Source organism: Zeus faber (assembly GCF_960531495.2).
Source record: "Zeus faber genome assembly, chromosome: 11".
NCBI classification, from domain to species: Eukaryota; Metazoa; Chordata; class Actinopteri; order Zeiformes; family Zeidae; genus Zeus; species Zeus faber.
The window spans coordinates 24,494,879-24,612,378 of record NC_137205.1 but is presented as its reverse complement, the minus strand read 5'-3'; the positions used below and the strand labels follow the sequence as shown (position 1 = coordinate 24,612,378).

The 117,500-nt window shown below is 42.4% G+C and overlaps 7 protein-coding genes across 10 annotated transcripts in view; 5 read left to right on the top strand and 2 right to left on the bottom strand.

The window, feature by feature from the left end:
• The first annotated feature begins 12,425 nt into the window (after window positions 1-12,425).
• Window positions 12,426-20,943, top strand: kdm8 (lysine (K)-specific demethylase 8). Its single transcript, XM_080009723.1, has 8 exons — window positions 12,426-12,565; window positions 16,320-16,795; window positions 17,228-17,400; window positions 18,145-18,277; window positions 18,434-18,481; window positions 19,192-19,341; window positions 20,001-20,093; window positions 20,188-20,943. Exons 2-8 carry the CDS (start codon window positions 16,343-16,345, stop codon window positions 20,350-20,352), a joined length of 1,215 nt encoding a protein of 404 aa, XP_079865849.1. The 5' UTR covers window positions 12,426-12,565; window positions 16,320-16,342; the 3' UTR covers window positions 20,353-20,943.
• A 2,842-nt stretch (window positions 20,944-23,785) lies between these two features.
• Window positions 23,786-39,650, bottom strand: LOC307236446 (UNC93-like protein MFSD11). Its single transcript, XM_080008871.1, has 13 exons — window positions 39,305-39,650; window positions 35,079-35,134; window positions 34,694-34,801; window positions 34,466-34,545; window positions 32,523-32,619; window positions 31,954-32,012; window positions 31,654-31,798; window positions 31,002-31,051; window positions 29,754-29,819; window positions 29,540-29,665; window positions 27,435-27,609; window positions 27,006-27,141; window positions 23,786-25,171 (listed from the first exon to the last, which is right to left on the bottom strand). Exons 1-13 carry the CDS (start codon window positions 39,392-39,394, stop codon window positions 24,950-24,952), a joined length of 1,410 nt encoding a protein of 469 aa, XP_079864997.1. The 5' UTR covers window positions 39,395-39,650; the 3' UTR covers window positions 23,786-24,949.
• An 8,170-nt stretch (window positions 39,651-47,820) lies between these two features.
• ubfd1 (ubiquitin family domain containing 1) lies at window positions 47,821-57,723 on the top strand. Of its 2 annotated transcripts, none has more exons than XM_080009897.1 (7): window positions 47,821-47,930; window positions 49,982-50,251; window positions 50,814-51,022; window positions 51,121-51,186; window positions 51,380-51,485; window positions 51,632-51,714; window positions 57,018-57,723. In XM_080009897.1, exons 1-7 carry the CDS (start codon window positions 47,915-47,917, stop codon window positions 57,126-57,128), a joined length of 861 nt encoding a protein of 286 aa, XP_079866023.1. In that variant the 5' UTR covers window positions 47,821-47,914; the 3' UTR covers window positions 57,129-57,723. The 2 variants fall into 2 exon arrangements, with proteins under 2 accessions (XP_079866023.1, XP_079866024.1); XM_080009898.1 differs by lacking the exon at window positions 47,821-47,930 and adding an exon at window positions 48,012-48,071.
• A 1,754-nt stretch (window positions 57,724-59,477) lies between these two features.
• Window positions 59,478-60,814, top strand: rmi2 (RecQ mediated genome instability 2). The gene is made up of 2 exons (XM_080008995.1): window positions 59,478-59,806; window positions 60,502-60,814. Exons 1-2 carry the CDS (start codon window positions 59,512-59,514, stop codon window positions 60,651-60,653), a joined length of 447 nt encoding a protein of 148 aa, XP_079865121.1. The 5' UTR covers window positions 59,478-59,511; the 3' UTR covers window positions 60,654-60,814.
• A 76-nt stretch (window positions 60,815-60,890) lies between these two features.
• Window positions 60,891-86,221, bottom strand: zc3h7a (zinc finger CCCH-type containing 7A). 3 transcript variants are annotated; one of them, XM_080009214.1, is made up of 23 exons: window positions 86,095-86,221; window positions 85,081-85,206; window positions 83,282-83,321; window positions 82,965-83,168; window positions 77,184-77,342; window positions 76,193-76,273; window positions 75,894-75,947; window positions 75,739-75,778; window positions 74,833-75,185; window positions 71,936-72,176; window positions 70,574-70,605; window positions 70,337-70,484; window positions 70,081-70,239; window positions 69,190-69,395; window positions 68,586-68,686; window positions 67,578-67,759; window positions 66,336-66,400; window positions 65,216-65,352; window positions 64,456-64,561; window positions 63,965-64,073; window positions 62,914-63,047; window positions 62,108-62,271; window positions 60,891-61,507 (listed from the first exon to the last, which is right to left on the bottom strand). In XM_080009214.1, the coding sequence occupies exons 2-23, from the start codon at window positions 85,191-85,193 to the stop codon at window positions 61,318-61,320; spliced, it is 3,018 nt and encodes a 1,005-aa protein (XP_079865340.1). In that variant the 5' UTR covers window positions 85,194-85,206; window positions 86,095-86,221; the 3' UTR covers window positions 60,891-61,317. The 3 variants fall into 3 exon arrangements, with proteins under 3 accessions (XP_079865340.1, XP_079865341.1, XP_079865339.1); XM_080009215.1 differs by having other exon boundaries at window positions 85,081-85,186; window positions 86,095-86,212; XM_080009213.1 differs by having other exon boundaries at window positions 86,091-86,190.
• Window positions 86,222-87,850: 1,629 nt separating this feature from the next.
• Window positions 87,851-91,626, top strand: pla2g10 (phospholipase A2 group X). The gene is made up of 4 exons (XM_080009497.1): window positions 87,851-87,911; window positions 88,526-88,688; window positions 90,216-90,322; window positions 90,751-91,626. The coding sequence occupies exons 1-4, from the start codon at window positions 87,875-87,877 to the stop codon at window positions 90,897-90,899; spliced, it is 456 nt and encodes a 151-aa protein (XP_079865623.1). The 5' UTR covers window positions 87,851-87,874; the 3' UTR covers window positions 90,900-91,626.
• Window positions 91,627-110,538: 18,912 nt separating this feature from the next.
• The window catches only part of axin1 (axin 1), a gene marked incomplete at its 3' end in the record, with an annotated part of 26,858 nt that continues 19,896 nt past the window's right edge, over window positions 110,539-117,500 (top strand). The window contains exons 1-2 of the mRNA XM_080010073.1: window positions 110,539-110,779; window positions 114,375-115,349. Coding sequence (XP_079866199.1) covers window positions 114,454-115,349 — 896 coding nt within the window. The 5' untranslated portion in view covers window positions 110,539-110,779; window positions 114,375-114,453. The remainder of the gene's footprint in view (window positions 110,780-114,374; window positions 115,350-117,500) is intronic.

Below are 117,500 nucleotides of genomic sequence, written 5' to 3'. Positions count from 1 at the left end.
ACTTTAAAAGCTGGCTGGCTGAAAAACTGCGGCATGTCAGGTGTACTCTGCAAGACTGTCATTGTCATGGTTTGCCGTAATTTCATTATCGTCAAGTCGTAGCTCAATAATTTTAGTTGCCGCCAAAATGGACGACAGGCCATGTTTACTGCAATTACTCAAAGTGTAAATAATTTTAATATCATAAAGTGTAAAAGGTGCAAATAAGCGTAATAATACTGTTAACATTGCAGACACTAATCATTTAGTAATAACATAGTAACAACCTACAGTATGTTCATTGTTTGCCATGCCTATATTATTGTGTTCATATCCGTTCATCCTGTACAGTACATCCATCTATATTATTTTTATTTTATAGCCATAACCATAACAGCAACCATACTTCGGTAGACACAGTATATTAGTAATCAACTCATACCTGCTTATTCATTGAAATCATGTCCGTTTTATATCCATCTATAATTATGTTTTATTTTAATATTCTCATAGCCATACTAGCATCCATACTGCCACTTACTGTAGCCCCAGCTATTGCCTTTTAACTTAAAGCAGCATTATGCAACTTGTAGTATTTGGTGCCCCGACAGTTTTGAGTGAAATTGCACTTTTGTGCCACTGTCGCAAAACTGGGTCCGATGTCCAAAAATAATAAATTCTTCTGGACAAATTTGAACCTTTCGGTTACGTTTCAATAACAGTCGATGTCACAAAGCGGCTGACCCGTCTCGCCCGCACCGTCGGGGAGGTGGAGCGGCTACGTTCTGTATGAGAATTATTACCTAACATTTTGACCGGCAAGTTTATAATTCATGTTTTTTTTTTGTTTTTTTATGAATTTTAAATAAAGTAGTTAATGGAGCCAAACATCAGAAGTTATATAGTGCAAGAACAGGCTTTTTGGGGGGCGGGGGGGATTAATGAGGTGCCATTCTCCATCTTGCAAACCAGTGTACCATCAAAATGATCCTGAAGCTGTTATTTTAGGGTGAAAAAGTGACACAGTGTTGCATTAAACTACTTGTGCTGGAATCACTTTTTGCTATATTCTGTGTATTTTTGTTATTTATTTAGTCATTTTTCTTTTGCATATTTGGCCATTCTTGGTTTGTTCTACATATCCTCCTCTTCCCCTTCCAATTTGCAAAGGCACTTTGTTTAGTGACAGAGACAGTGGCAGGTCACAGGTGCGTGGGAAAATGAGTCCTCCTCCTCCTCCTCCTCCTCCTCCTCCTCCTCCTCCTCCGCCTCATCCGCCTCCTCCGCCTCCTCCTCCTCCTCCAACAACAAGAGCAAACATTTACTCTTGCACATGCCGACACGTAATTGTGGATGCATTCACCCAGAGCATTACATTTCACTTTGTGTCGGAAGTGAGGAATGGAGGGACGGCAGAATGGATGAAAGGAAGAAGGGAGGGATGGAGGACCGGAAAGAGGGAAGAATAGACTCCCCCCTTTCACAAGGAGAAGCCGGTGTTGCTGGTCCCTCACACCAAGGTCAGACACCTTCAAGTGTTATTTGTGGAGACGCAGCACCATCTATTACTCCGCCTGGACTCAGGATGTGTGCTGCTGAGGTTCTGTCGCTCTGAATTTCTGCGGAATCTCTCATGTTTGGACACATTTTAAAGTCTGGAAGTGCAATGACTTTGCCTCTAAAAGAGACTCCAGTGAAAGCGAGCAATATTTCATGAGGAAAAAAGGAAAAAAAATAATCACCTCTTAAAAGACGAGATATAAATAAAGACGAGATGTCTATTTGAAGCGGTGTTTAATGCCGTTACAGTGTTTATACACGCGTAACACCGTACTGGAAATAATCGGAATCGGATTCAGAATCTGTTCATTCCGCTAAGTTCACTTTCATATGCCAGGAATTTGACGTGGTGAGGATTGGTGCATTGCTGTAGTGAAAATGAGCATAAACCTTTAATTTTAAAATTCTATAAATAAAAAATTTTAAAAAAGTAATAAAATCAAGATAAAAATAATAAATAAATAAAAAAGCCAAATATACAGAAAGCCAAAAAAACAGAACAGAAATAGCCAAATATATAAAAATATACAGAATACACAAATAGGGAGATGCACAAGACTAATTATTGGTGAATTCATTGGTGTCGGTAGCACATCAATGATTTATGATAGGATATCAATTATTACTGGGAGCTACATTCCAGCCTGTGTTTTGCATTGTTAATCGGTTCCTTTGCATGTTCTACAGTCCCTCATAATCATACCCCGACACGCAGAACCCGGATGGGGCTTGTCATTCATAAATATTCGCTTGCAGAAAACCTGTGGGATCAAAACATTGTTCAAAATGTGTCCCCCCCTATTTATTTCTTTTTGTTTCTTTTGTCTCGCTGGAAGATTCCATCCAGGCGCAGTCACCAGTTTGCTGCCTCAACACTGCCCTCTGCTGCTACCTGTCCTGCTTATATCACCCTTGACAAAGGAAGAGGTTAGGTTTTTGCCTTTATTATTAGGCTATTATTATTATTATTATTATTATTATTATTATTATTATTATTAATAATAAGTTGTAACTTACAATTAAGGGTTCATTTTTATGCAAGGTTAAACAAATATCCCAAAAGTCCCCCTTAGTCTGGAGTTTAATCTGATGCAGAGCTCCCAGGGCAAAATGAAATAGAGTAACAAAAAATATATATATATCTGTATTTGTCCTCACAGCCATTCATGCTCTTGATTTAAAAAAGTAGGCGTTGATTTTTATTTATTTTTTTAACACCAAATAATGTCGTAGCCATTTTGTGTGTTTTTATGTGTAGTTGACCTTACGTGTATCAGTGTTATACAGCTGTTGTGAGATGTGCACCCTGCTAATGACTGATTGATCAGATGTGCTTTTTAAGATGTGCTTATGTGTTATATAGCAGGTTGCATATAACACAGAGTGCCATGAAATGACAGACTGTGGGAGCTATCAGGGGGCCCAAGCTTGAGGTTTCCGTAATTATTTGCCTCGTATAGATCCATTCAAACCGCATCTATAAGCTTAAGTGGTTATTATGTAACTGCTGGTATTCTGCTCTGACCCTCAAGGTTAACCAATAGGTTCATTGATACGTCCACTCACTCTGACTCCTCCCGTCGGCATTGCAGTCGCCGCGGTCGAGAGCAAACCTTGAAGCACTTCCGATGGCTTTCATTGAAGAGGTGGGAATGCCGGCGGAACCCTTCTCCACTGGTGAAAGGACACAAAAACCTCTTTGTTGTGGCCCTCGTGGGCAGAGAGAAAGGACCATGATGGTCACTATAAAATACTAAATGCCATAACCACGACCCGAACCGAAGTCAAGAGATTTCTTTTTAATGGTTCTTTACATTGAAAGAGTAAGCAGGTTAAGACTGCTCTCACTCTCAAGTCATCAATGGCGGCTGATGGTGACATTGCAGGGAGAACAACGTTTGTGAAAAGCCTCTGTCTCAATCATGGAACTAGGGATTGAGCATTTAATTTAAGACTGATTTTCTTGCGTTTTTTGTTTTTTTTGGGGGGGTTTTTTCCCTCAAAAGTATAGGGAGGACTTAGTCCTGTTGGGCCCATTCTCTCTCCAAGTGACCCTTTATTACTGAAAATTCCAAAGCCGGCTCTCGTAAAGACTTGGAAGTATTGGAAAAGAAGGTCGAAAATTATTACATCCCTGCCTGACCTCTGGAGACAGATTACCCATTTACTAACGTCATCTTCAGTTACGGCTCTACATACACAACGATTAGACGAACTGTCGGGAGCGGGCTGTAAACCACCCGTCCAGGCGTGGGTTCGGGATATGGAGAGAAACCGTCACGCCCGTCCCTCCCCGGCCGTCTCCCCTGAAACAGCTGTTTGAGCTCTAATTACAGGGAAGTAGCAGGTGTCACACGAGCCCCCGACTCGCAGGGCCACACCTGGCTGCCTTCATTTGATCCAAAACGTTTTGGACGGACCGCCTCACGCTCTCGCATCCCGCCAGATTGAGGACGCTGGAGTGCCGGTGTTGCGTTTGGACGGAACAAGCGGGACCAAGAGTCAAGCTGCCGTGTTGGCGAGAGTACTGGACGTCTGCTGGGATGATGTCTTCTGGGACGGGGGGGGGGGGTGGGCTCGGTCGTCTTCAACATCTGCATCGGAAAACGTCGAGCTCCTCGGTTCACATCGGGGCTGAGGGCTGGCTGGGTGTGTCCGGACTAATTGGCTGTGGAAGCCTCCCTCCCCACCCCACCCCACCCCACCCCACAGGCTGTAATGGCAGCTTGTCGCAGTTCTTCCCTGTGATTTCACAGGACATTTCACTTTACACCTCTCATTTGTTACGTCTTCAGGGTGTTTTTCCAAATGTCCATTACAGGTATGTAACAACCCTTAACCCCCACTGGCTTTTATGCACGCATAAATTGCCTTGTACCGCGGTGATATTGATGGAATGAATGCAGCCCAGCTGTAAAACAGGGCGGATCTGTGTGTGTGTGTGTGTGTGTGTGTGTGTGTGTGTGTGTGTGTGTGTGTGTGTGTGTGTGTGTGCGTGCAAGTGTGCATGTGTATAAAAATGTGTTTTTTGATGCATGCATGCTCACACATATGCAGTTAAGTGAATGTAATAAAGGATTTCTGGCGCGTGTGTGCATGTGTGCGTGCATGTGTGTGCGCACAGGTGTTGTTCTGAGCAAATCCAATGCTCACCACACATGACCAGGCTGTCGTTCTGACAAACCAATTGCAAAAATAAAAATAGAAATGTTATATTTACATAACCCACGCCCGAGTGACTGGCTTCTGTCTGAGGTCACGCCGCACTCCTCCCTCTTTGCGACACTTTCTTTGTGCCACTACAATACATTAATTTCATGAGTCAACAGACTACGACTGGCAGTTTGTGCAGAGCTTAACGGTGTTTAATTGGATTCTGATCCGTGGCAACACCACCAGAGGGTTGTTTCCATCTTTTATTTGGGCAGCACCTGGAGCGTAATGGGGCTGATTACATCCCTCCTGTGGTCCCCGGGTCGCTCAGGCTTGGCGGGCCCCTGGGAGCTGGCTCCTGACGGTCACGCTCCACAGTGCCCTTTGGCTCGGGGGCAAAAGCCTTTTTCCACTTGAACTGCTGAGCCTAGCTTGTTTTTACTTTTCTTTTTTTGGGGGGGCGGTAGGAATTAAAACAAAAAGATTTCTAGCAAAGAATATGGTTTTAGGACACGCAACCACTGAGCCAATTATTTGCTGACTACAAGGGAGAAAAAAAAAAAAACTTATAAGAAAGATATTTAGATTGCAAAAGGAATTTACATCGAACTTGGGTATAGCATGGAGATTGATAGCGAGGTGGAGAGATCCATCCAAACAAAAGCCATTAATAATAAATACCAAGAAAAATACTAAGAAATACTTAAAAAATAAAATAGAAAATTGCGATAGAAAATAGAAAGAAATTGGCTTTATACAATAGACTCAAATAATCACAAAAAATATAAATGAAAAACCTAAAAAAAAAGAAATTTGGTTATATACAATTTGAACCTTGAATTAGCTATGAACAATGAATCAGGCATGTAGTATACACATAGTATGGTATAGTATCTACATATATTATTCCAAGTTCAATGTAAATTAGTGGCCATACATGAGCAGGGCTCAGAAAGTGGATGGGGAAGAGCAGAGCAGCAGATACAGGTGAAATAATAAGTCACTCAGAGCGACGGAGCTTTTCTTCAGCCTTGAAGAGAAGCTCACCGAGTCAATGAGTCCTTGAATGAATACCAGTTCTATCCCTGCCTGGAAAGCCTGGGGTGGACAGCCAGAGGGTCCGTGGAGGCCAACACGAGACGCCATCGCACAAGTGACCTTCAAACGCAGCGTGCATCAAGGAGACGTACCATCCCGCAGGCCTGAGCCCCCTGCACGCCCCCCACCAGAGCCTCTCACAGAGTGGATGTGGACACAGGCGAGTCAAGAGTGGGAGCTACCGTTTACCGTCTCATCCTCCTGCTTCTTATGGATGTGGTGAAGCTGCATCAGCCCGACTCATTGGTCCACCTTAACCAGGCTCGACGACGATGACACGGCATGTCATTAAAACCGGAGAAGTGCAGGGGAGTTATAGCGAGGGAGAGAGGAGGGATAATTAGGACTGAAGGGACCCAACGAGCAGAAGGCCATGTAGCAGACATGCAGAGCAGCTCGCACAAGTCCTCATAGGGGGCAGGGTTTTTTTTTCGCTGTCACATGGGAACCGCAATGACAAGGCCGGGAAGACATCCAACATCCAAGGAGTTCCACAGAGCGGGGGAGGCAGGGCCTGAAGTGGCAGCCCAACGGGAAGGAGGAGATCCAAGAGACGTCAACGGTGGATCGACCGGTCGACACATTCCCGGCTGAGAGGACATGGGGGCCGCTGATATCAAGGCCTGGAAGGTCCTCGCCATGCACAGAGGATTCCGCCCTGGGTCCAGAACCCGAGACCAGCGGGAAAGAGCGGAGCCAGGGCTTAGCGAGCCTCAAATGGGTGTCGCCGCACAATACTTTGCTGATCCTACGGGTTCAACTGGTTGACCAACTATACACTAGACATTGTGGTAATTTACAAGGAACATAAAACAGTGATGGTGATAAATGTAGTGGTCCCAAAGTGACCTCGGACATTTATGGACTTGGCAACTCAACTTTCTGCACTTTACACAGCCACAGACGGAGCACTCCATTGGTGTTTAATGGGAAATTCAGAACCACTTAAAGACACGACGGGACCAATAGCGTAAGACATCAGAAGCCTCGGAAAGAAAATGGCCAATCAGCACGCTTCCAGGACCACATGAGTCTTTAAAATGGAACATTTCGTGTTGTTTAAAATTAAGCGGTGCATCTAAATGTGAAGTGTAAGTGGTGATATGACCAACAGACATTTTGGAATAGGCGACTCCTCATTCAAAAGTCCTGTTAGCCAGAAGTGAGCCAGCGCGTGAGTGTGTGTGTGTGTGTGTGTGTGTGTGTGTGTGTGTGTGTGTGTGTGTGTGTGTGTGTGTGTGTGTGTGTGTGTGTGTGTGTGTGTGTGTGTGTGTAGGGCCCGGCGCTTCCTACAGGCGACTCCGCTGCGTGTGCCCGTGCCTCTCCGTTACCATGTTAAACGAAACAAAAAGAAGCACTGTGCCTAACGGGGACGCTCTTTCAGTCACCCACCCTGACAGAGCGGCGAACGTGCGGTAACACAACGTGGGTCCTGGTTTGGGGGTTTCAAAATGTCACCCTTCGATAGCATGGACAATATTTGAAACGAGGAGGTTCAAACTCAGAAACGGTTTGAATCAGTGTTGTTCATAGGTGGTAAGATAGTCATAATTAAGGATGTAACGTAACAAAAAAGTAAAAACATAAAAGTACTTGTTCAAAAAGGTATCGAAAAGTAACTTATTCACATTACCAAGACGCAGAAAAGTGGGTTACACTTAGACAAATTAATAAAAAATTATATATATTTTGGGGGGCGTGGCCGGCAGCGATCACAACCCCCGCCCCTTCTTCGTGAATAAACGAGTCAAAAGGTCACTGACCCCCCCACCCACCCCCACCCACACACTGAATATGATTTTGGAAGGCAGCCAGACACTGCATGGCATGAAATTACAGCGCCGGGATCGACAGTGTCGCCGACCGGCGCCGCTGACCTTCAATGAGCCTTCACACTGTATTTACAGGCGCAGAGTGACAAGCGTCTGGATAATACATCCCCTTCTTCTGCCGCTACAACCACTCCCACTCCATCCCGCTCTGCGGCAGAACCAGCCCACAGACAAACATGACATTCACTTCAAATGTCTCCCGCATAATAACATAGGTACAGGAGCACAGTGAGGGCGACAGGACATTTGTTTATTTTTTATTTTTTTTTCAACATTTTCTATTTCCTCACCTCTTCTGGACCCAGCGACTTCTTCCTTGAAGCCCTTGGCATCAAATGCATTTGATGGAGAAAGCAGTCGTGGATTTAAAAAAATTCAGGCGGCAGGACCATAGACACAAATTAATTGATGGCGGCGTTTTTTCTTCTTCTTAAAGTATTAAACAATTGGGAAATAATCAAACCATTATTTTCCTTTTATCCCTATCTCGCTTTTATCGTTTGATATTTCTTTTTTTTTATAGGAATATATTTTTTGATGAAGGAAAAAAGCTCAAGTTAAGAAAATAACAAGATTCAGGAGGTTATTTGTCACATACATATAGATACATATATGCAGTGAAATGTCATAACAGCCGGTGATTACGCACAATAAAATGTGGGTAATCGACACGAGACGCTCGCTACAAGGGGCGCCGCCACAATCACGATTCTCATGTCGATAGTGTTATTTTTTACTTATAATTCCGTGCTTCTGTGTAAGAAATTGACTGCTTATGGGGTCATTCCTATGTTCCCCCAGGGTCCTATGATCCCAGGGTTCTATGTTCCCCAAATTTATACGGCACATAATGGGAACATTGACAACGGGTCCTATGTTCCCAGGGTCCAATGTTCCCAGGGTCCTATGTTCCCAGGGTCCTATGTTCCCCAGTTCTATGTGCTCTCCCAGGGTCCTATATGGTCCCCAGTTCTACATAATGGGCTCTCCCGAGAGACAGAGCTGGGAACCTGAAAAAGATGTTCCCAGCTCTGTATTTGCTTCATATGACATGGTCTAGTTAGTTAGTTAATATTTAACTGGGGAACATAGGACCCTGAGAACATACACTACTCACAAAAAGTTAGGGATATTTGGCTTTCGGGAGAAATTTATGAAAAATGTAAAAAGTTCACGCTACAGTGATATTATATCATGAAAGTAGGGCATTTAAGTAGGAGCATGCAATGGTGATTTCCTCATCTCAAACAATTTATTGAAACAAAAGCCAACAACAGTGGTGGGTTTTCCACAATAAAAAATGTCAATGTCTCAATAACTTGTCATGTGCCCTTGAGCATCAATTACAGCTTGACAAGGACGTCTCATGCTGTTCACAAGTCGACTTATTGTCTGCTGAGGCCTGGCCCCCCACTCTTCTTGAAGGGCAGCCCTCAGGTCATTGAGGTTCTGGGGTACAGGTTTACGAGCCTCTACACGGCCACTCAGCTGATCCCATAGGTTTTCTCTGGGATTCAGGTCTGGAGAAACTGCAGGCCACTCCATTTGAGGTACCCCAGTCTCCAGCAGCCGTTCCCTAATGATGCGACCTCGATGAGCTGGAGCATTGTTGTCCATGAAGATGAAATGAGGCCTGTGTTGTTCATGCAGGGGCACAATGACTGGATTAATGATGTTATTCAGGTAGTATGGCCTTGTTACTGTACCATTCACAAAGTGTAGGACAGTTCTGTATTGACTAGACACACCTGCCCACACTGTAACACCACCACCACCAAAGGCTCGTCTGGTGACAACAGTGGCTGATGCGTAGCGCTCTCCTTGACGTCTCCAACATCGTTGGCGGCCATCATCTGCTCAACGGGAATCGACTTTCAGCAGAGAACAGAACTGAGGCCACTGGTCCCTCGTCCAGCGTAAATGCTCCCTGGCCCGTGCAAGACGATGATGCCTGTGCCTGGTGGTGTGGTCTGGTACCCTTGCACGTCGTCTAGCACGCAGACCACGCTGATGTCAATGGTTTTGAATGGTCTGACGTGACACTTGGGTGCCTCTCACCTCCCTTTAATGTGCCTGGAGTTGAGTGGCATCATCATTCGGTTCCGCAGGGCACTGTTCGCAATGAAGCGCTCATCAGTGTGGGATGTGGCCAAAAGGACGTCCACTTCTATGCCTTTCTGTGACTCTTCCAGTCTCTGTATCTCTGTTGCAACCTGCTGATGACACTCTGTGAAGCTCTAAGCTCAGTGGCCACTTCCCTCTGAGAACATCCTGTTTGAAGCCTCGCTATGGCGAGGTACTGTTGATCAGTTGTTAGTTGTCGTCTTGGTCTCATGATGTCAAAATGTGAACAGCATGGTGAAGAGGACTGTTTAAATACCAATTCTAATTGAACCAGGAAATGTATTGGTCGATTCATGGATCAAACACCTGTTGTGAATTTTGCCATTCAGCTCCTTGTTAGAGAACAGCAAGTTGTGCAAAAAGTACTGAAACATTGAACAGTTGGACATGTGCGTTCAAAAGATTAGAGAAGGTCAAATCAAGTTCACCTGTAAAAGGTTATAGTGCATTTTAGGTTCTTCCTGAAATTTCACCCGAAAGCCCAATATCCCTAACTTTTTGTGAGTAGTGTAGATACACTCCTCTGCTTACACAGTGCAAAAAAAAAAAAATGGAAATACGTGTAACATTTTACCATTTCCCAAGTGATTTCTGTAAGTCCATCTGTCATCTGTTTTTTTCTGAGGTTTTTTTTTTGCTTTACATGGGAGAGCAGCTTGATGGTTTGCTCTGAGATTATTTGAATTTCATGGGACGTTTGACGGTCGACAACAGGGCTGAGTAATAGACGCTGCCGCAGCCAGAGCCTCGGAAGATTTCCACTCATGTGCTTTCAGGCTTTCCATAAAAATGCAGTGATCACTGAATAAGAAATTTAAACATCTCCCCATGAGATCTAAGCCGAAAAAATAGTTTGAGCTGATATTGCCAGCTTGTCTGTCAACATCTGGGACTGCCCATTTTTCCGACGGCCCACTTCTTCCGAAACCCCAATTGTCCCAAAAATGTTGGGTTAGAGATGGTTAGGTTTAGGTATAAGGTTAAAGATGGGTAAGTTTAGGTACAAGGTTAGAGATGATTAGTGTTAAGGTGTCTGGGTTAGGGTGTTAGCGGTGAAGATTAGGGTGTTAGGGGTTAGGTTGGCAAAAGTTATCTTGATGACACCCTTCCCCCCTTTGTCCGTCGACTGGGCAGTTGAACTTTGTCCAATGCCACTGGCTGGCTCACCTTATCAGCAGCTCTCCATTTCCATAATGCTCACTCCATTATTCATGTCAAGGGTATAGATAAAATAGATTTTGTGTCTTACAGTTGCCCAGGAAAAGGCCTTTGAACTTCTGACTTGAAGGTTTTTTTGTTGGATGTCTTGACTTATTTTTGACACCATTTTTGTGAACGTAGCTTTTCCAGATTTTAAGCCTGATTTGGAAAAAAAAAAGTTGTATTTCCGTAGTCGGATTGCCTCTGATGTTTGACGAAATTATTTTCCCATCTGGACTGCGTCTGAATGCTTCAGTGGGATTTCAGAAATGTATTCCTGTATCTGGACTGCATCCGAACTGTATAATGAGAATTTTTATAAAAATGTGTTTCCGTATCTGGATTACATCTGGATTTTAAGTCAGTTTTAAGCTGTATATCTGTGTTTGGATTGGATCAGATTTTTTTTTAAATCTGTCTTTTACCTTGGTTTTGAAGCTGAATCTCTCTATCTGGATTGCGTCTGAATTTTTAGGACACATCATCAGTAGTGGACCCCAGCATCTTGGTTCGGCAATTATCACTAGACACCATCACCCGAGGAAGGCCCTTCCGAGGTTGGTAGGGTTATATGTATACATTTGAGAATTTGCAGCAAAGGAACGCTAACAGCCAGACGAGCTCCTCAACATGGAGCAAGAAGAGCAAAAAAATAAAAATATTACATTCATTACATCAAACAACGCCATCCATTAACTCAGTTAACTCAATTAAGCACCCGATATTAAATAGGTATTTTCCATGTATGGACATCAAATATATTGACTCACTTGATTCTTCTTATTCTTGTCATATTCTCAGAATATTTTCAGCAAGAATTTACATGAAACACTCAAATCAATACACGTTGAACTAAATGCAACTGTACAAAATGACTGTGTATTCAAAAAAAACATAATATGCTGTAATCAGATAAGAACATGAAGTCATTATTTTGTTATCTAGAATAAAAGACGATATGTTATCATACATTTCAGGATACGTGTGGTGTAAGGGAGCCTATTTATAGTTCAAGAGCATTTTTATGGCTTTCATTTGGCTCCGTCTATTTTTGACTCCGGGTATAAATACACACACACACACTAAGTGATTTTGAGCTTGAAATGGGATGTTTCATCTGCATGAAGGACCAGCTCCATTTTTGCCTCCCTCTACTGGAGCGTCAGGTAAAGGCTGCTGACGCAAATCTTTTAATATATATTTTGCGGTGTACATACACATACGCTTAAAAAAAAAAAAAAATTAAATAAAAACTGTCAGTGGCGGATTTTTATGTTTTATTTTTTAACGCTAAACACAAAAGTGTCACTTAAACGTGACAAATATTCAGAAAACGGTTTAATTCCACAAACAGCACGACAGGACTGTACGAAAGCCAGAGCGGAACCAATCTCCGGGGACCGGTTTCCTCTCGGAGCCTCTTTAGCGTCGCACCGTAGTTTTGTTTTGAAATGGTTGACGCTCGAACGCCGCTTGTTTTTATGATGCGACACATTAACGTCGAATATATATAGAGATATATATATTTTTTTAATCTTCTAGTTAAATAACTAATTTCATCGGCTTAACAGACTACTACATTTCACTACATTCAGCAACATCACTTCCACCATCCGAAGGTAATAGTTGTAATTGTGTATTTTCATGTCTGCGGTTCCAATTTGTAATAGTTGAAAATAAGTGTCTTTGACTTAAGTTTATTCTGTTGCGACTTGTTTTTCTACTACATTTCAAAGCAAACACGTGCTTTCGACTTCATTTGTTGCGTTATTTATTTATTATTATTATTATTATTTATTTGTATACTGTATATCAAAAGCAAGCCTAATCAGGGATGGGGTTTCTCAAAGTGCTGATTCAGATTGCGTCCTTCCTAAACCACATGTTTGTGTACTTTTAAGAGCAAGTGCTGATAATCGGCCAATGTGGTGTTTTCACTTTCACATGTATTATAGTTTCAGTTTTATAAGTCATATGTAGGTTAACACAGCGTTAACAATACAATGAAAAGAGCTGGACAAGAGTCAGGTCAGCTCAACCATAAAAAAAACCTTTAACAGTAATAAACACAAAACGGTAATATTATGTCAGGGTATTTACACTTTTACTTAAGCAGAATATAAGAAATCACAACTGACTTCCATTCCTGAGGCTTTGCAGCAAAAACTCCCACTCAACACCTCAGTTTCTATATTGACGATAATTATAAAAATAAGACATATAGCTGCAGGCAGCAATACACAGGGTCGAGTTTAATTTTAGGTACAAGTTAAACACCTAGGATTACGTCTAGACCAATCAACCTGGACTTACGTCACAGCATATTACTGTTCTTGCTTTCAGTTTAAATATCCCTGAAGAACGGTGTTTTAAGAATTATGATCGTTCCTGGATGACACCATGCGTACACAAAAGAAAACATCTGTTCCTCCAGTGGTTCTACAACTTCCTGTGATGCGAAAACATCTTCTTTGAACTTTATCTAGACAGACAGCAGCTTTCACATATGTACTCCGGATAATGTCCGGATAATCAGGTCCAGACATTGTCTGCAGTTGCCCTTTAGGTAAATAACCCTTCCAGTGGTGTAACTACCATATATGCAGGTAACGCAGCTGCATTGGGGCCCGCAACAGGTTTTATGTCTTTATCTTGCTACTATCCTGTCATAAAATCTCTAGCATTTCAAGCACAGTATACACGTGGCCACTAAACTTTTATGGTAAGCGCAAGCGGTAAGTATTTATAGAACTCAATGAGCCAAGTCATCTGCTGCAAATAATTAACAATATACAATAACAATTGTTTAATATTATGTAAAACCGTTTTAAGTTTAAATAAGGATAAATGAGAGCTTTGTTAAAATATGTGTGTTATTAAAATAGTGTGCCCATGCGGAATTCTGGGTTAACATATGGTTATTACGGACATGCGTATTGCGTCCTCAGAGAAGAGTATAGACAGCACTGCTATTGTAACGGAAAAATCTCTACCGAAGGCCAGAGGAGAGGCAGGAGGAAGACAGGCTGCAGACTGAATAGCAAGCGGAACATGATGCATTGTGACGCTTTGACTATCTTGCACTGGGGCCAGGTGCTGTCTTGTTACGCCATTGGACCCTTCTTCACCCTCAGTGTCATACTCGCAAGTGGCTGGAGGGAAATGACTTCCAGAAGTCAAAGCTTGGAAGCTTTTTGAAAGCGGCTCACTCTTGAAACTAATGAAAATACGACGATTTTCAAAAGTTTTTCAAAAGTTTGTTTCAAATGTAGATTGATGATGATGAAATTCGAACGACAACACGTCCCAGTTCTAACGAGACCCCTCCGTGCGTTCTGCCGTTGTCATGTTTCAGACTTTATGCCTGAAAAACGCCCAGCAATAACAATAGGGATCCAGCGCTGCGGGATCATAAAAACAGCAAAGCATATAATTACAAAGAAAAAGAAAAGCTTAGCTTTGCAAAAATGTTGAATAGTGTCACCTAAAAGTTATTTTGTAATAGAACAGAGCACAACCTGTGCAAGTCAATGGTAGTAAATGGTTTAAACAGAACCCCCAGCAGTGATATTGTCATTTACAAATCACTGCACATCTCCTTCTTTTGAGTTGTTTGTGATATTACTGTTGTGGTATTTGGCAGTACAATAGAGTAAATACAATGTGGTTAAGAATCAACTGCACTTCTTTTATTTCTTGGAGGGGATTCCGCTCCGCTATTGGAATGGTTACAGGCGAGACTCAATAGTCTTGGATGACCCTTAAAGAGGTCATTAGCTTACGACCCATATATACAGTATATAGCCTACAAACACAAAATATAGCCAGTCGTAAAAATGTACACAACCATCAATGCCCTAATAACCGCCACACACTGTTTTGTGCACTCATGTGAATCAGGTGCTCAAAATTGGCTTCGCTTTTATTTGGGTTAATGTCCTTTCACAGTATTTAAAATAAGTTGTTAAATCCGTAAAAATTGATTGGTGTAGTCATTAGGCTTGGGCAATCGTGCTAAATTCCAATCGCTTATAGCTGGGGGGCAGCTATCAGCAGATATGATCTTATCGGGGGCACGTGCATGCCTACGGTGCGGTTTCTGTGCGCAAAGAACGTAATGTGACAAATGCGGTCTCCCCAGTCCAGGAGTGCAAGATTTATTATTTACTAGTAAAGTAATTACACAAAAACATCCAGTTTTCACTAAATTCCCCAAAAAGTCCCCAAGCAACCAAAAGCAAAGGGGAGACACACGGGTCTTTTTGGAACAGTACAGAGTGGGACAGTCCCTTAACTCAGTTGTGTTTAAAGTTGTTTCAGTAGTGTAGGAAACAAACTAAAATAAACTGATGTACGGTGAAGGAACGGCGGGGGCACGAGGAAAAAAACAACAGAAAACACTCCGCTCCATTTCCCTGAGTTAGGTCTACGCTTATTATTTTCCATAGAAGTAAGAAACAAAATAAATCTTTCTGTGTGAGGTTTGGAAGGAAGATTTGCATATTGAGCGGCAGGTATGTAGCAGGGCGCATGCCAGAGTGGCAAAATTCCTAGAACCGGAGCTTGGGGTCCATGGGCCTTTCTTTTGAGCACCTGGAGCTCAAAGTCTCTGTACAGGACTGTAGAGAGGAAGTGAGACCCGATCACCAGTGGAGAGCTCTCTGCTCCGATTTCAGAACACGGTAAACTGGACTTGCACTGTTTCAATGCTGTGATTTTTCCTGGCGGGTAAACACTTTGTTTTTTTTTTTTAGACCTGTCATCAATGTCAATCACTATCGATGGAGTCGATCCCTGATAGACGATTTAAGCGTAAATCTGTCTAAGCCTAGTAGTCGTGTGTTATTCTACAGTTACTACAGTTATTTTGAGGTGATTCATGTGGACTAGAATGTAGTATATTAGTGGTGGAAAATCAAGACCTATTCTTTCTTTTTTTCCCCCTATTGCAGCAGTACTGAAGAAAAGCCTTTTTTGGCAAATTGGTTTGTTTAACAGAACTATGGGAGATGGATATCCATGTGCGAGTCTATAAATAAAGGAAGTACTTTACATTTAAATATGAAAAAGATAGATAATTCATCCCTGAAAGTGAAATTGCAGTGTCACAGCACTAGAATAAGAATATAACAAAGAAAAAAAAAATTATATGTAGTACGATAAGAGATATGAATAATTGACAAAAAATAAAATCTGCTGTATTGTGTTACCTATGAACCACAGGTGAATCGGCAGAACCGGTGAGCCCCTAAAAGTCTGTACAAAAATGTGTCTCCACCCTGAAAAGCTGCTGAATTCCATCGTTATTCAGAATACTGTAATGGTGTGAGAGGATTTTCTTTCTTGCTGACCTTTCATCGTCTTGTTCCACAGAGCACATAAAGACGCTCTCCTCAATGTCTGCACTATGGTCCAGCATGTGGGCCGCTCTGCCTCCTAATGAGGCCCACTTTCCACTGAAGTTCAGTGACGGGGTGGAGTGGAGTGTGGTGGAGCTGCTGAAGCGGAGCCGGCGCTGTCTCTACGCTGACACTACACAGGGTGGCCTTAATAACGCCCAGATCATCATGGACATTTCGTGGGAGAAACTCAACATGGGCACGTGGCGCGATGTGGACAAGGAGTGGAGGCGCGTTTACTCCCACGGCTGTCTTTTCAAGGTGCTGGCACTGTGCCGCCGAGACCCGTCTCCGGAGGAGATCCAGCAGGCCGTCAAAACCTGCGACTTGGGCCTGCTCATGGGGGCGGCCATCTTGGATAATATCTTGCAAGTCCTCGTCCAGATTCTGCAGAATGAGGTCAGGAAGGACGCCAAACAGGAGGGTCCAGTTGAAGAACTTCATGCAAAGGTCAGGGTCCTTCCTTTACCGTTCAAATGTTTAAATGGAACAAAGCTCTTTTGTTGCAAGATCAAAATTGCAAGGCTGCACAAATTCATCAATTCCAGCCAGAATAGCAGCTCTGTGTTCATCCAGCTCAGACAAACTGGTGGCAAGCACTGCTGTATCACGTAGACTGAGGGATAAATCGATTAATAAATAAAAGTACACTCGAGTAGTATCCAATTGAAGTGAAAGAATTATTTATTGTATTATTTAATCATCTGCAAAATAGTAGTTAGTATAGTGTTATTGTACAGTATAGTAAAGTCACTTGTTGTGTTAAGTCATTTGAAAACAAAATCGGGATATCTAACCAGTAAAGTTACAATTTATGAAAATAGAATAAAATCCCCCTCCCCAAATCTCATGAAACAAACTGTACTTTGCATCTTTTTTCAGAAAATGAAAATGGGACGTCCATCTCCTCCGTCCATCAAAGAGCTGAGGGCGGTTCCTCGGGTGAGTTGCCCGTCCTTGGAGAACTTCAAGACCCGTTTCCTGCTCCCGGTGAAGCCGGTTATTTTGGAGCGGACCATAGAGCACTGGCCGGCGCTCTGCCACCACCCCTGGAGGTAGAGGGTCAAAATGCAACCCAACAGGAACCACATGTTAAGGGTGGGGGGGGCAGTTCAAATTGATTTAACATTTATCTATGTTGAAGCGATATAATGTAACATTAAGTCAAGTCACTTTCATAAAGCACATTTCATACCAGGGCGACACAATGCGCTTTACAAAGAACATTGTTGTCAGCTGGTAATTTCAAAAGAATGTCCTGGAAACAACTACAGCAGCAGCAATAGAAACAAAAACAACAGCAGAGAAGGAGAAAAAAAATTTAAAAAAAAGCAGCAACAACTACGCAAAAAAACAGCAACACCGGCAACAAAACAGCAACAACACCACCGGCCACACCAACAGCAACAGAAACCGCAATAACAGAATCAGGGATGATATTCTCTATTAACGCTGAATTTCCTGTCATGGTAATTGAATCATGATCAGTTTATTCGACCAAGTACATTTTCATATACAAATTTAGAAGGCCAAATGTACAATGGAAAATCCCTCAGTATAGTTGCTAATATAAATATTCTGGACAGGATTAATAAATATGGATGTAATAATACAGACATGGATAGCAATGTATGAGTAGATATATTGAGGTTTAACACTAAACAGTGTCCTTCCCTCAATATATTAGAAAAGTCACAGAAAGAACAAAATGTTGAATATTCATACTTTCAACTTTATGTTAATAAATATTGATCGATATGGAATACTCTGTTATTTCCTATATTCTATTTCCTTTAAAGCCTAGAATACCTCAGATCCATGGCAGGGTGTCGGACTGTACCCGTGGAAGTGGGCTCCAGATACACGGATGAGGAATGGTCCCAAACACTGCTGACCGTCAATGACTTCATCGATAGATACATTTTAAGGAAGTTGAGTGTTTTCTTGGATGTTATTCCATCTAATGATAATGCGTCAGAGCCGTTCCCTGCCTCTGATCATCCCTTAGCTCATTTCATATTTTATGTTCTTGAATTTTTCATTTCTTGCATTATTCATTTCATATTGATTTTCTTGAATTCCACGTAGGCTGCAGAAGGTTCAGGCTACCTGGCTCAGCACCAGCTGTTCGATCAGGTAAGATTCAGTCGGTTTGACATTATTTTATAGTCACTTTACTGTATACACTTTATAGTCCAACGCTCTAGTTATCTTTAAGGTTAATTGCACTTGTTCATTTTATAGGCTTGTTAATTTTATGTAATATTTATTGGTTGTGTATTTGCCAATTTTGTATTATTGATTGTTTATTTTGAGGTTAATTTTTCTGCTTTGTCGCTCATTGTTGGGTTTGTTTTATTGTTTAGGTTTATTTAATTGTTTTTTTGGGGGGTTATATTGTTTGTTATTAGGTTATTGCCAGATGTGTCTTGTTGATCGATTCATTGTTAGGTTTGTTGTAATTGAGAATTGTGAATTTTTTTTTTTGGTATATATTGAACACTTCAGCTATATCTATCCATCATATCCATCTAGTTATTTGCATAAAAATCGATTAATTTGCTTCTTTGAATACACAACGATCCAAAGTGATGAATGAGCATTGCATGCAGCGAACGGCGCCGTGCATTATTCATCCAGGAAGTGACCTTATCAAACTACCCCAAACCACCACTTGATTTCTAATCAGATAACGCTCTTTGAGTCGTTTTTATTTTAACGAAAGGGGACGCTTCCGAATGTGAACTGGTTTCAGATTTACAACAATCACATTAGCCTTCATATCTGCCAGGGTGATAAGCGAGATTAGAGCATTACCCCCGCGTTACGTCACATTATCTTCCTAGATTCCGCAGATGAAAGAAGACATCCGCATCCCGGACTACTGCTTCCTCGGCGACGCAGAGGAAGACGACATCACGATCAACGCCTGGTTTGGGCCGGAGGGCACCGTGTCCCCGCTCCACCAGGACCCTCAACACAACTTCCTGGCGCAGGTGATACCATTTAAAACTCTACCCTTGGGTCTAGTTTAATGATAGCCCCGGATCTTTGTCCTATTTTTCCAACCCAGTTGGAAAAAAAAATGTTTCCCCCATCATGTGTAACATATTCATAATTCAACCTCACTGAACTATTTTGAAGCTTACCGCTCTGCTGCAGCTTCTCACCCTGCTTGAATACAGTCCAATGGGGCAAGCGGTAAATCTCCTTTTTGAAAACACCGATACCTGCTGTGGCGGTTCTGCCTTCCACACGCCCCCGGCACAGAGACACAGACGACAATGGGTTGTAGACACCAGTTTATTGTAGAGATGAGGCTAGGTGGAATTAGCCAGGAGTGTGTGTGTGGATGGGGTTTTTAACCTGATGCTCGTTAGCCCAACCAACGAGCAACAGGTATGCAGCCACCCTGACCCAATCACCTCGATCCGGGTCAGGTGTGGCTGCTCAAACCGTCCCATCTCCACACCACACTTGCATTATTTTTTTCAATATTATTTTTAACGTATTTTCAATAACAGTAATATCCGATGTCATTTAAAACTGCTTTTTGCGAGGTTGTCTGTGGCAGGCTGCCGGTAGGAAGCGCCGCAGCTTCCTGTTTCTGGTCTGACATTAATTTCAACACAGTAATTTGTCTCTTTTTCGCGAGGTTGTGGGAAGCAAATACATCCGTCTGTACTCCCCCAGCGACACGGAGAAGCTCTACCCGCATGAAACATCGCTGCTCTACAACACCAGCCAGGTGGGAGCCCCATTTCACCATTTCACTATACACTATCTATGTCTATCCATCCATCCATCCATCCATCCATCAACACCATCTTTTCCAATGGCAGGTGGAGGTGGAGAACCCAGACGTGGATAAGTTTCCAGACTTCCTCCAGGCTCCCTACCTGGAGTGTGTCCTCTGTCCTGGCGACGTGCTGTTCATCCCCGCCATGCACTGGCACTACGTCCGCTCCCTGGAGCTCAGCTTCTCCGTCAGCTTCTGGTGGTCCTGATGGGGAAATGACAAATGAATAATAACGATCATCAATGAACCGTAAATAGAAGTAATTATCTATATTTCAAAATGGCCCGTGTCCGATATTTCCTGTGCATAGAATCGCACTTTGTATATTCATATATTTGCAGGTCCGTCGCTGGGGGGGTGGCATCTCGTGCACCCAAACCCCCCCCCCCCCCCCCCCCCACCATACCAGTGCTCGAAATGGCTCGAAGTGACTGCCTCTGTATATTTTTGGCTATTTGTGTATGTTTGGCTATTTTTATTTCATTTTTATTATTATTGTTGTTTTAAATTACTTTTTTTTTGAATATTAATTTAATTTTTATTTGTATTTGTTTTTTATTTAAATTTATTTTTTTATTAAATTCTAGTTTTATTTTATTTGATGTATTTTTTTGTTTTATTTAATTTGTTCCATTTCTTTATTGTTATCAAACTTGTAATTCCTTGTATATGAAAAGTGTGCCGAATAAATTCATTCTCATTCAGAATCCATCTCAGACTTTGGAGAAGCTTATTCCTGAACTCCATGTGGCATCACTGTATCATCTCATACCATAAAGCTCTGGATTCATTAGACTCAGCACACACTGTTCAACTGTTGAACTGTTTAATTATAAAACATTTGTTGTGCTGAAAGCTACCAACATTAAAAAATAATAATTTTAAAAGCTGTTGAATGTGTTTGTGCTCATTTCCTCCTCTTGCATATGAATTAGCCGTGAGTTGTTAACTGAGTATGATTTATTTCAAATTAGAATATTTAATTCTACAGATTCTCTCGCTCTCATTTCCATAATGTATGCAAATAGGGAGCAACGTCTCAAATTTAATAACCCGCTGAACTACAGGTTAAAGCGATGTAAACACACTTTTCCAGTTAAACTGATGTGCAGAGGGAATGGGGCAGGTTTCTGGTCTGAATTAGAGAAATCCCAGAGAGAGAGCGAGAGAGACAGAGAGGCGGAGATGTGAGATAATTTTATTGTTCCACTGAGAAATCAGGTCATCTGACGAAAACATATTCAGACAGGTTGTTTCACCGCGGAGGCTCAAACGCACATCAGCATTTAGAGGTCTCAATCTACCTCACAAACTCAATGACCTGGGGGCCCCTGGCCAGGTTGTCTTCTTCGAGGGGGGCCCGTGTTGAACTACAAATGAAATCCGGCCTGTTTTTTTAGTTTTTTTCTGTTTTGTCTGTTTTTCTCCTGCACATTAGTGATCCTCGTAATCCTATTGAAAAGCTCTCTCATGATCTACTTAATTCTGTTTTATATTTTGAAAACATGAAGGACATTTTGTGTGGATTAATAAAGCATCATCATTTGAAAAAATTATTTGCGGGCCAGATTCATCAATATATTTTCACCATGTCAGGATCTGGCCCCGGGGCCTGAAGTTTGAGGCCTCTGATTTAGAGAGATTGGTTCCTATGATAAAAGTTTCTGTGACATCATTACATCCTCCCAGGTAATCAGAGTATGTTTTTTGCGTCAGGTGCATAGTAGAATGTGGACGTTGTCTTGGTAATAGTTGGTGCAGTGCAATTCAGAAAAGACAAGTACAGTATCATAAGAAATAATGCTCAACAGTCTACACAATATACACAGTGTGCTCTGCAAAATTAACTCAAATTCTACCCAAATAAAGTTTTCACGTCAATATTTTCTTCCATCCGACCCTAATACTCTTCCGTAGTTTTGTGACCGTTAAGTCTCAGTTCTTTAAGCCAGCTTTACATCGAATCCGACAGACGACGAGGGTAAGCCGGACGTCCATTCCTTCCTATGGCTCGTCGAATTCCGCACGCTGAAGCCATAACGTGCTGCCATGCGGAATTTCCGTGTGCGTTAGAGGCTCCAGGAGGCGTTCAAATCGCTCAACTCACGTTTGGGTCCGACAACACCACCGGAATTTTATTGGAATTGAGCCTAAAACGAAGGGAATCCACGCTCCTCGCTGTTGTGATGGGAAAAAAAACGAGGGCTGACATTTTCCCCCACGTATTTTTTGCGACGCGAAACTCAAACTCAGTTTACTCCGATGGCCGCTAGGGGGAGGGGTCCGCGGTCCTGCGTTTTCGGGTTCGGTGTGAATCGAAACGTCAGACCGAAACTTGTCGCATGAGAGTCGGGAAAATGTGAACGCATCCCGGAGCATCAGGCGCACGCGGAGATTCCGCACAGCCTGTCGCAGCTTTTCACATGGGGAGCCTGACACCCTCCGTTAGGAACTGATGCACTTCCGGTTTGTTCTTGTCGTTTGCCGGATTCGGTGTAAAGCCGGCTTCACCGGAAGTTTTGATGAATGTAAACTGAACCGAAAACCACTTCTATGCTCCCTAATGCCACTCAACATATTGTTTCATCTTGTTCAATTTCAATATGTGGGCAAGACCTACATTTCTCAAAACCCATATTTAAGTTCTTCCAGTGGCAGTGATTGAGGTTCTTAGTTTCATTTAAGCTTTGAATGACACATTGAGGTATTTTGTAATTGAATCATTATTCCATTACTTTAGCAGTTAAATACAGTTTCTTATACCATAAATTTCCTGTACACCAGTTAAAACCACTCTTTTCTAGGTGTCCTAAATGGCACAATAGAACTAAGCCGTAACTGCTCAATTTTCCTATGAAATAATCAATATTCAATTACCAGTGAAGTGTTATTAGGCCTCAATGCCTCCTCTTCTCTCCCGCTCCTTTTGGATTGATGGCCTTCATGCTTGATGAAATAAATATGTAAAAACGGCTGATTAATGTCATCCTAATCTGACCATATTTTAAGTTTTAACACACAAACACATTCCTATTTTTTACAATTACTGTTGAGTTTAGTTTATTAAGGAATATACAAGGTAAATAGTGTATCCAGTGTTTAACACATGACAAAATATTTATGATTTTATAGAAATCATAGAACAAATACCAGGTCCACTCAATAAATTGATTATTCATGATTTTCTTTGTCATGTATTTTCAACGTAATTGTGGTATAATATTCCACTATGCAATAACTAAGTACAGTCTATTATATTTTTCCTTTAAAGTGTCCTGCAGAACTTTTATTTCTAAAAATAAATAAAAAGAAAGGTTTTGTACACTAGAATAAAAATATGTTTTTGGTTCTGCAGCATCAACAATGGATATGCATATTACAAATATATTAGAAAACTATGTTAGAATGAGCTTTCTAAAGCATACACTCATTTTCTCATGAAACAAGAGTAATTATTGAAGAATCAATTTATTTATTAGCCCTGATATATCAAGGAATAAATTAAATTATTTTCAAATTAAACAAATAAGATGTTTTAAGGGACCTTTGTCACATCACTCATGAGTTGTTTGTCAAATCTCATACAAGAAAATAATATTAATTTGGAACCCATTGCAGCTCAGCAATATCATGTTGCCGTTGTGTATATTTATTTAATGAAAACCTTAATCAGAATACAATTTGCATATTAATAATATGACAAAGACAAAAATGTGAAAAGCAAACTGTTACTAAATCTAATAAGAAAATGGCCGTCATGTTGTCCTTGTGCAATAATTATTACCGAGCTGTAAAAGCATAATACCAACATTTTTAATGGAAAGATATTTTTAAAAAAATGTAAAGAGAGTAACATTCACAGGGTAAATAAAACATTTGAAACAGAAAGACTAGAAATCTAAAATATTAACAACGTGCAACGCAAATAGACAATAAAGAAGGGTACACATTAATTGAGATAGAAAATATGACACAAAAGCTATTAAAACATTAAGGCTTAGTGGTGCAAATTTGTGTAAATTATTTGTTAAACATTGAAGAATATCAGTTTAAGGCAGAAGGGACTTCACATGTAAAACATTAGTTAAAAGTGCAAAGTAAAATCCAGATGTTGAGATGTTAAAATCTTTGATTAAGCAGCATAACGTATTTCCTCAAATATAAACCGGTAGTCTAAAAAATGCCAGGGGCGTGGTCGACACAAACATATAATCCTGCCTCAAATACAGACCGGGGAAAAACAGATCGGAAGTGCAGAGCTCTATCAGAGCGATCTTTTCTCCAAAGTGTGTTTTTTTTGTAGATGTATTTAATTTACTCTCTTTTCTACTGGTGCGGAGCAGATCGCTTCTTGGGGCAAAGGTCTCGCTCTGAGCGCTCTCGCTCTCCAAAGCAGGAAGTGCTGCAGCCAAGGGAAACTCGGAATACTGTAATTCCCCCCCGTCAGCTACCACCACAACTGTAACTTTTAAGGTGTCTTTTTTCACCATACATGTGTTTGCATGGCACCCAGATCGAAGTTTGAATTCAAATTCATACTAAAATATTATCAAATATACTTAAACAGAGGGAATTAGATTAAAAAAAAAAAAAAAAAAAAAACCTGCCTCTAATATAAGCCTGCTTCCAATAAAGGCCTCTTTATTGGAAGGTTCACTATTTGAGAAAATACGGTACTTATATAGTTGTACTATTAACGGAAAACTTTATATCTGGTTAATTTCGCCATCACTGGGATAACGACCCCGATTGTATTTTTATTTCCGCTGAAAGACTTTATACCATTGAAATGAACATTTTTAAGACTAGATATTGTAGTCGTCCTGTCCTAGGGTTCCCGGGCGTCCTTGGAGGGGCGGTGTGTCCTCTCCGCCCGGAGGAAGTGGAGCGTCCAGGGAGAGGTGGTGCATCCGCTCCACCAGGAAGAAGCAGAGCGTCCCGCTGAAGCCCAGCACCACCATGAGCAGCAGCTGCCACCGCAGCAGCAGGAAGCCGCTGTAGAAGAACGCCACCGCTGCAAAGATGGACTGAGGAGGAGAAGCACACCGCCTCAGAGTTACCACTATTGCTTCCAGCCTAGTATTAGTTTGATCAGGAGCAGTATTGTTTTGGTCTTCAGAAGTTGTAAGATGGTCTTTGAAAACGAACAAAGGAAAAGAACAAACAAACAAAATGACAACTGAAAATGTGTGACCCACCGTAGACCTAAGGTACATTTGGCGGCTTTTGACTTTTTTTCTTCACATCATTTGAAAGCGAAGAATCAGAGCTTCAGAGGTTTCACTTGTGCAAATCAAGCAAATATTTTTAAAGCTATGACTTGTTGATGACAAGGGTGTGGCAAACTGTGTTTCTGAGATATCACCTTTAAAATTTCCCCCCACACTTGGCTTCATTCAGCCAGCTCCCAGAATGCAAATAGTTGGAGGACCAACAGAGCCTAGCTAGTTGTCACATGGCTACTTAACACCCTGCTGAATGGGGACTTGAGACCCTGCTGATTGGGGGCAATCTCTGCATCTGCATCGTTCTTGTGTTTCGAGGAAATGTCGAACAGCGTCAGCGACACACAACATTGTTCGTTTAAAAAAAAAACTTTTATTTAAAAGTAAGACTATCCGTATGTTTTACAAAAGTGGAACTATTTAGGAGTTTAAAAGTGCAGACAACACAACAAAATGTAGAGTCTATCAATAATATGAGTCTGTATTTCAGCCTCGGTGTGTCATTTAATATGTAAATGTGCGTATGCCAAATATCTTCAAGTTCTTGGAGTTATTTTATGGGCTAACCCCAACCCTGCTCCAGCTACACTCTGAGAGCCTGTTTGGGGCCTCTTTTCATTTTCTTTTCAACCCTGGCTGCATTTGCAGGTAAACTTGAGAAACTGAATCGTGTCCAGTGCTACTTGTTCATAATCTGCATCACCAGCCTCAACGGCCCTCATCACGTCATCAACTTCTTCCATTGTAACAACGGGCGTATCGTCGGTTTCCTCAGGTAGTTCTTGAAAATATTCCGTTTCATCGTCACATTCAGGTTGAAATCCACTGTTTGAAATGTTCTACAAGTCTGGGATAACATTGCTATCAGATTCAGTGTCGCTGTTGGAGAACTGACTATGATCGCGGAAAATGTCCAGTATACGGTGCTTACACTGACTTGGAGCTATCGCACTGGTCAGATTAAGGTCCGCGATATGATTTAGATTTTCTGCCGCCCGCTTCTCGTAATCCATAACAACGCGGAGATTAAAGTTTTCACAGACAAGTGAAACCAAAGGATCCTCGTCTTGTTTACGGAAGTGATGTCAGCATGACTTCTTCTTTGGTATACACCCCCTTCACAATAACGTTTCCGTGTGTGTGTAAAAGTAGTATGATTTAAAGGTTGTACTCTATAAGAACGGTTTCACATTGTGACATCCCCTCACATGGAATATAGAGGAATGATCTTCACCTGGACAGTCGCCTTAAAGGAAACAAACGATCGCCATTGTTCAGTACTATTCAGCGTCTCGGTAAATGAGCTGTGTTTCCCAATGTAATCTAAAGGGAATATTTAACCTTTTCTACTTTTTGTAAATCAAACTCGATTTTGAAAATATGTTGGGAGATAAGAAAAAAATAAACCAAAAAGGAACACCAATCTGTAAAAATCAAATTTTCCTTCTAGGAAGGTCGTTTCAACTTATCTGGCTGCCCCTGGCGATTTAAGAAATGCGCGACAATGCGGGTTTTGCTGCGGTGGGTCACATATGGAAATGACTTTCAATAATATTTCTCACATACATTTGTTTGTCTTTGAAAATGAACAAACAAACAAACAAACAAACAAACGACGACCACCTCAGCGTTCTACCTGGATGAATTTGAAGATGGCGAAGGCGGGTGTGCTGTGCTCAGCGTACACCTGTCCCAAAATGCTGTAGAGCTGCGTATTGAAGCAGCTGTCGCCCAATCCCAGCAGGAAGCTGCACAGCAGTGCGATGGAAACGCTGCCCGGGACAAGTTGGACATGTTACACAACACTACTCTGATGATGATTCATTCATATTCCGGGGCAGCGCTTAGCCCCGGGTTCGCCCAATCATTTTAAATTTTTATAGAAATGTAATAATATTTTATAATAAATGCTGGGTTCCAATGAGGTCGGAACTGGAAAATATCTGACCTCCTCCTTGGAAAAGTGCCACCCGGCACAGGCAGAAGAAAAATAAATATAAAAATAAAAAGTGCTGTCACTTATAATATTCATGAAAAATAAATAGATCCTTTTTTCGGGAACTACCTTGGGGTGAGATAGGGCCGGCTCTGCGTGCTGGTTTGTAACACCACGGGAGCATCGTCTGGGATGCTGAGGAAGATCAGGTAGAAGGCGATGAAGTGGACCACCATCCCCAAAAACACCACCGAGGTGCGTCTGAAACGGTTGTTCTTGCATATCAGACCGAAAAAGCCTCCGCCTGCAGGGAAAACAAGGGATAACACTTCAAATATATATATATATATATATATTCATTCAAATATTAATAGACTGATCATACAAACAGTTAAAATACAGTTGTCTTAAAGGAAAAATATTAATAATAATAATATTGTAATACCTTTAATGTATTGCAACTCTCCTACGCAACATGCAACTTAAAGTGCTTTAGATCAATAACATTCTGGTGAATTTTAGTGCATGTGAATCACAAACTAATGAGCCAACAACTTCTTAGTACAATGTACTATTATTAACCTCTATATAATAAAACCAAAACTACATATCATTAAGGTGGGTGAAAACAAAAGGACAAAAAGGACTAATGTTTAACCAATATTGATTAAGTAATAAATAACTAATGTACTTACAAAACAGAAAATGGGGTTTCAGCATCAGTTCATCAGTGGTGGGTGCAGGGTCAGGGACGGAGACTGACTAAAAAATGGCCCTGGACTTTTTTTTTTTTTTTTTTTTTTAACCCAGACCAGCTCACCAATACTCCACCACCCCCGCCACATCGACGCACATACAAACATACCATCCCTTGATACCACCACTTGTAAACATAATGGATGGATACTCCTGTGACACTAAAACAGCTATTTTGAGAGCAGGTGAAAGGTTTGTTGCCAGCAGGCCACCACTGTGAGGATACAATGATAGATTCTGGCAGTCAGCGGTTCATGAATGTCTATATTTGAACAGGCTGTATCAACCATTTCAACACAGGAAATAAGTCAGATAACACCATTGCCAATGGTCACTTTGACATTAAAACTCGAAGGACTTACTCTTCTGAATGTACACATTTGTACTAAAGTGCAGTTAAACAAAAAATATTTAAATAAACAAACAAACTCTAAATAATAATCTAAAATTCAACAAAAATTAGTTATTGTACATTTTTTGTCCTTTTGTAAAGGTATAGACCATTACTCCCGGCCTGGGTGTTGCTGGTCTATAAACAATAAAATAAATATTTAGATAAACAAAAACCAGCTTGTATATATTTGTAGTAGTGCTAGGGTATCGCTGATCCATAAATTATGAATAAATATCTAAATTAGAAATTTCTGACGCTTGAAGGCAGCAAGGCAGCACTTCCAACAGACCTTGAATGCAGCAGAGTTAACTTTGCTTCTTCAAGTTGCAGGGATTTCTTTCGAACACTGCTGCACAAAACATTAATGTTGGTGCATATTCCCAGAATATCCTAAACTGTGCCATTTCATTTCATGAATGGATAGTTACGTATCTGGATAATTTGGAAGAGAGAATTGGTAAGTAAATAATGATATTTAGCAGCTGATTCTCTGTTTTTCCCCACCACCATTTACCATTTTGATCGTATAAGACTTAAGCCATTTATTACGTGTTTATTGATAGATTCAGGTGCCCAAATCTGAGAATTTGCTGCTTTTCTGTTGTGTCAAATCATCATTAATGTCCACACACACACGGAAGGTCCTCGTCTTCGTTTCTCGTCAGGTTTTTCTTTTTTTTTGTAATTTTCCACACAGTATGTTGGGAAAAACCGTAATGCTTCACCAAGCTTCATTTCGTCTTCCCTACTTTACAGTTCGCGTTATCCAACTTTCGCACCGCCACAACTTCAAAACGCTGGCCTGCCTGTTTCTGAGTCACAATGCGTCTCACTCTAAAGCTCATCTCGTGCCATCTCCCAATCGTAAGTTTACGGCCGTTGGCGGTGCAAAGGCGAAGCACAATATGACACTCAATTTCAGTTTTGGGTTATCAATTTAGACCCAAACATTTCGCAAAAGAATAGGTAAGCCACATTGTGCAGTATTATCCTTTTTTAGGCACAGGCCTTCTAATTTATGTACCACAGGCATTATGCACTATGCATGGTATAATAAAATTGGACAATGGATTATTAATCTTACCTACTATTTCTCCAATGCCGACCACAATCCCAGAAATCCCAATTAAACCTTTTGCGGATTTTCCAAACTCAGTTGTGGCCCCGATGCAGGTTCCATACACCCCGCTGTAGAAGGAGAGCTCCAGGCCTGCAACACCGTGGGGTATTTAAATAAAACACTACGAAAGGGCTTAGATATAATACGACTTTTATTGAGAACCCTAGACTGTGCTCACCACTGTACGCCATGCAGCAGCTCAGCAGCAGTATGGTTTTAGTCTTCAGAAGCTGGAAGATTGTCTCTGAAAATGAATAAATAAATAAGTTGTATTTGTCAAATGCATAACATTTATCAGTGTTTGCAGCCAAACAAGTTAAAGTGGCTCCAAACCAAGTTAAAATTTCTGAAATTATTAAAACACATAAAGAACATTTTAAAATATTGACCAAAACATTTTTTTTGTTCCACACACACACACACACACACACACACACACACACACACACACACACACACACACACACACACACACACACACACACACACACACACACACACACACACACACACACACACACACACACACACACACCTTTGATGGTGGGAGGAAACCCAAGCCACCACCTCGCCTTAATCCACCTCAACCCCATTGACAAAATATTAGTCAGGGTGTCTGGGGATCCTCCCCCAGGAAGAAATTTCGTTTCAGAGACCTCTATTCCTGCATTCTGGTGCATTTTTATGCAAACAAGTCACAATTAACAAGCCAATAAAATACATTTCAAAGGGGACCTATGATTTTTGTTTCATGTGTACGTCGGGAAATGTAATAAAAACATCTACAACAAAAACACACTATTTTTTTTTGTTTGGAGAAATACAAAGTGGATGGGATGGAGCTGATGACCATATAAAGAAATCCGTGATGGGCTGACATCAGTTTGTGGTGTGAGTAGAAAAAAAAACCCTTTGAAAACGGAGCGTTCAGCGCGGTCGAGGCCTGAGGGTTTTGTTCACAGCGATTAACTTTGTCATTAGTTCACCTCATTATTTGGCAGTTTGGTCACGTCTAATATGAACATCCCACAATGTGAAATTTAATATTGGACAGGAAAGAAAAACGCATAATAGATCCCTTTTAAAAACCACTATAGCTTTCCTCAAGTAAAGCAACAGCCGAAAAAACGTAAAGTTTTTAACTTAAATTTTTCAGTTTGAACCACATCAGAATCCAAAAAGAGTGAATGTATATTTCCAATTGGTACAGAATGTAAAAAATGCTGTTCCATTTCGAAATGAAACTACACAAAAAGTTAGAGTCGAAGCTTATTCTGTATCTATTAAGTACGTATTGAATGTAAAATAAGCTTCAATGTGTGGAGAGAGATATATATATATATATATATATATATATATATATATATATATATATATAAAAATAAATCCATCGTATAACATATCATTAAGGTTCTGTACAACTTACTGAATTCGGACTTGGCGTCCTTCACCGCACGGTTTGCTCTCTCTTTATACCTGCTCGAAACAAACACAGCAAATCCATTTTTATCGTCCTAATAAAAGTATAATCGACAATTATTCAAAATGAAAATCACAAATACAAACAATCCCCCAAATTCAAATAAGAAAAGGGAAAGGGAGGGTCCAGAATCGATTAATTATGCCAATAGATCTAAGCAGTAACCAACACACAGAACGTTCTGCACCGCTCACGACTAAACAGATACATATATGTAAACACCATTTAATTTATTTCTAAGTGCAGTCGCTCCCGACGTGGGGTCCAGGGACCGCACAGGGGGACCTTTGAGAGGGTCCCGGGGGACGATTAACCTAAAATGATTAATAGTTAAAACTTCACCATTATTCCATTTGAAAGACGTTGGCACCGTTAGAGAGTGTACAAATGATTAACGTTTTAACGACTCCCTTGTTATAAAGACAGTAACGGAACTTTGGGACGTGATCATAACAATGAAAAAAAAGTTATGATTTGGGGGTCTCAGAGACAAAATCAAATAAAAAATAAAAAATTTATAATGATAAAAAATAAAAAAAAAAGCGTCTCAAACTGAGGGTCCCGGATGTGAATGGAGGGTGTTTTACACTTTGTTGACCTGGTTGGAGCAGAGAGCAGCGACTGTGCCTCGTCCTCGGAGAGCAGCGCCTCCTGCTGGTGGACTCGTCTCAGCACCAGGAAGCTCAGCGTTCCCACCAGGGAGGTGACCAGCAGCGTGGTGAAGATGGTCTTCCTGCTCCTGTCTGAGGGAGGATTCCATTTTTTCTTTTTTTAAAGAATCACAGGATAAAAAAACACAACACTTCTGGGCATCGTTATAGGAATGACACGTCGTTGTACAACAATGAGTCATTTGCCGTTAGAATTTCTGCGAATATGTTCTTCATTGTGGGCCTACCTGAGATTTCTGTGACTCCGTTCCAATCGAAATAAATGTACAGATTGCCAAACAACATGCTGTGAATTGAAGAAAAAAATTAATAAAGAAATGGTAAAAATCAGAAACATTCAAATTAAGAAAATATGCATAAATTGTGTTCAGGAACCATTATTATTATTATTACAAACCTAAATGTAAATGGCTCTTTTATCACGAAACAATAAGCACAGAGTAAGTTTTCTGTATAAATCTGGATCTTGAAGAAGCAATGGTGCTCATAGGGGGACGTTTTTGAGCGAAGAAGGAAAATAAGGGAATGTGAACATCCCATCCTCATATTTAACCCATTAAAGATGTTTGCATTGAAGGCAAAAACCCCTTTAGAGGAATTAAACACATGCAATAATCGAATTATATTCAATATATTACGGTATTGATAACGGTATTATGAACACTGCAGATGATCCATTAAAAATACAAGTGGCGCCAAATGCTCTTGTGATCAATTATCTTTGCTAAAACCCCAAAACTTGAGGGATATTCCTACAGCCCAAACAGTGCAGTGGATCATCTATGGGCGGATCTACCTGCACTGCAGCAGAGCCCAAAACAGCCCTGTGTTCCTGTTTATGGTGGAAGCCTCAGAGTTTTCCACCAGAAAATGACCCTGAGCCGTCCACAGCACTGCGGAGACACACAGATAAACAGATATCAGGACAGCTCCTTGTAATCATTAGCTCTTATTGATCAATGATAAATATTTATAGAATATGCAATACCACTTTACTTCTGTGGCAATGGATGTTTTTTTTTTTTCTTTTTTAATCAAATACGTAATAGCAGACCTGCCAACCTTAGGTCAATATTTAGAGTACCACAATAGTGTGACAGAGTCTCCGTGGTGTTTGAGTTGCTGCAGCTAAATGACTCCATCAGGTTATTCACACGGCAGCCGTCTGGAAACGAGGCTCATCACATCATATGCGAGCTACTACGGCTAATATATACAGTATAGCACTCATCTCAATAGGATACACCGCTTGAAATGCATCATCTTGTGACGTTTCCGACCATGTTTACCAACCAGAGATGCACCGATTGCAGTTTTCTTGGCGGATTCCTATTTCCGATTTTTCTTTAAGTCTGACCTGCAGATTCCGATTTCCGATCTGCTGTACGGCGATGACAAATACGTCCCATGATCTGATCACGCTCACGTGATTGGACAGCCTCACACACAGAGCACCGCTGCAATTTTCAGTTACCACAACAGTGAGATTGCTGATTTTGACAGATTGCCGATTGCTGTTTATAATTGGTCATTATTCACTATGGAACAATAATAGAACATGGAACAGTCACAGAGTTCCAGTAAACTAGAATATGGACGGTCCCCAAGTTTCAGTATAATTCAACCTGTAACTCTTTTAGTAGCACACAACATATAACTAACATGGAAATGTATGGTACTTTGCAAATAAATTATGTAATCATTAAAAATTGTCAATAAATAAATGGTTGACTCCTCTCACTTTTGTTCACTGGAAGCCCTCCTCCGAGTCACATCTAACGACTCGTTTTACTGAGTGACTCATCAAGAACCTAGTCATGAAAGTCAAACCTTTCATCGCGAGCCGAATTTTGTCAGGCAATGAATAAATAATTGATTTAATCTTCTTCGTTTACGTTGAAATACCTCCAAACGGCGTCATTTTCTTTTGCTCTCTATTTAGAGCGTCAACTACTGTAAGTAGGTAATGTAACAACATTACATTACGTTGGTATCGGGTTTGAGTATGGGATCATTTTTACCAGTACAGTACAGTACATGAGCACAGTGTCGGTGTGTTCATTTCACCGGGACAGAATCTGAAAATCTATATCTGACACTGATCGATCGGTGCATCTCACGTTTTATATGTTTACATCGGGGTCATGTGTTTGTGCTTTATTATAACTCTCACACTTCCTATTTGAACTCACAATGCAGCGTTACAGCTCGGTGGATAATAAAGTACCGCTCAGTGGATGTTGAGTGAGAGGAGCTGGAGGGGATATAGAACCATAAATACCCAATAAATGTACACTACTGTTTTGTAAGGACTGATTTCCGTCATTACATTAAAATATATATATATATATATATATTTTTTTTTTGCGTAAGCATAGTTGGTACACAAAATGCGTGCAGGTTGGCAGGTCTGAAATAGAGACATGATTATATACTGTACATACAGTACGTAACATAAAAGGTACACAATCCCCTCAACATGGAAATAAAAGTGGATTTATTTGGGCATTAATTGTTAAAAGTCTTTATGGGGACCAAACTTGTGCATGAAGTGATTTCTTTTTTTTCTTTTTTTTAACTTGGTCTGCAATGCACATGTGGGCCTGTCCCTGTCGGTCAATGACAAACCAAATCCTTAAGATACAAATATCCCTTTTTTCCCCCTCTTATATTTGAATTCAGTTCCCATTGAGAGGTAGTTATTATTCCCACAGTGCTGGTCAAGTGACGGCTGCTTACTGGCTGCTGCTATTCCAATTAGCACAGACGTCAAGTAAAAGGACCAAGTTGACGGGATAATGAACACTGCTATGTAGCCACTGAGGAAAAAAAGAATGAAGAGAACAAATGTAAAGTAAAGTGCACAACAATGTTCAAATTAAAATTTAATATAAGGCTGTCGTGATAATAATTAAATAATAATAATTGATTGTGATAATTATAAAATTGAAAAATATATATCCTTACCTATAAAGTATACCACTAAGAAACATAGTTAACGGTGCGCCAACGACTTCAACAACTGTTGGCGCAAGTAAATTTGAAAAAGAAAAGATTCCATAGATGATTCCAAGACTGTAAACAAGGGAAAAAAAAACAGATCAGAACAATGCAGATAATCATTTATAATTAAAAATTGTAGTTCTTATCTTGCAATTACTATTTAACAAAGGGCATAGTGCAGTCTATGAAATTCAGAAAATTGCATGACTTTACTTTAATGCCGCCTTAAGGACAACATTTAAATTTATCACGCTGTTACCATAACCAAGATCCCGAACATCACATCTCATAATCACGACATCAAAGTTATCGCTCGGCCCTGATTCACCGTTCCAACACTCCTGCTCACCTGTGGTAACCACTTCCAGTGAACGTGTCGTTCCTCAGGCTTTTCACCACCGTTTGCTAAAAAAAACAAACAAAAACAAAAGAAAAAAACAATGTTTAATGCTCATTTACAGCAGGTGTGCATAAAAAGAGTCATAATAATGATGTCACTCCCATGGCACAAGAAAGTCTGCTGTCAGATGACGTCATCAGAGAACTGTGTCAACAGCTATGTGAAATAGATTTCACAATTTAGAATTTTGGTCTAATTTCAATTCTCAGCCTTTTCCAATGCTGCCAAAGATAGTTACTCAGGGACCTATTAGACTCACTTTTTCAGTGCTTGTGAACATATATTTGGGTCTCTGTTGGGAGAGTGTTAGGGCCGAGCAAAAATTTAAAAAAAGCACCCGTGTTTCGCGAAAGAAGTCAGAATTCTGACCTTAAAGTTCAAATTTTGAGAATAAAGTGAACGCTTCGGTTTCCACCACCACCCCGTCTCCCCACCCCTCCCAGATGGGTCCCTTTGCGGACAGAGCCGGGACAGAGCCCCCGCTCCTGGAGAGGGGACAGGGGCCAGGGCTTTTTGTTTGTGCAGCGGGGTGGAGATGGCTCTGATCGCTCGAGTGGAGATAGCTTCTGAACTATTGATTGATTGATTGTATTAAATTAAATTAGGGAACATTTACGCGAGGACAACCATCTGTAACTTGGCAAACGGGCACACTTAGCAGTATGTAGGTTACTGTGTGTGTGTCCCTGTCAGAATGACAGTAGAGACCTGTCCACCAACCAGCTTCGCTTAATTTTCACAGATAATCACGGGGGAACATCTCCCCCAGCCTCTCTGGCATTGTAGCCACGCTCTGATCCGGCACCACGTACGCCTCGGGCGTACTGTTGCTGCAGCTCCTGGTTTGACAACGGCAGCCACTTCCTCTTCGCCGCTGGTCTGGATGGCCGCCATCATCTGCATCACATGATCCCACTCCTGATACAGACAGTAATAGCACTCCATCACCGCACAGGGGCACCGGGAGTGGGCGTCAGCGTTACCATGTTAACGTCCGGTGCTGCATCTCAAGGTCATATCCCTGTAGGACCTCCAGCCACCGGGCTACCTGGTCCTCAGGGTTACGAAAGTTCAGGAGCCAGGTGAGAGAGGCATGGTCAGTGTGTAGGAGAAACCGATTGCCGTGCCGGTAAGGTCGGATGTGCCGCAATGCCTGGACCACTGCCAGCAGCTTCGCCAGGTAAGGCAATAGTTCCTTTTGGCCTGCCGTAGTGCCCGGCTGTAGTAGGCCACCGCCTGCTCCTCACCCCCTTTTCCTTGGGACAAGACAGCCCCCACTCCCACGTTATTGGCGTCAGTGTCCACAATAAAGGGCTGCTGGGCATCAGGATAGGCCAGCACAGGGGCCTCGATGACAGGTGAAGGCCACATCGCAAGTGTCATCCCAGCAGAAGGGGCGGCTCTTGTCGGTGAGGCGGTGAAGTGGGCTGGCTATGGTAGCAAACTCCCTCATGAACCGGCGGTAGTAGGAGTCCAACAGGCCCAGGAAGCCTTGCAGCTTGCTAACAGTAGTCGGCGTTGACCAGTCTCGGACCACAACCCCTTTTGCTGGATCAATGGCAGCCCCTTGCGCGCTGCCCCAGGAACGTTGTCTCTCTCTGGAACAGATGGCACTTTTTTGGGTTAAGCCTTAACCCGGCCTGTCAAATGGCAGCGAAAAACTCCTGCAGGTTGGCCAAGGCCCCCTTGAAACTGTTGCCGTGTACCAGCAGGTCGTCCAGGTACACCACACAGCAATCCCGGGGAACAGCTGCCAGCACCCTCTCGAACATGGCTGCCGTGTTACAGAGTCCAAATGGCATCGGAACTGTCACAGCCCTTGTCCAATGGTGAACGCCGTCTTTGGCTGGGCTTGGCAAACCTGGCCATCGAGTTCACAGTCCCCGTAGAGGCCCCTGGTGTGGCCATGGTGGCCAACCAGAGTGCATCGGCCTCGAGGGGGAGTCAGGTTTGGGAGCAGGGTTACCCTCACTGGACCACTCCCCTGTCGTTTCCCGGCAGTGGGCGGGAACGAGGCTTGGGTGCGGTAGGGTCGGTGGCCCGTGATGGTCATCGCCAAAGCCGGGGGACTGGGGGTGGCACATGACAGACAGGCTCTCCGTCGTCGTTGCCGTCGCAGTCTGCTGCTCTGATGCGTGGTCTGGACGAGGGTGCCCTTGGTGGGGTTGCTTCGCCGCCAAAGATCGCGTCCTGTAGTGCCTTGACCGGGGTGCAGTGGGACGCACATGCTGGCGTAGGCGCTCCGGTGACAGTGTCTGCAAGAAGGCGTGCAGAGCGAGGTCCTCCTGGTCTGCTACGCTGAACTGTGGATAACCATGTTGAGCATGGAGCCGCACATCTGCTGCGAGGGTGCCCAGGCTCTGTTTCCTGCCGATGGCAGCTGGCCAGCTGCTCCTTGCTTACATCCGCAAACAGGCGCTGCACGAAAACAGGCGCTACACAAAAAGGCTCTCCAGCGCTGTGATGAGGGCTTAGAAGTTATACTGCTCTGCTGGTAGGAGGTATAGCAGAACCTGCAGCGCCTTTCCCTCCAGTGCCAGAGCTAAGTGGATCGACGCCGATTTGTCTTGCCATCGGCGGTACCGTGCTGCAAGACGTACCTGGGCGAGATAGAGCTCCCATGGCACACCCCCACTGTACCTTGGCAGCTTCGCTGGGGTTCGAGGTGCAGCCATGGTTGACAAAACCCAGGCACAAGTGGCGCTGGTGGATATTCATAGGCAGCCGACAGCGTTGCAGTTTCCCCCCCTGGCAACTGGGTGGCGACCGATCTCAGGTTGGCTTCCATCTTGTGCCAGAAACCTTCAATCGCGATAAACTGGCGGCATCGGGTTGGGCAGGGCTACCTGCCAGCTGGTCCATCTCCCGTATAACCTCTGCTATTTCACAAAGCTCTCGGTTAATTTGTTCCATATCCAACTTCTGACACCAATGTGGCAAGAGGAAACAAATTAATTCTGTCAAGACAGAGCGTTCTTTTATAAGCCATACACCGCGCAACCAGCAGGGGCAGCTTCCATTTAGTTTCACAGACAACAATAACACAGAACCCCTGAGGCCATAAGCGGCTACGTCAGGGTCCACATAAGAAAAACACAATGGGGACACATAACATCCCTGGCCCCATAATCCTTTGAACCCACATAACCAAAAGGCCTGGGCCCACCTCCTTGGGTCGACACACACACACACACACACACACACACACACACACACACACACACACACACACACACACACACACACATCTTATTTTGGATTTTTAGCTTTTTTATTTTTACGTTAATTTCTATTGGGATACGGTTAACCTTACTCTGACATTCTCTGTATAATTTTTTATAAATTCTTGGAGCCATGATGAAAATGGGAAACACGGGACGCGCTGGACACGTGGGTCAGTCACGCGTCTCTAACTGGACATGTCCCTAACGACATCACTACAAGTACAAACGGTTACTGTTACTTTTTAAGGAATCCGCCCACACATCCATTTATATTTAAGTAAAACCATTAACTTCACTCAGTGACTAGGGAACTTTTCTTAAAGTTTGAATGAAAATAATAATAATAATAATAATAACAACAAAATAATAAACTTTATTCATATAGCACTTTTCGGACATTTGCAGCTCTAAGTGGTTTACAAATATTTGGGAATTAATAAATTACAGTAATTAATGAATTTTAAGTGAACGAATTGCACATCTGAGGAGAAAACAAAAACGCGTTTTCCGCCTAAAATAGGCCAAAACAGGTTTTCTGCAAAAAAAAAAGTATTTCCTGCCAAAAACACAAATAAAAACACTTTCCACCAAAACAAAACCCAAAAACGCGTTTTCTGTAAAAAATAAATAAATAATATATGTGAGGATGATGATTATTATTATTATTATTATTATTATTATTATTATTATTATTAATAATAATAATAAAAATAATAATAAAATAAAAAGATCATAATAATAATAATAATAATAATTATTATTATTATTATTATTATTATTATTATTAATAATAATATTATAAATAAACAAATCGCGTTTTTGAGATTAAAAAAACAAAAACAAAACAAAACCCCTCAGAGCATGTTCTGCCAAACAAGTGTTATTTCTCATGAACAGTGCGCACCGGAAAAGGACAAAGCGGTTGGGACGGACGGATCCACCGGGTTTTACCTCAATGTTTCCGCAGGTGGTGAAAGCGGTGAAGAGCAGCAGGAAGCCGAGCCCCAGCACCAGCACGTTGTGGGTTCGGACGTCTGCCATGCCTCCTTCTCCTAAATCACGCTCGCAACGGAGTACGCCCCGCTCATCTGAGCGACAGCGTCAGAATCGGCCCATTTAAAAACGCCCGGCGGCCAGGGGGTGGGGGGTGAAGCCCGCCTCGACAGGTCCCTGCTTCAGCGCTGAGCTGAGTGGAGCTGGAGCTGGAGGAACCGCATCCCGCACGCCGCCGTCAAGTCGCCCGACTTGTGACTTTCATTACCGCTCCCCTTGTTGATTTTTCTTCTTCGTCTTCTGCTTCGGCTGCTTCCTCTTCTTCTCCGCGTGTTTTCCCGGGCTCCGTGCTGGTGTCTCTCTTGCGCCGCCGCCTTCCAGAGGTCACCGCTGTGAATGAGCTGTGGCTGCGGCAGGGTCCAGTTTGGGGACAGTCAGAGGCTCTTGGGTTTGGGACCATGCAGGGTTGATTTCTTTTTTTTAAATTCTATTTATTGTACGTGACCGTTTCTTATCATGATCTTTAGGTTCATCTTCCTGGCTCATTGTTGGGTTTATTACATAAGTTCACATTTTGTCATATATCGATATTTTCTTTTTTTGTTATATTCTTATTCCTCTACTTTATTATCAGGGGTCCATCCCACAGGGACTTGGCACTTTTCGTGCTAAAAGTGTCTGGAACAGGACAACTGCCGGAGCCAGGACTTGGTTGAGGTCTCGTTAGAAACGGGACGACACAGACATCTCGTGGTTGAAGCTTGATCCATATCGATACACGTTCGTGGCAGGAATTAATGAAAAACGGAATTAATTTTACCAGAAGTAGTTGAGCGTTCGTGCATCGCCCACACGCCAAGATTCTAATTCTGCGCGTCACCGGGTCAAAATGTTAGGTGCTTCTGCGTTCAAGGGAAACTCGGAAAATTCGAACTTGTTTTGGACTTAATGCTGATGTAAAGACAAGCGCATCAAATCAAATTGGTGACGATAATGGACCTTGTGAACTGCTGCCCGCAGCCATATTTAGTTAGTGTTATTGCTCAAATTTTTATTATTATCTTTCTCCTTGGCTTTTTCAGGCTAAAAGTGGAACATGACGATCGCCAAACTAATGGACATGGTTGAGGTCTCGTTGGAACCTGGACGTTTCAGACATCTTGTCGTTCAAGTTTGATACACATCGATGAACAGATGGACAACTCATGAATCGATGTTGTTGTTTGTCTCTGGTTACTGAGAGTTGTGCTGTGCAGACCTGGTTGCTTTGCATAGTATTTACGCTTGTTCGACTACCCGGTGGACCCGATGCTGCGCTCAATGTGAACTTGGAAAATTGAAACTTGTGCTGTGTTTCACAGAACCCGGAAAATTGTAATATGCACCAACAGTAACACGACTAAACTGGACCCTCTGTATTGCTGCCTGCAGCTATATTTATTATTATTATTATTATTATTGATAATAATACTAATAATACTACTACTAATAATAATAAATCTATCTATCTATCTATCTATCTATCTATCTATCTATCTATCTATCTATCTATCTATCTATCTATCTATCTATCTATCTCTGCTGAATGGACTTAATACCTACTTCAGGACCCCCTTGCAATTAATAGCGTGCAAAGCAATTTTTTTTCTTTGTTTTTTGTATCGGGCTAATTTCTTTCTATTTTTTATTTATATTATTTTATTGTGATCGCCTATTGTTGTGTGTGATGTGAGCTGCTGCAACACTGCAATTTATCCCCGGATATGCATAAAGTATCTATCTAATCTAATCTACTATGAATAACAATAATAATTATAATAATAATAAATATAGCTGCAGGCAGCAATACACATGGTCCAGTCTAGTTGTTTTAGGTATGTATTACAATTTTCCCGGTTCTGTGAAAGGCAGCACAAGTTACAAAAAGCAACCATCTGCTTGTTGGCTGTAAATCACAGTTTGTCATCGATATAACTCACTGAGATGCCATGTGGGGCAAAGATGATGGAGTGATGTAATGACGCGTGAAGACTTTCTGTGGATTGTTTATACTTTTCCGGGTCCTAGTTTTCCGATGCGTTCCAAGTCGATGAAACTCCCATAATGGACTCCCACAGTTTGTATGTTACGACGTCCTCGAATCCCGCAAAGCAAGCAGGAACACAACGAACAGAATGCCTTTTATTACAAAAAGAGCAAAAGAGATAAAATATCAATGGAACAGCCCCGCCCACGTCAAGCAGGTAAGACAATAAACAGACACCTACACACGTGCAGTTGGTAACCACTACAGAGCGTTGGAATCCACAGCACGCACCTCGCACAATGCCAATGTGCGTTCGTAGCCACAACCTGCGCATTTACAGCAAATTGGATGATGATGTCACAAAGCGTCTTACTCCACAAACGCATCTCACTCCGCCACCCGACCGGAAGGTTTAGAACCTTGGCGTATCGTCGATACGGAGGCCACTTTATTAGGTACATTTTGCTAGTACTGTAGTTGAACCCCCTTTTGCCTTCAGAACTGCCTCAATTCTTGGTGGCATAGATTCAACAAGGTGTTGGAAACATTTCTCCGAGATTTTGGTCCATATTGACATGATAGCATCGCGCAGGTGCTGCAGATTTGTCGGCTGCACGCCCATGATGCGAATCTCCCGTTCCACCTCATCCGAAAGGTGCTCGACTGGATTGAGATCTGGTGACTGCGGAGGCCATTGGAGCACAGGGAACTCATTGTCATGTTCAAGAAGCCAGTTTGAGATGATTTGAGCTTTGTGACATGGTGCATTATCCTGCTGGAAGTAGCCATCAGATGATGGGTACACTGTGGTCGTAAAGGGATGGACATGGTCAGCAACAATACTCAGCTATTCTGTGGCGTTTAAACCAGGCTCAATTGGTACTAAGGGGCCCAAAGTGTGCCAAGAAAATATCCCCCACACCATTTCACCACCACCCCTACCAGCCTGAATCGTTGAAACACGCAGGATGGATCCATGCTTTCATGTTTTCTATGCCAAATTCTGACCCTACCATCTGAATGCCGCAGCTGAAATCGAGACTCATCAGACCAGGCAACGTTTTTTTCCAATCTTCTATTGTCCATTTTTGGTGAGCCTGTGCCAATTGTAGCCTCAGTTTGCTGTTCTTAGCTGACAGGACTGGCACCCGCAGTGGTCTTCTGCTGCTGTAGCCCATCTGCTTCAAGGTTCGACGTGTTGTGTGTTCAGAGATGGTATTCTGCAAACCTTGGTTGTAACAAGTGATTATTTGAGTTACTGTTGCCTTTCTATCGTCCTGAACCAGTCTGCCCATTCTCCTCTGACATCAACAAGGCATTTTCTTCCACACAACTTCTGCTCACTGGATATTTTCTCTTTTTCGGACCATTTTCGATAAACCCTAGAGATGGTTGTGTGTGAAAATTCCAGTAGGTCAGCAGTCTCTGAAATACGTAGACCAGCCCGTCTGGCACCAACAGCCATGCCACGTTCAAAGTAACTTAAATCCCCTTTCTTCCCCATTCTGATGCTCGGTTTGAGCTTCAGAAAGTCATCCCCACCATGTCTACATGCCTAAATGCAATGAGCTGCTGCCATGTGATTGGCTGATTAGCTATTTGTGTTAACAAGCTATTGAACAGGCGTATCTAATATAGTGGCCGGTGAGTGTAAATCTGAACAATAACAATAGCGTTCCCTGCTTGCTGGAACCCTAATAATAATAACAACAACAACAACAACAACAACAACAACAACAACAACAACAACAACAACAACAACAACAACAACAATAATAATAATAATACAGCAGAATCCATTACAGCGTAGTTGAGGTCCCTGAGATATTAGTCAAATTTTGTTCATAAAATAAAATAAAAATTTATAAAACAAAACACTTTGCAGTTATGGAAGAAACATGAGTGTTGTTTGGAAAAACCTGTAATTTCACATTGATTGATTCCAATTTCATCAGCCCCGAAAAGAGCATCTTAAGCGGGTTGACTTGGTCAGGCATGCACACACATATACATACGCAAAAACACACACACACACACACACACACACACACACACACACACACACACACACACACACACACACACATAGACACACACAGACACACACACACACACACACAGACACACACACACACACACCTTGAATCACAGTTTATCAAAAAGTAATCTAACTCGCATGAAGTCCCATTTTGACCAATCTGGAATGAATGTGACAGCCCTGACCTGAGTGGACCAGAGTCTTAACGTTTCGAGCCGCTGTGTTTACCTCTCTGAGAAGGTCTATCTCCTCGGGGTCCTGAGTGGGAAAAGAAGATTGATGACAGATATTTTTCACCGATCTGCGGTGGTGCAGTGGGCCTTAAAGTTTCCAAACGAAACTCACTTTACAACCATTCCCAGCCTCATCTATGACCGTGACACTTTGGGAAAGACGAAGTTCACAGGTGCAGTGCTCTGAAATGGGATGATGTTTGGGTTAGGCTGGGGAATATGTGTTATTCATTTGAAGTTGATCGAGTGATCCTTTGGGCGCCAGTACACAAAGTCGTCCCCGACAACTTTTTAAATGTTTTTAACAAATATTTTTTAACCAGTACTTAGTCTGTGAGTGTGGTGGATCCATGACATCCACAGACTACTGACGTCAGTTTTTTATTAACAATACCAATAGGGCTCCCGGAATTTCGGGGCTGGACCCCTTATAATTAACAATAATAATGAGTGAAATTAAATAAGCTATAATATAAACAAAAAAACGTGTAAATCATGGACGAGGGGAGTGGTGGATTTAGGGGTTATGGTTAGGTTATAGTGAATATAATTGGATCTTTCTTACAGTACAGGATAAATAAAACCTAACTGAGGCAAAAAATACAATATGAAGCTTACCTTACAATGTGGTCGTACTGGGCCAACTGCTCAGAGTGACAGGGTGCACCAGTCTTGATCTATAGGAATCAAAAGTCAGTCGGACTACTTCACCAAAATTACCGATGTTTTCTTCGTCTGTATTCTGCATGCACTCTATTTTCAATTCAAGAATGTAAATTGAAAAATGTAAATTTTTAATGCCATTTTCCGTGGGTGAGGATTAGATCCAGCTGAGACTAGCATGTATATTTATCATAAAAAAAAAAAACCTATATATATATATATATATATATATATATATATATATATTTCTTTCTTTCTTTCTTTCTTTTTTTGTATTTATTTATAAGGTCTTTTTTTTTCATGTTTCATGACCAGGTCCTGCTTCTACCTTAAATATTGAGCCATAACACACTGATGGAGGAGTTGTGGCTGTATTGTGTGGTTGTCTACATAGTTAATTGCAATAACAATTTCGTTCTGCAGCTCTCTTTTTCAACAGATTATAATTAGCAGTAGACAGAATACATCTCAAATATGGGCTACAATGAGATATACTTAAAGAGAAGGCCTGCTCTGTGCTGCCTCAACCAGGGATCTTGTTGAGGAATGCTTTAGAAAATAACCTGTTGGACCAGTCAAGTGAAAAATGAGCATGCTCTCAATAGCTAATGGAACTAGAAATAAAGGAGGTGAACATACTGAATAGGAGGAGGAATTATGCACTTGCAGAACTTACACTTCACCAATCAACATTAGAAGGAGATAGACAATACTCATATTGGCTTAAAAAGTAAAAAAGAAAATTAGAATAAGCAGCACAAAATTCCACAGATAAGATAATTGTAGGACTTTATTAATGTTATCAATTACAAATATAGATTCATCTTTCCATAAGGATTGTTGTGGTACATGAGCAATGCCAAATTAAGTGCGAGACGGTTTCTGACAAAACGTTAGACTGTGTGATGAAGCTCCAATGTGTTATTCCGGGTGCAAAAGTCTCTCGCTTCATGCTCACAAACTCCGTGATTTTTCCGGATAAAATTAAAAATCATCTGGACTATGATTTCCTTTTTCTTTTCTAACAACACCACGGATAGACTGTGCTGCATATGAAACTGCAGACTATCTCGAGTCTGATCTCTTTGCAGCCCACTCATATTCATTCACCTATTCATTCAGATTCCTTAGAGTGATTTCAGCGATAAGGATTAAAATGTTGTTGGCCCCTGCAGAAGTGACTCACTCTCTCTCTCTCTCTCTCTCTCTCTCGCTGACGGACACAAATAGTACAGAACAGGGTGAGAGTGATAGCAGTAGAACTCACATACCCGGATGTAAATACCCGAAAGCAGACTACACTGCCATTTGGCATTGACTGCGAATGTGGCGTGATGCTCGGTTCCAAAATAGTTTTATATTATAAAACATTTCAAAATTAGAATACATATTTAAAAAAATATATATATATATATATACACACACACACACACACACACATATACTAATACTTATAAATATAGCTGCAGGCAGCGATACAAGGGGCTAAGGTTAGTTGTGTTAGTTAAGAATTACAGTTTTCAGAGTTCCCATGAAACACAGCAACACTTCCTACAGACACCAACTATGCAAATTTCTGAGTTCACATGAAACACAGGGTGAACGTTCTGCCCGCTCCTTCTTTATTGTCTTAAACTTTCAGCTTTTTTTTGGCATCTGGAACACAAAAACACATACAATACAATAATTTCACAACACAAAAACAAATAATACATGTTACTTTCACTGTGTAATGTATCATAGCTATTGTGATAACGTCATTATGACTCCACATATTAACAAATATTTTGAATACTAAGATTATATTAAGATTAATGTTATAACAAACTACAATTAAGATGTCATACAACAAAATCAATTGTATTTAATTGTAATCGTCTGCTGGCTGGACCTAATAACAGCGTTACTACTAACACATCCGAGTTTCCCTTGAACGCAGCATCTGGCGTCCTGCTGTCTGTCGTCTCGAACCAGCACAAATCCTGCGCGAAGGAACCATTACACACCAATGGAGTCTACACCACGCTTGGTCTGAACGATATGAGGAAAATCTGGGGATGTGGGACACCATGGTTCAATACTGAGATGACGATATGACTTCCGATAAATAAACAAATATTGAAGTGTGCACAGGTACACTGCTAACATAGACCCCAAACATTGAATAGCTTCTCAACGCTGAAATAAGAAATGGATAAATCATTTCGAACATGCTTTTGTGGAACAAATTGCACATGAATACCCAACCAAATAAACAGAAAATTCATAATAAAAAAAATACATTATAACTGAAATAACTGAAATAAGTTAAATTTCGCCCTGTTCAATTTAAGATATTTTCCTCTAATCTCAACAAAAACATCTCTTGAAATAAAAAAAACATCTGGGGGGGGGGGACAACACAAATTACAGTTATCTGAGTTCCATTGAACGCAGCATCACTACCGAGTTTTACGGGTTCCGTGAACACACCATCACTTCCTGCTTTTAGACCGCTTTCAACCGGAGAGTCATGTGTCCGCGTCTCTAACAGAGAACGAGTCCTCGGACGGATTAAAAAATAATAAATAAATAAATAAATAGATAGATAGATAAAGAAATAGATAAACAAATAAACAAATAAATATAATATAAATATATATTTTTTAATCTGTCCGAGGACTCGTTCTCTGTTCGTTCTCTCTCGCTCTCTCTCTCTCTCTATAGATATATATATTAATATATATATATTTTTTTTATAAAATGAAATGATTTTTCTTGTTCGTCGTGTTTCTGCCAGTCCTTTGCAATGTTTTTGTCATGTGTCATATTGCGGTGACAATGAAAATATGAGACAGAGACCAAACCTGTTCATATATACATACATACATGTCACAAAGTGCCCTAATCAACGTACGCCAACAGTCTTCAACTACTGGTAAATTGGCAACGGTTTTTCACTAATTCCTGCGCCGGATGTAGACCGGCGTGGATAAAACCTGAACCACGAGCTCAGACAGCAAGTCCGAAAGGCCCCGGTTCCAACGAGACCTCAACCATGTACGTAGGTGCGGCGGTTGCCGCGGGCCAGACACTTTTAACCCGAAAAGTGCCAGGGAGAAAAAAAACGATGAAAAATCCGAAAAAAAAAAAACCCAAAACAAAACCAAAACAAGAATTTGGCTCCATGCCCTCATTCCGCACGGCGGAGCATCCTTTTCTCATTGTTTATTACGTATTTCTAATTGTGTATATATATAGTTGATTTCCTGCATCTGCTGCTCGTTTATTTACTTTACTGTTCTCCATGCGCCACCGAGCTGCTACACCGCCCGCGTCTGGTCCAATAAATACCAATGGAGTCGACAGTGTAGTACGAACCGGTACTAACACGGTGCCGTGTAATAAAGTGACGTTTCAACCGATCCGCAAACACTCTCCGCGGCCGCGCCGCAGCGCACGGCGCTCGGCTCCGCTCCCTCCCCCCCCCCCCCCCCCGCCCGCCCCGCCGCCGCACGACGCATGCGCAGAGCGCGTCGCCTCTCGCCGCCGCGCGGGCACCACGGGAGGATGGAATCTCGCGCGTGCTCCTCTCTGACAGAGCGTCCGGCGGATCGTACACAATCATCATGGCGACCCGGGACGGTGGGTACCGAGACAACACCGTTCCATCCCCGCCGCCGCCTCCCTCCCCCACCACCCCCACCCGCCACCTCCACCCCTCCGCCGCACGGACGCCTCCGCCGCGCGATCTCCGCCGCGTCCTCGAGAAACGCCGACCGAACGGTGAGCGCGGCGTGCGCCCCACGTCACGTTCCCCCGATCCGCAACTTATGTCGCTCAGCCGCGGGTGACGTTAGCGCACGCTAGCCCCGTTAGCAGGGGCGGCGTTAGCATCGCGGCGCCCGGCCCGCGCGCACGTCTCCGCCCGGCCGCCCGCGGACCAGCTGGGGCGAGGCGACCGGGCGGCGGCGGCGGCGGCGGCGGCGGCGGCGGCGGCGGGGGAGTCGTTTCGTCGCTCCCCGCCGGGCTAGCTCTGTTAGCTAGTTAGCCACGGCGTCGGAGCCGAACGGTAAGTGCTTCGGTCACGTGACGTCACAGCGACCGATCCGACGACAAAACGAAAGCGCGTCGCGGCAGACGTGTGACGTGAACACCGCGGCTTGGGTTTCAACGCTCTTGAGTTCGTCCCGCTGGGCTTTAAAACGCGGATTCGATCTCCCCAAAAGTCGCGAACCTGTCATTTGTCTGGTTCAGTTATGTGCTACTGTACAGCACTCGATCGGCTACACACCGCATACACACAGTCATATATGTGCATAGGTATTTAAATTGTGTATTTGCTTCTATATACTTTGATCATGTTGTGTATGTATTTTTATGATTTATTACTCTACCTACTTTATCTTGCACAGCCCGTGGAGCTGCCCTTCTATCATTTCACTGCCCCATATGTAAAATAAATGAACTTACAGTAGTGGTATAGTACACTATAGTGTAGTTAACTACGTCGCTTTTAGACGGCGCCGATTGTTGATCGAAATAGAAAAGTATGTTTTTATCTTTTTATTTTTTCCAACCCTTAAATAGTCAGTGCAGCTGGACATTAGTGAGGCTTGGCGGTTTGTTTATGCGTGGAGTCCAGTTCATTCCGATGCTGCTTGATCACAGTTTGCCTCTGTCTAATAGGGATTCAAGGTTGTTTTTGGGGTCCAGGGCCCGATTCTTAACTTATAATTAGTTGCCAAGATGCTTATAGCTGTTGGTCGCCAATTATAATCGTTTTATAATTCAGTGATAATGATCCTACGTAATTATAATCCATAATTAAGTCCAGTTCAATCTGCCAGGATGATTAATTTCCCTCGGCTTGACATTCAGACACGTACAGCATTTTATTTTTCCAACATATGAAAGGTGGGCGACAATGGTCGCTCGGGGCAACCCTTGTCGTCGGGCCCCGGGTGCCCCCTGAACCTCAGATGACCAAGGAATTTTCCCCAAAGTTCCAAAGGGAGAAAGAACAAACCAGAGCAGGGACACAAAGGATAATTTTGTTGTTTCTAAACCCAGTCGCCGCAAGCTGCACAGCTGGCATAGAAGCATCGGGTGTCGTCGTGAGGTTTCACACCTCGATATTCATATATATCGATCGATATTCACGCGCAAGAAATATTTGAGAAACGATCATTAGTAACGTGGATATTGTGACCGTGCAGATGAGAGGAGTCATTGACAAGGACAGTCCGTGAAGTAACGCAGCCTTAAAAATAACATTTAACTACATATCACAATATGACGATAACCAAAATCCCAGACGATATCTGGTCTTTTATCATGATAGTAATATTATATTGATATATCGCCCAGCCCTATCAGACAACATGAGATAGTGAATGAATAAATTATTATTGTTGTTATTATTATTATTATTGTTATTATTATATTATGAATATTTTCAAATCAAATTTAGAGAATAAAAGTATAAAACATTCCCACTGGATGAAAGCAGCGGATGAGACTGAAAATAATGACAAAGACGCGCGTGTTTCTGAGAGGTTGAGGAGGTTTCCTTTATGGAATATATTATTTATGGAGACCTTAGTCACTGGCAACAAATCAGAACGAGTGATCTTACACTGAGCAACAAGGTGGAGTTTTCTCTAATGGATCTAAAGTCATTGCCTCCATTCCAGAAAGTCAAGAAATCGTAATGGAAACCGAGGCGCAGGAAGCCGAGCCCTCGTGCGACGACGCCGAACGGGACGACTCGGAGCAGGCGTCGCAGGCGGACGGCGGCGACGCTCCCACTCAGGACTCTAGCATTAGCAACGGAGACAACGCCGACGGCAAGCGGGCGGAGACGGTGGAGCTGAAGATCATCTGGAACAAGATCAAATACGATCTGAAGATTCCCGTCGACAGCACTGGAGCCAAACTCAAGGAGGAGATCCACTCGCTCACCGGTAAGGGCGCCCGCCTCGCGCCAGACATCGCAGCCGGCTTCACACCCCGTCCCGCAAACGGCGACGACAGACGGGCGGGTCCTTTCATTCCGGTGGGGGAAGGTTGGATTCCGCCGCCGGATTTGTTTCTGTCTGATCGATTGCGTTCGACTTTTTCAGCTCTGGTGGCAAATTTTGCCACCAGAGCTGAAAAAGTAAGCTTGACAGGTAAGCGACGAAGTTGAACCTCATTTCAAATGACAGTATGACAATATGATTTATTTATGCATATATAGTTAATGTTGGATGTTGCCGAATAAATCTATTTCTTAAATGCATTTTGCGTTTAAAAAGATTTTAAAAAAAAAAGTAAAAGTTTTTGCCGCTCTTTTCTCTCCTCTTGGCGGCCTTTCCTTAAGTTAGAATGGAAACGTTAAAATTAAGCAAAAAAGAAAAAAAACTGGGAAAGAGCGTCGGGGAGGCGTCCCACCGGTGGATGCGTTTCCGGATGCGGTGTAAAGCCGGCTCGCCGCAGATCCGGGCGGGCCGACCTCCAGTTTTGCCCCCCCCTCCTCGTCCCCAGGTCTCCCCCCCGCCATGCAGAAGGTGATGTACAAGGGGCTGCTGCCGGAGGAGAAGACGCTACGCGAGATCAGAGTCACAAACGGGGCGAAGATAATGGTGGTGGGGTCGACGCTAAACGACGTGCTGTCCGTGAGCGCCGCCAAGGAGGTGATCCAGCAGGAGGTGAAAGCCGAGGAGAACAAAAAGGAGCCTCTATGCAGTCAAAAGGTAAGGCGGGGGCCGCCGGGGGCCGCCGGGGACGATCGAGCTTTTTTTATTTGTATTTTTTTTGAGGCGTTCACGCTGCGTCTCTGTGGTTCCCCCAGCAACACAGGAAGGTGTTGGACAAGGGTAAACCAGACGACATAATGCCCGCCGTGAAAGGAACAAAGGTGAGGAAACCCGACAATTATTTCTGTCTGCCGCAGCGCTGACAAGAACCGCAAAAAAAAAAACAACCCCAAAAAAAGCAAGCCGCTTCCCCCTCGTGTGCGTCGTTGCTGTGTTGTGGGTTTGCCGCCTCATGACTGACTCCCATTCTCCTCCCGCTAATGACCGGCGAGCGCTCTCTGGTTTGTCCGACAGGAACGTTTACCCACAGTGCCTTTATCCGGAATGTTCAATAAATCCGGCGGAAAAGTTCGACTCACTTTCAAACTGGAGCAAGATCAGTTGTGGATCGGAACCAAGGGTGAGATGATGATGACGATGATGATGATCATGATGGTGATGATGTCATATTTATGTTGTAATGTTCTCGTGTGTGTGTGTGTGTGTGTGTGTGTGTGTGTGTGTGTGTGTGTGTGTGTGTGTGTGTGTGTGCTCCCCCCCCCGCAGAGAGAACAGAGAAAGTCCCGATGGGCTCCATAAAGAACGTAGTGACTGAACCCATTGAAGGTCATGAGGACTATCACATGATGGTAACTGTCCTGCAACGCACACGCAACGCACGGGCAGCCTTTCAGTTTGATAAGATGAGACGTGATCAAGCCCTGGGGCGAGATTCAGCCATTGTAGCACAAAAACAAAAACAATGCAATGGAGAAATAACACTTCTATTGTACACATCTATCTACACAAGTTAACATGGAGTAGCACTATGATAATAAGTAGCCCTATATTTACTAGTAGCACTATGTTTACTAGTAGCACTATGTTTACTAGTAGCACTATATTTACTAGTAGCACTATGTTTACTAGTAGCACTATGTTTACTAGTAGCACTGTGTTTACTAGTAGCACTGTGTTTACTAGTAGCACTATGTTTACTAGTAGCACTGTGTTTACTAGTAGCACTATGTTTACTGGTAGCACTATGTTTACTAGTAGCACTGTGTTTACTAGTAGCACTGTGTTTACTAGTAGCACTATGTTTACTAGTAGCACTGTGTTTACTAGTAGCACTATGTTTACTGGTAGCACTATGTTTACTAGTAGCACTATGTTTACTAGTAGCACTATGTTTACTAGTAGCACTATGTTTACTAGTAGCACTAGGTTTACTGGAAGCACTATATTTACTAGTAGCACTGTGTTTACTAGTAGCACTGTGTTTACTAGTAGCACTATGTTTACTAGTAGCACTATGTTTACTAGTAGCATTATGTTTACTAGTAGCACTATTTTTACTGGAAGCACTATATTTACTAGTAGCACTGTGTTTACTAGTAGCACTATGTTTACTAGTAGCACTATGTTTACTGGAAGCACTATATTTACTAGTACCACTATGTTTACTAGTAGCACTATGTTTACTGGTAGCACTATGTTTACTACTAGCACTATATTTACTAGTAGCACTGTGTTTACTAGTAGCACTATGTTTACTAGTAGCACTATGTTTACTGGAAGCACTATATTTACTAGTACCACTATGTTTACTAGTAGCACTATGTTTACTAGTAGCACTGTGTTTACTGGTAGCACTGTGTTTACTGGTAGCACTGTGTTTACTGGTAGCACTATGTTTACTAGTAGCACTATGTTTACTGGAAGCACTATGTTTACTGGTAGCACTATGTTTACTAGTAGCACTGTGTTTACTGGTAGCACTGTGTTTATTGGTAGCACTATGTTTACTGGTAGCACTATGTTTACTAGTAGCACTATGTTTACTGGTAGCACTATGTTTACTAGTAGCACTGTGTTTACTGGTAGCACTGTGTTTACTGGTAGCACTATGTTTACTGGTAGCACTATGTTTACTGGTAGCACTATGTACTCATAGCCCTATGTTTACTAGTAGCACTATGTTTACTAGTAGCACTATGTTTACTGGAAGCACTAGGTTTACTAATAGCACTGTGTTTACTGGTAGCACTATGTTTACTAGTAGCACTATGTTTACTGGAAGCACTATGTTTACTAGTAGCACTATGTTTACTGGAAGCACTATGTTTACTGGTAGCACTATGTTTACTAGTAGCACTATGTTTACTGGTAGCACTATGTTTACTAGTAGCACTATGTTTACTGGTAGCACTATGTTTACTAGTAGCACTGTGTTTACTGGTAGCACTGTGTTTACTGGTAGCACTATGTTTACTAGTAGCACTATGTTTACTAGTAGCACTATGTTTACTGGAAGCACTAGGTTTACTGGAAGCACTATGTTTACTAATAGCACCGTGTTTACTGGTAGCACTATGTTTACTAGTAGCACTATGTTTACTGGAAGCACTATGTTTACTGGTAGCACTATGTACTCATAGCCCTATGTTTACTAGTAGCACTATGTTTACTAGTAGCACTAGGTTTACTGGAAGCACTATGTTTACTAGTAGCACTATGTTTACTGGTAGCACTATGTTTACTAGTTGCACTATGTTTACTAGTAGCACTATGTTTACTGGAAGCACTATGTTTACTAGTAGCACTATGTTTACTGGAAGCACTATGTTTACTAGTAGCACTGTGTTTACTAGTAGCACTATGTTTACTAGTAGCACTATGTTTACTAGTAGCACTATGTTTACTAGTAGCACTATGTTTACTGGAAGCACTATATTTACTAGTAGCACTGTGTTTACTAGTAGCACTATGTTTACTAGTAGCACTATGTTTACTGGAAGCACTATATTTACTAGTACCACTATGTTTACTAGTAGCACTGTGTTTACTGGTAGCACTGTGTTTACTGGTAGCACTGTGTTTACTGGAAGCACTATGTTTACTAGTAGCACTGTGTTTACTGGTAGCACTGTGTTTACTGGAAGCACTATGTTTACTAGTAGCACTGTGTTTACTAGTAGCACTATGTTTACTGGAAGCACTATGTTTACTAGTAGCACTGTGTTTACTAGTAGCACTGTGTTTACTGGTAGCACTATGTTTACTAGTAGCACTATGTTTACTAGTAGCACTATGTTTACTGGAAGCACTATGTTTACTGGTAGCACTATATTTACTAGTAGCACTATATTTACTAGTAGCACTGTGTTTACTGGTAGCACTATGTTTACTAGTAGCACTATGTTTACTAGTAGCACTATGTTTACTGGTATCACTATGTTTACTAGTAGCACTATGTTTACTGGTAGCACTATGTTTACTAGTAGCACTATGTTTACTAGTAGCACTATGTTTACTGGAAGCACTATGTTTACTGGAAGCACTATGTTTACTAGTAGCACTATGTTTACTGGTAGCACTATGTTTACTAGTAGCACTATGTTTACTAGTAGCACTATGTTTACTGGAAGCACTAGATTTACTGGAAGCACTATGTTTACTAGTACCACTATGTTTACTAGTAGCACTGTGTTTACTGGTAGCACTATGTTTACTAGTAGCACTATGTTTACTAGTAGCACTATGTTTACTGGAAGCACTAGGTTTACTGGAAGCACTATGTTTACTAGTAGCACTAGGTTTACTGGAAACACCATGTTTACTGGTAGCACCATGTTTACTAGTAGCACTATGTTTACTGGTAGCACTATGTTTACTGGTAGCACTATGTACTCATAGCCCTATGTTTACTAGTAGCACTATGTTTACTCGTAGCTCTATGGTTACTCTTAGCCCTATGTTTACTACTAGCCCCGTGTTTACTATTAGCACTGTATTTACTTATAGCACTATGGTTACCAGTAGCCCTGTGTTTGCTAGTAGCACTATGTTTACTCATAGCCCTATGGTTACGAGTAGCACTATGTTTACTCGTAGCCCTATAGTAACTAGTAGCCCTACCGTATGTATGTGACAAGTAATCTCTTGAACTATGTTTACTCATAGCCCTATGATTACCAGTAGCACAAAGTTTACTCGTAGCCCTATGGTAACTAGTAACCCTACCGTGTGTATATGTATTTGACAAATAATCTCTTGAACTACGTTTACTCATAGCCCTATGGTTACCAGTAGCCCTGTGTTTACTAGTAGCCCTATGCTTACTAGTAACCCTATGTTTACTGGTAGCACTATGATAACTAGTAGTAGTCAAAATAAGTTAGAGTATCAAAATACTGCTCACGGTCCGACTAATTCTGTAAACAAACTGGAAAAAATAGAATATTTGTGATGTGGTGTTTTCCTCCATCTGGTGTAAAAATACACTTTGAAGGAGGGAAAGCTCCGTCATCTGAGGGTCACACAGGGCTTTGGATTCAGTTCCAGGTGAACGGCCTCCACTCATCTAAGTATCAATATAATTAAATACAATCATCTAAGTATTACTGCACAACTGCACTGATATTCACGTGTGTGTATGAAATTTAAAAGGTTCTGTTGTTTCCATACAGTACACATGGAGCGTTGGTTTCCACTCAGACCACAGGGAGGTGATACAGTCTGGTGGAATTCTGAGTGAAATGCTCAACGATTTAATGAAGTCTCAATAGTTCTTGACATTGAATTAAGTCTAAATTGTTTTTGACATTGAGTTAGGTCTTGGTTGACCCTCTTTGGATTTCGGTCTCAAGGCGTGCGCACCAGAGCATCTCGTCTTGGCTTCAAAGTTGAAATGATCTGTAGATAAATGGCAACAAATACACAGGAATCTGCTTTAGGTGGAAGCTCTTGGAACTGTTTTGTAGTTAGGCAGAATCTAAACTCTGTAATAGTATTTTTTATTGTATTGTTTTGGTTCCTGCGTCTTATCTCGGGTGAATAAAATAAAAGATAAATAGGCAATAATATAAACAATATAAAATAATAACAAAGCAATTGAATAAAAAATAAAATAAGAAAAATGGCTGCATGTGGAAATATGCAATAACACCCGGTGAACTGTACACAATAAGTATGACAATATACACTAAACCTAATGATAAACAACCAAATATATACCCTAAATACATAAATAATAAACTGGAAAAATGTCGTCATATACCATAACTAATTAAATAAAGCAGTGATCCAGAAAGCTGAACCTAGGATGAGAAAAATAAAACGGTAATATATAATAAACCGAATGACAAAAAAAAACCCAAAATGAAACAGTAACAGAATGAATGAGCAGGAAGCAAAGATCGTATCAAAACATTGGAAGTTGTGCAATTTGTGCAAATGTTTTTATTTTATTTATTTAGGAATTAGAATCCACAGATGGTCCGTTGTGACTGTTCTTGTTGTGCCTTTTTTCCCGCTGTGTACATTTTGCTCAATTTATTTTATTTTTGACTTTTTGACTTTACTTTGTTTTTTAATTCTACTTTATTTTATTATGATTATTGAATCATTATTATTTTCTTCGACGGTTCAGGATTTTTTGTGTCATGTCGGTAGGCATGCACCAACAATCACCATGGCAGACTCCGACTACATGTAAATGTACCTGGCGGAATGAAGTTATCCTCATTGTGATTTAATATCACACTTTACGGCTTCTTATCATTTGGTGTGGGTACACCTCACACGACAACTAAATTAAACATCTAGTAATAGTGCTAATAATTATAATCATAATATTAATATTAATAATAACAACCATAATCATTAGTATAATAATGATCATAATTATAATATTAATAATAATAATCATAATGATGGCAATAATAATAGTCATAATAATCATAATAACAACCATAATAATAATTATGATAATGATCATAATATTAATAATAATAATGATGATGATGATGATGATGATAATAACAACATCTGATGCAGGCAGAACCTGCAAACCAAGTGGCACAGGAAGTGCTTGGCTCACATCAAAGGTGGATTCATGTGGGTCCACAGCGTTTAATGAAGGTGTTGTTGGTGTTCTGGGCTTTTCCAGGCGTTCCAGCTCGGCCCCACGGAAGCGTCCCAGTACTGGGTGTACTGGGTTCCTGCACAGTTTGTGGATGCAATCAAGGACACGGTGCTGGGGAAATGGCAGTATTTCTAATGTGCCTCTTTTTTTTCACTACGAAGAACTGGGACGGGGACGACGAGCCGAACTGAAACGGAAACTGAAGACGAGGCCTGAGGAACTTTTTGGAACTTTTTCTTTTTTTTTTTTTTTTCCTTCTTCTTTTTTTTTTTTTTTCCCCCCTTTTCTTTTTTTGGAAACGCAAACCGAAGGATGCCTGTGGACTAATCTTTTTTTTTTTTTTTTTTATTTCCCGTTGAACGTGCGGCGTGGCATTTCTCAGCGCAGTTCCCCGCGCGTGGTTTTCACCGAGCTCCAAGGAATCATAACAATTGTACAGAAATTGCTAACACTTTTCTTCAGTTATTCTTAAAGAAATAAAAATTTATTTAAGGAAAAAATAACACGCCAGGGGCATCTTTCGTTTGTCGGGTTCAACTTCTTTTCTCGTAAATTCCAGTATGACTCAAAGGAAATGAAAAAGATTAACATGTTTTCATACTTGCGCTGGAGGAGTGAAAATCTGAACTTTGCTAAACTTGAAGTCACAAAAAATTGAAAATACAGGACAGAACTATTAATAGACTATTTCCTCCTCAGAGTTTAATGTTTGAAATATGTTCTATTAAACGCTTCATCTCAGGAAATATCTAAAGGAAATGTATGATAAAAACATTAAGAAAATATCTATTAAACTACATGTGTTTGGGAAGACTCAAACCTGAGATCCAACGCTTGAATTCACTTTAATGTGTGTCGCAGGCTTTGTTCAGGCACGTTCAGGTCACAGTGTTGGGATTTTTCTTTTCGCCCTGTGTGGTTTCTTTTTATTTTCTCCAAAAACAAAAAAAAACGAAACATTTTAAGATCTCAGAAAACCATCTTTGTTTTTCAGCCGATCAGATACTTATACTTGAAGAGCCGCCCAAATTGCAACCAATAGAGAAAAACGTCTCTGAAAACGGGGGGGGGGGGGGGGGGGTCTTCGTTTATCCTCAGTTGAATCTGAGATTTTTTTTTTATTCGAATATTAATCCATAATTCAAATATCTGCCATAATTTATACAAACGAACACAGACAAAGCCTTGAACATTTTCATTTTTATTTTTTATTACTAATAACAGGCTTATCCATCTTTACCTGTTTGAGTCATCTTACCGTTATTGATGAGTATATCTGGAACAGTGTATATATAATGAGTATATACTAATAGTACAGGTCTGCCTCTCGTCGTGCCTCTGACTTACCAAGTCAAATTAGGGAAGCGGTGGTGGAACGGCACAGAAATAAACCCAGAATATGTAGCACAACATGGATTCTGAATTTGTTAGGTTTGCTATGTTTACGTGGCGCCCTACACACCGGGAGAGAGAGACACACACACACACACACACACACACACACACAGACCAATCAGCCACAATGAAACCACCACTAACAACCACTCATGTTGTGCAGCGCCCCCTCGTGCCCCCAAAACAGGGTGCGAGGTGGGGCCCCCGTGGATCGGGCTTGCTGTTCCAGCACAACCCACAGATGCTCCGTCGGATTGAGATCCGGGGAATTTGGAGGCCCAGGTCAACACCTTGAACTTTTTGTCACGTTTTTTCCAAACATTCCCCGAACAATTTTTGCAGTGTGGCGGGGCGCATGGTCCTGCTGAAAGAGGCCACTGCCACCAGGGAATAATGTTGCCATGAATGGGTGTACAGTACTTGGTCTGCAATGATGTCACCAGTCTGACACCTTTCTATCATAACCAGTATTCACTTTTTTTAAACACTTGGTGCTACAGTAGCTCTTCTGTGGGATCGGACCAGACGGGCTGGACTTCACTGCCCATGTGCATCAAGGAGCCCATGACCCCGTCGCCGGTTCACCGGTTGTCCTTCCTCGGAGCCCTTTTGGTAGATACTAACCACTGCATAGCGGGGACAAGACCTGCCGTTTTGGAGATTCTCTGACCCAGTCGTCCAGCGTCACAATGTGGTCCTTGTCAAAGCGGCTCAGATCCTTACGCTTGACCATTTCTCCTGCTTCCAACACATCAACTTCAAGACCCGAATGTGCACTTGCTGCCTCATGTATGGAACGAGATGAGCAATGTTATTCACTTCACCTGTCAGTGGTTTTAATGTTGTGGCTGATCAGTGTGTGTTTGTATATAATGTTAAATATATACTTCATATATCATGGTGAATTAAAAGAAGGAGAACTCAGTCAATGAACTCGAACAATCTCCTGCAGAGGGAGCGAGAGCGGCAGCGTCACTTCGGCCCAGCAGGGGGCGGAAACCCGTGGCAGCGGCGGATGTCGACCGGGAGACGAGCGACGACGTCATCAGCTACCCTTCCGGGCGCGGCGCGCCGCCTAAACTCCGAGCGGGACCCGGTCCGGCGGAAGTCGAGCCCCCGAACAATGGAGGAAGCGGAGAGCAGGAGCGGGGCGCGGGCGGGGAGGCCGCTGCCCGTGAAGCTGCTGTCGGGTCAGCTGAGAGAAGGGACCGGCCGCCGCGTCGACCCCAGCGGGGGCGGCGAGTACGTGATCAGGGCGGGCAGCGGCCGCTCCCTCGCCGTGTCCACGGCGTGGATGCAGGGCACCGTGATGGAGGCCGACCTGGACCGGAACACGGCGCTGCTGCTGGACGAGACGGGGACCTTCGTGGTCCAGGGCGTCAACAGCATCCCCAAAGGGAAGCCCTGTTTGACCCCCGGTGAGACGCTTGTACCGGGGTTGCCAGGTCCCGTCCGCTGATGTACTGGAACCGGGGTTGCCAGGTCCTGCCCGCCACTGTACTCGAACCAGGGTTGCCAGGTCCTTTCAACTGACGTACTGGAACCAGGCTTGCCAGGTCCCATCTACTACTGTACTGGAACCGGGGTTGCCCGGTCCTGGCTACTACAGTACTGCGTCCAGGTCCTGCCGTCTACTGCACTAGAACCAGGGTTGTTAGGACCCATCTACTATTGTACTGCGACCAGGGTTGCCAGGTCCTGGCTACTACCATACTGGGAACCTTGCGACTAGTGTGGGGTTGCCAGGTCCTGCCAACTACTGTACTGGGACCAGTGTTGCCAGGTCATGTTGACTACTGTACTGGAGCTGGGGCTGGGGCTTGGGTCGCCAGTTCCTTCCTGCAACGCTACCTTATCTAATGGAACTTTTGAATCAAACATTTAATTATTTGACAGATTTGTCTACCACGTAGTGGAAATGGCCTTATTTTACCTTGCCATTTGTCCAATATCCATGACTAGAATTAGAGCATAATGTAAATGTTTTAATTTGAATAGCCTGGCAACGCAAAGAGTTTGCATTTGCACGAGAACCTCACCCGTTTATAAATACGAATTTCCTAAAGGCCGACAGGTATTGAGTTGTGACACGTTCCACTACTCTGCCCTCCAGGTAAATATGTCATGGTGATGGGCGTTATCCAAGCCATCGCTCCAGAGCCAGTCATCCGGGCGGTGAAGATGGCCGACCTGAGCGAGGACGCTGCGGTTCACAGAAGGATGTGGAAGCTGGAGGTGGAGGATCTGCAGTCGGTGCTGACGTGAAGCTTGAGACGTCGCTGCTAACGCCTGGAGACCGGCTCGGACAGTTTTGGCATCTCACTGCTTGTAAATTGGCACTTTGACAGGATGGTCAAATATCACCCAAACTCCAAAAGCACAAGTCTTAACTTTCTATATTTTTGAGTGAGATGGTTCTGAACACTCGTAACTACCAATAAACTGATTTGAGTAGTTTTGTTGGTAGCTTCCATTAGACAACATTTAATACACAGGTGAGTTACAAAACAAAAAAAAAACTTTTTATTTTGTCTTGGTGCAGTTTACACTTTGCTTACACCAAATCCACGGGGTGGGAACAAAAACAAAACAGAAATCAACCGTAAAGAAGAGCGAGTTTCATTCAGATCGGGATTTTTCACGTGCAGTTTCCCAACTCCACGTTCAGACGTCACTGAAAGGTGCATAGCAAGTTTCAACTCTTTATTTCTGAGTCGACGGCATCCGCCCGTCAAACAACGAGCGGTCGATTGATTGACGGGTGGAGGTCGGCCTCGGCCTCTGATCGGCGTGAACCAGACGCGGGTTGGCGGTTCAGCTTTCTCTCCTTGGCTCGGCGGCGGCGGGGGGCCCCCCTCACGGCTCCCCCCGGGTACGTTGAGTTTGGGTCATGAAATACTGTGAGTGAAGCAGACTCCCATGTGCCTTTTTATTGAATGTCCTTAAGCAGAAAACTGTATTTACCAAAGTCATTGTCGTTGGGTGCTATAAGGTGGTCTTTTCTAGCCTTGGCCAGCTTCAATAAAAGGAACTCCCTGCGCTCGACCCACTCCTTCAGCTCCTGCTGGCCGTGCGCCAGCTTGCACAGCTCCTCCTCCGTGCACGTGCCTTTCAGGAACCTGGGGGCACATTTTGAGATGTCAGCCGTGCTAAACGTGCACACCCGTCTTCATCGAATGTGCTGGCAGCCATTGGTGAGCGCTGATACACTACAGAAGCTGGTGTTTTCATTGTAATGAAGGAAAAACAAAAAAGCCACCGCGGCGACTCTTCGAGCGTTAATCCTTTTGCTGTGTGCAGACTTCAAACCGGAAGTAAGTAAACACTGCACTTCCATGACCAAACTACGGCCGTTAAGGTTGAGACGTGGCTCAGCGCCAGCTACGCCGCTGTTCCCACGGTGGTGAGCCGTTCCCAGCTCCGCTCCTAAATAGCGTACGCACGGGGCCGAGAGCAAGCGGCCAATCACAGCTTGTGCCGCGCCACCCTATGTGGCATTAAGATTTTTTGGAGAGGCGCGCGTTAGCTCCGGCGGCGTTTTCGACACGCGGCCGTAAATCGGCCTTGAGTTTAGGAGAGCAAACAAGATTCATGGCTCCCGATATTTTCTTCCATCCCCAATTCAAGTGTCTTGTTTTTGGAGCCGCTTATGCGTCAAACCGACTATTCCAAAAGTCGTGTGGTTCCCCCCCCCCCCTCCCCTCCTGGAACGAACTCACCTTTCACAAACTTTGAAAGTGCCGGTGGGGAAGCGGTGCTGCCAGCAGTTGTGGTCGTCCTCAGAGTTGAAAACCTTGTCTTTGTGTTTCTCCGACGTGATGTGCTGCTGCCACTGCTTGTCGCTGTTGCAGTTCTTACCGCACAGCCAGCAGTGGTTGCCAGCCTGGTGGGAGACGGAAGGAAAACCCAAAATGTTGTCAGGTGGCTGCAGGTAGCAGAGGGATACACTTTAATCTAATTTCATTTCAAGAGCGATCTTTGGGACTCAAGCCTCTCATTTATTAGGTTCTGTGGTCGGTTTAGGGTTTGACAACAGCAGACACGTCGACGCTGATGCAGAAGAACTCGACTCATTCCGACAAAAATATATGGATGAATAAAAATCGGATAAACCTTTGTTGAAATGAAGACCTCACCAATTCCTATTAAAGAATATTTAATGACTTTGAAAGACACTTCTTAAATTTCATTTTATAAATATCGACCCTTTAGACTACATATCAATCGCACTGTAGAGTTCAAATCAATACATAAAATTCTACAAACAACAGTTTTTTTAATTCTCATTTGATAACTAATGATGAGTAATTAATGTGAGAGTATTGTTTTACATTGCTCTTTCATAGAACGGACAACAAAGCGTTCAGGACCAGGAGACACCCTGCAGCGTTGTTAAAGAGCCGGGCGCGCGAGGAAATGTGAACCGAAAAAAAATTAATAAAAATACATATCCACTTCCAGGAGAAATGAACATTTTCTCCTCGGTCCCTCGAGTTCCCGTGCGTTTCTCTTCGCGCCGACTCACCACTTCCTCGGCGAAGTCTGTGGGCATGAGGATCTGCTTCCCGTTCTCCTTCATGGAGCTGTTGGAAGAGTCCTCGCTCCAGCCCGGCTTCAGGGAGAGCAGCCACAGCTCGTACAGCTGGTCCAGGTCCTGGACTGGAGGCAACGCATCACATGAACATACCATGGAAATAACCCGTCGTGATTAATCGTATCATATTTGTGAGATTAACCATACATTTCAAATTGACACAAATTTCACCCGAAAGACATCTTTCTATTCAAGGTTTGCGCGCGCACATGGAACGTAACGTAACGTCGCAAATGCGCTCTCCCCGTTCCACAAGCGCAGGATTCACACGCAGGTCTTTGCGGGGACGGTCCCTTAACCCAGTTGTGTTTAAAAATTTGGTTTCATACATGCAGGAAACAAAAGAATATAATTAGTAAATGTAAAATGTAAAATAAAAAGGCAGGCACGGGAGCTGGCGTGCACCGCTGTTTGGAGGAGAAACAAAAAAAAAATAAAAAATGCTCCAATTCTCTGAGTTAAGTTTACGTTTTTTTTATTTTCCATACAAGTAAGAAACTAAGGAAATTAAATAAATCTAAACGTTTCTCTCTGAGATTATAATATATATTGCTATATCATAAACACAAGATATGCATATAGAGCGGCAGGTAAGTGTGCGGGGGTGGTGGTGCCCGAGCACCTGCCTCTTGGACCCCACGGTGCCCTTTTTTAATCGGGTGCGTTTTTTTGTCTTTGAGCGTGAATGGGCGTGGAGGTAGCAGATTGTCGGGGCAAGATATATTCACGAGGAACTCCTTATGAACCTCGCACGTCAGCGTCCGTTTGCCCAGAGCGGCAAAGTGCCTACAACCCGAGCTTGGGGTCCATGTGCCTTTTCTTTTTGCTCTGACCCGCCCCTCAAAGTCTTTGTACGGGACTGTAGAGGGGAAGTGAGGCCCGATCACCAGCGGTTACTGGACAGCCCTGATGCCGTCAAAATAAAATACTGCCATTAAAAAGGTACCGCCCTAATATACATTTTCCAAAGACAGAGACTCACTGCTGTTCTCCTTCATGTAGGTCCAGAGATCCCGTTCCTCTGCGCTGTGAGCGAAGGAGCAGTTCCCGATGTACTGGCACTTCTTCCCTGCCGTCACGTGCATGCAGATCTGAAAGAAAAATCAAATAAAAAGGGTATGCTTTTATTCATAGAAAAAATAAAATAAAATAAAATTCCCAAGTGCAATGAAAACTACAAAAAGGGGGAAATGAACAGAATGGAAAATAGAAATCGTGACGGGAACAAAACAAATACGTTTACAATTAAAAACCAACAACTCAACGTTCTTCCAAAAAAGGCACATACATAATACATGTACAAGTGAAAACAAGAGCAAAGCGCCTGCTAATCACAACCACCAGTGCTGCTTTCTGGTTTCCTGTCAGAAAAACATTATCACCAGTATCCTATGTTTCATTATCGTTTTTTTTTGCTGCCTGAATGAAGTTTGATCTGATCTCATGTTTCCTGACAGACTTTCAGCCCCTCACCTCGAACTGAGAGGGGATGGGCTTCTTGGTGGGGAGCGGCCGCACCGTGGTCCACTTTTTGCGTTCGTTAGAGCTGACCAGCACCACGCGCCGGTCTCTGGACCACCTGGAAACAAAGCCACGCGGAAGTAACAGGAGGTGCCTTCGTTACACATTTGAAAAGACAAGCCGACAGTCTGTCTAGACGGCACCGTGTGGAACAGTAGTTATAACACAAGGTTTTGTTTGAATAAGGGCTGTCAAGTGTTAATGCAATACACTTTTAATGTCGTTAAAAAGTAAAAAAAAAACATCTGGCATTTACGTTTAAATACGAAAGGCTCGATGTTTCACTGTTTTTATATGCGAGGGGCTCCCAAAATGGAGTCCCCTGCACCCTGGGGGCCTCCCGAGGAATCGCAGGGGGTCCGCAGAAAAAAGAAAAAAAAAAAAAAGGCTATTCATTTATTAGTGCAACGGATAAATGTATTTAATGGAATTTTCCCTTAAGATGATCACTGCACTGCTTTAAAAATAGAAAAATCTCTCTTTGGGGATCAAATTTGAGTAAATGCAAAAAATAAATAAATAAAAAATTGCGATTAATCATGATCACAGGATTAGTTATTCAAACGGTTTGACGGCCGCGGTTTGAATTCTCTGGAAGCGAAAAGGTTTGCTTTGAACCTTTAATTCCACTTGTGTTGAGCCCATTACAACAGACGGAAAATTGAGTTCAGCAAAATTTGTGTTTGCCAAATAATCCTTTAAGGATTCTCACGTGTGTCTGGCCTTGGCTGCACAATACTTCTTATTCTTGTCGGATTCGCTCAGCTGCCCGTTCCTCCAGCACTGGCCACAAACAAACATCATCTTCAGGTTCGGGGGTCCGAATTTCCTCTGTGTGATGGGAAGTTGCTGGTGGGACGAGATTAAAGAAAAGGGGAAACATTTCTAAGGGTTAAATAAAAACATTTCTTGTAATACAATTTCCTGACGCAGTTGGCGGAAATTATCTGGCAAACTGACCGATAACACACTTATCACATCAAAAAGAGGTTGTTCCGTTCCAAAAAAAAAAAAAAAAAACCCCCGACATTTCTTTCCCCCGATTGTTATCTCTGCGTTGCAACACACACACACACACACACACGTCTCTGTGTTGCAGCGCACCCTTCTCCAACCCCGGGACGGTGAGAAGAAAATTCTAACTTTTGCAAGAGTGAAACCGATATGGGTTTTCCTCCCGTCTGTTGCAATGAACATAACGACTCCACCCGCGCAGAGGCACCACTTTGGAAAACACCGCCTGGACACCAACAAACACTTTAAACAAGTGGGGAAACTGAAAATGAGGTGAAAATAACCGAGTGCTCTGCGGGGCTGCTTTTTTGGTGAGAGGAGAAGTCCATGTTTCTTTTACACCAAAACCACCAAGAAGAAGGAAAAACAAACGGCACAATCAAGAAGTAAAACTCTCGGGGTCTTTCAAGACCTCGGCTCCAGTTGGAGTTATTCGGCCGAAATTGTTCAGAATAAAAGATGAGATAAGAAATAAGTTCAGCAAACAATACCAATATTGTGTTCAAATGAGTGTGATCATGTTACTAAAAACTGCATTACATCCCAAGCAGATAGCGGCGGAATGTGAATCGGTTCCATCGAGTTCCCAGCTCCAAGCGGGACGACGTCCAATTCTCAAAGCTCGTGACAGTTAAATATAGTTTGCTGAAATCAAATCCAGTAAATCAAGGACTGAAAGTAAATCAGGACAGGATCTTCAAAACAAGTGACCACCATTTCCAAAAGGTAAAGTAGCCGAAAGTCAACACGTGTATCAAGTCATTTAGAAAATAAAAACAATGACATTTAATTCAATTGTCGGTGTTGTTTGGTGTTACCTGGGCCCCTTGCATTGCATTCCAAAACTTCCTCGCTTCCTGGACGATACTGTCACGACTGATGCCTGCGTGGAAATACAGAGTACCTGTTTGTCATCAACTTCCTTTCCTCGGGCTTCATTCTGGCATTAGGAAATGACTTTCAAGCATGACCTTTCTACCCCTCCCCCCACATTTTCAAGGAGAGGGCTACAAAAGGGAGCTATTTTCAAGGCATTCCAGTGCTTGAATTTCAGAGGACGAAATTCAAGCACCTGGTAAGAGCCCTGTGTCATATTGGCATCATAAGTCTGTGGTCTGATTGTTTGCTTTTAGTTAATTAGTTACGCTGGCATGTACAGTAATATGCAAGAATCTCACCCACAGCCTTTCCATCGTTTGTGTAGTAAGTCATTCCTCTACTTTCCACCTTGAGGCAGTGAACGACTTTGAACGACCTCTAACCTGCAACCTGTCGCTCACTAAACTCTTGGAACCAGCCACTAACCAGTAGAACGGTTTCGCTCCACGACGCAGCCAGACGTTAAATTGAAAGTCACTTTGTCAATTAAGAGTGGCTTGGTAGTGTTAAACAACATTTTAAATAAAAAGGCACAGATGCCTTGACTTTGATGCCGACACCGAAGTAAAACGTACTTATGTGGCGAGGCCAAGTACGGAATGCCACGGCGGGGTTTGACACAATCCAATGTCAAAGTTAGTGCGGGGCGTCGGACAGGGTCTCACCATTTGATTTGGAGACAGAATTTGATAGCCTCAATGGATTATTGAATTGATGGCTCACAGGTTTATCAATATACCGACATTATTATACAGAATGCCAGCTGCTGCCAACGTTTCAGTTTACCATCTGATGTGCACTACTAGAATATTTTGCGGAACAAATTCTGTCTAATAGAGAAATATTATTTCATGAAATATGATATGTATAAAATATTAATTCAAAATAAATTAGTATATTTAACATGCAAACAAATACATGAAACAATAAAAGGGTTCCGTACCTTACAGAGTATCAACATGACAATTTTAAATAAATTCAGGAATTGAAACAACATAATTGAATCAGAGCCAATTTCTTTTTAACCCAGCCATACTAAAACGCGGTGAATTTTGGGACCCTGTCCCTGAACACTGCAGCCAACACGCTGCAATTGGATGGTTAGGTATTATTATTATTATTAATAACAACAACCATGATAATAACAATCATAATCTGTAGCATTGTGAAAGTATCCTCACCCATCTCGTGCTGCATCATCCAGACCTTCAGCTCCACCAGGCTGTGGGCGAAGAAGCACTCGTCCTCCCTGACGCAGCCGTAGCGAACCTCGTGGCGACACAGGTCCAGCTGGTGGTGCGGGGTCAAAGGTCGTACTTTGGAATATTGCACCGTGGCCTCCTTGAAAATGTGGACCAGGCACCTGAGGGGGAGATCGGGAGCCCTTTTGAGTTCCTTTCCTTCGTGTTGTCAAAATTTGCTAAAGCATTACTAAAAACATCTAGGGCTGGGCGATACTGACAACAATAAATATCACAATATTTTTGACGAATACCTCGATATATTGATGATTTAAAAAAATATTTGGGGATAACCGTTGGTCGCTTCCATTAATAATGTACATACAAGAAGCATATGAATAGGACGACAGGCGAATAGGCCTGGATTACCACGCAGGGTTGAGCTCATTACAGTCATCACCGCAAATAATACATATTTTTTGTATTTCATTTTTTTGCTGGTGGAATTTACAGGAGTGCATCCGGTGTGCCATAAAGACAAACACATGCTCCACTCGTCACTTCAGCTTGAGGGGGAGGTACAGTCCATTAAACACACGGGAGGGGGGGGGGGATTTATTTTGTGTGTGTTTGAATATTATTAATATTAATTATTTCGAGGGCCGCCTCGGAATTTTTTTCCGTCTAATCGGATTTGGCTGTTTAATGCGAACGAGCGCACGGTTCAATGCGCAGTGCGCAAGGAGGGACGGCTCGGTGCCCCCGACCCTCCTAACAAAACAACTAAAAAACCCTTTGCCCCCCCCCCCTTATTTATGATTCCTCATTGGAATGAAAATGTCCTACTTTTTCAAGAAAAAATTCATACCGCCAAAGCCCTACCTAGGAAGTTCCAAAAATGTACCGTACGGCAGCCTTGAGGACAACATTTAACTAATGCCGTCCCAGAACCCCAAACGATATCCAATCTCATATTAAGAAAATTACCAAATTTGAAACATGACTTACTTATGCTCCTCAAAGTCGTGCTTTGTCACGGGGTGTGAACAGAGCAACGGGTTATCTTTGTTTGTTTTGCTGATTATTCTGGGTTTATGATCAAAACACACCTGTAAAAACAAACAAAAAAACAAAAATATGAAAATGATAAACTTCCTATTTACTCATTTACTATAATAAAAGGAAAAACAACTTTAGACGACAAGGCTCAATTCTAGTTATTACTAAAAACAACAATGGGGAAATGCCATAAAACTTTTATTATGATGCAAGTTACAGGAAAAGCATCCAACTTCCTCTTTCGCACATGTCATTTCTCAGATGAACATTTATATTATAAAAATCAAAATTTCTGGAAATCGATCTCTAACCCTCTTCAAGATAAAGAACTATAAATGTTCAATCAATAAAAACATCTAAATAAACAAACAAATAAATACATAGGTAAAAATAAATACTACGATAAATAACCAAATCAATAGATTTGTTTATGCTTAATGTGTAGAAAATAATATTTGAATAGAATTATTTTAAACATTTCTGGACAAAAACTCTGCAAAAAGCCCCGAGATGCCATGTATGCCGCTGACCGTCAAAATAAATACAGCATTACCTCGCACAGGAACATGAAGATCCCATGGTGCTCCTGCAGGATTTTGGGCACGGTCGGCCGGACATTGCAGCTGGGGCCAAAGGGGTCGAAGAGCAGCTCCCGGGAGATGAAGCCCTTCCTCTCCATCGTCCACACGTCGATCTCCTCCTGGCAGTACGCAAACGTGCAGTGTCCGGGGTACAGGCACTCGTCCCCCACCGCCACCTCTACGAGCGCCACGTCAACCACACGGGAAAACCTCATGATGCCATGATGGAGACGGGGCCGCCACCATTTTAAATTGGCTGTCTTTTTTTTACTCTATGGGTCGTTTTATGCTGCCGTCACGTTGTAAGCATACAACAGTGTAATGACAATTACTGGAATGTCACATTGGAACATCAACTTTTTGCCAGACTCTATTCTCTTTGTTGTGTACAGTCAACTGTTGGGTTTAATTAATGTATACTTGTATTTTTTTATTGTATTTGTTATTATTTTTATTATTATTATTTTGCTACTGTTTTGTGAGCTGTTGAGACAATGCAATTTCCCTCTGGAGATGAATAAAGTGGCTATCTATATACATTTTAATAATTTGGTGAATTACTACTTATGAACATTGCCAATAGATGTGTACATATGCCACTTTGAGTGTAATTTCATCTTGCTAATCCATTTCTTGACTTGCACTGTTTTCTTACAGTTGAAACACATGAATTTTCCTCCACGGGGATTAGTAAAGTGTTATCTTTCCTCAACTCAAACTGTCTTGTAAACATCTTAGCCCAATTGTCTTAATCGAGTTCAGGTTGAAATCAGTGTAAGTTACGACCCGATGAACACACCTGGATTTCTCCTCAATCATTCCCTTTATCGTGGCATGTAAACACCATAACCATCACAAGTTACCTTTACAAATGTAGTAGGGTCCAACATATTGGTTTTTGGTGGGTCTGGGTCTGATGAGCTTCCACACTTTGTTTTTGGGATCTTTGATCCTGCCCAGCAAGGTGTCTTTCCTGCATTTGTGATCGTCAGGATTTAGCGTATAATCCAGCACCCCGGGGCCTGCGGGTGTTAAAACAGTCAAATAAAATGTTGGAAAGAGCAACCCTCTCCCCATAAAACTTTTATTACATTTTTCATAATAAATTTGTCGTCTCACCAGTTTTGACGAAGCAGAACGAGCAGGCTTGTTTGAATTCGTGGGTTTCTGCCAGGGGATTCTTGGCCAGATCCACAGTGGTGGGAGGCACGGCGCTGTTTGGCATCCCCACCGCCATCCCCGTGGGGTTGTTCCCGTGGTTATTTAGCTGCAAGACACCGGAAATAAGTACATACTGCCAAGATGTAGGGTTAAATAATAAAGCAAAGACATTAATGTGATAAAAGTGTGTAATACCTGTGGTGTGAATGGGCCCTGTGGTGTGAATTCTACAGTTAGAAGGAGAAAAACATTTGGTTGAAGCATCTTTTCCAAAATCAAAATCCTAGGTTTGGCAAGTCAGCATGTAACTGAATTTGGGATTTGAACCGGGGCTCGGAGATACACCGATCAGCCACAACATTAAAACCACTGAGAGGTGAAGTGAATAATCTTGCTCATCTCGTTCCAATGGCACTTCTCGAGGGTGGGATATATTAGGCAGCAAGTAAACATTCAGTTCTTGAAGTTGATGTGTTGGAAGCAGGAAAAATGGTCAAGCGTAAAGGATCTGAGCCACTTTGACAAGGACAAATTGTGATGGCTAGACAACTGGGTCAGAGCATCTCCAAAATGACAGGTCTTGTGGGATGTTCCCGGTATGCATTGGTCAGTACCTGCTAAAACTGGTCCAAGGAAGGACAACCACTGAGCTGGTGACAGGATCATGGATGCCCATGGGATCATTGATGTGAATGGGGAGTGAAGTGTAGCCCGTCTGGTCCTTTCCCACAGAAGAGCTACTGTAGCAGAAATTGCTGAAAAAGTTGATGCTGCTTTGTTAGAAAGGTGTCAGAACACACAGTGCATCACAGCTTGTGCGTATGAGACTGCGTAGCCACAGACCGGGAGTGTCCATGTTGACCCCTGTTCACCACTGAAAGCGCCTACAATTGGCCTGTGAGCGTCAGAACTGGACCATGGAGCAATGGAAGAAGGTGGCCTGGTCTGATGAATCACGTTTTCTTCTACATCATGCGGAGGGGCGGGGTTAGGGTCCGATCTGATGGAGCATCTGTGGGATGTGCTGGAACAACAAGCCTGATCCATGGGCGTCCCACCTCGCAACTTCCAACAAGGATCTGCTGCTAACGTCTTGGTGCCAGATACCACAGGACACCTTCAGAGGTCTTGTGGAGTCCCTGCCTCCACGGGTCAGAGCTGTTTTGGCGGCACCAGGGGGAGCTACACAACATGAGTAGTTATTAGTGGTTGTTTGAATGTTGTGGCTGATCGGTGTATATCAAAATTATAGATACCAGGATTTGACACCAGATATCCTCTGGAATTTGGTTTAACATTGCGATATAATTAAATGTTGTTTTTAAGGAGCATCTGAGTAAAGTAATGCAACTTTCTGAACTTCATACACTGTTCTCATCAATGCCTCTAATATTCACCTCACGGAATGAATTATTTTCAAATATTTCTTGTGCGTTAATATCTTAAGGTACCAATAGCCAATAGTCATAGTTTTTCCCCATATTGCCCAGAATTCATTTAGACGGTGAGAGTATAAATTAATTAATTCACAAAGTAGAGCAGAGTAGCGAGGCATACCTCTGTGATACTCTGAAATGGAGAGACTATCCAGTGATGAGGTGAAGGAATCCAGCGTTGGCATCCCCAAATATAGACTGGAGCCCGGCTTGTGATACACGGGCGGCAGGGTGACGGTGCACTGCTGGGCCGAGTAGGGGAACTGGGTGATGTGCGACGGCATGAAGAAGAGACCAGGCATGGAGCTGCTCGAGGCAGCACTGGTGGGAAGAGGCACAGGGCCCTGCTGGGTGGTGATGGCCTGGACACAAACAAATAAATAAGAACTAAAAAAAGAAATAAGTAAAACATTTTTTACAATCACATTAAATTCAATGGAGAACGCAGGGCCCAGACAATAACTGTTGCAGTTGCCCGGGGCAAGCAGATTTAGGTCATTGACGATAACTTTGTGTCTTCATATTTTAGAAGGGGGGAAAAAAAAAAAAGTATAACGAAAGTATAATAGTACCAATAAGAATTCTTTCAATTTTTATGAACATAGTTATATAAATAACATAACAATATTAACATTATTTAAAATATCATTATTAACAAATATATTCATATGACAATAATAATATAGTGTGTATTTCTGCAGGCAGCAATACATAGGGTCCAGTTTAGTCGTGTTACATTTGTATTAAAGTTTTCTGGGTTCTGTGAAACTCAGCACGAGTTACAATTTTACGAGTCTACACTGAACGCTGCATTGTTCTAGATTTAATGTTTTGGAAATAAATTGTGTTTAAATAAAGTCACGTTTACTTTAAATTAAGTATCTTATTTTTCATGTGTTTTTTTCCCCCCCAATCACCGTCTACCAACATCACTGAATGTTCCTATTGTGTAGTTTATGTTAAATGTCCCTCAATAACGGTGTTTTAACAATTACAATCGTTCCTGGCTCATGCACTGCGGACACAAAACAAAGATACTGTTCCTCTAAAGGTTCTTCGAACTCCCCGCAGTGCGAAAAAAAACCTTCTGACCGATAATACAGTAGATGTTTGGGGTTTTGTAAAACGCAGCACGGATTACAGTTTTCCGAGTTTCCTTTAAACACAGCATCGGCCCAAGTTGTCTCTCTACGTGTAGCAAACGCTATCCAGTCCACAGAGCACAAGTGGTTTGATGCAAATGACATCTGAGAGACGAAGCTTGGACTTGTATAACTTTGGATTATGTCGCAAAGCTCCCCGCTCCTGAAACTAATCAAAACTCGTCAACTTTCATCTAATTCCGGTAAAATTACAACAATTTTCATACAAATTTTTGCTCCAAATGTACATCGATACTGATCAAACTCCAACAAGAGGTCTGAAATGTCCTGGCTCTAATGAGACCTCAACCATGTCTGTGTGTACTGCGGTTGTAGTGTTCCTGATACTTTTAGACCAAAAAATGTCTTTGTTCACTTTGAAAAAAAGGTCCGAGCAATAACAATTGGGTTCCAGCCCTGTGAGCTGGACCCCTACATATAGCTGCAGGTAGCACTGCACAGGGTCCAGGTTAGTCGCAGCAATTGCACCAATGTGAAAACAAGCCAAAAACGGAGTTGATAACATACAACGTTTACTACACAACATAAACTGGACCACAAATAATATGTTCTCGGGGTTTCACGACTATTGATTTTTCACTAGTTGCCAAGTTTTTGACAATAGTAGTTACCTTTTACCTATTATGTAGATAGAGATACAGAGGAGGTTTAGGGGACGATTTAGCTTTGTTGTTGTTATTTATCTTATTTTTTTACTTCCTGTGAAACAATCCGGTTGTAGATGTAGTCTCAACTCCAGTAGTTGCTAATCGGACTGTAAACGATGACAGGTGCACGGAAGATGAAGTCTTGGCCCGGATATCTGCTGGCTACACCATAACCCCAGAAATTTTGGCAATTGTATTTTGTAAATTAATTAATTGGGAGAATATAGCTGAACCAAGATATCAATTTAATACATATTTTTTAAAAATTATTTTTATAATACAATAGTTATTGTATATTCTGTGACATTGACAAAAAATATGTTGTCCATGACGTCGACTGCTGCCAACAGTGCTGACCAGTGGTTATAGTTGTCGACTAGTTGGCAAAACCCCTAATATGTTTACTTACTTAAAGGGGGAGTTTTTCGAGTTGTAGCATCACTTCCTGCTGTCTCTCGTTTCAACCCGATACAAACTTGAAGCCATTTCTTAACTTTTGAAGGCGTGGGCAAGAGCACAACATTGGCGCGATGCAGATCCCACACATAGAGCGCAGCACGCACCGCGTCCTATGTCCTTCAGAGTCATACCCTTCACATATCATAACAAATTGGATGAGAATGTCACAAAGCGCTCTCCTCCACCACTTCCGATTCCCTACGGATATGGTCCATTGTGGATCAAACTTGGACCACATGATGTCTGGACTGCCCAGAATACAATCATTTTTCATTCGTTTCTGTGGGTTCCACGGTTTCTGAGCGGCAGAACTTTCAGCCCGAGAATGGCTAGTAGAATAATAATACAAATCAGACCAAAAACAATAGGGATCCCGTGTAATACTACTACTACTAATAATAATAATATATATTCTAAGTATACATTTTTGAATACTATAATTTCTTTCCAGGGATTCATTTAGTGTTATCTTAATATGCAAGGTATACCTCCATATGTTTAGAATCGTCAGCCAAGGGAAATTCGAATTCCGAGCACATTCATTCTCTTTGTCAAAAATGGTGAAAGGAGTGAGAACATTGAAATATGGATCATGATTATATAAAATTGTTATCACTCATTATTATGAAATTGATTAAAATTTGGCAACCATGTCATCAGTCTAGTCTGATGCATGGTAGCCCCCGTGGCAACCCCCCCTGAAAGTTAGCGTGGGTCCCTGGATCCTCAAGGCAAATATGTGCACCCACCATGGAGGTTTCCACGGGGCTAACTTGGTCCAGCAGAGCGTCCAGGTCGTCCCCGATGATTTCAGCGCCGTAATCCTGACTGGAATCTGGCACTGGGCTCGGGTACGAGTTCGGCGTCCCGGAGCCGTTGAGCAGTGCAGGCACAAGAAGCGGTGCTGGGGTCGGGGAGTGGTGCATTATGGCAGAGGGGTGGAAGGTGTGCAGCTCCGGTGGCAGGGGGATTGACACAGCGGTGCGCAGAGGAGGAGGAGCCTCGTCGACCATCTTGTCGTTCGGAGGCGGGGCCACGGAGAGCGGAACTGCGGTCGGGCTAGGATCCGGAGTCACGCCGTTGTGAGGCAGTTGAGGCACTTCTAAAATAGAAACTAAATAAATCAATAACAAAAAAGGATAATAATAATAATAATAATAATAATAATAAACAACATAATGGGAAAATATATAATTATGGGCTCAATAAACATAATTTTCCAATATAAAACGTGTTTTCTATTAGAGAAATCGACAATGCTTATGACATATATTTTATGATAGAGACATTTTACAAATTTATTTTTAAAGATTGTGACAAAAATTTTTTACTAATCCATATCAGGTCAAAATGACTTGGCTTGAAATTTGTTTTGATTTACAAATTATCTTATTTTATTTAATAAATAAAATATTATTTACATTATTTTATATATATTAAAAAAAAACAACAACAATGGAGAAACAATTCATTTAAAGCAGAAAAAACAAAAAATAGCTAAATTAATGAATTCCTGAAATTTTAAAAAACTAAAATGGTTAAGTTCGAAAAAATACAGAAAGAAAACAATCATCTGGGGCTTTTGACTCATTTGCATTCTCGGGCTGAATATCATTTTGAAGATAATCCAAGCAGTTCAAATCATAATAGCTTACCTGAATCTATTTCTTCCACAGATGAAGAATTGTGAGAATACTAAATAAATGCAAGAAAACAACATAAATATACATATAAATTGGATCATTTGGGTTTTTTTGTGAATATTTTGTGATTTATGCGTACATTTAAAAGCGTGGATGGTGCATTTTACCTTGTCACACGAAGGATCTGAATAACTGGATCCACGCAAGGCATTCAAGGCAGGCTGTCGGAAGATCAACCACTCAATTTACTACTGTTATTTAGGCAGGGAAATAAATCATGAGCAATTTTAAATTTGGGAAGATTTAATCAAAGAAACAATCAGCAAAAAAATGTTATTGTTGTGTTTGTGTTTTATTATAGTTGTTTAATGTGTGACCTAATATTTGGAGTGATTCATGTTTTTTTGTTTTTTGTTTTTTTTTTCTCAGAGTGTGAGGCACGTCCTTAAAACAAAACCAAACGTACCTTACTCCGAACGTAAGCTTTTCGTATTTTCAATCCCAGTGTTTTGGCAAGATCCTGAGTCAGCTGTATGACACTGGGATCCTGGGAGGCACAAATTGATTTATTGAGTTATTAAAGAATGAAGCATCAACTTTGTGTTTTGATGTTTCAGGAAGTAAAATGCAATCCACATCGAGTACATGTCAATTCAAACTTTAAGAAATTCAAATTCAAAGTTTTTGAAAATTGGATGGTTACAAAGGGGCTACTAATTTTCTTTAAAATATCGCTTTTCACTCCCCCCCCCCCCATTTTATTTGAAGTTGTCGTCTCATTTTAATTTCTATCTCGTTTTTGTTGCTGCTGAAAGCCTGAATTTCCCTATGGGGATTCATAAAGTCTCATCTTTAAATGAATTTTATTCTGTTTTACTTCTTTATTTGTAAATTTGGCTATTTTAGTAAATTTGGCTATTCTGGTTAGAATTTTTCAGGCCGCTAATTTTTATATGCAAATTGCCTGTTCAGCAATGCACCAATCTCACCGCGACAAATTTTGTCTGTGTGAAACAGCAGATAAACAGATTCTCATGCGTTTATTTACATTTACATTAAGTCATTAAGCAGACGCTTTTATCCAAAGCGACTTACAATTATTCAAACACCGATGGACGCAGCCATCAGGAGCAATTAGGGGTTAAGTGTCTTGCTCAAGGACACTACAGCATGCTAGCAGGAGGAGCGTGTATGTGTATGTGTCTATGAAAAATGTTTCATAGAAATTCTTTATCTTGTCCTGTAAGTACAAGGAGTCATTGAAAACCGGAGTGAAACTCCTTGTCTGTGTTAAATGTACTTGGCCAGGAAAGCCAGATTCTAAAAATAAACTTTTTTATTTTTGGAATTTCACAAAATGACCTTCAAAGCAAATGACCTCCACACAGGACGAAAAATAAAAAAGGAAATGCACTAATTGCTCCATACACCCCAATCAGCATGGAGCAGTTTCCCACCTGAGGCACAGCGAGGGAGCACTTGGCGACAGCTTCGTAGGCCTCCTGGTGTCTCCCCAGTTCTTTGAGGGATTTTGCTTTTCGGTACAGCGCTTTGTAGTTCCCCTGGTTCAGCTCCAGGGCTCGCTCGCAGTCCACCAATGCCTGGTCGTACAGTCCCTGGGGAGGGAAACACAAGCGTTCACGTCCCAGTTAATGTTATGGGGAACCCATTTATACCTCTGCCGACAGCACGGCGTTCGGACGAGAGATTGTCACAATTATTGCATGCCTGTTTGGAATTATTGGTGTAAATTCCGCTGCGTATCCAAACTACGCTTTCAACTCAATTTAAATGGAATTTGGAGACAATGTTAGAAATTCCACGATAAATAAGATTTCAAATGAGGTATTTCCATCACTTGGCTTAGGGAAAAAAAACTGTCTGCCAGAATTTTTTATGTTCCAATATTCAGTGTCACTAGATGGCTCTTCTGCAACAGGCAGACATGCATCCAAAGTACAAAGCAATATTAAGTGGCATAAAATGATCAAATTAAATTGCTGAATCGCAAATATTTGCCTGACAAATTATATGTGAACTGAAATTTCATCGTCGTGAGAGCGCTAGCTCGCACCACTTCAAAGAGCTGCACACATTTCTAAATCAGGCTTTAAGCTGCCAGAAATGCAAAAATAATACAACAATTTAAAATACAAATTAAAAATAAATAAGCACAGTTTGAGATTCGGTTCACAATTTTAGATTTGAGGGAGCCGTGTCCACTTCCAAAAAGATCAGACCAGACCAGCACAAATCTTTTAAAAGAAAGAGGAATAAATATCAACCGTCCGGGACAAAATTGCAGACGAGGGGAAGTGTAAGTATTTTCGGTCTGTTTCTTTCTGAAGGTGAAGATTCCGGTACTGGATTACTTATCTGTGCCTCAAATGTGTTCAGAAATTGATTTTAGTGTACTGTACTGATAAGGTGAAATCACGGAAAGGGAATCCACGGCAAAGCTCAACCCTCATTTGGCTCACACACCCAGGAACGTGTGCTCAAACCCCATTGGCTCACAGACGGACAGGACGGTTGCCTCACCCACTGAAACAGTCCGTCTTGGAACCCCATGGTTTTTGGAGACACGCCAAGCCACTGTTATTCAGTTCCGATCCGATTCATATACGCTAGGGTTGCCGCGGTTACTGGTGTTACTTAGTCAGACGCTAAAAAAATGAAAGTGAAAGTGTCGGCTTTGTGCCCCAACAGAAGTCGCAGAGTCACATTTCAGAGAGCCCCCGCCCCCCGCATTGTCAAATATCTAGTTTTACCGGTAACACGGATGTTGTCATGAGACTATTAACCTGTAGGAAAAATTCCTCACCGTGGCATCCCTAATAATTATGTGCCGATACCGATACCAGAGCTCCTTTTTCTTATTATTGTTGTATAGGGCTCCAGATATTCCACAATTCTTTATTATTTTTAATATTCGAATATATTCACATTTTTTACGCTGAAATTAAGTACTGCATGGTTCCGCAGCTTCGATCAGAGCGATCTTTTCTCCAAACAAAGCAAATAAAAGCTCTAGATGTATCTAATTCACTCCATTTCCTGCTACTGCTGCTCCGCTCCAGAGCAGAACGCTTCCGAAAAATATCCCGCCTGCACTCTCACGGCCCAGTGGCAAATGGCCCACGGCCCACGGCCCAGCACAATCCGTGAGCCAATGGTTGGGAACCCCTTCACTTGAGGACATTCAGTCTGTGATGGTCGGGTGTATTTCCCACTTTCATCTACACATGTGTAGAATTACTGAACATTCTGGTCAAAGGCGCACATCGTTCCCAGAAATATTTCTCTCTAAAGTAAGTTCACCGTGCAACAAAATGGATGAACTCATATTGAACTTTTATTGCTCATCGCATGTAAATTGATTCGCTAACCTCAGCCAAAACATTTAGAATAAATTATTTACTTAAAAAAATATATTACACACACACACACACACACACACACACACACACACACACACACACACACACACACACACACACACACACACACACACACACACACACACACACACACACACACACACACACACACACACTCTAATGGCAATTTCAGCATTGTTTTTATATTCAAATTTGGTTCCACACAGCTTAATGGTTGCTGTACAGTGACGGTTTGCCCAACCCCAACTCCCAGTTCCTATTTGCGCATTGCTCTTTACCGTAGTGGTGTAATGGAAAGTAGTTGATGCGTGATCTGTACAGGTCGCCCCCCACCGTTCGGCACGCATGTGAACCGTGGATCAATTCCAAAATGTAACCATCAGAGTGAGATACAGTTTTACTACCGCCATTACTTTTTAAAGTTATAATTCCCTAAATCTTGATGCTGAGTTGCAGTCGAGAGAAGGTAGACGAGACAGATGCGTGATGTGTTTTATTCTGATTTGTTTATGCTTTAGGGTACGTTGCGCCATGTTGCTGCTACTTTACCACATGTAAGTGACACATCCACCATATTGGAGCGGTAAAGATCTGCTAGTAAGCAAATACATTTACATTTTTTACATAATCCACTGTAACTTGCTTAATTCTGAAACAATTTTCATGAAATTGTGTTTATGTGAGAAATGTAAAACTTAACCAGTTACCCATGGAATAAAATTCAGTTACTGGGGGCGAATCTAAAATCGTATTTTTTTCTATTCACTGCAATGTTTAAAGGAGGAAGGTAACAGGTTTCATGCATGTATCATGTTGCACTTTAATTGAGTACTTTACTTGAGTTGCACTTTAATTTAATTGAGTATTGAATGATGAGTATTGAATATTTTATATATTTTAAGATTTTATGTGTTGTTTTCATTTAAGACCATGGGCAAACATTCTTTGATTTAAGTGTTTTACAGAATAAATGGAAAGCAAAGTTATATTTGTCTCCCCCCTTTTATTTCATTTTTTTGCTGATCGGAAAAATTATTCGATCTATGGCTCAAAACCGTGATACGATCCAAACCGTGACTTTTGCATAAAACGCCGGGTGAATAGTCGGCACGGTGTTCGATACACACATGTAAAAATATATTTGATTCCCCTTATTGATAATTAATATTTCTAATAATAGTAGTAAGTGTATTATTTAATTTCCCCTCAATTTCATATCAAAATTCCTTCTTCTAGGGATGCATTTAGCAGCGAGAGAGCAAGAGAGCAAGAAAGAGAATATCTATTATTATTCTCATTGTCATATACAGGTGCTCCTCACTTAACGATTGAGTTCAGTCCCTACAACCAGGGCGTTAAGCAAATTGGTCAATAAGCGAGTACCCGTTTTATTTCATGGTAAGGGGGCATCACTGTTAAGAACGCTAGTGTAGTGAATACTGACAGACTGCAAGGAACGAGACTGAGAACGGTGATGAGATGAGATGCCTACAGTGTATATAGTATATATAGTGAATATAGTATATAAAGGGTGATGAGATGAGATGCTTGACGCCGAGAGGCTGTGGTATTGTAGGCAGTGTATAATACAGACTGGTCAGAGAGCTGGGCCTAAGTCAGAACCGTCGTTAAACGGGTAGTTTGTTAAGTTAGGAGTACCTGTACTATATACTAAGTGTCCATTTACACTATGTCTACTTCCAAACCAGGTGGAACATCACAGGTTTTCATTGGCCGTGTTTTTTTAAATTTCCAAGCACTTCAGGGGCCATTTTCAAAATGTAGTCCGGTACTTAAATGTCTGAGGACGAAATTCAAGCACCTCAAGGACCTGGTAAGAACCCTGTGTAAGCCACTATGCTCTGTATAGGAAACCATCTCAAAACCAGTGGTAAAAATATATTACCAAGACTGTTCAGAAATTAATCAAGTATTCCATGTTCGTGTCAGGGAAAGAAAACAACATCCCCTCGTTAAAGTTATTAAAAGGGAATGCACACCAGCTGTCGAATAACAATAAGACAAAAAGCACGTCTGTGATGCATCATAGCGCTGGCAAATATGGCCTAAAATTAATGTCAGGATTATTTTTTTATATTAAATGCACCCGTGCGCCGACTTATTTTTTTAATCAATCATAATTGTCATGTCATTCATTTATCTAAATTTCAATATATTGAAAAGGTTGCACTTAGCTGTAATTCTTCTTCCATGATAAACACACTACCACCATCTACAAAAAAAAATCTACTGAACATGGACCCCTGTGTGAGAGGGCAGCTGCAACATCAAGTAGTGATGCGCCAAGAACTCCCAAAGGGAGATTTTAGGAAACAATGGGACGAATACAGAACCACAAGTTCCACATGGTTGTTGAACATTGATTTGACGAATCTGTCTACCTGCTAGGGCTGAACGATTAATCAAATTCAAACCGACATTGCAATGTAATAAAACATTTTTTTTCATGTTACACAATCTAACCAATAGGAAAAAAAAAAAAAAAAAAAACTAAAAGAAGACGTAACTCAGAATATATTAGAATATATTAAAAAAATTTAAAGTTACAATCTGACCAGCTTTCGACCGGCCGTCTGCTGCCTCTTCCTCCTTTCATTTTGGTCCTGCGTTCTTTATATTTTGTTGTTAGATTTTAAGAGTGGCCCCAAAAAATGGAAAAGGAAACAACACCTAATTAAGCGATTGTCTTAACCGAACCTCCAAGCACACCTCACAGCAAGAGGGTCCAAAAATAATACATTTCTGCTGAAACACTATGTTTTTCCTAATGTTAACTTTCAGATTCCAACAATTACAAGGCTTGAAGTTAAATCAATCAGTCAATATTCTCCTGTGATTGAAGGTTTTTCTTTTTACAATTCAATAGTTAAAGACATGTTATAATTAATTTCATCCTAACACCTCGGCCTGGCCTACAGGAAAGAGCAGATTATATGTTGACTGTATCCAATGTTGTGTTGGTCGTACTATAGAGATGCAGTCCTTGTGTTGAGTGAACAACACATAAGATAAGGGACTTAAAAATAAAAAATAAATTGTATACTTGAACGCAAGATTTGTTAAAAAAATAAAAACAAAATAAAAATTGAACAATTAGATTATTTTCCCAAATTGTTCAGCCCTACTACCAGCCACCCCACACTTGTTCTGCATCCAAAACAACACACTACATTACCATTTAGTACGCCTTATTAGTCCTTAGTATGTCCAAAACCATAGTATGCTCAAATGGTATGTGAACAGTACCAGGTTGACTATACTGCACCGTATGAAATATTGGATATGAATGAAAACTGCACACTGTGCTGGCAGGCATATCCCACAATGCACAGTGAGACAGCAGTGAAGGTTTCTCTGCAGTTTTGTTATCAACCCTCAACGTACCAAAAAGGCTGTGGCGGGGCTCTATGACCATGTAGTATGTCCAACACCCCCCCGCCCCCCCCCCAAAAAAAAACAAAGCTGCCAGGCCACACCAGATGCCACAACCTGACCAGACATTATCACCTGGCCGCCCTGGTTGTGTTTGCGCTGACAGGGCCAAATGGACACAGTCCAATTTTAATGTTCATAGCAACCGCTTTTTTTTGAGTTTTGTCTTTGTTGATTGACGCGTTACTGATCTACACTAATGCTCTTTTGTTCGCACAGGATTCTTAAAACCCAAAGTAGTACATGGACTATGGTCAATTTGTTGCCTGCTATAATTGTTTGTTGTGTCTTATGGGAAGGTTTAAAAGAAAAAAAAATATATTATTTTATGGGGGAAGAAGATGTACAGAGGTATAGGTATAAAATATGGTACAACAGACTTACCGGCACAATATTTAAGTATGATGCAGCACGGTTCACATACAGTTTCTCCAATAATTCCACCGGAACAATGATGTCTTCTGAGTCGGCGTAGTCCGCTATACTCAAGGCCTCCGTGTACATTTCTATCGACTTTGTCCACTCTCCTTCCTTAAATACGTCACTTCCTTCACCAAAGAGATTCCTGACAAGGTCCTGAATGAACACCTAAATAAACAAATAAAAAGACATACCATCATGAAATCAGAACAATTGGAACGACCCTTTGACAGACAATGCATCATGAGGGACACAAAATGGATAACATGAGCCAGCCTCACCTCATACTGGTCCTGAGTTCCAGGGAATGGCAATGTGGACCTAAAGGCACGTTTGAAATAAGAAATATGACATGAGTACAGAGGAAAGCTAAACCAAAAACACATGCACGAATAAGCTTACGGTTGTTTCATTTCAGCAAGTATTTGTTTTGGTATATAACCATAGATTGACGGTTTGGGGTGTTAAGTCTGAACTGATTGACTTGCACTCCCCTCTTGCTTTAGCACAATCCTCTAACAGTGAAACACAAGATTTTTTATTTTTTTTTCCTGGTGTATTGTTAGTATTGTTTTACTATTTGTATACTTCTTTATACCGCTTAATTAAAAGTTTGTTTATCAGGATAATTTTCCACTACTCTGCCATATTTTATTTTATAACAGTTAATTTTTAGTCTCATTTAGCTCTAGATATTCAAGTTCATTTTCAATTACCCAGTCATGAGGTTTTTTTAACTGTGAGGTTCTATTACATTTTTTTTTCCCGCAGATATTGACACTTGTTGTCCATGTTTACATTCTATTGTTTGCTATTATTACTGCCTTTTGTTTTTGATGAGAGCTGTTGTGACACTGCAATTTCCCTCCGGGGATTAAGAAAGTATCCAACTATCTATCTGTAATAGTGTATCATATTCTGCTGCTTTTTTCAGCCAATATCTCCAGTAAGTGTCTACATTTAGTCATTATGTTATCACGCTTGGGTAAAGCTGGACAATTTTATTATAGACAGAGGCCTTTTATCATAAACAAGGTTCATTTCAAGAGGTTTATTTGTTGTAATAGTAGTGGTCGTAGTAGTAATCAACACGTTGATAACTGATAAAAAGGCATAAACGTTACATCTCACATTTTGTTTATACCTATACTGACCGTCTTTGTGGACCATGTTATCGAAAACAAAGTGTATCCCACCGTGTGCAATTATTTTTCAAAATACAAAGCAATGGTTCGAAAAGACAAACAACGCTGGTTTAATTTGTTGTATAGACCATAATGACTTATTCGCACATTTAAAATAAATATCACATAAAAAAAAAAAAAAGAATAACATAAGAAATACATCTTAAGAGAATCATAAGGAAATCTCTTTGAGGCTGTCAGAAGAACCTTGAGCTTCTCCAAGTGTCTCCGGTGAGCGTCTCAGATTAAAGAGCGCAGCAGGGATTACCCAGAAGTCAGCATCACTCTGGTTCCCTCGACAAAAAGCCAAATGGGACTTTTCCATTTGATTTTGGATTATTGCAGAAAATAAGGTCCGTGGTAAACACAAGTTTTTGGTACTTTCACATTCTGCTCGGGAACATAAATCTTCACAAAGTAACACCACTCTGTGTAATGATTTTTGAAGCGTAAATGCGATCGCCAGAAGTTAAAAAGCAAACGTCGGGCGATGAAGGAACTACATCGAGGTCGCAAGGAGGGTGTAAAGGCGGACGAGTGAGTAGACGACGTTCCATGCGACGACATTTAATGTCCCTGACAGCCTCTGTTGTTTCATTTAGCCACTTAATAACAACCACCTTATTTTTATTTATTTTTTTTATGTCTTCAAAGACAGGTAAAAGATTCAAAATTCACAAGCTGGTCATTTACTGGCTTATTTTATGCCGCGGAACAAAACTGACATCTCTCAAAGCTTGCGTTAGAAAACAGCTCAATTTTGTGCGGCAAGATTGAAAACATTGAGAACATCTTCTATTTCGAAGTGATGCTGCGGCTTCACAGACGGCCCGAAGTAAAAAAAAAAAAAAAACTCTTACTTCCAAAGGAACCACTGGTCAACCTGTCACACTTACTGAATGAACTGAAGTCCTTTCTGGATTTCCTGCCAGCGGCTCCTTCTGTCCTGACTGAATCCAGCCATGGTTTGCTGTAGATGCCCCCGTCCTTGGAATTCAACGCCTGTCATATTAGTGCCACAGCTGATTGTCAACAGTCAAAACAAAGCAACAAAAAACAAAAGATGTCAACAAGAAAAACGATGGACCACCATAAAGTCAATCACATCGCGAATCGGGATCGTTACGATTTGTCCCAAAAACAACCCCATAAACAAAACACGAGTTGCAGCGTTGACACGAGAGAGCTCTGATCCAGATTGCGTTGCCCGAAAGTTGACTTCCGCGTTCGGCAGTGACGTCACGCCCCCCCCCCCCAGCCTCACCGGCGCAATTCCGGTCCGGCAGATCCCCCCCCCGTCGAGCGGACACGCGTCCAGAACCCGCCCCGTTATCCCACGCGGCATTAACAAAACAAAAACACAAAAAAACAAAAAAACAAACACAACTCACTAACCCCGCCCCCCCCCCCGCCCCGGGGAGCTGGAGCGGGACGGGCGCCGAGCTCGCGGCGCGCGGGAAGCGGACGAGCCGCCGCGCCCGGCCCACGTGCGGCCCCCGGGTCGACCCCCGGCGTGGCGCCCTTCCTTCCGCGCCGGGATCGAACGCGTGGCTTAAAGAGCGCGGCGCGCACCGGGCGTTGTGCGTGAGAGCCGTTTCCGAACGTACAACTACGCTGCTACGCCGCCGCGTAACGGTGGTGGTGTTGTTGTGTTTGTTGTTGTTGTGTGTTTGTTGTTGCTGTCCCGTCCCCGGTCCCGTTCGTCCGCTTGGTATAAAAGGGGGGACTGGGAAGTGTCGGGACCGGTCCCTCCATCCCTCCTGCCCAAGTTAGTCGGTGCGGGCGACCCAAACAAAGCACCGGTTCCTACGTGACGGACGCCGACGCGACAACCGGGCGTCGTTCGAAACGGGTGGAGAGGGAGGGAGGGGGGGGGCAAACAAAAACAAAGCCGCCGCGTTCGTACTCACGTGGACGCGTCCGGGTTAAATCGGGCGGTTTCCGCGGGGGTTCCGACTTCGCATGTCTGCCGCTCGACGCTCGGAGGCCGCGCTTTATCCGCCACTTCTTTCTCTTCCCGCGCGGGAGGCGCACGTCTCCCCCTGCCGTACCGGAGCCGCCCCGGCTTCTCCTTCTTCTGGCTCTTCGGTGTTCGTCGGCGGTCGGCGAACCGGCTCAGAGGCGCATTACCGCCGCCGGAGGCTGCTCCGTGGGCGCTGCAGCGGATGGTAGAATGCTGCGTTCAAGTCAGGTGGGAACTCGGGATTGATGCCGCCTCCGACATGGCAAAGTGCAGCGGGGCGGCGGTGTGCATGTCAGAAGTTCGAGTCGGCAGATCGCTCGGGTCCGAGATGACCCAAATAGCAAAACCCCGACGTCACAACTGTGCGGCAGCACGGGGGGCGCACGAAGCTCCATTTGCATGGGTTTTGTCGTTGAAAACGCGAAGTGGGAATTACACGTTCGGAATGACCGATTTTCCGAGGTCCAATGGAACATCGCAAAACATGCAGCACAAGCGACGACACAGCCCCCACTATTCACTGGCTTGTTCCCTATTTCTACTAAATAAAGAAATACATCTGATTATCCATTCATGTGTGTAGCAAACGTCTCTTCATAACGTGTACTACTACTACTACTACTACTATTACTACTACTACTACTACTACTAATAATAATAATAATACTAATTATTATTATTATTATTATTATTATTATAAAAATAATTTGTATTGCAGTTTCCATATACAACATGCAACTCAAAGACAAGATACAAGATAAGACAAGACAAGATTAATAGAAGGCAGTCAAGGCAATCAAATAAGTAAAAGTTTAATTAATTAAAAAAAACACCAAACAGTTTTTTTCAGTTTTGGGAAATCAATTTAGACCCAGACATTGAAGGGTCACTCACAATCATTCCTCGGCAAGTTATTTTCGATGATTATTTCTCTGTTATTTATTGGTCTGGAATCACTGGTCGTGAACTCCTCCAAGCAATTCTCCGCCAATCCTCAAAAGAATCCTCTTTTGGGCCCTTTTCATCTGATTCCTCCGGCGGACGTCATAGATTCCTTGGCTGAGCCTCGCCCCGCAGCCGACGCCACAGCGACTAATGCACTGGCTTTCAAAATGTTGCATTATTTCTCTTGAATTATTGGTCTTGAATTGTTTGAGACAATTGAAGTCAATCATTCTGTAAATAATTCTCACAGTAGTTTAGGGCCCTTTTCAATAGATAAGAAACATCAGTGGCAGACCATAGTTCAGGCGTGTGGCTGCCACCCATGTCATGTAAATGAGACATATATGGTAGTTTTTTATTCTTTTGAAGGTGAAACCTCAAGTTAAAATAATTGATCCTATCAATTCTGTTGGCCTGTGGCGAGAAAACTGAGCTCATCACCTCTCATCACCTCCACTAGAGGGCGAGTCCTCCAGACAGGGAAACGTTGGATTAGTTCTGGTATGTGTGTGTGTGTGTGTGTGTGTGTGTGTGTGTGTGTGTGTGTGTGTGTGTGTGTGTGTGTGTGTGTGTGTGTGTGTGTGTGTGTGTGTGTGTGTGTGTGTGTGTGTGTGTGTGTGTGTGTGTGTGTGACAGAGAGAGAGAGAGAGAGAGAGAGTGCTCATGCTCTAAGTTTGGCCAATGGAGGATGCTCAGGAGATTATTCAAAACAAGATCTAAAAACAGCTCACAAGTGAGAGGCTGCTCTGGCTGGAGGGGAGCAGACCTGCCTGTTGCACATCATGACTGGCCTGTATGGGATACTTTTCCTCTTTTGGGGTAAGTTATTTATTGATGAAGGCTTTTTTTTATCCATTTATTCTCATTAAGGGATGCATTGTTACTTTAAAATGTAAACAAAAAAACACAGCCCCCCCGAAAAATCTCACTTTTTTGACTTTATAAAGGATTTATGTTTCATATTTTCATATTTCATATTACATTTCACTGCATATATGTATGAAAGTATGTATATGTAAGTGACGAATAAAAATCTTGAATCTATTTTTATTAAAAAAAGTCTTTATTACCCTCATTAGAGTCAACTAGTAAACTTGTGTGCTCAGCTCTATTTTAATACAAGATAAGATAAGATAAGATAAGATACAACAGTACTTCATTGAGAAATTCAGACGTAACAGCGGTTCAGTGAAGAATATGAAGTACAGAATAGGATGTATGCTACATTCACAAATATATACATTAGATATAAAAAAAAAAGTAATAAACAGTGAGACAAAACCAAATAAGTAATGCAGTAATATACACGCTCAAAAACATACAGTGTATATTATCTAATGTATACAGCACTGTATATCAGTATGACTTGACAAACTGAAGCATTAGTTAGGAGTCGGCTGCATTGAACTTGAACTTGTTTCCTTCCGTTCCAGTGACCATGGCCTCCGCTGCGTCCCCTGCACGGAGCAGGAGAGGCTTGCTGGAGCTGGCGGGAGTCATCAAGTGCAGCACGGGGAGATCCGCCCTGGCCTACGTCATGTACGGCTGCTACTGTGGGCTGGGGGGCCACGGCTGGCCCCGGGACAGGGCAGACTGGTGAGGGGCCTGGACTTGTAGGATCAGAATCACAATATGTTTAGTCGGGCCAAGTACATTTTTTATAGGCTGCCGATGGATTACCAGTATGAAAAAGTAAAAAAAATAATAATAATACAGAAAGTAAAAATAAAAACAACAAATATAAAATAGCTAATTATACAGTCATGACCCAAAATACGGAACAGAAATTGCCAAATATATATATAAAAAATACACAATATACAAAGTGTTATTGTATGCTCAGGACAAATTATTGGTGTAGGTATATAAGGTAGAAATGATTTCTGTACTTACTCAATTATTACTACAGTGTTATTACTACAGTGTTATTACTAGTCTTATTACTACAGTGTTATTACTACAGTGTTATTACTAGTCTCCTCGGAAGTTTAATCAGAGTTTTATCTTTGCGTTTCATTTCCCTTCAACCTCGCCGAGAGTGTGGCGACTAGGATGTAATTTGATGGTGATTTGCTCCTCTCGGAATGGACCATGTGCATAAATCATGTTGAAGGCATAACATTTTCCAGCGGACTCAGTGAGTCGTTGCGGGAACTTTGGTCGCGCATAATTCAACAGTTTAAGTACACGGAGCGATGACGGCGGAGGATTGAGGTCGGGCTTCACTCCGACTGCAGCACACGTGTGGATCTTGGCGGCTTTGAGATAACAATAGGGAAAACAACCAGGCACTTGCGCATACGGTGGACTAATCCATAAAAGTCACGTCAGCAGAATGTTTGGGCACAAATAGCCACTTTACAATTATGCCATAACGTTCACTCTCTTACGCAAACAGTGTTTGGCGGAGGCGGCTGTGCAAGGCCGGCCCGTTCATCGGGAACGGTTTTGGCGTTCCATGCCTTGCTCAACGCACCGGGGATTGAACCGGCCACCCGCCGATTCATCGGAGACGACGTTGGTTTCGGCCTCCCCCTAAGAATCCCATTTTGGGATTCTGGTCCAGCGAGCGAGCGGAATCCGCTGGATCGGTTGCAGGGCTGGGGCCAAAACGTGGAAACCGGACTTCGACTTTCTGAACCCCGGGGCCGTTGTCGCCGCGTTATTCTGCGTGCCTGCGCCAGATCTGCCTTCGCTCTATTGATGCCGACGCACGGCCACGGCTTGAACCGATGGGTATCTTGTTATATGATAACAAACGTGTCCGCACGTGTCCTACCCCGCGAGGTCCGAAAACTCCCCTGCGGAGATCACGTCACATTCCCTTCGTGCCTGCTGCCAAATGAGCACATCAAAACAGGTTAAAATTCCACACCCACATCCAAAATACCGTCTCCTTCATTTCCCCTCTGACCATGGACAACGGCCCCCGCAAAATCATATAACTACCGAGTGTCTGCCCTGCTGCGTCGAGGCCTCCCCTCCGCCCTCCGACTTCAATGCATTTCAAATCGGACCTTCACGCTGTGAAAGCATACACGCAAGAAGGAATGTTTGTTCGGGAGATATTTTGGAATACCTGTATATTTATGTATGCAAATGACGCTATACCTCTCCAAACAGGTGTTGTCATAAGCATGACTGTTGCTATGGCGATGCGGAAACCCTGGGCTGTCACACAAAGACGCGCAAGTATCGCTGGACCTGCGAGGACAGAGCGGCCGAGTGCGGTACTGTACTTTACTTTATTACTTATATCTATTGAATCATTCGTGGCTTTACTTAAGCCGTTGTTTTTTTTTTGCATGCCGGTGTATTGCATAACAAACCACCGCTGGCCTCGTAGAAAAAGAAAGAAAAAATACGGTACAGGAAATGTGCTCCATGTGTGTCTAAAAACAGTGGAAAAACAGCCTTCAGACTGCTCATTAAAAGGGTGGAAAATAGTGGGTGCACGAGCGGTGGTTTAGGGCGGTGGTTCTCAACGTAGGGCCCAGGGACCCCCCCGGGGGGCGTCCTGCATGAGGTTCCGGCGGCTCCCCGCCCGAACGATTTAGAGAAGGATTTATGATTACGTCTGTTTTGGATGCGCGCGAAATCTGACACGGACGATGGGAGGATTTTCTTCTCATGCGCCTTTTCTGTTCTTTGTTTCCAGACGATCTGAGGGACCAGTGTGAGAAAGTCCTCTGCAAGTGCGACAGGGAGGCGGCGAAGTGCCTGAGGAAGGCGCCCTTCAGACGTAAATATTCCCTGTGGCCGGACTTTCTCTGCGGCTACGAACACCCCATGTGTAATATTTACTGACTCAATGACACGTTGTGTCTGCTTTTCTTTCACCCTTTACTTTGCTTTTTCTTTTGTTGTTGTTGTAATGCATACCTCCTTACTTTATTTGGTCATTAAACTCAAATCAGCCGTGTCTATTTTAGGATGTCACATGCGTATTTTAAGACCTATCGTCTATATATGTTCCCGTCCTTCTTCCCTCAACGAGATCCTAAATCAAACTCGGTGCAATCTGAGATATTCCTGTTTTTAAGTGTACCCATGAATCCAATTGCGGTCAGCAGTCGTTTTGGTGTGAATTGCTTCTATATTTGTATGTTAAAGAGGCCAAAGGTTTCAGGGAATACAATACAATGTACTTGTAGTAGACTTGGATTTTTGAACCAATTTGACTGTGAGGCGACGCTTCAAATCATCCCAAAACCTTGGAACCCCCCCGGGATCTCTGGCTACCGCCGTGGGGGTCTGGCACCCCAGGTTTGGAAACCCTGATGTGTGATGTAATATATATATGTGTTAATGGTACGTAGAGATCAAACTAGCAGACCTGTTCCAGCCACGCCCTGAGCCTCCTGAATGCGGAACCAACACTGCAGGAATCTGGATTCATCTTTTATTCATCCACGTGGTTGTGTGTCCACTCTTGTATGTTTGGATTGTTTCAGTACAGTAATAAAGGAAAATATTATCATGAAAAAAAGAAAAACGTTCCTGTTCCACCATCTTACCGATAAGGGACATCATATTCACACATACAGATTTAGAGTTAAATCAAACTGCATGGACCCCTCTGCAGATGTTTCCACAACATTAACACTCGGAGTCTGTGCTCATTGTTATTGATGTATGTATGTATGTATGGTTGGTAATGTATGGTAAGTTTATTCATCCAAATATCAAATTACACATTTGTATTTTTTTTGTCATTTCAAATTCAGAACACAGGTGTGTGAATATTTTACGAGTGACATTTGCAATATACAAGTTCAGATTTTTGCTCTCCAGGCTCTCACATCATGTTCTCCAAGCTCTCAAGCAGTGGGAACCATCAGATGAGGTATTCTTTTTTATTAAGGATGGACACCTAAATTGCTAAAATGCTGTCCACACACCCCTAAATCCCCTGGTGGGAGCGCTGATAGAAGCGGATCCACAGTAATTGTGTGTTTTAATAAACAATTGTGCAGGCTTTTTTTTTTTTTTTTTTTTTTGTCTCTCCAGCTGGGCAGCAGATGGTGGCAATGAAGGCCTGGCTGCAATAACTCCACACATAAACTGCAACCATCTCGGCATAACTCTGAATAATAACAGAGAGAGAGAGAGAGTTGATGCATATCTGCTAAACAAAACCTGCAGATGAATTGTACGGCGGATGACTGATTATATGGTCACGTAGCGTAGATCCTAAATTAACCATGGCAGTTGTGAGTTAAATGACCATATATATACACTGTATATACAGCAAAAAAACAACAACAGCAAAGATAATAAAAACAATGCACAAACTTGAAACATAATGTAAGAAAACAAAAGAACAACAAGAATGGAAAAAAAAAAAACATTGAAAAATCCATTCCAAGTTTGGGGTTCCATACAAAATGCACGGCAGTGAAAGCTGCATTGCGCCTTAGCGCCCCCCTCTGGCACGATACTGAGCAAGGCGTTGCAAAGATCCTGTTTATTGATTCAGTGTTTAGCAGGACAGTTGTTTTGTTTTTTTTCTCAAAACAAACACAATTACAATCCATAAACAAGCCAGCAGGCCGGGGTTCGGGGTGCACACACACACACACAAAAAACAACAACAACGACGACCTGACCCTGTGGAGCAAGTCACCTGTGAGCTCGAGGTGCATGGAACGAGCCATCTCCAGGTAAACGAAGCGGCCCCGCGCGTCTCCCCTCGCACGTCGGCTCCGGGTGTTTTGAGCCCGCGCAAAAAAGGCACGGACGGGGTTCGAACCCGCGATCTTCGGTTTACGAGACCGACGCCTTACCACTTGGCCACCGCGCCTGCGCTGGAGCTCCCACAAAACATTGCGTTTGTAAGGTAAGGGTGAGGTAAGGGGTCGTCTTCTTTCGCTGGGACCGTCCGAGTTGAGCCCCGCGCCCCGGGCGACGGCCTCCCCCGGTCGGCGCCCCGGCGCCGGGGTCCGGCAGAGACGTCCCGCTGCCCCTGGGACGCCGCTGGGCCTGGCGTGACGGACGTCATTTACGGTGCACGTTGTCGTCTGCGCCACCGGGGGGCGGTGTGCAGCCGGCGGAAGGCGGCGCGGCGACGGCTGCGACGGACGCGACCACGTGTCGAACTGGAGCGTTTATGGGGAACAAGCCGCATGTGACGTCACAAACGTCATTATTACCTATTTGAGACGTGCGTGTAGAAGAAAGGTCCGCTGCTTACGATTGCGTACCACAATCCCTGCTTGATGACTGTATAACATGTATATGTAGAAAAATAGTCAATAAAGATGAATCATTATTATTCAACAGTGATTCATTAAGTGCTCTATCAATTGGCCTAGCGACATTATACAAGTGTCATTTACATTTACATTTACATTTAGTCATTTAGCAGACGCTCTTATCCAAAGCGACTTACAAGGGAGAACAACATTCAAGCTACATTGCGACAGCGACATTAGTGTAACAATAAATACTGCTCGGTAGTGCTAAGTAATTGTAGGTTAGGAGAGGAGGTGCTCTCTGAAGAGCCCCAGGTCTTCAAGTGCTTCAACGTGGAACTACAAATGAGAACAGCCTGGATTGCCGTGGCTGTACGGCCGGCAGAGCCAGGCGACGCTCATTTGACGAGCGCGGCACCCGGGGCGGCAACATGTGCTCTTACAAGAGCATTTAAGTAGGCGGGAGCGTTCCCAGCAATCACTCTGTAGGCCAGCATCAGAGACTTGAACTTGATGCGGGCGGCTACAGGAAACCAGTGGAGCTCGATGAGCAACGGAGTGACATGTGGCCTCTGTGGCTGGTGCGACTGGTGTCATAGTGATTTACATCAATGCAGCCAGTAAAAGGCTCAGCATTCGTTATTTGGAAAGTTGTATTAAACATAGTTTGTCTTGTTGACAATTCTCTTATTGCAATATAATCTCTTCCTGGAACATTATCATTTCTTCGACCAGACTTTTTTTCCATATACTGATAAAGAGTATTTCATTTAAGTAGAACATTGTCTGGTTCATTTTGTGTCCATGCGCAAACGTTCTAGAGCTTGTTTTTAAGAACTGCTGTTAAACTCATAGCAGCACACTGTTTATTCCTGGAATCTCCAAACTGTGAATCATCCCGATGAAATGAGCTTCTTAACACTGATGGATGTGGCGAAGTAACACTTACAGTATATAGAACGTTTTTTCATTAGTGTTTTCTTCCCCACAGTATTTTTCTTAGTACTTCCTTTTAGACTATTGTGACTGACCTCAAGGATTGTTTCTTTGGTCAATTGCTTCATTATTGTCTCAGACTTTTTCTCAGCTATTTTTCGGCATCTGGAACAATTACAAAAACAAACTCCGTAATTATTTTACATAACAATAATAATAAATACTTGTAATTTCATAAACCTAATAACTAAATGTCTGTTTTAATAAGTACTTCATTGTATTTTTTCTGTTAATAATCTACAACTGGAAAATTCAGTTTAATAGATGACAATGAATTTAGTTTGTATTATAAACATTGATATTCAGTGAAATAAATGTAATCAAACAAAAAACAAATAACTATAAAGGCTTATTTATTTCTCAATTTCTTCTCAATCAAAAGAATATTCTCTCGCCATCACTTTTAAACAGTGAAATACTGACAGCCAGACTACAACGTCAAACTTTGTTGCATTCCACCCTTGTCCGTCCGTCTGGCTGTTTGCAGAATATCTCAAAACGTTGCGAACAGATTTGCACAAATTGATTTGACTGAATAAAAACGTTTTCTTTTTTTTAAAAACCTCAGGTTGCGAGGAGCCTGACAGGCAGGTAGTCATCCAAACATGACAACGCCATTATCAGTGTGCGCTTGCATACTGAGTAACTTTACACTCACACTTGTAATGTGAACATTGATGACATTGAACTTTTTAAAATCGTATATTTAATATTAGGGCTGTGCGATATGACAATATATATTTTTAGACGATAAAAACATTTTATCGTCCATATATATTTTTGGGGCCCGAACCGATGCAGAGCCCACTTTTGGAGAGCCCCAGCTCACCGTTTGCTGATGTTTTGACCGATATTTTGTCAAAAATTACAACAATTTTAAATCAGTTTGAAAAACGTGTTTTATTAAAGTTTCTATATCTGAGAACTTTGGCTTATAACCAAACACATAAATAAAAAATAAACACACAAAGAACTTTTTGATAAATAAAAAAATTCAAAAGATGATACCAAATTATTTTTTTTTAATTTATTCTTTCCGACTTCCTTGTGAACGCGTCATCACACCCGAAACAAATTGGTTTTCCCGATTTTCCCGTGAACGCAGCATCCCGTGTTGGAGCGCTGCGTCCTGTCGAAACAGCGTGTGAGTGTAAAGGAACAACACTTCTGTGCTTATTGGTGAGTAACTTAAAGGAAGTGTAGACCGGGCAACTACAGGATAAATAATCAATGTTTTTTGTAAATGATACTTGTTTAAAAATCGGCAGCAACGATAACGACCGATCTCGGTCGAGCTTTAATGCAGTTTCTATCCCTATGTCGCGGATCAGCGGCAGAACTTCTTTACGGCAATATGTGACATCATTTGGAGTCATTGTTCCTTAACACGGAAGAGAAAAAAAACCCAAACCACCGTCCCATGTTCACAACTTACAACTTTCTAAACACCAACTTGTGTGTGATAAGGAAATCTCAAATTACACGATGGCACCATTCGTGGATCACCACAACATCAGGTGAGGGGGACTACCGGGCCCCAACAAAGTACCTTCTTGTTTGCCGATGGCCAGTGCCAGTTTTAGGTTCCAGTGAATGGAAGTGAACACAAACAAGTCATTGGAGTCACCATGTCTCAAGTCAAGTCACTTCCAAGAGTCTTTAACTTCCAGGTACAAGTCGAGTTAAGTCTTTTTTTTTTTTTTTTTTTCTGTCAAGTCAAGTTGCAAGTCGTCCAAACAATGACTCACGTCGAGTCCAAATCACAATGACTCGAGTCCACATCTCCGGTATTTTACGCAGGTTTACGGATGCTCTGAGGATTACGACGGTACATAATTACGTTATTTTAGTGGTGTCTACTTTCCTTGGAATACATTTTCAATAAGTTACGTTTCCATGAAATACAAAAAACTGTGCGATATTTCTGTGAGTAATTACCATATCACAGCTGTGCCTACCTGGATCTTGAACACATCACTAACGCACACTGTGGAGTGGACTTGACTTGAAGCCTGAGTTGCTGTGGATTATAGTGGATTTTCTTTTGTGTGTTTTTTCATGAATCCGGCAAAGAAATGGGGACCAAGGAGATAAAATATCAATCCAACAGATCCACAGACATCTACCAGGTAAAAAGGTACATAAACACACATACACACCTAGTTTGTCTACACCACACACTGGACACGGCACCGCTGTACATTCTGAAGCAGAACCTGCACATTTATAGTCCACAGCAAGATGACGTCACAAAGCGTCTTGCTGAAAATCTCATCTTTTTCCATTAGTTTCCGAACGTTGGCGTGTCGGTGATGCTCGACCGTCCGGCTGCTGCGGGTCAAATTTGGTCGGTTTTCACTCATTTCGGCTCCGTATGTGGATCGATTTGGATAAAACTTAAACCACGAGGTGTTTGCCTCATACTGGTTCAAACGAGACCTCAACTGTGTTCGTAGCTTCTTTCATTGTTGTGTTCCCAATAATTTAGCCCTGCAGATAGTTTGGCGCGTCGGTGACTCACGACCACCGGGGTAATTTGGGTCAAGTTTGGTTGGTTTTTCACCAATTTCTGCTCCCTATGTGGATCAATTTTGATGAAAGTTGAACCACAAGATGTTTTTGATGTTCCAGTTCAAACAAGACGCAAACCCTGTTCATAACTTCTGCCGTGAAAGACTCAGAGGAAATTTCTCGAAAAATTTCTGCAGGCTAGACTGAAATTATTTTAATAATTATTAATTATTAATAATAATGAATATATCTGGAGGCAGCAGTACATGTTATGTAACAGGTCTTTTTTGTCGGTCATTGTTAAAGTTTTAAACATGTTTTTAAGTATGTCATTACGGAGGCTTCATTGGCTCTTGTGTTCGACCAATCACAGTGGACTTATGTCACTAATGTACCTCAAGAACGGTGTTTTAATAATTACAATCATTCCTGGATCATGCAGTGCGGACATAAAAGAAAGGGAGGGTTCCTCCAAAGATTCTTAGAACTTCCTGTGATGCGAAAATGCCTTCTGTGACCGATTATAGTGTTCGGGGTTTTGTGAAACGCACCAAGAGTAAACGTTTTCCAAGTTGTCTGTCTTCGCCAGTGGTACTCAACGTTTCCCAGCTCAGGAGACATATTAACAAATAATATTTTTGCAAGAGCCAAATTTCTTAAATGTCCCTTTCTTCCATCAAACCATTATGCATTTTAAAATAAGGCTCTATTATAAGTAGTATCTTATTAGGAATGAAAAGCATGATGTATGCAATAATTGCATCTACCATATTATTATATTTTTTATCATATTATTATTACCATGTTTTTATTACCAGCTTCTTGCTGAGATTGTTTTCCCGCTGTCACACACACTTGGAAAATTGCAACAGTTTTCCACTAATTTGTTCTCCAAAAGTACATCGATATTGATCAAACCCGAACTAAAAAACATCTGAGATGTCACGGCAGCAGTACATGTCATGTGACACGTCTTTTTTGTCGGTCATTGTTAAAGTTTTAAACATGTTTTTAAGTATGTCATTACTCAACCATGTCTCTGCGTACCGTGGTTGCAGTGCTTCAGACACTTTTAGCAAGAAGATTAAAAATAATAAAATCATATCAAAAACAGCGGGCTGGACCCCTAATAATAAAAACAATACATTTTATTTGTATAGCGCTTTCCACAAAACATCTGAAATGTCACAGCTCTGACACCTCAACCATGTCTCTGCGTACTGTGGTTGCCGAGCTTCAGACACTTTCAGCAAGAAGATTAAAAATAATAAAATCATATCAAAAACAGCGGGCTGGACCCCTAATAATAATAACAATACATTTTATTTGTATAGGGCTTTCCCAAAGGCAATGCTTTAAATATATTGCAATTTTGGGCTCAATGAAACCCTTCTGTGTACCAATGGCTATTTTGTTCCAGAATCAGAAACGTAATTATTGCCAAGTTTACATGTACAAGGAATTTATCGTCGTCATGTGCCTTGTTGATGAGGCCAGCTGCAGATGGGAAGAAACTGTTGCTATGGCGTGAGGTTTTGGTCCTGATGTACCGCAGCCTCCTGCTTGGGGGGGGGTGACTCAAAAAGTTTGTGTCCAGGGTGGCAGGGGTGGTCACAATCTTCGCTGCCTGCCTCAAGATCCTGGAGGCGTGCAGGTCCTGGAGGGAAGAAGGTTTTAGCCGATCACCTTCTTGGCAGAAGCATGATCTGCTGTAGCCTGCCCTCATCCTGATGGCAGGAGGTGATGAAGGAGGTGAGGACGGACTCAATGATGGCGCCGTAGAGGTGCACCATCATTGCCCTCGGCAGGTTGAACTTCCTCAGCTGCCGCAGAAACTACATCCTCTGCTGAGCTTTTTTGGTGAGTGAGCTGATGTTCAGCTCCCACCTCAGGTCCTGGGTGATGATGGTTCCCAGGAAGCGGAAGGACTCCACAGTGTCGACTGCGGAGTCATACAGGGTGATGGGGTGTGGGTGGGGCAGGGTTCTTCCTGAAATCTACAACCATTCCACAGTGACAATACAACACGGTCAGTGTGTCTGATCAGTTCTCCCAGCGCTCGCTGCCCTCGATCATTCACATCACTTGGAACTAAACCACGGATCAGAACGTGTCTTGCTTTGTTCTCTGAACTCCTCTTGTGTGTCAAGAGAGAAGATAAGATCATTAATTTAAGTGGCAATCTCGAAGATTTCCGCTTCGTTGTTTTTGGCGGCACCGATGGTGAAAAGCAAAAATTGCAGGTGTGTTTTTGGACCTCACTAACCAGCGATCCAAACATCTGTCATTTGGAATTTAGCACCTGGGCCGCGCCTCCATAACAATTCGAGGTTGCCAGACCACACGAATGCATGAATTTGAACGCATGGCGGGAAAGTCGCTGTAGACACCGGGTTCTTAATACTCAGAATACTAAATACAAGGGCTTTCTTCAGTGGACTGTCAGCTCAACCACCTTATCAGTTACCTCATTCGGCGATAGTGACTTAACTGACATCTATTTAAATGAAAACCTTTGAGATTGGCACTTTAAGTGAATTAAGATAAGTTTTAACAGTGGGAATAGGTCAGAGAAGCACAAGATACTGCAGGATTAGGACTGAATGATTAGTGGTTTTTTTTTTTTTATCTAAGTAATTCACACTGGTAATAATAACAAACCCCAAATTTAAATAACCATTCCACTGGGACACGTGAGGAATGTTACAGCAGTCGATTTCCATATTGACGTTCCAAAATGTCAGTTTCCGAGAATAACTTACCATGTTTTCCCCCAAACTAACTAGGTGGATATGTCTGAGAACAGAAGAGTGTTTTTGTCTTGTTTTTTTTCCAACAGTAATACAATATGCATGAAGCCAGACTGAGCGTTGGGCTGTCTGTCTCCTCGGCACTTCAAAGCCTCGGCTGCCCGTGGGGCCTTTTCCCAATCGAACCTCCTGGGCGGGGGCTGTTTGAAAAATGAATACGAATTTGTTTCCATTGGGGATGAGTTAGCGCTGGAAATCACAGATGTGCTGTTGTGCATCCACCTCGACCCGGTTGTAGGAGATCCTCCAGCGCTCGAAAAACAAAAGCTTCTCCAGCGCACGAGGGAAGACGGAGGACCTCAAAACACATCAAGGAAATGTGAAGGATTTGGGCGACTAGTGGTGCTGTGTTTTAAGGTCCCGTAAGGATGCAGATGGATATTACGGTTTGATGGGCGCTTCAGAAATCCTTGCCCTCTATGATCAGAATCAGAGTCCAGCGATTATTATATTGGTGATATTATAAAATTGGCGAAGATTGGCGCATTGCCGTACAAAGAAATAGCATTAAAAAAAACCGAGACAGTCTGAAAAACAATTGCCAAATATACAAAGAAAATAGCCAAATAAATTAGAAGGCAATAGCCAAATAGAGAATAACCAAATACAGTATACAAAGAAAATAGCAAAATATACAAAATTATACAGAATACAAAAATTGATTCTATGCACGTCACAAAATGTGGATTGTAGATACTTTTATAAAGAAATTAATCTCATCAACTGTTCAAAATTGGATTTATACAAAATATGTAGTTAAAACATAAGTTGATTTTCTTTATTCAGATCAACTTTTTATTTATTTTGTTTTCATTTTTTTCAACACTGCACTGTGTGAACTCCCATTGTTCTGTTCTGGGACATTAGTATTCATGGACCGAGCACAAAGTATTGCTTATTCCCTGAGAGGATCAAACAACTATTAATAATGCTGCGGTTTAAATAATTAATCTGTCTTTTTTCGGTGTCTCAGCCCCTTGTTGAGACAGTAGTTTTTATAGCATGTGGGAGAACGCTGTACTGTCAAGAGAGTCTGTGCAAATAGATGAAAACATGGAATACTTATACATTTGTGACACTATGTGCTTTAGGGTTAGCTCAACAAAGCTATGAATAAGAAGTATCAGCGCTCTAATTTTTATATCTATCTCAATGCAGTCACACAGTCATAACTTATATAACTTATAGAGCGGAACATTTTACATCCCAAATCATTCCTCAGCATTTGGAGCCGTGATTGTTTTTGCTCAAAGTATTATTTGCCTATGTTGGTTGAATGTTCATCACAATTTGATTGATACCGGTCGCTTATTAGCGATCAACTCCTTGCCCCGATTTACCCCACAGGGGACAAATAAATACCGTCTTATCTGGCGTGGATGAAAACGATCAAAATAAACAATGGAACATTCTGAATTATAGCTTGTTTTATTATCCATCCATCCCTACATGCATTGCCCATTTTTTATCCATTTTGAATATTTTTCAGTTAGTGAATCAGGATCCCAATTAATGTTATTATACTATTATTATAATAATAATATTACATTTTTATTATAATACTAATAATTACTAAACAAATTATTTTAAGTATTATTATTGCACTATGAATGTCATAACTCATAACTTTAAAACTCATCAACTACAGCAAAAACCTTTACAAGCAACTGTCAGCTATGATCCAGTACATATAAAATGAATATGTGCAGCGTCAAAATAATTTTAATTGAAACGCATTATTTATTTTTAGTACTATTACTAAATCGCATATGTAATGATAATGAATCGATCCCTAGCCTGCAAGTCTCTTCAACATACTAGGGTGACCATGCATTGACCTCTAAAGTTGGACATTTGTATTTCTAATTCCCACTCGTCACATTAGACGTGTGAGACAGAGCGTTGACGGGTAAATATATGAGCGAAGGGGGTTTTCAAAGCAGATGCTGGCAGCTTCCGGCCCCATCAGCCCGGGTCCTGGTGGTATTATCACCCTCGCTGGCACGCTGCGAGGGGAAAATCGCTCATTGTGCGCGGGGCTTCTGCTGCGCGTGACCCTGGTCCAGCCCGACGAGCCGGTGTGAAATCCAGTTGAAAGGTGAGCAGCTGATAGAGCCAGACAACAAAGGCAATATCAACACTCCCCCTTTCTCCCAATATTCTTTTCACTTTGCTATCTCCTCCTCTTTCTGCATTCTTCTGCTAATTGGCGGGAGTACACCCCCTCAACACACACGCACACACACACACACACACACACAACTTCATATTTTAATTGTTTTCCTTTGACTAAAATCATGAAGCTGCTAATAAAAAAAGGGTCGGATCAATATTAACAAATTGACTCGATCGCGCATTTCTTCACATTTTCGTATTTCAAACGTGATCAATTTCATCGGGAAAGGGCTCCCCTCCGTCCCCGTCGGGTCCGGTTGCCATAGTTACGGGACGTTTCTGCGGACAAGCCATCTGGTTCCCCGCTCCTCCAATGGGGTCGGAGGGAACGAGCTACAAAGCTTGCACGAGCACAAAAGTGAAGAGGCTCGTGTCCCCCCCCCGGCGAGAAATAAAGACGCGGATCGCGAGTCAAGAGTGCGACAAAGTGTCGGCGAGCGTGGCAAGGGGCCGCGCCCCGTCACGCCGGACGCCGGATCCCGCGGCCGGCGCGGCAGGGACGGGGCGGGCAGGTGAGAGGCAGCTGCCATTTTGAGACTCAACTTCTCTCCCTGTTTTTCGGTCGGAGCGCTCGGGTGGCGGCGGTAAACAAGAGATGCTGCCCTTGGTGTGTGCACTCTTTGAGGGGGCGTACATACATACCTATATTTATATATATATATATATATATATATATATATATTAGAAAATAGGGGAAAGGTCAAATGAGATTAAAGGTTTGATCAAAGCCGATACGACTTGAAACGACGTCCTCATCAAATGTGGTTTGGCGTCGCCTCATCGAAGGGTTCCCGCGCCACCTTCCAGGGGGCGCTCAGCGTGAGGTTGACTCGGCCGGACGACAGCCTTTTTGTTTAGTTCGTGTCAACTTTTTCCGCCTTTTTTTTTTTTTTTTTTTTTTTTTTCTTCCTTCGACAGCATTGTGTCGACGAACCCGGGACGTTGCCACTCGGGCGTTTCTCCCCCGACCACGCGGCAAGCCCCAAATCTCATTACGTGGAACATCTGAGAGAGGGAGCCATTCACGGCAGCGACGATCACACGATGGGGGGCTTTGCGCGGCTCATATCAAAAAGGCCCACGAGGCGGCAATATGACGACGACGCTGAGGGGAAAGTAAAGGCGGTCGCCGAGTCCCTGTGCGTGCGGTTTTGGGGAAAGGACGCCCACCCAACCAACAACACCCCCCGCTCAGTGACCCATGAGCTGGTCCATGTGGCGGTTTGATGATGGTGGTAAAGTAAGAACCCCCCCCCCTCCCTCCCTCCCTCCCTCCCTCAGAACAAACTGAGGATGGATGGGGAGAGAGAGAGAGAGAGAGAGACTGGAGGAGGTAAAGAGGAGGTAGAAAGGGAAGAAGTGCCGACAGATGGACGACGTACTGAGAAAAGATGGCGGCAGTTTGCACTGCAGACTGCGAAGGACGACACTCGATCCGTAGACAAACAGCGGGAACAGTCAAGGTAAATGTAACTGGAGTCTATAGAATAGAGATATATATAGATATATATATATCTATATATATAGAGATATATATATATATATATCTTGATGGAGTGTAATGCTTTTAAGCCTTTGTTCGTGCCTCTATCTCATATTTTCTGTCTCGCTGTCTGGTCTTTATTGTTTCGTGTTTCTGCTGCAGTTAACACCTCCCTTCTGCCCGAAACAAAGTACGGCAATTGTTTTGTTAACGTCTGCGCGCTTTCTTCTTCGTGCCAAATCATCTCCGATAAGACAATTCTCTCTTTCGGGCGCGCGGAGAAAAAAAAAATTAAATAAGAAGGAGTATGTCAGCGCCATTATGTCATTGCGATCAATATCGGTGTTGTAAAAGTAGCTCCTTGTAAAGCCCCTTTTCCTTTCAAGAATATGATGCTCTGGAACACAGAATATCTACGACAATAAAGTCCGGTCTGCCGGCAGATTCGTAAATCCTCCCTGTGCATAATCCAATCTGGGGCTTGTTAGCCACGAGATATTCAGGCAGGACAAAGGAGATCAGCAGGACCCCAGAATACATTTTCTCACTGTCTTTTGATATATCTCTTTGAAAGCGCGCCAAAACATGAAAAATAACGGCATATAATCCAAATCCACCGAAAAGCAGCGTTTCTAAATCGTACAATCACGCGCTAGACATTTGCCAACATGCTTTTCATTTGATAATTAATTGTAATGGTTTCTCTTCCGTGTCTATGTCTCTTGTCTTACCCTGGGACCTTTTTACAAAGAAGGCTTTGTTTTTTTGTTTTTTTACGTCTTTGTTTTCTGCTCGTGATTTCAGCCATTTACCGGCAGTGAGCAATTTCAATCCCAGACCCCTAATGCGTGCACTGAGAAAGGGGGATCGAGGGAGTCCATTCAAAACGCCCTAACAGGCTTTCCTTCATCAGAATGTCCTCAGCCCGGATAAGCCTCTTCCTACAAAGGCGTAAACCCACACTGACAGCTGGAACAATGCGGAGTTGAAGGGAACAACCGGAGAAATTAAGTCTTTCTCAGGGAGAACAGGCCACAAAATGATGTTTTCTTAAAGAAATTTTTTTTTTTTTTTTTTTAATAAGCAGTTGTTACTTAAATTCTGGTATTGCATTAGAAATGTGCAGATCTTCTCCCGTTGTAATTCGGTTAGGAGTGTGGATGAAACTGTTTTGGCTTTTCCCCCACGACACTTCACTGGCTACATGGACGTGATGCATTCGCTTCATTTGGTCCATGTAGAAGAACAGGGATGGATTTACTTTTGAGAAAAGAAGCAAGCGGTGAATAAGGGGGCAAAGGCCACGGCCTCCGTTCTGTGACCACAGCGGCATCGCTTCTCAGAGCCGAGTGCAAGTGCTGGAAATGGAAAAAGCATCAAGGGTCCAGGAGAAAGCTGTTCGGAAGTGTGTGAGGGACAACAATGTCTTTCGTTCGGGAAAAGATGATTAAAGGTGCGACAGCTGGAGTGAGAAGGTCAGTCTACTGCTGAGGAGCCGTGATACAGTTCTCCTAACGACGAGCGAGGAGGTGTCCTCAGCTACGGGGTTGAAAAACAAACGTTGACCGTCTTGACGGTGTCCAAACTCCATTTGCGGTACATTTGCATGGTCTTTCATTAAACATTCATTTAACGACCCGTTAAGACGTTTGTTAACTCAACACAGCGTTCAACTACAACCGTCCAGCTCTTGTTATGTCAGTGATGAGAATCACTGACATAACGGAATCTGTAATATCCTAGGAATCTGTAGTATTCTATCGATACTGTGCCCTAATACGGAGCATAAGCTGTGGTCAAGGGCCGGGCCGTGGCTCCCTCAGCAGGGCTGTACACCAGTATTAGGGATTTAGGCTTTTCAATTCAATCTGGACAGCTAGGGGAAGGGTTGTGAGGCCGGGGGCATCTGAGAGTTTGGAGAGGACCGCGGAGGTCCTCGGCTACTTGTTAAGATCTTATAAGGAAATCTGTTGTTTTAAGGGTGGTTAGGTGTGTCGCCGGCAGTTGTTTGATTTGTAAATGGTCAGAAAGTGTTTTGATCGGGCCAGACTGAACTGGAGTTGATTTAAGTCTTGGCTCCCATAGCGTGTGTTTGGAATCGCAAGATGTGCGAGATGTCCATCTTTGATAAATCCTATAGTGTGTGTGTACGGCTGGGATTGGGGGGAAAAAGGTCTTTTAATGTGTCAAGCTGTCTTTTGAAGGTTTCGTCGTGTATCCCTGCCGTTTGAAATGTCGGCGTGGAAGGGATGGACTTGAGTGAAGTGACCAGTGGAAGTCTAACAGGAAGTTGGGCAGAAACTTTGTGGGTTATATGGATATGTTGCTGTAGCGAGAGCATAACCTGCTTAGTTACGGCTGCAATATGTACCTGAGTTGTATGAATCTGAGCACACTTCACGATTCTTAACGTTCTTGGCTGTGTCCATCAAGATCTTGCCAATGGTTGTGAAGAGGAGTTTTAGAAAGCGTGTTTGCTCAGGGGCGGCTTTGCTGAGGCGTGCAAATATTATTTTGAGTTGGCGGGGGACGTTCACAGACACGCTCGCCTGAGAAGACATGAGGACGTTTGGGTGTGAGTAAGGTGTAACGAGTACAGCAGCAATTGGGTGTGGGATGATTAGTTAGTGTGAAGGAAAAGAAACGCTCCGACTGCCTCAATCGCCAAGAGGAGTTCGGTCTCGGCGGCACAGGAAGCCTTAAAAACCCCGGGATGGCTGTGGATCAAACAGGCCATTCTGCGAGGGGCAGGGGAAGATGAATCACATTTTGGAGTTTTGGATCGTAAACAAAGGAGCCGTTTTTGATGTCGTGTGGAAAGAGCCTTCTGGCGGAGACCGGTTTGAGGACCTTGTCGGGGAGGAGAGGAGAGGCGAGAGACAAATGATAAAGCGGCATTAGAGGGGATCCAAGCGGCGGTAGGGCTGGCACTCGGCCTCGTTGCAGCGAGATGTTGGACAACTTTCAAGCCCCGGCCTGTCAGGCTGCCCAGCCGGCATACTGCGACACAGCTGCGGCTCAGTCTGTTGAACAGCGTCCCGTGCCCTCCGCGCTCTTTGGGGGGCTGTAGGCCGTTGCCAGCTAGAGGAACCGCAGCCAGGGTCACTGGATCACTTGTACGGCTCTCCTGCATAAAGGAGCCTGAGCCCCCCACCCCACCACCTCCCCACTTAGCAGCTTAAAGGGAGCTTCATCTCCTGCCAATGTAAAGTAACGCTGCTGAGGTTTCATGGTCTGCCTAGCCACCTGCAGACTCAGCACTTTGTCCTCCTCCAAATGGCTCGGGACAAAAGAGAGCCGGACTTCACAGGCTGGACGGAGTTGGAAAAGACTAGAAAGACTAGAAAGACCAGGGACGGACTGTGGGAAGATGGAACACGACCAAAGCAAAGCTTTGAACTTATGCATTATGGTCTATGTGCATTGAGTGTGTTCCACGTTGTGATTTATTTGTTTGGGTGGGTTGTGCGCTGCATATAAAAAGCAAAGCAGTGCTATTGATAATGACAATAATCATCATGTAAAACTTGAGTAAAATTAGCTCTTGAGCTCCTGCATCCCTAATTAAGAGTTACCAGTTATCACCAGTTTCATCGCCTTTTCCCAGAAGTTTCCCCGGCGTCTTTATAAGTCTACATGTGAGCAGTGCCGGGCGATATTAACAAAATCACATATCACAAAGTTTTTGGACTAATACCTCAATATCGATAATCTCATGATATTTTGGGCCCTAAAGCAAATTAAAGTAAATTATTTTGCTTTTGTAATATTGTAATATTTTGCTTTTGTAAGTTGTATTTTACACAGAATCACCCAAATTTACATGACAATCTCAAGCAGAGCGGCCATATACCGCAAGTTAATGTATAAAAAGGTCATTAAATGTACTATAATATTCCAATACGTAAATCCAAAAATGAAATAAGGGGAAAAAATTAGGATGGTATCACATTAAACCAAGCTCTGAATACTTTTCATATTTTACTGCTAACTAAAAGTAGATTGGTCTGACATCACGCTATCACAGAGCTTTTAATGCAATGTGACCAAATTAAACTTGAACTCCATCAAGGGCTGCGAATTGGCAGCGTCTTCATGGCTATTTCCACATTTTGGACTGAGGACCGGCGTTCAAAGACTGGACCGGACAGAGGATTTGGCCGCCGCATCAACGACTCTGAAATGACCGGAATGATCTGGAACGGGATAAAAAGTACAAGTTCTGCTTTGCTCACAAAGAACTTCACTGAAGCTTTTATCTTGGTAATTTCACTCACTCCACTGTGGAATGGGTTCAATCCAAACTGGTAGCAAAACAGCTGATGATTATAATAATCAGTTATATTGAAAGAATATTTAAAGTAATGTCCAATTGAATAAACAGAAATAATGACTCCTATTGTGAGTGCTGTTTAGTGTATATTGTTTATTTGTGTGTATATGTCCTTTACTGAAAATACATATCACAGCTGCTCTGCTACCCCGCAAACAACAATTTTCAATTTTGTTTTGGATTGAGTGCAGCCCTCTCCTTTGCCGTACACTCTGTCATCTCTTCCTCTTTTCCTAAGACATATTGCATCAATTAAACCCGATTGACCTTCTACTTGACGCCAGAGCTTTGGCCGCCTTGAAATAAGATTTATAGAAAACATCGCAGTATGTGTTGCCAAGGTACATCGCACTGAATGGGATGATTAAGGGTCTGCAGTGTGTTATCAGACATTTAGGAAAGTGTTCCCTTTCTTTTTCCAGGACCAAATGGATGGAGGGGACCAGCTATCATGGCAACGTTCCTATGTAGAAGGGGCGAGATGGATTTTACTTTTAATGGATCTGGAGCCATTAAATGACCTTGCAATGGGACCGTACAGTGACGGACGTACAGCCAGACGACGCATGTGGCACAAGTTCATACTTGAGGTAAAAAAAATAATAAAAAGAATGAAATATGATTTGTACGTAAATTACATTTTTGTTTTGTGAAGTGTGAATGTTGCTTCACGACGGGGTTATGTGATTTATTTTTTTCAGCACATATTGATATGGGAGTTGATGAGAATGTGTTTTCATACCAGTCATCAGTGGGGGAAGAAGTCATTTTGAGTGAACGTACAAACACCCTGACACAAAATAACTTGAGAAACTGAGAGTAGCACATTGACATTTATACTTAGGTTAAAAGAATATAAGTTCCTACTCTTAAAGTCCCTGTAAAGCAATAAACAGGTGTTTGTCAGACCACAGAAAAATGTGTTACTACGCACCCAGCCAAATTTGAATGGTTGAAAAAAAAATCGGCAAGTATATCAAATTAGGTGTCAAAATGGTGGAGAGAAAAAATGGCAGTTCCCTCTGCTCTGAGAGGCTGGGGTCGTGTCCGCTGAAGAGGCTGAGACCACGCCCAATCAAAATCAGAAAACCAATAACGGGCTGTTTTTCGTCGTGACGCGAATGCGCCCGACTCTCTCATAGTGTTAGGGGAGGGGCCATGCCAAGTACGACCGCTCCGCAAGTCATGGTTTAGCCCCGCCCGCAAACACAAAATTGGTGAGAAAGTTGAACAGTCTTAACTCCACAGTTCAGGACTGCATCGTCTTTTCAAGTGTGTTCAGCAGCTACTTTCTAACATCCGTCATTTGTTTAGAATCAAATCTCGGAATTGACTTTACAGGGACTTTAAACTTAAAGTATTTAAGTGCTACTGCACCTTTTATTCCCGCTCACCTCTATGGCCATTCATATGCCGATTACAATTTACAAAAAAAGGGAAATAGTATTGGTGGTGTCATAGTAATTTGTGGATGCACAATCTTTTTTTTAATTTATTTTATTTTAACTTACCGGTAAGTAACACGATGGTATTAGCAATGTAGTAAAGTTAAAGGATGGATATTTGCTCTGAAATGTATTGGAGTAAAAGTCGAGAGTGTACCAACTTACAAAATGTACTTTTGTATTTTTGTAATTTTCCACCGCTGATCCTATTACAATATAAAAGTGGAGCCGCACGACGCTTGCCTGCTTCGTCCTGGTTTAGGGGCCCTTTCAGTCTGGGGTTCGGTCGGTCCAGTGATGTTGCTTTTGGTTTTTCTGGGGAACGTGGTTGTGTATTCGTGCCTCTGTTTTGATTGGGATGCACGGTCTGAGCCTTTAAAGCCTTTAAAGTTGGAGTCACTGCAAGAAATGTATGGATGATAGCAGCAGTCCAATGCTATTTATATTCCTGCCTCTGTGTTCAGCCCCCCCTAGTGTCCATGAGGATAAGCACAGTTCTTTCAAACTTGTTATAGTGTAGCAAGACCTGCACTATAAAACACTAGATGATTTATTATACCGCCTACAATTTTATATTGCATCTTACCACACAGAGTTGGGTTTTGGAACGGTAATCAGAGGTCATGTCATAATGACTGTAGTGGTTGATACCATGTTAACTTTGGACTTTTCTTTTCATTGAAAGAAAAGGCGAGGCGAAGAGAAAGAGAAAACCTCCAGTGTTTGATCAGTTGAACTGAAGTGGAGTCAGTCATTTCGGAAGTGTCTTATCGAAGCGGCAAAATGTCAGTGCCGAGGGTGAAAGGGGATGAGGCGTGGTGGCGTGTCTTCTCAGTTATTTTTATACCGGTTGGGGGAAAGGGTCTTGAGTTAGGTTTGAGTCATCATTGTATTACCATGACAGAATAGAATAGAAAAGATGCTCTGCACAATTCCACCCTTGGGCCGACATGAAGCATGCCTTGTAGGTGTAGAGCCAGTAGTTTGAATATGAGGTGCATGACATGGTACCAATGCCTCGAGAGAGAGAGAGAGAGAGAGGGAGAGAGAGAGCGAGATATATATATATATATATATATATATATATATATATATATATATAATATATATACATACACACACACACACACACACACACACACACACACACAATTTGGCAGAATCTCCTGTTCTCGCTCATTGGGGTGAAATATTATCAAAGGCGCCATGAAACAATACAGTATACATATACATTAACCATATGGTGGTTATTTATTTACCGCGAGGCAGTAAATAATCCATCGCTGTTTTTCCAACATTCTATATTTTATTTATTTCGGTGACTGGTATTTTTGGATGTGAACGCGCGCGGCGCTGTCTCTAACGGGGGAACGATACAGGAGTACGCGCGCGACGCGTATTTTCGATTATATTCCCATTCCGTGGAAGGACTTTTTTATTATTATTATATTTTTTTTTAACCGGGGTTTATTTTTTTTATTTCTATTTATTTATTTTTTTTCGTTTTTTTTTTTTTGTGTGTGTGTGTGTGTGTGTGTGTGTGTGTGTGTGTCGTGAACGCGCCGTGCGCGCCCCCGGCATGGTTCCTCCGCTGCGGGCAGCCATGGAGCGGTGCAGGCACAACTACTGTGTCTTTGTTATTTATCAACTCTCACGCTTCGCCTGCGTGACAGCGTCCTCGGCCGTTTGTGCATCTCCGAGGTCCCGATGCGCCTGAAAGCGGCGAGAAGGTTCCCGCAGGTGAAGTATAGATCACTTTTTTTTTTTTTTTTTTTCTTCCTCCTCCTCCTCCTCCTCCTCCCGGATCGGGGATTATAGGATTGCGGCGTTGAGTCCCCATCGCTTTGCCGGATCTGTAGCGGGAAACCAGCCCCCTAAAATCGGATGTCATCCGCGCGGCACTGCGCCTCGTGGCGGTTCTTTGGGGCCCGCTTGTCTCGGATAACGCGGCTATGCGGAGGTAAATAGTGTTGCAAAGTTGTGCACTTGTCTGTTTGGCTGCTGGAGGGCCCGTGTGTGTCTTCGCGTGTGCGTGTGTGTGTGTGTGTGTGTGTGCGTGTGCGTGCGGGGCAGGGAGTTAGTTTTGCGCCGCCCCTCCCCCACACGCTGCTGCTCGGTAGTGATGAACGGTTCGACTCGTATTTTGAGATTCGGTCCCCGACGAGTCGATCGCGGGAAAGAGTCGTTACATGGTTGGGACTCGTGGGCCCGCCGGATCCAGTCGCCATCGAAAGGTCCTTCTGCTGCCTCCCGCAAGGCGGTGTGTCGTGGGAGCTCGCCAAGCGTGGTGTGGGTTTCTATTTCACGTTCAACCGAGAATAAACAAATGGTAGTAGATTCGTTTAGTAATAGATTTGTTCTTGTGTGTCCTGAATCAATAAAGCGCTTATTAGTCTTATCTGTTGCAAGATCAAATTGCAAGACTTACTAATTAATCAATTACAGCCCCCAGGTTCCCACTGCAAGTGCATGTTATTAGTAATATTAACACATGTTGGTTACTTTGTTAGTGTTATCGCAGTGATGGTGGTATGCGCTGGGATTATTTTATTGTAAAAAAAAAGTGCTGTGGCGGGGGAAAGAAAGGTTGGGAAGCGCTGGCACAACACACGGGTGAGAGAGGGAGGACTCCTGGGGGAGGGAAATAATGACAGAGCTTCTGAATTAAAGTCACAAGAGTCGATTGACTCTGTATTGAGAATCGTTTCGTTGGGTCAAAATTTGTCATTGTCGTGGAGGGTAAACCCAGTCCGATTCAGTGTTAATTATGCCAAATTCCTTATATTTTTTTTACTTTTTGCTTTGGACTGAAGTTTAGTGCTCGGTAATTATTTTCATTTCGCGAGTCATAACAAAATCACCCGTTTTACCGGGGTGACTCCCGAAGCCCGAGTCATTCTGACAGAACGGTTCGCGGTGAACGAGTCGTTCGCGCGTCTTGCACCGCCGCCGCTCAGGCCAAGGCTTGAATGTGGAGTGAGGAGCGAAGGGCGCAGCCTGCGCGGATACAAAGCGGCGCCGGGCCGGTCGGTGCGCGGCGCTGGATGTTCGGGGTGCGCGATCCCAGCGAGGGACCGGCGTCGGGATCCGTGCGTGTGTGCGCGGCGTGCGGCTCAGTTGGACAGAAGTTAACGCGGAGCCGAGGGGGGGGATGAGTCAGGTAGCCAAGTCGACCGCGTCCGTTTGTTTGATTGATTTTGTGTTTCTTATGGCAAAAAAAATAAATTTGGACACATATATATTTATATAAAGCGTCCTTCATTTTCTTTTTTTAAACAAGATATTACTGCCTTTTAATATAATAACCTTTGTTTTCATAGCACCTTTGATACAGAATAGTGCTGAAAGTGCTTCACATTCTTTATTGAGTCTATTTTGTTATTTATTCTACCAACAAAAAGGCTGAGACGTATTCTTATTTGTCACGAAAGAAAAGCTTCTTTCTGAAATATTGTCATTCAAACGGTTTTGCGTGTGTATTGTTATGTGTTCGGCTTTGAATAATGATAAACTCTGCTGTTTTATGTAGATCGGTGGTTCTTAACGTGGGGTCTTTCAGGCGTTCCTGGTGGTCCCCAACAAAATGATTATTAAACTTCGTTAGCACCATTCGAGAATGTAGAATAATGATGGTTGTTTGATCACAGCTTCACCGTTATCTCCATAACTGTAGGGGCGACAGATATGGACAAAATCTTGTCTAACAGTGAAATCTTCTCAGATGTGGGTCCCACAGAAAAAAATGTAATCAAATCCATGGCTCTGCGCGGATGAAATTGAGGGTCCTTGGCATGAAAAAGATCAGAAATCACTGATCTAGACGCTTATTTTTCACCCCAGTGTTATGAGCGGATATTGAATACTGTAAGCCATCTTTTTGACCTTTAAGATTCTCAAAAGATCCGACACACCTACTGCAGTGTGTGTAGTGTGAAGTATGGAATTAGTATTTCCATTTGTGTTTATACCAGTATTATATTCAATTGTCATATTGTATTTTCATAGGTACCCAGTGAGATGGGTGTAGCCTAAACCGCTTTAAAAATATTAAGAGCAATTTTTAATTCCTGACTGATCACAGATATTGAGCCAGTTTAAAAATAATAATAATAATAATAATAATAATCAAAAAAAATCTTTATTTGTCTGTTTCCCAAGATCAAAATTCCACAAGTCGTTCCATAAATACAAAGAGAAGGATCTCAGGGACAACTCCTGTAGAGCTAGTATTCGTGATATTGGTGGTAGTGTGTCCTATATTAACCATAGCAGCGAATCGAAAATGGCTTATTTCAGCATTATTGTGTTGATGCGGCGTATATATATCTCACTCTAACTGCTGATGCACTTAAATATGGATTTGTATGAAACGGGAGATGTACAGTACACTGATATGAATATTGATGGAATTAGGCAGGTCATCAGTAAGCTGCCCACCGCACTGCCAGCATGTCTGACTGCATGGAGCTGCATAGCAACAATTGTCCAATCTCCTGCAGCTAATACTGTGGTAATAACTGATTGCGGGAACTGATAGGGAAAATAGTCTGCACAGGCAACAGATAGAATTGTCAAAATCACAATGTCAACTCTTTGAATGTTCAATTTACCGAGACCGGAGACTTTTTTGTCTGGGCCTCAACATCACATTCAGAATATTACTGAGGTTTTGAGTCTGATTTCTTCCTTCTAAACCCCAGGCCCCACATTTAAAAGTTGCTTTATAACTTTGTCCTCGTTTTTTTTTTTTTTGATTCTGTATTGATTTGCTATATAAACGGTTGGGTTGTTTCGGTAACTAGACTACAGTTGTCAGAGCGGAAACGTAACTGAGTATAAATGCTTATGTATGTCCAGAAACGCCACTTGGAAATTGTCAGAAATTGTGAGTAATGACACGTGTCTGACAATTTCCAAGGAACATGCTTTAATTACAGCGTACTTTACGGGAGCTGAATTTACCTTGCAAGATGCACAACACTGCTACTGTAGGTCGTTTCGGCGCCTAAGTGTGCCTTAGTGTGCATTAGTGTGTCTGCACTTCATTCTAGTTCTGGCTTTTGGGGTTTGAGTCGAACGTGCAGTGAATTTTCCTGTTGCTTTATGAACCTGCTGTGAACTACAACCCATTCAATCAGAATTTATTTCGGCTCTAACCTCTGCTTCCGTCCTAACCTCAGTGCCATTAAAGAAAATTACAGTATAGGATGTTTTTAACCTTCTGTTACTTCTGTTAAAGAGGTAAATGTTATATTTACCTATGAGGGTAAAGAGTCTACATTTAGAGGATGAAAAAAAAAATGCTGCATCTAATTATGTATTTTTCTCTCTGCAGGAGAATATTTTCCGCAGTGGCAAAAGTAGAGGTCTGGACCTGATTGTTTTGCTGTGTGGGCGCCACGGGGACGTGGTTTATGGATGCTGTTACTATGAGCATCAGCCAACAAAGGGGCTATTTAGCGGACCTGGGCGGCAGCTTCAATGAGGATGCCCCCAGACCCCCCGTCCCAGGGGAGGAGGGCGAGCTGGTGTGCCGCGACGGACGCCAGTACAACCACCCGGTCTACTCCGCGAAAAGCGAGTGTCTCAAAAACGAGGCCCCAGTGGCGACGCCGAGGCGGCCCGACCTGGACCTGGGCTACGAGCCGGAGGGCAGCGCCTCCCCGACGCCCCCCTACCTGAAGTGGGCCGAGTCCCTCCACTCGCTCCTGGACGACCAGGACGGCATCCACCTGTTCAGGACCTTCCTCAAGCAGGAGGAGTGCGGCGACATGCTGGACTTCTGGTTCGCCTGCAGCGGCTTCCGCAAGCTGGAGGCCCACGAGGGCAACGAGGAGAAGAAGCTCAAGCTGGCAAAGGCCATCTACAAGAAATACATTCTGGACCACGGCGGCATCGTCTCCCGACAGATCAAACCGCCCACCAAGTGCTTCATCAAGGACTGCGTGATGAGGCTCCACATTGATCCGGCCATGTTCGACCAGGCGCAGACGGAGATCCAGACGCTGATGGAGGACAACACGTACCCGTTGTTCCTCAAGTCTGACATATATTTGGAATACACAAGGACGGGGGTGGAGAGCCCCAAGCCCTACGGCGATCAAAGCTCCGTCCCTGGGAATGCCAAGGTCCTACCGGGGTACCTGCCCACGCTCAACGAGGACGAGGAGTGGCGAGGGGACCGCGAGCTGGAGGAGCCTGCGGAGTGTGAGCACACGCCCAGCAAGCAGGTCACTCAGAAGCTGCTGATGGAGACAACGACCCAGCGCGTCGCCAATGGCGTCAGGATCCAGGACAGTCAGGAGTGCAGGTAAGACCTCGGAGCCACCGGAGGCCTTCCCAACCTCTTTGACACATCATTTCCCTGCACTGTTTATGCTAATGAGCTAATCACCAGTTGATGCTTTGACGCCGCCCATGATAATGCAATACATTTTCTATTTACGGCTCCATTTGCAACGGCTGAGCTCCTTTAAAATTGAGATTAAATGTCTGTTCCCACTTGACTATTTTCCAAAAGAATCCAGACACTCGATTTTGGACATTTATGTTGGGATCTCAGCCACCTGCTACCTGTTATCTTGCTCCGGATCTGACTGAGGAATGTTGTATTTCAGTTTATTACATATAATATTAGTATCTGGATATTTCAATTTAAATGTATTTGTTACACATAGAATGCAGGTACTCCTCACTTAACGACTTACCTGTTTAAAGACCGTTCAGACTTACGACCAGCTCTCTGACCAGTCTGTTTTGTACGTTGGGTACAATGCCGCCATATATATACTATATTCACTGTATACATCTCATCACCGTTCTGAGTCTCAGTCTCGTTCCCGCAGTCTGTCATTATTTATATTATTCTGAACACTACACTAGTGTTCACAATGGACACGCCCCTTACCGTGAAATAACACTATATATACTATAATATACACTATATACACTACATATACTATAACCACTATATACACTGTATATACTTCAAAAACTATATACACTATATATACTATATACACTGTATATACTATATACACTATATATACTATATATACTATAAAAACTATATATACTATATGTACAATATACACTGTATATACTACATACACTATACTATATTTACACTGTATATACTATATTTGCTATATACACTATATACATCTCATCACCATTCTCAGTCTCTTTCCCACAGTCTGTCAGTATTCACTACACTAGCATTCTCAATGGCCACGCCCCCTTACCGTGAAATAACACTATATACACTATATATACCAGCCACGCCCCCTTACCATGAAATAACACTATATACACTCTATATACCAGCCACGCCCCCTTACCATGAAATAACACTATGTACACTGTATATACCAGCCACGCCCCCTTAACGTGAAATAACACTATACACACTATATATACCAGCCACGCCCCCTTACCATGAAATAACACTATATACACTATATATACCAGCCACGCCCCCTTACCATGAGATAACACTATATACACTATATACACCAGCCACGCCCCCTTACCATGAAATAACACTATATATACTATATATACCAGCCACGCCCCCTTACCATGAAATAACACTATATATACTATATATACCAGCCACGCCCCCTTACCATGAAATAACACTATATATACTATATATACCAGCCACGCCCCCTTACCATGAAATAACACTATATACACTATATATACCAGCCACGCCCCCTTACCATGAAATAACACTATATATACTGTATATACCAGCCACGCCCCCTTACCATGAAATAACACTATATATACTGTATATACCAGCCACGCCCCCTTACCATGAAATAACACTATATACACTGTATATACCAGCCACGACCCCTTACCGTGAAATAACACTATATACACTGTATATACCAGCCACGCCCCCTTACCGTGAAATAACACTATATACACTGTATATACCAGCCACGCCCTCTTACCATGAAATAACACTATATACACTGTATATACCAGCCACGCCCCCTTACCATGAAATAACACTATATACACTGTATATACCAGCCACGCCCCCTTACCATGAAATAACACTATATATACTGTATATACCAGCCACGCCCCCTTACCATGAAATAACACTATATACACTGTATATACCAGCCACGCCCCCTTACCATGAAATAACACTATATACACTGTATATACCAGCCACGCCCCCTTACCATGAAATAACACTATATATACTGTATATACCAGCCACGCCCCCTTACCATGAAATAACACTATATACACTGTATATACCAGCCACGCCCCCTTACCGTGAAATAACACTATATACACTGTATATACCAGCCACGCCCCCTTACCGTGAAATAACACTATATACACTGTATATACCAGCCACGCCCTCTTACCATGAAATAACACTATATACACTGTATATACCAGCCACGCCCTCTTACCATGAAATAACACTATA

What these genes read in the sequence shown, in the direction of transcription:
- kdm8 (XM_080009723.1), top strand. Translation starts at nt 16,343, where the DNA reads ATGTCTGCACTATGGTCCAGCATGTGGGCCGCTCTGCCTCCTAATGAG. An exon ending in AGCACCAGCTGTTCGATCAG is followed by an intron (nt 18,482 to 19,191) that starts GTAAGATTCAGT and finishes TTATCTTCCTAG; the next exon opens with ATTCCGCAGATGAAAGAAGA. An exon ending in AACACAACTTCCTGGCGCAG is followed by an intron (nt 19,342 to 20,000) that starts GTGATACCATTT and finishes CTTTTTCGCGAG; the next exon opens with GTTGTGGGAAGCAAATACAT.
- LOC307236446 (XM_080008871.1), bottom strand. Translation starts at nt 39,394, where the DNA reads ATGGCAGACGTCCGAACCCACAACGTGCTGGTGCTGGGGCTCGGCTTC. An exon ending in CCACCTGCGGAAACATTGAG is followed by an intron (nt 35,135 to 39,304) that starts GTAAAACCCGGT and finishes TGTTTTTTTTAG; the next exon opens with CAAACGGTGGTGAAAAGCCT. An exon ending in GGACGCCAAGTCCGAATTCA is followed by an intron (nt 29,820 to 31,001) that starts GTAAGTTGTACA and finishes ATTCATTTTCAG; the next exon opens with AGACAATCTTCCAGCTTCTG.
- ubfd1 (XM_080009897.1), top strand. An exon ending in AGCCTCTATGCAGTCAAAAG is followed by an intron (nt 51,023 to 51,120) that starts GTAAGGCGGGGG and finishes TGGTTCCCCCAG; the next exon opens with CAACACAGGAAGGTGTTGGA. An exon ending in GTTGTGGATCGGAACCAAGG is followed by an intron (nt 51,486 to 51,631) that starts GTGAGATGATGA and finishes CCCCCCCCGCAG; the next exon opens with AGAGAACAGAGAAAGTCCCG.
- rmi2 (XM_080008995.1), top strand. Translation starts at nt 59,512, where the DNA reads ATGGAGGAAGCGGAGAGCAGGAGCGGGGCGCGGGCGGGGAGGCCGCTG. An exon ending in GAAGCCCTGTTTGACCCCCG is followed by an intron (nt 59,807 to 60,501) that starts GTGAGACGCTTG and finishes TCTGCCCTCCAG; the next exon opens with GTAAATATGTCATGGTGATG.
- zc3h7a (XM_080009214.1), bottom strand. Translation starts at nt 85,193, where the DNA reads ATGACAGGCGTTGAATTCCAAGGACGGGGGCATCTACAGCAAACCATG. An exon ending in TGTGGAAGAAATAGATTCAG is followed by an intron (nt 75,186 to 75,738) that starts GTAAGCTATTAT and finishes TTTCTATTTTAG; the next exon opens with AAGTGCCTCAACTGCCTCAC. An exon ending in ATGCAATGCAAGGGGCCCAG is followed by an intron (nt 65,353 to 66,335) that starts GTAACACCAAAC and finishes TCGTCCCACCAG; the next exon opens with CAACTTCCCATCACACAGAG.
- pla2g10 (XM_080009497.1), top strand. Translation starts at nt 87,875, where the DNA reads ATGACTGGCCTGTATGGGATACTTTTCCTCTTTTGGG. An exon ending in GATACTTTTCCTCTTTTGGG is followed by an intron (nt 87,912 to 88,525) that starts GTAAGTTATTTA and finishes CTTCCGTTCCAG; the next exon opens with TGACCATGGCCTCCGCTGCG. An exon ending in CCCCGGGACAGGGCAGACTG is followed by an intron (nt 88,689 to 90,215) that starts GTGAGGGGCCTG and finishes CTCTCCAAACAG; the next exon opens with GTGTTGTCATAAGCATGACT.